This window comes from Suncus etruscus, chromosome 6 (assembly GCF_024139225.1).
Source record: "Suncus etruscus isolate mSunEtr1 chromosome 6, mSunEtr1.pri.cur, whole genome shotgun sequence".
Lineage (NCBI taxonomy): Eukaryota > Metazoa > Chordata > Mammalia > Eulipotyphla > Soricidae > Suncus > Suncus etruscus.
Window position 1 is genome coordinate 51,801,688 of NC_064853.1, and position 109,770 is coordinate 51,911,457.

Sequence of the window (109,770 nt, forward strand, 5' to 3'; positions counted from 1 at the left end):
GAAAGTCATCGGTTCGAATCCCAGCATCCCATATGGTCCCCTGAGCCTGCCAAGAGCTATTTCTGAGCGTGAAGCCAGGAGTAACCCTGAGCACTGCTGGGTGTGACCCCCAAAAATAAAAAAATAGGGGCCGGGCAGTGGCGCTAGAGGTAAGGTGCCTGCCTTGCCTGCGCTAGCCTTGGATGGACCGCGGTTCGATCCCCCGGTGTCCCATATGGTCCCCCAAGCTAGGAGCGACTTCTGAGCGCATAGCCAGGAGTAACCCCTGAGCATCACTGGGTATGGCCCAAAAACAAAAACAAACAAAAAAAATAAAAATAAAATAAAATAAAAAATAAAATCTCCTCCATTACAGTCTATCTGAGCTGTATTTCCTCACCTGTGAAGGCAGCTCTACCACCTGTCATGATTGTTGTGGGGTAAATGATGAGCCAAGATGGATCCCTGGTCTGGCTGGAGGGAAATAAGACTATAATGGGTGGATAGTATGGTAATAATATCTAGAGACATCAGAGACGAAGGCCAGGAGGACCAGTCCAGGGTAGAAAGCTTGTTGCAAATAGCAGGGGAGTGCAGTTAGGGCAGAGAAGGGACCACTAGGACAATGATAGCTGGAAATTATCACTCTGGACAAGAACTGGGTGCTGGAAGGAGATAAAGTGATATGCATAATACCAGTAACATTATTGCAAACCACAGTGACTGAAAGGAAAAAAAAAAGGAAGAGAGAGAGACACACAGAGAGACAGAGACAGACAGAGAGGAAAAATGTCTGAGAGAGCAGGGAGATGGGAGGGAAACTGGGGACATAGGTGGTGGGAATGTGTATTGGTAAAGGGTGTTATACAGTAACACCCTGAAGCACTCAGGGGTTACGCCTGGCTCTGGGCTCAGAAATCACTCCTAGCAGACTTGGGGGACCATATGGGTTGCCAGGGATCGAATCCAGGTTGTATCCATACAAGGTGAATGCCCTATCTGTGGTGCCCAGAGCAGCCCTTATGTTTTTCTTTTTTCTTTTTTTAATGTTTTTGGGCCACACCCGATGATGCTCAGGTGTTACTCTTGCCTTTCCGCTCAGAAATTGCTCCTGGCTTCGGGAACCAGATGGGACACTGGGGGATTTAATTTTGGTCTATCCTAGGTCAGCGTGTGCAAGAAAACCACCCTACTGCTGCATCACCGCTCCAGCCCCTACATTTTTAGTTTTTAAGTGAAGTAAAATAAAGAAATTTGCTTAAGAAAACGTAAGGGTTGGGCCCAGAGAGATAGCACAGCGGTGTTTGCCTTGCAAGCAGCCGATCCAGGATCAAAGGTAGTTGGTTCGAATCCCAGTGTCCCATATAGTCCCTCGTGCCTGCCAGGAGCTATTTCTGAGCAGATAGCCAGGAGTAACCCCTGAGCAACGCTGGGTGTGGCCCAAAAACAAAACAAAACAAAACAAAACAAAATGTAAGGGAGAAGGAAAGAGAGACCACCAGATGGGCACACAGAAAATATACAGCAACACACACACACACACACACACACAAAAAGAAAAATAGGGGCCGGAGAGATAGCATGAAGGTAAGGCGTTTGCCTTTCATGCAGGAGGTCATCAGTTCGAATTCTGGCGTCCCATATGGTCCCTTGTGCCTGTCAGGAGCAATTTCTGAGCCTGGAGCCAGGAATAACCCCTGAGCACTGCCAGGTGTGATCCAAAACACACACACACACACACACACACACACACACACACAAATACACACCTCTGGTTGAGACAGAGCCAACACTGGCAATACTTGAACTCTCAACAGTCTCTGATACCTGTTCTCTCAATTTGTAAACATTTACTGAGCACCTATGTGCCAGGCACAACCCTCTATCCCCACTTCCGCCCAGCGACACAACATTGAACAAGACAGACAAAACTCCCTGCCCTTCTGGGGCTTATTACTTCTGTCAGGGAAGACAAAAGAGCAAAAATGAAAAAATATGGCAGATGGGAGTAATTGTAGAGACACTAAAACAAAGAAGGCAGATAGAGACTATTTGGTTAGTAGATACCCGAGGTTACATTTGAATAAAGATCAGGAGGAGGTGAGGAAGTGAGTCAAGACATTGTAAAACAAGAAAACAATTATCACAGCCAAAGGAGTCTAACAAGACAGAAGGGCCAAATTAGATGTAGGAGCCTTGAAGGATCTGAGAACAAAAAAAGACATCAGGTAAGAGGTGGACTGACTTAGCTCAGAGCCACATTGCCTGTATGTAACAAACGAACCCCACTAATGCCACTAAAGTTGGTAATAATTGGGGAAAGTGAGTCTGGGCATTATAGGAGTTTCCGTACCATCCACTTTTCCTAGAAATTGAAACTGGCTCTTGTTAATTTTCTTTGGTGGTGAGGATGTGTTTGGGACCAGACCCTACAGTGCTCAGGAGCTATTCCCAGCTCTGTTCTCAGAGGTGACCCCTGGCAGTGCTCAGAGACAATATGTAGTTCCAGGTACTTGAACGAGGGTCGTAGTTACATGCAAGACAATTCCTTTATCTCGGGATTGATTTTTGTTTGGGGTCATATTCAGCAGTGCTTGGGGCCACTCTAAATTTGTGCTAAAGGGTACTTGTACTTGGTGGTACTCTGGGAAATGTATGCAGTACTGGGGATTTAACTGACACAGTCCCATACAACACAATCACCTTAACTCCAGTACTCTCTGGAGTAAATATTTGGATAACCTTCTGTATAAATATTGGGAAAATATTATTTTGGATAAATATTTATCCAAGCTAAGAAGGTGATAAGTGTGTGCCATGGTAAGATTAGCAAGGAAGTGATGCTTGCAGGAGTGGGAGAGGAGGTGAAAGACAAGTGCTATGGACACCGAGGCATATATATATATATATGGTTTTTGGTTTTTGGGTTTTTGGGTCACACCTGGCAGTGCTCAGGGGTTCCTCCTGGCTCTACACTCAGAAATTACTCCTGGCAGGCTCAGGGGACCATATGGGATGCCGGGATTCGAACCACTGTCCTTCTGCATACAAGGCAAACGCCTTATCTCCATGCTATATCTCCGGTCCTGTATCCATATTTTTTTATCCTTACAATAATCCCATCAGCTCGCTTCCTGTTCCTCCAACAATGGCTCAGACTAGTGAAGAGATGGGTGAGGGAAAGGGAGAGCTGAGGATCTATGGGCTCCAATTCATCCACACTCAATACAATCCCTTAGACCTGGGGACTGTTCTCATCTTTTCCGTTTGAGAAAGTCAGGTCCCAAAGGCTTAAGATTCCTTGGCTAAGAAAGCATTGGAGTCATTAGAGACTTCACAGCATCTCACAGGACATTCCCTTCTACTCTCTCAAGAAATTTTGTTGATTAAAGTCAGGACTGCAACTTTCAGAGCACATTTGTCCATTGCCGTCTTGCCCAGAAGGCCTGGAACACTCTCCTTGGCTCCTTTACCTTTGATTTTTTTTGACAGACACTAGCTTCTGGTGCGCACTTGTGGAATGTGCTTCCCTTTCAGGAACTGAAGCCGACTGAGCTGCAGTTCCCCATGAGTCCCAGATAAACAGAGGCCTGAAAAGCAGGAACACACACACATCTCCAAGCTAGTTTTTCAGTATTTCAAAAAGGCTGAACAGATGACTCAGATGACTGAAGTCTCCTGCTTTTCAGTTCTCCTGGCCACAATGGTTCACCCAAAGTTCAACGAGAAATTTCACTGTGGACAATTTTGAAATTGTTAGTAATGATTTCACATTTGCAATTACTTTTATTTGCTGGCAAAAATTCTTAGACATGGCACTCAGATTAAGAGCAAGACAATCGCTTCTCGGCCTTTTGGCTAAGATCAAGTGTAGTATCTGTTCTTATCAGTTTAATATCTGATACGTCCTCTATCCGAGGACAATATATTAAATGAATTTTTGGAGCTGGGAGTCGGAAGAGGAGCTTGCTCCGTCCACTCCGCGCATCGACCCGGTATTGCAGTACTTCCGGGAACGGTGCACCAAAAAAAAAAAAAAAAAAAAAAGAGCAAGACAATGGGGGCCGGGAAGGTGGCGCTAGAGGTAAGGTGTCTGCCTTACAAGCGCTAGCGTAGGACGGACCGCGGTTCGATCCCCCGGCGTCCCATATGGTCTCCCCAAGCCAGGGGTGACTTCTGAGCGCATAGCCAGGAGTAACCCCTGAGCGTCAAATGGGTGTGGCCCAAAAACCAAAAAAAAAAAAAAAAAAAAAAAGAGCAAGACAATGGGGGCCGGAGAGATAGCATGGAGGTAAGGCGTTTGCCTTTCATGCAGGTCATCAGTTCGAATCCGGCTTCCCATATGGTCCCCTGTGCCTGCCAGGAGCAATTTCTAGCATGGAGCCAGGAGTTTCCCCTGAGCACTTCTGGGTGTGACCCAAAAACCACAAAAAAAAAAAAAAAAAAAGAAAAGAAAAAGAAAAGAAAAGGCAATGAACAGGGCCTTGGGTAAAAGGCAAGGCTTCATCATTGCTTTGCCTTTGGCTACTAGAACTGTTGGCCACTGGGCTTCTTGGCCAACTTGGCTTCTTGATCCCCCCACCTCAGCAATTTGTTTTTTGTAACAACCTGTTTGAAACCTGGGAGCAGGGGTTGGGGTAGGGCATAGCTCTGTCTGCTACCATGGGGGAACCCAGCATCAATTTCCTTAGCTCCTTGTTCTCCACCAAAAGGTTTAGTCAATAGGAGGGCCTATGAATTTGGATTCAACTTTTTCATCTTCTGCTGTGGTAACTAACTATCTTCATATCAAAGTGGCTTACACCTGAAACATGAACTGTTTGCTCATGGTTCTGAGTGCTGGTTTTGATTGCAAGCTGTCAGCCAGGAAAAGACAGGTCCCCTGCAGAGAGCAAGAGGCTAAGGGACCAGGAGATATTCAAGCTATTGGAGTTGGCACATGATGTCCACTTACATTCCATTAGTCAATTCTGAACTCAGGAGGAGGTGGAATGCATATCTCTCTAAGGGGACAAAGTGAGTCATTGAGAACAATAACACAAATCTCTCAAGAGAAACATGGGCTCATGCACCCAAGGGGCAGGCCGAGGCACCTCTGAACAGCTCATGCTTCGTTGCGCTTCTGAGAGCCCAAGTCAGCTGACTCATCTTTCCCACTGACTTCTTCAACTCCAGTTGTCTAACCTTGGTTGTACACCATTCCTCTTCACTTAATTCCCTTTTGGGTGATATGGGCTACACGTCTTTCCTCTGCCTTGCAAAATAAAAAAAAGAACAATACAGGGCCAGAGCAATAGTACAATAGGTAGGGCACTTACCCTGCATGTGATTTACCTGGGTTTAATCCCCAGAACCCCATATATTTGCCTCAGAACCATTCATAGTGATCCTGGAGCAGTAAGGAATAAACCCTAAACACCAAGGGTTTGGGGTTTCGTCCCAAAACAAAAAAGAAAGTTTCCAGTTTCTTTCTCAGCCCTACTGAGTATCTCTGTAGTGGATCCTGCAGAGATCCCAGGTAAATTCATTTTTAATTATTTGTTTGAGGCTCAGGTGAAGGCTGCTGGGCATGTGACAGCAGCACTGATAAAACTCATGCTGTGCTGGGTTGGGGGCACTGGGCTTCAAGCTCCAAGGACCAGAGACTTCTTGGACATTTTGGTCTCAGGAAGCTTGATTTTCTTGAGCATATGGCAAACAAATCCGCCCTTGATTTGAGACAAATACCTGGGCAAACCTGACAAGCAGCAACTCTTTAGGTTGCTCTTCCTAAATTCCCCCTTGAATGATGATTGTGGGTTTCTTATTTGTTTTAATTACATTCAAAAAAAATTTAGGGGCATTTGGGCCATACCTGGCAATGCTCAGAGCTTATTCCTCCCGGCTTTATGCTCAGGGATCATTCCTGGTGTGTTCAGGGGCCATACACAGTGCCAGAGAGGATGGAACCAGGGTCAGCCACCTGGACCTGCAAGACTTTATCCCCTATGCTCTCTCTCTCTGGCCACACTCAGTTTTGCTTAGGGGTCACTCCCAGAAGTGCTTGGGAGACCAAGTGATGCCTCTGATCTCCCACATGCAAAGTATGTGCTTAGGACATTGATTCCCTAAACTGTGGTTTTTGTTTTTGTTTTTTTTTGGTTTTCGGGCCACACCCAAAAAGTGTTACTCAGAGGTTACTCCTGGCTCTGCACTCAGGAATTTCTCCTGGATGTCTCAGAGGACCATATGAAATTCTGGGGAGTAAATCTAGGTTGGCCATGTGCAAGCAAGCATCCTACTTGATACCATCCCTCCAGCCTCTAAATTGTTGTTTTTGAGAAAAAAACTATTTATTATAAAACAAATATTCCATTTATTTAAAAAATCTTGGAATTATGGGACCAGAGCAATAGCACAGTGGTAGGGTGTTTGCCTTGCACATGGCTGACCGGGACAGACCCAGGTTCGATCCCAGTATCCTATGTGGTTCCCCAAGATTGGCAGGAGTCATTTCTTTTTTTTTTTTTTAATGTTTTTTTTTTTTTTTCCAGCCACACCTGTTTGATGCTCAGGGGTTTTTCCTGGCTAAGCGCTCAGAAATTGCCCCTGGCTTGGGGGGACCATATGGGACGCCGGGGGATCAAACCGTGGTCCTTCCTTGGCTAGCGCTTGCAAGGCAGACACTTTACCTCTAGCGCCACCTCGTCGGCCCCGGCAGGAGTAATTTCTGAGTGCAGAGCCAGGAGTAAACCCTGTGTGCTGCTGGGTGTGGCTCACCTCCCTTCAAATCTTGGAATCTAAGGTATAAAAAGTTGAAATTATTCAATATCTTAGCTGCTTCATGGGTTCTAAATACTGAGTCATAGTATTCTCAAGATCCCACCATGAAAGGGAGGAGGGCTCCCAAAGCCTTCTCTGAAGCCAACAATTCCATCTTGAGGATTAGAACATATTCAATACCTTCAAAAGGTTCATCTACCATACTTTAATTTTTATCACCCAACCTTGAGAACCCACCTTTTAAATTCCAATTTATATATCTTATTCTTCATACATGAAACAATTACAGCAAGGGAAAAAGGCCATCTTTTGCTTCAGGCAAATGCAGGTGAAGTAAAGCTTCTGGCTCAGGGGGCATGTGCCCTCTGGTGGCAGCTGTAAGGGATGGCGTCAAGGAGGGCAAGGCCTTAGTACCCCTCTCCTCCAGCTGCCCCTTTCTTGCATCAGCAACTGAAGATGCTGAAGGGGCAAACACTTCACCAAGGTCCCTGGACACACTCGGTCTCACTTCTCTCTCAATACAAAGGTAGCTAGGAAGCAGGGTAGACAAAACATGTTCCAATTCAAGCATATTGTATAAAGCCTGGGACACTTAGGACAGCTCAGAGGTATGAGAACAGGGTGATTTCAGACAAGAATCCAAATAAGCCCATCCTGAGATGTGTAAGACTTGAACCTTGGGGCCAGAGCTGTGGTGCAAATGGTAGGGCGTTTGCCTTGCATGCACTGACCTAGGACGGACCGCAGTTCCATCTCCCGGTGTCCCATATGGTCCCCCAAGCCAGGGGCGATTTCTGAGTGCATAACCAGAAGTAACCCCTGAGCATCACTGGGTGTGACCCAAAAAGCAAAAATAAATTAAAAAAGAGTTAAATTAAAAAGAGTCAAGTACAGGCAAAGAAGGAAAAGCATATATAGAGGTTGGATTCAGGCACAAACACTCAAACGTAAGTGGCAGGAAGGAGAAAATGTGGCCCAATCATAAAGAAGATCCTCTTTGCATTTGTGGAACCTCATCCCTTCCTAGAAGAAATGCTTTCTAAGCCCATTACTTTCCAATTTGCAAAGGAGAAACCCCCACTCTGATGGGGGAGCCCACTTGAGGAAATTGGGTCTAGGTTCAGAGATAGAGAGACCACTAATAGGTTCCCTGCAGGGACACTTCCCTGACAAGTGATGTCCTGCTGTTCGGGAATCTCTGCACCTGGCTAAGTCAAGCAGGAGTTTGTAAAGAAAATCTGTCAAGGTAAACAAGATTTCAGCAGAAACCAGACATAGCAGATGAACATGCCACTTCTGAGCGGCCCCCTTGCTTAGAAAAGTCTTGTTCATGCTGAATAGTACAGCATTAAGTCAGCACAAGCTATTTCAGGGTACACAGGCAATCTATCAGTTAACCCATTCAATCAATACTGAACACCTAACTATTTGGAGGTCTTTGTTAGAGATTCTGGGTCATAGCAGTGAAGACAAAGAAAACAGACAACATTACTCATGTAAAGAGATATAATATAATGCAATAAAAAGCAAAATATAGAAAGCTCATAGTCCTGAATTTTCAGTCTGAGTGTTGGCTTTTTCTGTCCATGAAGATTAAGTGGAGGTAAGGCAATTGCCTTGTATGCAGGATGGTGGTTTGAATCCAGGCATTCCATATGGTCCCCCGAGCCTGCCAGGAGTGATTTCTGAGCATAGAGCCAGGAGTAACCCCTAAGCACTGCCGGGTGTGACCCAAAAACCAAAAAACTAAACTAAAATAAAAATAAAATAAAATCAGTCAGGTTCTTCAACAAATACACAACCAAACCACCTGGAGGGCTGCAAATTCAGACTCAAGCCTGGAAGAGTCTGTCCCAGGGGCAGTTGCTGCTTCTGCAGATATCTACTCCATTTGGGTTGTTGAGGGAAAGGATGATCCTCAAACAGTGCCCAGGACTTCTCCCAGTGATACTTAGTGGATGAGCCCTAATGCTTTAATGTTCAGTTCTGGCCCTGTGACCCACTAGGGCCACACCTACTGTTGTCAAGATAGGGTGATCCAGAAATAGAACCTGAGCCTTGTTTACATCAGACATAAGGCCCAGCCTTTGAGATATCTCCGTGTTCCCTGAACCACTCTTTTGAGGAGCAGAATTTAGGATTCAGGCTCTTTGGAAGATAGAACTAGCCATAGGAACAGAAATTCTTAGCCAGGTCTCCAACCTGTAGGAACTCTGTTCTGACTCTTTGTAGCCATTAAGAAGTTGAGTATTCTGAAGAGCATTGTCATTGCAACTCCTTTAAGTTGGTGGAGCAACGAGAAACAGACCTGAGAGATGAGGAACTGGCATGCATTCAGAGCACCAGTTGTGGCCAAATGAGAAGTTGACATTCATCAAAATGCTCTCCTGGGCTGGAGTGATAGCACAGTGGGTAGGGCGTGTGTTGTATCCAGCTGACCTGGGTTCGATCCCTGACATCCCATATGGTTCCTTGAACCTGTCAGGAGTAATTCCTAAATGTAGAGCCAGGAATAACCCCTGAGTATCGCCAGGTGTGGACCCCCCAAAAAAAACTCAAAAAGAGTGCTTATGTCTGCTACAGGGCTTTGCATGATTTAGTGTACATCAGATGAAGAGGCCAGAGCAACAATAGTAGGGCGTTTGCCTTACACATGACCAACCCAGGACTGACCCTGGTGCGATCCCTGGCATCCCATATGCTCCCTTGAGCCTGCCAGGAGGATTTTTGAGTGCAGTGCCAGGAGTAATCCCTGAGTGCCTCCAGATGTGGCCCCAAAACACACACACACACACACACACACACACACACACACACAATCAGAAGCAAAAAACCCAACCAGTAGATGAAGACACTATTGGCTAAGCATGGGAAGCAACCAACTCAGCTGTATCCACCCATCACTAAGTGAGAAACCAGGAATGTATAGGTCTCAAAAATCCTTTAACTGGAGATGGAGAGATAGCACAATGGTAGGGTGTTTACCTTGCATGCAGCCAATTCAGGACAAACGGTATTTCGAATCCTGGCATCCCTATGGTCTCCCATGCCTGCCAGGAACGATTTCTGAGTGCAGAGTCAAGAGTAACCCCTGGGCCCGGAGAGATAGCACAGCGGTGTTTGCCTTGCAAGCAGCCGATCCAGGACCAAAGGTGGTTGGTTCGAATCCCGGTGTCCCATATGGTTCCCCGTGCCTGCCAGGAGCTATTTCTGAGCAGACAGCCAGGAGTAACCCCTGAGCAATGCCGGGTGTGGCCCAAAAACAAAAAACAAACAAACAAACAAAAAAAAACAAAACAAAAAAAAAAAAGAGTAACCCTGAGCGCCACTGGGTGAGACCAAGAACCAAAAAACCAAAAATGGGCCAGAGCGGTGGTGCAAGTGGTAGGGCGTTTGCCTTGCACATGCTAACCTAAGATGGATCGAAGTTTGATTCCCAGGTGTCCCATATGGTCCCCCAAATCAGGAGCAATTTCTGAGTGCATAACCAGGAGTAACCCCTGAGAATCATTGGGTGTGGCCCCAAAATAAAACAAAAATCCTTTAGCCTAACAAAGTATAAAGCTTCTTTTTTTTTTTGGTTTGTTTTTTTGTTTGATGCTCAGGGGTTACTCCTGGCTAAGCACTCAGAAATTGCCCCTGGCTTGGTGGGACCATATGGGATGCCGCCAGGGATTGAACTGCGGTCGCGATCTTTCCTTGGCTAACGCTTGCAAGGCAGACACCTTACCTCTAGCACTACCTCGCCGGCCCTGGTATAAAGCTTCTTTGACACACCTGACAATAGTTCAAAACCACTGGCTGTGACCTACGTTTCTGAGATTCTTGCTGTGTGTAGTAGACTTCTACAACAAGCAATATGACTGCTGCTCTCAGAAATGAAAAATGTTTGCCCTTCACAAAGTGGTGTGGCAGTCTACTTTTCAGTATTTTGGGCCACACCCAGCTGTGGAGTGACCCCTGGTGGTGCTCAGGGGCTATATGTGGTTCTGGAGATTCAAAGGAGGGTTGTACCAACAAAGTTGCATGCAAGGGGAAATGTCTTACTTCCTGTACTGTCTCCCATCCCCAGCATGTCATAGTCTGATGTTATCTGGGGAAGAAGGGGAAGCAAGCAACATGGGAGAAAGAACAAGACCCTTTCTTCAGGTGGGAGTCATGAGGAATTCTTATGCTCGTTTTATAGTTATCTCATTGGGAAGATTATGAGAGAGAATGGATACCCCACAGCTATTTTTTTTTTATGCCAAGTTGGGCAGTATCAATAAAGAAAGGTTATTTGGCCAGTCAAAACATACCGAGCCCTCTTTTTCTGTAAATATTTAACCAGCCAGCACAGCAAACACTGCTTTAACAGCATATAATAAATTATTGAGTACTAAGTGTGGAACCACGGTAAGATAGTTCTAAAATAACAAATACAACAGGATATTTCCTTGGTGGAAAGAACATGCTAAGAAGAATGTTATAAGCAGATACATTCCTGTAGAAAAGGCAAGGCAAAAGCCAAGACATATTTTCCCCTGGGGAGCTCTACGCATGGTATTAAATGTGGTGTCTTCTTAGAGCCAAAATAGCCAAGACTCAGGAAAGTTATCCAGGAACAGGGACAGAGGCTGAGGTGCCAAGAGCAGAATTTTCCAAAACAGGAGCCAAAGTCAATAGCAACAATGGCCAAGGGAAGAAAACAGGGGCCAAGAGAGGCAGCTGGTTCTCAGAATATGAAAAGACTGAATTCTTGAAACAAGGATGCAGATGTGATTACCCTGAAGTCAGTCCAGATCAGTAGCAGATAGGAACCCCACACAATACTGGTCACACATGGTGGCCCAGTAAAATTATAGAAAATGATTAGAAAGAAATTGTTCTCAAGATTTTTCTCATCAAATATCCTCCAACCTTACCCCTAACTTGCCTTTTTAAAAAAGGAGTACCAGAGAACAAGTCAGCCTTGGTTCTAATTAAATGCCAGAAAGAACAGGGAGGGACAGCATAGGAAAGGGGTAGGGAGGGAAAATGAAAGTCATAATGTAAGACAAGAAGTCAGACCAATGATAACTTGGAAGATTCCTCCCAAATTCTGAGTCTGCTCCCCATCATCTGAGATACTTAGATTAGAGAACAAGAACAATAATCCAAGGCCCAGAGAGAACAATCTACCTTGGCTATGCCCTCCTAAGTGTGGAAAAGTTAAAAAGGCAGAAAACTAGTTTCATCTGTAAGAAAATGTTTATTCTTTTGAACCCCATGGGGGGTAGAAAGAATGTAAACCAAAACAAATTTTTAACAAAAATGGCATTCCAAAAGGTAAAAGAATGGAGAAAACCTCAATGAGAACTCAGTAACATTTTCCTTGGTTTTTGCAAAAAGATGAAAAAAAAATCTATGGTAATCTGGATAACACTTTCATGGTGACAATTATACAAGATGATTTTAAAATTGCAAAATGACAGCAACATCAGGGGCCGGGAAGGTGGCACTAGAGGTAAGGTGTCTGCCTTACAAGCGCTAGCCAAGGAACGGACCGTGGTTCGATCCCCCGGCGTCCCATATGGTCCCCCCAAGCCAGGGGCAATTTCTGAGCACATAGCCAGGAGTAACCCCTGAGCGTCAAACGGGTGTGGCCCAAAAACAAAAAAAAACAAAAACAAAAAAAATGACAGCAACATCAAACCTGGCTAAAGGTAGAAGTTTTTTTAAAATCCCCAAAATAAGAACTCTGATTAAAAGGATGAATCTTGTTTTTTGTTTTTTTGTTTTTTTTTTTTTTGGGGGGGGGGGGCACACCTGGCGGTGCTCAGGGGTTACGCCTGGCTATGTGCTCCTAAATAGCTCCTGGCAGGCACAGGGGACCATATGGGACACCAGGATTCGAACCAACCACCTTCGGTACTGGATCGGCAGCTTGCAAGGCAAACACTGCTGTTCTATCTCTCCGTCCCAAAAGGATGAATCTTCTTAATACTTCTATTTTACTGACTTCCTTGTCCTACACTTAATTTGCTTTAAACATGATGTAGCTCAAAATAACAGGAAATTTTAGAAGAACTACATCCTTCCAGAATCCATGGCAAGAAATAAAAACCAATCTATTTTGTTTCTTAATTTTTTCTAATTTCTCAAACAAAATTTTGCTTTGACTCTCCCTTTTCTAGACCCTCTCCCTACTCCACAGATTCTTAAACACTTCTAAAAGTTGTCAGTGCACTTTTTTTTTTAATGGTTTTTGGGTCACACCCGGCAGTGCTCAGGGGTTACTCCTGGCAGGCTTGGGGGACCATATGGGATGCCGGATTTGAACCTCCGTCCTTCTGTGTCTAAGGCAAACGCCTTACCGCTGTGCTATCTCTCCGGCCCCAGTGCAAACACTTTTAAATTGTCAATGTATAATATATATCTGGAACTGAACTTCTTGTGCAGTTCTTAGTTTAAAACTCTTTAAAACAAAAACAAAACACCACCTTGGCACAAGAGCTAAAAAATAGTCGTTTCTTTTAAACAGTCAAACACAAGATGGAGAGTGAAAAATACAGCTAAATGAAATGATTAAAAAAAAAAAAACATGAACTGCAGCTTTTATTAGCCTTCATTACAGTCTCTCATACACAAACACCACCCAGCTCCCTTTCCCAATGCGCATTCCTCAAAACAAATTCAGAGCACTGTGATGTTTCTATGGAAGAAACAAGATAGAGAGACCTATGGTGTCACAAACAGGCCAGCTACCCACCAGTTTTACAGCAGGATTCGCAGTGAGCTTGACAGATAGAAGACAGATTGTGTGTGTGTGTGTGTGTGTTAATTAAAAATCATGAATTTTCCTCTTGAAATGTCTTATCCCAAGGCACTATGAACAAGACTGCTGCTAGCAATTTCCCAGGGTTAAATACACTGATGGGAATACGAACACTGCAAACACAATCCCTGTGACAACCTCACAGCTAATCTCATCATCACCTGAGTCTCCCCTCAGCTTAAGAGTAACACCCCTTGAATTTGTCTGGTCCTTGGATGGGAAATCCATTTTCTCTAGTAGCAACAATCATCTTCTTTAGTGCAGCTATAAAATCAAAGCTGTATTAGCTATATTAGCTATAAAATAAAACTTAACCCACTTTTCTCTAAAAACTAAGTTTCACTATCAGCCCCTATGAATCCAATTTTCAGATTTTCCTAATTTAAGAAACAAAGAGAGGGTGGGAGAGCAAAAAACCTGCTTTTTTTTTTTTTTTTCTTCAAGAGGAAACTGTAATAATACATAAAAGGCAAAACTGGCTACTTGAAATCCAAGAATGGTTTTAATGTATTGGCCGAGAAAAATAAACTGCAAAGTTCTGTGAGGTCTTCTAAAAATTTACAAGAAAAACTGATGGGCAGTTCTAATCGGACCTGGATGTTATCTCCCCCCCTTTAAAAATGACAACATATACAGTCCCACAAATACAATATAAACTTTTTTTATCTTGACTGCCAGAGACATTCCTTTGTGAAGCCTTTTGGTAACCAAATGGTTAAGCAAAACACAAAGCTGGCTTCATTTCTTTAGGGGTTGGTAAACAGAGGCATTGGGATCAAGTCCAGAGGGGCTGGTTTCCACAAATTTAGAAGAGTAGTGGGGAGAAACGGGGCTCAGGGGGCTGGTGGCAGCACTGTATGTTATGCTGGGCATGACGGCCATGACTTCAGCTATCTTCTGTTTTAGGTCCTTGATTTCCTGGTCTTTCTGAAGAATTTGTCCTGGAAGATCAAAGACCCACCATTAGTAAGAAGAGAAAAGTCCCCAAACACACCCTCTTCGGGGTCACTCCTAAGTGGATTCTGTTCAAAATAAATAATTCAGAATATATAAATATAAATATTATATAAATATAATAAATATAAAAATAATATACATATAAATAATTCAGAATAAATAAAGTTTCAGTAGTTTATAAGGCAGACAAACTTTTCCTGAAAAGGGCCAAATAGTAAACAGTTTTGGAATCACGAGTCACATACTGTCTTTTAAATCATATAAATAAAAAGGCAAGAACCATTGTTAGCCCCTGGGTGCTACATGAATAAACAGCAGGCTAGATCTAGAGCAGTGGTCAGCAACCTTTTTTTTCACCTGAACCAAATCTCGCCAAAACCAGGACTGAAATTTATTTTGAGAGCCACACAGGGTACGCACTGACAGAGGCTAGGAGCAGAGTCCTGACTCCTGGAGCAGCCGCCTGGCACACAGAAGAGGCAAATTAAAAGTGGAAAGAGCCACATGTGGCTCGTGACCCGTAGGTTACCAACCACTGATCTAGAATGTGGGCCACAGTTCGTTAAAAAAGTTTATGTGGGTGTGACGATGAGAGGAAATTCAAAGAGGTCAATTTCTAGGAGTCATGATTTAAGCTTAGCAGCCATCTATAACAATCTTAGAGGGTATTCATTTGGTTTTTTTTTGTTTGTTTTTGTTTTTGTTTTTTTACACACAATACTAGAGATCAAACCAACCAGGATCAGTTGCATGTAAAGGAAGTGTCTTAATACCTATACTATCTCTTACCTGGCCCACTGATTTTGAACTTTGACTTCACTTTAATTTTGGGAGGGTGAGGGGTTGGGCCATAACAGACAATGCTCAGGGGTTTCTGCACTCTTGGAATTACTCTTAGCAGTGCTGGGGGACCATATGGGATGCTGAGGATCAAAGTGCTCAAGGGTTACCCTGGCTCTGCATTCAGGAATTACTCCTGCTGTGGTGGGGACAAGATGGGATGCAGAGTTGGCTTTACTATTGGCAAATGCCCTACCTGCTGTACTATCGCACTGACCCCTGGCTTCACTTTTTTTTTTGGTTTTGGTTTGGGTCACATCCGGCAGTGCTCAGGGGTTACTCCTGACTCTATGCTCAGAAATCGCTCCTGGCAGGCTCAGTGGACCATATGGGATGCTGGAATTCGAACCACCTTCCTGCATGCAAGGCAAACACCCTACCTCCATGCTATCTCTTCGGCCCTTTGGCTTCACTTCTTGACCTCTAATACTTTTTGTTGATTTTGAGTCGCATCTGGCAGCATTTGGGGTCACTCCTGCTATGCTGGGATTGAATCGGGGACTTTGGCATAGAATGCATGTGATCAGCCTTTGAGTTATCTCTCTGACTACAGTTGAAATATTTTTTCTGGGAGCAAGAGCTATCTCAAGTATCAGACCAAGAAAACAGAACTGAGGCTTCAGAATCAGTCATGGTAGTTCACTCTGCTGTGGTTCTTCAACAGCAAATTGGACTCTGTGGCTTTGGCATTGAGGTTCTTACTAACTTTACACTGTTCTCCCTACCTCTTGGCAAGGTGTCTCTCAACTGGCACTTGGCTGGGATTTTAATAACATTTCCCTCCTTAGCTTCAGACACACTCCCTGAACTTAGCTCCTACATGGCACTTCCCTATTTATGCTTCTTTTGATATCTTCTCTGCATTAACAGCTAAGGGTCCCCAAATTTCAGAAAGTCACCCCTGATTTCTACTGTGCTCTCTCAAATCCTCTGCCTTGACAGTAGGCCTTTCTACTTGTTTTACCCTGGGTGTAGCAATTTTCAAAACACAGTTAACAAGGCACACAGAGGACCCGGAGAGAGCATGGAGGTAGGGCATTTGCCTTGCATGCAGAAGGACGGTGGTTTGAATCCTGGCATCCCATATGGTCCCCTGAGCCTGCCAGGAGTGATTTCTGAGCACAGAGCCAGGAGTAACCCCTGAGTGTTGCCGGGTGTGACCCCAAAACAAACAAACAAAAAAACCCCAAAAAACAAAAAACAAAAACAAAACAAGGCACACAGGGTCAAGCTGCCTTTATAACAAAAGGTTATATGTCTTCTTCACACTCGTCTCATGAGTTTTGAAGTCTTCCAGAAACTACAATGACATATAAAATTGTAAAGATTGAGTCCAAAATTAAAATATTTGCTGTATAATAAAGAAATTACCATTTTCTCTATTTTTTTTTTGCGTTTTATAAAAATATGTATTATGTGGGGCTGGAGAGATAGCATGGAGGTAAGGCTTTTGCCTTTCATGCAGAAGGTCAGCGGTTCGAATCCTGGCATCCCATATGGTCCCCCAAGCCCATCAGGAGTGATTTCTGAGTGTGGAGCCAGGAGTAACCCCTGAGTGCTGCCAGGTGTGATCCAAAAACCAAAAAAAAAAAAAAAAAAAAAAAAGTATTATGTGTTAACAGTATGTTGATGACTTTTAAATAAACATATTTATATTTTCATTTAAGGGAGCCACACCAAGTTGTGCTCAATGATGCTCAAGGCTTACTTGGGTTGGGGTTGGGTGGGGCTGGGGTGTATAAGTGCTGCTGGGGACTGATCCCAGCTTGCAAGCAATGCAAGCATTTTACCAACTGGTGTTTCAACTTCTAATAGATAAATAAATACTGGTAGATGTAATCCATCTGAAAATGAGTGCTCCATAATTCTTAATGTCAAGTGGTCCCTATGACCAAAAGTGAGCATCACTGCCATAATCAATTTCCTACCCCCATGAACTTGTATATCTTATAAGATTTAAAAGACTGCAATCTCTTGGAATTACTCTTGGCAGTGCTGGGGGACCATAGGGGATCCTGGGGATCAAACTGCTCAAGGGTTACCACTTGCTTTGCATTCGGGAATTACTCCTGCTGGTACTGGTTGGAAAGAGAGTATAAGCAGGTAGGATGCTTGCCTCATATGCGGCTAACCTGGTCTCAACCCCTGGCCCCCTGTATGGTTCCCTGAGTTCAGAGTCAAGAGTAAGCCAAGTACTATAGGGTCTACTGAGTAACACTTTGGTGACCCCCAAGCCAGGGGTAAATGGAATTATAATTTTAAACTTGGTTTTCTTTTCTAGTACAAAGTCTTGTACAGAGTACAAATTCTCTGGGAATATCTACTGAAATATTCCTTTCCTTTTACTATGTGAACCATTAAAATGGTTTTTTGAGTTGGAGAGATAATACAGTCCAGCAGGTAGAGTGCTTGCCTTGCACATGTCTGATCCATGTTCAATCTCTACAACCTCATAGATTCTCCCAAGGCCCCCAGGAGTGATCCTAATTGCAGAGCTAGGAGTTAGTTCTGACCACAGCCATGTGTGGCCTCCCCTCCCATTCCCCTAAAAAGAACCAAATTTTTTTTAGTGATTTATTTGTACCTAATCATTTTATTGGCTAAAATCCAAATTTCTTTTGATTAGATCCTAACATCTGTGTCCAGAAGCATCTCATGCTACGTACATGTCACTGAACAGTAAAGTCTAAGTTTCTTCCCAGCGTACAAGGTTCAGCAAAAGTAGCTATGGATTCTGACTCTAAGTCGCTCCAATACTCAGACCTGGTTTGACGTGCTTAACTCCTAGATGAAATAGCTCACTCACTCTCTTTTCTTCTGTTTCAACTCAAATACTGTTTTTTCTTAGTATCATCCCTGTCAATCTACCAGCTCTACCCTCCCTCACACATGCATACAACCTTTCTTGCCACTGTTTTATTTTACTACATTTCTCACCATCTGACATTTCATGTATTTGTCTGTCAGAGATTCTCATAGTGGCTGCACAGAGGGTCCCAGAAAATAAATATCTATCTATCTATCTATCTATCTATCTATCTATCTATCTATCTATCTATCTATCTATCTATCTATCTATCTCACTTCCTTCCCAGGGTCCCAGTAAATATCTATCTATCTATCTATCTATCTATCTATCTATCTATCTATCTATCTATCTATCTATCTATCTATCAATACTACATTTCTCACCATCTGACATTTCATGTATTTGTCTGTCAGAGATTCTCATAGTGGCTGCAGAGGGTCCCAGAAAATAAATTATCTATCTATCTATCTATCTATCTATCTATCTATCTATCTATCTATCTATCTATCTATCACACTTCCTTCCCAGGGTCCCAGTAAATATCTATCTATCTATCTATCTATCTATCTATCTATCTATCTATCTATCTATCTATCTATCTATCTATCTATCAATCAAACATACTTCCTTCCCATCAGTCTTCATTTACAACCTTCACTACAGCCAAGTAAAGCCATTTGTTGCTCTGAATATACTTGAAGTCCTCTTGGCTTCTCTGATCTTGACCAAGTTTTCTCTTTTTAGCTTATCTTTAAATCTTACCGGGGCCGGTGAGGTGGTGCTAGAGGTAAGGTGTCTTCCTTGCAAGCACTAGCCAAGGAAGGACCGTGGTTCGATTCCACGGTGTCCCATATGGTCCCCCCAAGCCAAGGGCAATTTCTGAGTGCTTAGCCAGGAGTAACCCCTGATCATCAAATGGGTGTGGCCCGAAAAACCAAAAAAAAAAAAATCTTACCACACCCAACATTTCTTCTTCAATGAGTTAATCTCTTCTCATCATTTAAGACTCAGGTCAGACATAAACTACCTGAAGAGAGGGCCATATTTAACTCCCCAGACTGGCTTAATTGCTGCTTCTCTATGCTTTCAAATCTCTGTACACACAGTTACATCAGCACATTTTGGTGATTTGACAGTTCTCTGTGCCCTTAATTCTGCAAACTTCTCATGCATAGAAAGTCAGAACTCCTTTATATATACAGTGCACTTGATATCTCATCTCAAAATATATCTTCAGAATAAACCAATGTGATGAATCATATGATGTCATTCCTTGATAAGTGAGCACTAGGTAACTTGCAAAAACCACTGAAAACTGAAATGTCTTTGATTCAGAGTTCTAAAGAGCTCTGTTCTCTGTATCCCTGTTCATTTTCAGACAGACCCCTTAACTGGGACACTTTATTTTCCTACCTTGGGCAATTTCAAGCTGTCGCTTTGCATCCCCAAGTGCAGAGAATAGGTCCAGCTTGATTCTTGTCTCTGCACTCAAGCTGTTCTCCAGATGCTGTGTTTTATCTTGCATGGCTGAGAGGGCTGACATTAACACTTCAGTATCCTTCTCATTTTCCTTATACTTTCGAAGTTCCTATCAATATGACCAAACAAGATAGTTTGATATGAATGTTTACAAATTAGTCTAAAATCACAAATCAAATCTTACTATAATTGACTGGTATAGAAGAAAGAATCCTGCTGGTTCATAGATTAGAATTTGTTACTTATAGCAAGTGCAATATATCTATTTACATGTTGATGTGCAATACAAAAACATTTAACAAATAAGTTGACTTTGTTAGGATCTATAGAGATGACAATGATCTCTAAATAAAACATATTTTTGGAGCTGAAGAGATAAAACATGGGTAAGCTACTTTTGTTGCATGCAGTCAACCCAGAAAAAAATCCCCAGCACCCATATGGTCCCCTGAACCCTGCCAGGGATGAATCCTGAACACAGAACCAGGAATAATCCCTGAGTAGACCTGGGCATGACCCCAAACAAAATAAAACAAACAGAAAACCCCAAAATACTTTCTCTACTACAAGCCTAAACCAGAACCACAAAACAACGAATATCCTTCTTGCTGATACAAAGGGCCAGGGTGATTGCTCAAAGTACCAGAGTATATGTTTTCATATACTCTAAAAATCTGGCATCCCAAACTTGGTTCCTGAAGCATCACCAGGAGCAACACCTGGGCACTGCTGGGTATGGCACCCAAACAAAACAAAGTAAAAAAATCAAGTTATGATTAAGAAGACTAAAAAAATGTTTTGTGGTTGGATTATGAGAGATTCTTTTTTGAATTTTAATATGGTTCTCTTCAATAAAATATTCATAGAGACAGCTGAAGGACAGGAGTTTATTTTTTGGATGCTGGAACCCTAGTTTTAACTCCTAGTACCACATGGTCCTCCCTTAGCACTGAAGTTATGAGTAACCCTTAAACATTTCTGGGTATGGCTGAAAACAGTAACAAAAAGATAAATTTACATACTAGAGAGATAGTGTAGCAAGTAAAAGTGTTTGCCTTGCACACAACTGACCTAGGTTCTATTCCTGGTACCCTATCTGGTCCCTGAGCCCACGAGGAGTGATCCCTGAGCACAGAACCATGAAGTAAGTCCTAAGCACTGACAGGTGAGGCCTGAAAATTGAAAATAAATTCACAATTACTTGTTGTTTTACCAGGTTCTTTTTTCCTTTGCTGGCAGTGTTAGGCTACATCTTGCTCTGTGCTCAGGGTTTACTCTTATTGTGTTTAAGTGTCACATGTTGTGCAAGGGATAGAACCAAGGTTGGCCACATGCAAGGTAACATTTGTACTGTCTCTCTGAACCATTTACCAAATGTTTTAAGAGGTCTTAAAACATCTGCAGAATACCTATAGAAATATTCAATGTGTTTACATTTTTTTGTTTGTTTTTTTGGGTCACACCCAGCAGCGCTCTGGGGTTACTCCTGGCTCTACACTCAGAAATCGCTTCTGGCAGGCTCAGGGAACTATATGGGATGCCAGGATTCGAACCACTGACCTTCTACATCCAAGGCAAACCCTTACCATGCTATCTCTCCGGCCCCATATGTTTACATTTTTGGTGTAAGTAGAGATGAAGAGTTTTAGAGATTTGTTCCCATCCATATCTGCTGCCAGCTTTACTATATGCTTTAGGACTTGTCTCTAGGTGATCTATTCTACTGACCTACTAGTAATAGTTTTATTTAATAGTTTTAAATTGAATCACCATATACAGAGTTTCATGATTTTCAGTCATACAATGTTTCAACATCTATCCCTACATCAGTGCATATTTCCCACCACCAATGTCCCTCGTGTCCCTCTCTGCTCTCCCCACATTCCCTGCGGCCTCTCTGGCAGACATTTTTCCTTTTTTTGGTTTGATTTTGGGCCACATCTGTGATGCTCAGGGGTTACTACTGACTCTGCACTCAGGAATCACTCCTGGCATGCTCTGGGGACCATACTGGATGCCAGGGATCGAAAATGGGTTGGATGCATTGGCAGACACACACCTCTTTGTCACTGTGTTTTGCAATATTGTTACTGAAGGAGCATCATGCATACCACTTTATCTCCTTTCAGGAACCATTCTTGTCCAGAGTGATCATTTCTAATTATCACTACTTGGACTAGTTCCCTGGTCCCCGTCTCTATTGTCTTTGAGCATTTTACTCTACTATCTTTTTCTTTTTTTAATATCCCACAATGAGTTCCTTGAAGAGTCAAAGTCAAGTTCTTGGCTTAAGTAGTCAAAGAACGGGCCCGGAGAGATAGCACAGCGGCATTTGCCTTGCAAGCAGCCGATCCAGGACCAAAGGTGGTTGGTTCAAATCCCGGTGTCCCATATGGTCCCCAGTGCCTGCCAGGAGCTATTTCTAAGCAGACAGCCAGGAGTAACCCCTGAGCACCGCCGGGTGTGGCCCAAAAAACAAAAAAAAAAAAAAAAAAAAAAAAAAAAAAAAAAAGTAGTCAAAGAACATCAAAGCCCCTGCAAACTAGTTATTTCTCAGAAACATCAGCCTTCCTTATCATGTGCTGCTGAAGTGCAAATCTTAGAGGCATACCAAAAGGTGCCATCTTCAGAGCAATAACACAGTGGGGAGGGCATTTGTCTTGAACATGGCAGACCCAGGTTCAATCTCTGGCATCCTATATGGTCCTCCAAGTCTGCCAGGAGTAATTTCTGAGCACATAACTAGGAGTAACGTCTGAGCACTGCTAGGTATGCACAAAAAACAAAACTATACAGGTACCATCTCCAGGTTGCAAAATAGAGTACAACCCTAATATAGACAAATTAAAATTTAAGAGCCTTTTGTTCCGTGCTTACCTGAACTTTTAGTTCTAGTTCTCTGATCTGGTCTTCTTTTACCTTCATGTCCATTGTGAGCTTCTTGCCCTCTGCTTCTAATTCTCTGATCCGATTCCGTAAGGTTTCAGTACACTCTCCCCTTTAGAAAGAGATAAGAAGGAAACAGATCTTTAAAATTAAAGATTTATATTACAGGACAAATATTTCTCTTCAATTCCAGTGTCAACTGGGTTTCACGTTTTTACTCAATATGCTTATTCTTTCTGTTCTCTGACATTTTCAACAATGGTTTAAAATAATTACACTAATTGGAGTCGGAGTAGTAGCACAGTGGTAGGGTGTTTGCCTTGCATGACCTAGGATAGATACAGATTCGATCTCCGGCATCCTATATGGTCCTCCAAGCCTTCCAGGAGTGACTTCTGAGCAGAGAGCCAGGAGTAACCCTGAATGCCACCAGGTGTGGCTCAAAACATTCCCCCCAAATAAATAATTACACTAATTAGGTGTCTAATATGAGCCAGGTATCAGGAATCTGATCCCTAGTCTCAAGGCCAGGAGTAAGCCCTGACTACAGCAGAGCTCCTATCCCCAAAATACACAGGGCATATGTTCTGTTTTCCAGATAGAAATCGATTATACAGATATATTAATCCAAGGCAATTTGATTTGTAGGTCAAAGAACTGGAATAAAAATAAGATGTGGAGTGTTCAAGATTTTACCTTACACTTTAAACGGAAAAACTTGACAATAAGGCAAGAGAGTACGCAACAGGCTGAGTGCTGCTGTGCCCATTTCAATCTTAAAAGCACTGAAGGTGGGCCCAGAGAGATAGCACAGCAGCGTTTGCCTTGCAAGCAGCCGATCCAGGACCTAAGGTGGTTGGTTCGAATCCCGGTGTCCCATATGGTCCCTCGTGCCTGCCAGGAGCTATTTCTGAGCAGACAGCCAGGAATAACCGCTGAGCAATGCCGGTGTGGCCCAAAAACCAAAAAAAAAAAAAAAAAAAAGCACCGAAGGTTCCACAATTATACAATAAGATGCATATCCACAAGCATCAACACGTGACGCTAAATAGCCCCTCAAAACAAAGTGGAAAAAAACAAAAACAAAACACCCCTCACAAATAGACCACACCTTGGACTAGAAAGTAATAATAGTTCTGTAAAGGAAAAAAATTTCAAGGACTCTCTCTCAAAGAGAGTTCCAATCATTAATCTTATACAAAGTGACTAGTAGCACTTTGCCCACAGATGGCAATTCCCTAATCTTATTTTATAAATAAGATGACTAGATGGGGCTTAAATTAGTTAAAAGTAATTCATCTGTGCACAATTGCTGTATTTCAAATCCTGCCCAAGGCACCAAATCTCCCATGTGTGTCTGGGTATAAGAATAGTCGATCTTGGAGCAAGCACTCAGGTGACCGTACCTAGACGCAGCGGCAAATGCAACAGCCCGGGCGGCAGTAGCTTCTTCTAACTTCTTCCTTTTTTTCTCTTCCATTAACTGCTTTTCTACGAAACTTCGAGCTTCCTGTTCGGCTTTTAGTTTTTTCTCCAACTGGCTGATACTCTGCTTGTCTTTTTGCTTCATCTGTACAGCATTGTGTAATCTATATGAAAATGATTGTCATACAAAGTCTTACATTAGTCTGTCATGATTCCTACTAACAAGCTAAAACAACAAATGACAAATATAACCTCTAAGGGTACCTAAGAGGAAAATGATTTACAGAAGGTAATCTACAGAGAGAGTTAAAGCTACAGCTAATCAGAAGGCCAAATAACTGTGCAGAATTAATTCTAGTGTCAAGGCACCCTGAAAGAAATTGAAACCAGGGGCCAGAGCAATAGCACAGCAGGTAGGGCATTTGTCTTGCAGTGGCCGGCCCAATTTGATCCCCAGCAGCCCAAAGTGTCTCCTGAGCCTGCCAATTTTAATATATATGCTGCTGAAGCGAGCACGTAAACAAATTTCTATATTGTAAATATTACTATTAATACAAAAGTTCTATTTTTGCGGAGTAGCTGTTAAATGAGAAAAATGGTACATAATAGTACTTCGAAGTAGATAAGTATGTATAGTTTTATAATATGATGATGAATATCTGGCATTAAAACAAATACTTTATTTAAAACAACTTCTGCTAAGGCTCTTTGTCACCATGAATCGTGGTTTCCAATCCCTGGAAATAAGAGAATCAATGAGGTCACCTGGCTCATGACAAAGGCCTAAAAGGTACACACTTGTTCTGTAGCAGCTCATTCTCTTGCCGGAGTTGGCCCATTTCTGAGCGAATCCCTCGCTCAGTGCTTGAGAGGGAGCTGATCTGACTGCGGAGCTCTTGTTCCACTTGTCGGCTAGCCTGCAGGTCAGCCTTTAACTTTTTAATGTCTTGTTCCAGCCTAAGAGAAGGAGAAATACAGCATATTTATTACGTAAAGGACACTGGGAAAAAGTCTGGCTGAAGTCCTGGATCCCCCTGGCAGTTCTAGCTATTACCAGAACTCCAGCAAGCAATTTTTTTTTTTGCCATACCCAGCGGTGCTCAGGGGCTACTTCCAGCAATGTGTTCAGGGATACTAGGAAACTAGGAGCTAAAGATAGATTCAGGCCTCCCCATAGTACTGCTATGAGCTATCTCCCTGGTCCTGCAATTTGCATTTTGTTGAATGCTTCTGCCTGAATCCCATCTCTTCCCACCAGAGAATATCTTCTGACTTTGCTTCAAATTTTATGAATACTGATAGGTCAATGGAGTACTTGTGAATATCTAAGCTTTTAATAAAGGAGAAAAGGAAGGCAAAGAGAAGGTGACTTTAGGATAGGTAAGGAAACCTTTTCCTAGTGAGGAATTCCCCATACCCACAATCAAGGGAGTTAACTTTCTAATATCTGGCTCCAGGCCTACCAGGTTTCAAGACAGAGCAGTATATCCTAAAGTGGGCAATACTTTAAATACTTAAAAAGCAAAAGTACCATAACCAGGGAAGAACTGTAATAGTTTTGCTTTTTGTTAGAAGAAGTAAATTTCCAGGGGAAAACTAAGTAATTCTTTTCTTTTTCTCCCCCTAAAAAGGGGTGAGTAGGTCAAATAAGTCTGACAACCTCTGTGAAAGATCAGTGTCTACTGCTGGAGATTCCCTTCTACCATGGGCCTAGAAAAAAAGAGTGTCTGAAAAAACCTCCTGAAATAGCTAATATCCTCACTAAATGGTATTCACACTTCTGGTGATTTTGAAAGGAGAGATTTCATTAGACTTGGCAACAATTTAAAAAAGGAACAAATTGCATGCTCTCACAATCAGAAGAAAATTCCATCTGTGAACCAAAGATTATCATTTTGATTACTTCTATTCTTTTTTTTTTTTTTTTTTTTTTGGTGCTGGAGAATCACACCCAGTCTTCACATATACAAGGCAAGCACTCTTATCACTGAGCTATTTTCCCAAGCCTATTTATTTTCTTTAAAACACTAATAGTTTTACTTTAAGTGATATATAGAAAGATCTATCATATGTCCATTAAGACCAAAAAGTATCAACAAAAAATATAAAAATCAAATCTCATAAAAGGGATTTTTAGTTTTATTAGGATAAACAAATTAAGGTACTTTAAATAAAAAGTTATAAATATAGGGCCCGGAGAGATAGCACAGCGGCGTTTGCCTTGCAAGCAGCCGATCCAGGACCAAAGGTGGTTGGTTCGAATCCCAGTGTCCCATACGGTCCCCTGTGCCTGCCAGGAGCTATTTCTGAGCAGACAGCCAGGAGTAACCCCTGAGCACTGCCGGGTGTGACCCAAAAACCAAAAAAAAAAAAAAAAAAAAAAAAAGTTATAAATATGGCTCACATCTCTAGGGACAGTTTGGAGCCAGTTTAGGCTGCCTTTCCCTGGGCCTTTGTACTTCCAGAAGTCCTGGCAGTTATGGCCATGATCCAGAGCCTTTGCCATGTCTGCAAAAGTGGCCAACACCATAGACTCATCTAACTCTTGAAAGGAAGTCCTATTAGCAAGAAAAACTCATGGATATATCAGCCTCACAGCTAACTGCACTGGGGTTCATCCTTTGGAGGGGCCCCATGAACCACTGCTGTATTCACATGAGATCATCAGTCCAGGTCCACAAACCCTTAAAGTCATGGACTATATAGCTAGATATAGTGTGTGTGTATATATATATATATATACCACCACCATAATTTTATTACTGATTTCCCAACAGGAATACATCAAATTAGATGTGAAATTATAGAAGCCACTTAAGGGGCCGGGTAGGTGGCGCTGGAGGTAAGGTGTCTGCCTTGCAAGCGCTAGCCAAGGAAGGACCGCGGTTCGATCCCCCGGCATCCCATATGGTCCACCCAAGCCAGGGGCGATTTCTGAGCACATAGCCAGGAGTAACCCCTGAGCGTCAAACGGGTGTGGCCCAAAAACCAAAAAAAAAAAAAGAAGCCACTTAAGCTCAAGAAACAGAACCAACAGCAGAATGCTAAGCTAGCAACATACAGCTTAATAGACCATAAAATAATAACATAACAACCCCATTTTGAGATGACAATTTCACAAATTTTCTTTTTTCCCAATAATTCCATTATCATTTAGTTGTACCAAGCAATATTAAGTAAATTATTTGAATGTGCCAAGGGACAGGCTTCAGGGAGGTTGGGAAACTAATGACAAAGGTGAAGGGAATGTTACACTGGGTAGAGTTGGTGTTGGAATACTGAATGTCAAAAATAATTATATTATGAACCATTCTGTAAAGCACAATGTCTAAAATAGGGAATTTAATTTATAAAAAGAACATAAGTGGCTTTTCCAAAAGTTTTTGTTTGTTTTAAGTTTGTGGGCCATACTTAGCGGTGCAATTGCTTTGGCCCCCGAAGTGAATTTTTTTTTGGGGGGGAAGGGGGGGAATACCCGGTGGTGAACTAATATTACTCCTGGTTCTGCATTTAGAAATAATTCAGGGGCTGGAGAGATAGCACAGCAGCGTTTGCCTTGCAAGCAGCCAATCCAGGACCTAAGGTGGTTGGTTCGAATCCTGGCATCCCATATGGTCCCCCGTGCATGCCAGGAGCTATTTCTAAGCAGATAGCCAGGAGTAACACCTGAGCGCCGCCAGGTATGGCCCAAAAACCAAAAAAAAAAAGAAAAAAAAGAAAAAAGAAAAAAGAAAAAAAAATCATTCAGGTCAGGCTCGGGAGACCATGTGGGATTCTAGGGATCAAACCCAGGTTGGCTGTGTGCAAGGCAAATGTCCTACCCATTGTGCTATCACTCCAGCCCCACAAAAGATTTTTTTTTTGTTTTTGTTTTTCAGGCCACACCCGTTTGATGCTCAGGGGTTACTCCTGGCTTAGCGCTCAGAAATTGCCCCTGGCTTGGGGGGACCATATGGGACGCGGGGGTGGGGGGGATCGAACCGAGGTTGCAATCTTTCCTTGGCTAGCGCTTACAAGGCAGATACTTTACCTCTAGCGCCACTTCGCCAGCCCCCCACAAAAGATTTTTTAAATAAAACAACAAAATCCATTTTCAGTAACATGGGAGAGAGGGTCTATGAATAAGTACAAGGTAGAAAAAAAATAACAAATGTTCAGTAAGAACTATGTATCACACATTATTCTATAGGTTTTTATCATTCCTATTCTTTTGTTTTGTTTTGTTTTTTTGGGCCACACCCGTTTGACACTCAGGGATTACTCCTGGCTATGCGCTCAGAAATCGCTCCTGGATTGGGGGGACCATGTGGGACGCTGGGGGATAGAACCGCGGTCCGTCCTATGCTAGCGCTTGCAAGGCAGACACCTTACTTCTAGCGCCACCTTCCCGGCCCCATCCCATTCTTATAGATGAAGAAATATAAACTAGAAAGGTTCTAGACTGAGGTTATATAGTCTAACTCCCCAGTCCATGCTTCACTAGTAGTGTAACTATAGCTATACTACATCAGTCTTGGCATGGTTTGTATAATAGTGTCAATCACTTGAATTCTCAAGAGCAAGTATGGAAATTAAATTGGTCTCAAAGGTTGTTCAGATTTTGGAGAAGCAGAGAGTAAGAAGGGGGCATTCTAAGTAAGGAGGGACATGATCAAAGGCAGGCATAGCCACAGTAATCAGTCCAATCTGAAGACTTGTATGGGAGAGTGAGAAAGGCAAATGCCCTTTGGCACCAAAGTCAGTTTTTTCTTATGAGACTTTATCCATTAATACAAAATATTAAGAAAGACTATTTCCAGAGGACAATGGTAATCTCTCTTTGAAGTTAGCCCACTGGACTAAATTTCCAAGACCCATCACTTTGATTAATAACTATTTAATAATGTTTCCTGGCTTCCTTGAGAAAACCAAAGAGTTGTTTTCTTTACCAAACTAACATTTGCCAACTAGAAAAATCTCTAAAACTGAAAGTCTTAACATATCTCCCAGGCATAGAAACTAGTTCTACTGCGTCTAGCTAGGAGCACAGCCTGATACACCTTGTGCTCCAGAGTGATGTCCAGTGTTCAGTCTCTTGACACACAGCTCACTCCCCAGAAAAGAGTCACATGTCAACATCACCCCTCACTTTTCCCCACTGCCAGGGTTATTCCAGTTGAATACACTTCCAGAAAAGCTATAAACAATTACAGACTGGCATTATACCATCCCCAAATCATCCCTCAGTCATCTGAGGAAATCCAAGGGATATTTTCCAAAACAGGTAGATGACGTCAGGTTATCTCCATAAAGTTTGGCTGAAAACATGTTAAGCAATTAATTTATCTTGGGAAGTCAATTTCACAATCTGAAGATTTTGTTCTTTAGTCAAAGGGGTGAATCTAACAATGATTTCCATGACTTAGTTAATGGTATTTGGAATCAAGAATCTAGATTCAGCTTTGGTCAACTATGCAATGTTGGCAAGGCATGTGACCTGCCAGGACTCAGTTTCTCCACCAGAAGCTAATGATTCTAAAGTTCCTCCCAGTTCAGTCAGTCTAGTATTTCTAGGCCTGACACACTTAGCAATGACTCTTGATCTGCTTCTTCCGATTAGCAACCTAAGATGTATCATATGCAGAGACATAGGAATCAAGTTTCACATAGCTATCCAACTAGGTCAAACATGTGCCATAGTGGGATGAAAAAGTTAAATCTGCAGTGGCTAAATTTTAATAATTTAGTGGTTATTTACTTTTCTACATTTTTCATCTAAAAATAGCCCGTTTCTGGGTCAGAGAGATAGTAGAATGGGTAAACGTACACAGCCAACTGGAGTATGATCCCTGACACTACATATGATTCTTTAAGCACCACCAGGAGTGACCACTGAGTGCAGAGTCAGGAGTAAACCTGAGTACTGCCTGCGTGGCCAAAAAGAAAAATAAGCTTATTGAAAAAAAAATAAAAAAAAATGCAGAGTTAACACAGTTATAGAGTAAAAGATTCAAATGGTCTAAATTAGAGTTTCTGGATATCATAATACACTCACACACAACATAGAACTAAAAAAAATTTTGTTTATGATAAATATCACAATACAATACACACAAAATGCTGTGGTTACAAGGATATATGCACTTAAAAATTCACAAGTTATAGATAATACATATATATTTTGTGGCTATCTACTTCAATTTAAAGTTTTCTTTAAAAATTAAAATTTTAACCAAATTTTTGTAGGACAAAGGCAGGAAATAAAGGCACTTTCTACTTTCATGAGTCCTGTGGAACTAGTTGCATGTTTAACAAGGCAGCCCAATCATGCCATTTATCAACTTAAAATATTACCTACTCTGTCTAGGGACTTTACCTAGATACTGCACCTAATTTAATTGTGATGAGGTGATATTGTATAGGGACCACACTTAAATGTGCTCAGAGCTTACTCCTGGCAAGTCTGAGGGCCATATGTAGTGCTGATGATTAATCTTGGGTAAGCGACAAACAAGGGGGGAAGCACCCTACTTGCTGTACTATTGTTCTAGCCATTACTGATAATTTTGAAAAACAATGGGGCCGGAGAGATAGATGGAGGTAAGGCATTTGCCTTGCATGCAGAAGGATGGTGGTTCAAATCCCAGCATCCCATATGGTCACCTGAGCCTGCCAGAAGTGCCAGGTGTGACCCAAAAACCAAAAACAAAACAAAAAACATTCAATTTCCAAACTTACAAAACTACCTCTGAAGTCCAGCATCCAGTAAAACTCACAAATGGTAATGGAACATCACTTCATCAAATCTCTACTTAAATGGCTAAGTTAGCTTCAAAGAAAAATCACCAAACTGATAATTGCTGTTAACCACTATGAGCTAAAGCTATAGATCTTCTTTTTCTTACCAACAAAGGGATACAGTAATTTAATTTTACAGTGCTCAAGGTACTACATGCAGTGCCAGGGTCTGAACCCAGATAAGCTGCATGAAAGACAAGCACCCTATCCACTTTATTATCTCACACTCATGTAAAATTTAAGGGGGGGGGAGAGAGAGGAGAGAGAGAGAGAGAGAGAGAGAGAGAGAGAGAGAGAGAGAGAGAGAGAGAGAGAGAGAGAGAGAGAGAGAGAGAGAGAGAGAGAGAGAGAGAAAGAGAAAGAGAGAGAGAGGGAACAGGATATAAGGTACTTTCCTTCATGCAGCCAACCCCAGTTCCCTTATACCAGGGTAAGGGGGGGAGAGAGAGAGAGGAGAGAGAGGAGAGAGAGAGAGAGAGAGAGAGAGAGAGAGAGAGAGAGAGAGAGAGAGAGAGAGAGAGAGAGAGAGAGAGAGAGAGAGAGAGAGAGAGAGAGAGAGAGAGAACAGGATATAAGGTACTTTCCTTCATGCAGCCAACCCCAGTTCCCTTATACCAGGGTCGGAGCCAGAACAGACCTGGGTTCGATCCCCAGTGTCCCATTTGGTCCCCCAAGCCAGGAGTGATTTCTGAGCGCATAGCCAAGAGTAAATCCTGAGCGTCACCGGGTGTAGCCCAAAAACCAGAAAAAAAAAAACAAAAACAAAAACAAAAAACACCTTCCTCATACCAGATATGGTCACCCACACACCACCACAGGTGACTCCTGAGTACATGACCAGAAATAGCTAGCTCCTAAACACAAACACCACCATTCATGCTCCAATAAAATTTTTTTAAAGTTGATACTTAATTTTTGTTTGTTTTGAGGCCACACCAGGCAGTGCTAAGGATTTCTTTGTGGTTCTGTGTTCAAGGATCACTCCTAGTGGTGCTCAAGGGACCACTCCAGGTACCAAGGATCAAACCTGGATTAGATATGTACAAAGAGCCCTGCCTACTGTACTAGCTCTCCAGCTCTAATTATTTATTTTCAAGAGGGAAATTTGGTGGGGGGGGTTTGGGTTATACACAGCATTGATCGAGTTACTTCTGGCTCTGCTCAGAAATCACTCCTGGCAGGCTTGGGAGACCATATGGGATGCTGGTATTCAAACCGGGGTTCCATTCTGTGTTGGCTGCATGCAAGGCAAACTCCCTACTGCTGTGCTATATCGCTCCGGCCCCTCAAGAGGGAAATCTTAAGAGACTATCTACCAGCGCCCAAAAGCAAAAACAAAACAATAACTGTGCTTAAAATTTGATATTTTTCAATGGATAAACTCTTGGACTCTTGAAGATGGATCCCAAAAAAGGAGTCTGTCACTTTAAGAACAAAGGTCTTCTCAGTAACTCCTATGTAAAATGGAAGAGAAGTTGCCCCAGACCATCAGAACCCTTGCTGGAATATGAGGGGGCAGGGAGTTATTGGTTGGAGTGATATTGGCGGTTGGTGGTTGTATTGAGGGCTGGCTGGACTTTCTGAATTACATTGCTGTAAGACCCTGGCACCCCTTCCTACCTGTTTTGTCCTATTAAACCCTTTACAGAAAACCCCTGTTTGGCTGGAGTCATTCCTGAGTGACAGGCGTGATTGCGACTACCAATACTGTCACAGATTTACAAGTCCGAAGCTTTATGAGGCTTTAGAGCAGAGAAAATTTAAGGTGCTGGAACAGTGAGCAAGTCCTGCAAGTTTGAGTCAGGACTTCACCTAGGGATGATTAGGCACTCCACATAATATATGAATCAGACTCCATACCACTCCAGAAAATCACATATGTATTTGAATGGGTGTTGTCTTAAACACATGAACCCGTCAAGAAGATAAGGAGTCCCAGCTGATTATTTCACTCTAAACTAGTCAGCAGTGTCAGAAATGCTGTAAACCCTGCATGACAATACAGAGATTATAATATTACTTGCTTTATAAGAGAGTTCAGAAGATCATTTGATAATTCCCAAAGTATATAGCCAAGTAATTTTAAAAAAGGGTATTAAAACCTGTCAAACTAGACAAAATGGTACACTACTTATTTAACAGGCATTTTTCTGCCTTTAATTATACCGCTCCTCCAGAAAAAACGGCCTCCAATTTTCAATTCTCCCCTATTCCTCAGTTAAAAAGAAGAGGGACCAGAGCAATAAAATGGTACTAGAGTGCTTGTCTTGCATGTGGCAAAATGGGTTTCATTCCCCAGCATAACATATGGTCTCCTCGGAAAGATCTCTGAGCACAAAGCCAGGAGTAAGCACTAAGCACAGCCAGGTGAGGACCCAAAACAAAACAAAACAAAACAAACAAACACAAACCCAAATTCTCCAGCATGAAGCACTGACTATGTGGCCTAAAGTAAAAATTTCAGAAGGCCTTTTCTTCTGAAATTCAAGTCCTGGTGCTATTTATTTTGCTCTAAATCACCATATTCTGTTGCTTTTTAATTTGTTTTGATTTTTCATCTTTTCCTGTGCATATATCTTATTTATAAAAAGACTAAGGTTTAGAGGCCGGAGAGATAGCATGGAGGTAAGGCATTTGCCTTTCATGCAGGAGGTCATCGGTTCAAATCCCGGCATCCCATATGGTCCCCCGTGCCTGCCAGGAGCAATTTCTGAGCCTGGAGCCAGGAATCACCCCTGAGCACTGCTGGGTGTGACCCAAAAACCACAAAAAAAAAAAAAAAAAAAAAAAAAAAAAAAAAGACTAAGGTTTAGGACTTAAGCACTGTTTAGGACAGTGCTTCTCAAATAGTGGGGTGCGGCCCCCGGGGGGGGGGGGGGAAGCGCGAGACTCCATAAAGTGAGGGGACGCATTTGACCTCGGCAAACACCAAACACTCATAACAAGCTAAGCCCCGTTGTTTATGTCTCTGTATGTCTCTGAAGCTGAAGGTTGCTGTGTCCTGCTTCAAACCCCGCTTCGAAAAGCTATGCATTGCAAAACGTGCTCATTGTAGCCATTAATCCAGACATCACCTCTGATTTAAAAAATCAGCTCAAATTATTTTATATTTTTGTTTTTCAGGTTAAAGTTTTTTTTAAATAAAGATACTATTTACAGTCACGCCAAGGGTGTGAAAAATGTTTTCTTCTTCCTAGGGAGGCATGACAGAAAATAATTGAGAAGTACTAGTTTAGAGACTGGAGAGATAGCACAGTGGTAGGGCATTTGCCTTGCATGCAGCAGACCCAGGACGAACCAGGTTCAATTCCCAGCATACCATATGGTCCCCCCAAGCCTGCCAAGAGTGATTTCTGTGCGTAGAGTCAGGAGTAACCCAAGTGCCACTGGGTGTGGCCCCAAAACAAACAAACAAACAAACAAAGACTAAGGTTTTTGAACCAGAAACTAACTGTGAAAATTAAGAATTGGGATTATTTCTAAAGCTTCTTCTAACAGTTAGAGACCAATGTCTATGGTCTCTGAGTCTGTGTCTATCTCTTTAGAATATTTTCTTAGAATAGAACAGGATCAATGTTATGGCTTATAAGGCTCTGGAATAAACTGTAGATAGCAGGTGTCAGATATTTAAATAATGACTGAAGGAGACAGGACTAAATGAGTTTTTGCTTATCAAGAGGGCAGGTGCACACAAGAAGAATGAATGAAAAGCAACTATTTCATCTTGGTAAGTACCTAATTCCATTAGGAGATCCCTTAGTACACATTAATCATACAAGACAAGACTTGTTTAGAGACCATACAGCTGTCTATGAAAAAAGCTGAACTTATTACTCAAAGCTCTGTCCCCTGAAAAAAATCTCTTACCTTTTCCACTAATTCTTTTCCTCCCCTTTCTAGGTCATTCACACTGACAAGATAGCTGCAAAGATCTTTCACAAGAAAACGTAAATGTAGGACTGGAGAGATAGTATAAGAGGTTAGGTATATACAGTCAATCGTGTGATCCATCAAACAATGCTAGGTACAGTGCTAGAAGTCCCTAGCACGCTGGGGTATCCAGGTAATTCCTGGCACATTGGGACCAAGGATACAGAACTACTGGGGTCCTCACATTAAACTGCTAGCCCAGCTGGTTGAGAATCACTGAGAGTGGCCTCTAGACCTTCTCCTTCCTGCAAAATGTGAATGCAGTTCATTTTTTTTTTTTTTGGGTGGGAGGCACACCTGGCGATATTTAGGGTTTATTTCTGGTTTTGCACTCATGAATTAGCCCAGACTCTGCCTTGAAGGATCATCTGATATGCCAGAATTGACTGTGTGCAATGCAAGCACCTTCCCTGCTTTACTTAAATTCCTTCAGTCCTGAATGTATTTCATCGTAAGTGTGGGTTAACTGAACTCAGACTGCTTTAGCATGTTTTATAAACCACAGCTTTGGAAAATTTTTTTAAAAAGCTGACTAGAGTTTCAGTGTGGCTACTATAATTGTCTACCAGGCATAAGAATGATGGCCTGATGACTAAGTGAAACCATATTACAGTGTACCTTATGTTTCCGCTTACTAATCTGTAAAACCCAAAAAGCAAACACATTCATTCCATTAGAGTACAAAGAGACAGAAAAGGAATATTAGAGACTTTCACCAAACTCCTCAGAAAACATGAAGTGATTTATTAAAGTCCAAGAATAAAGCTATGAATACCAACAACATTCTTAAATAAGGCTCAATGGTCAGGTTTGAAATCTTGTAGCAAAAGTACTTCAAAATGTTTAACAAATCTTGAAGATATGCCAAGCTGCTGAACTGTCCCAAGTAAACCAGTTTCTGGATTGAGAACTCTGGGGCCTTCTCAGAATGGGGTTGGCCAAATTCCCAACTTGCCAAAGGTCCTGTAGCCCTACCTACACCCAACATCATCCTGCGTATAAATGGCACTGTTCTAGAACTAATCTTGAGGAGATGCCAAGTTACTGAATCATCACAGTTCAACAGCTCCTGGAGCTTGCAGTGCAGAACATCTCCAAATTTCACAGTACTAACAGCCTAGTAAGAGCATAGCAAATTTGGTGGGAAAGTTGTACATAAGCCCACTAAGCTCAATGAATGAAGAAAACACAGAAGGCTCAGCTACCACCAAACAGCTAAGTAAATCTCAGACAAAAGTATTTAATAGTACCATTGTGAAATAAAATACTTTTCACAAATTCTCTTTAACTGAGTTATTGTTTTATAATTCCATTAGCCATTTGTGATAACAAGCAGTGTAAAGTAAATTATTTTGTGCCTTGCTAAGGGGATAGGCTTGGGGTATGGGCGGGAAACTTGGAACACTGGTAGAGGGAAGGTCACATTGTTGGGATTAGTATTAGAACACTGACTGAAACAATGAATAAACTTTTTTTTTTTTTTTTTTTTTTTGGTTTTTTGGTTTTTGGGCCACACCCGGCGGTGCTCAGGGGTTACTCCTGGCTGTCTGCTCAGAAATAGCTCCTGGCAGGCACAGGGGACCATATGGGACACCGGGATTCGAACCAACCACCTTTGGTCGTGGATCGGCTGCTTGCAAGGCAAACGCCGCTGTGCTATATCTCCGGGCCCCGAATAAACTTTCAAAACCAGTGGTTAGACAAAGTTTCAAACATCAAAAAAAATAAGTGCTGGAGCAATAGCACGGTGGTAGGGCATTCATATCTATTTATAAAGCATCCCAATTTTGGACCTTATTGGAGAAACAAAATAAAGGCTTTAAAGCATATTGCAGTATTATTATTATTATTATTAATAATAAATTCAATGTTTCACAAATGCAGTTGCACTGACTGCATTCAGCCAACTCCATAGACTCACTCTATTCTTGAAAGAGATGTATATCTAACTGTAAAAACTCACGGGTACGCTGGCCACACAGCTGAAAATGGCAATCTTGGGAAGAGAGGACAGGCTCAGATCCACCTGCCGAAGCCAAGCCAATTGCACCCACCACCTACAACTGCTGCTTTGCCAATAGACCATCTTCATCATTTTTTTTTTCATCTTCAACATTTACTACTAATGTCTGCAGAGACATCAAACTGACCAAAACTCTAGGTATGCCAGTATTTGGGTTGACATCATTAATACTTTTTTGGCATAAATGCCTCCACTGCCTTCTTGTACTTCTGGAAGGCCTGCCAGTAGAAACCACAACCACCAAAGCTGAAATATTCAGCCACAGAGCTTCGAATTCTTGGGCCATGTGGCTACATACACAGCAGCATGATAACTCCAAATCTTTTTTCAATCCAATTATCCCAGTAGGAACACACCTATTTAGAAATCAATGTGGACTCAAAGCAATCTAATGTTCAGAAACAAAACAAGTAACAATTAACAGAAAATCAACAAGCAACAAATAACTTAGCAAACCTGACAATGGCTTAGTGACCTCATTGCAGGATATGCTAATTTTCACAAATTTTTTATTGCTATACATTTTTTATTTACCTGTAAACAAGAAATATAAAATAGATTATATCATGCTTGCCAAAGGGGTAGACTTGGAAAGAGGTAGAGATCTGAAGGCCAACGGTGGAGAGAATTTTAAACTGGTATTAGTTTTGGAACAAATATATTATGAACAACTATATACTATATACTACATTGTCTTTTTTTTTTTTTTTTTTTTTTTGGTTTTTGGGCCACACCCAGTAACGCTCAGGGGTTACTACTGGCTATGCGCTCAGAAGTTGCTCCTGGCTTGGGGGACCATATGGGACACCGGGGGATCGAACCGCGGTCCATCCAAGGCTAGCGCAGGCAAGGCAGGCACCTTACCTTTAGCGCCACCGCCCGGCCCCCACTACATTGTCTTTAAAAATAATTTAAATATAAAAACTATTCAACAGATTGAATAAATTATTTTTTTTGTATCTGACTGACATGCAACCATTTTAAAAACTGAGGAAAAATATTCAGTGTCACAGGATAACTTTTATGATTATAAAAGAGACAAGTTCCAAAATATTTTGCAGAGTATAAGCTCAACTTCATTAAAAAAAAAAAAAAAAAGGTTGTACATAAGAGAAAAAGAGACCAGGAGGAGGCCAAAGCAAAGAACAGTAGGTACGGCATTTGCCTTGCAAATGGCTGACTTGGGTTCTCCATCCCTGGTACCCCATATGATCCCCCAAGAGTGATTTCTGAGACAGCCAAGAGTAAGCCTTAGGGCCCGGAGAGATAGCACAGCGGTGTTTGCCTTGCAAGCAGCCGACCCAGGACCTAAGGTGGTTGGTTCGAATCCCGGTGTCCCATATGGTCCCCCATGCCTGCCAGGAGCTATTTCTGAGCAGACAGCCAGGAGTAACCCCTGAGCACTGCCGGGTGTGGCCCAAAAACCAAAAAAAAAATAAAAAAGAGTAATAAGCCTTTGTGGCTCCCAAAAATGAAACAAAAAAAAAGATCAGGAGTATATATTAGGATAGTGATTATCTTGAATATAAGCAACATGCATAACGATATTTTAATTACTATTTTATAATTGGAAGAAAGGCTATTACGTATTTTTTGGTAGTGAAAAGGATCAAACCCGAGACCTCATTACATGCAAAGCAAACTATATTCCTGACCAAGAAAGATCATTTTAAACATAGGTCATTAATCTGTTTCTGGGACATTTCACTGTTATTGTTCACTGTTATTTTTAGATTGCTCAAGTCACATGTCAGTTTTAGAAAAAAAATAAAAGTCTTGGGAAAAATCCACTTACTGTATAGGTGTGGGGAGACAATACAGTAGGTAGGGCATTTTCCTTGCACGTGGCCAACTTGGGTTTGATCCCCAGCATCTCTCTCATATGGTCCCCCAAGTACTGCCAGGAGTAATTTCTGAATGCTGTGCCAGGAGTAACCTCTGAGTATCACTAGGAGTGGCCCAAAAGCCAAGAACATTTTTTAAAAAATAAATATAAACACAGGGCCGGGCGGTGGCACTAAAGGTAAGGTGCCTGCCTTGCCTGCGCTAGCCTTGGACGGACCGCGGTTTGATCCCCCGGTGTCCCATATGGTCCCCCAAGCCAGGAGCGACTTCTGAGCTCATAGCCAGGAGTAACCCCTGAGTATCAAACGGGTGTGGCCCAAAAACCAAAAAAAAAAAAAATATATATATATATATATATATAAACACAAGGATTTATTTATTTATTTTGGGGTCACACCTGACTGTGCTCAGAGGATATTACTCCTGGCTCTACACTTAGAAATTGTTCCTGGCAGGCTTGGGGGACCATATGGGATGCCGTGATTCGAACCACCGTCCTTCTGCATGCATGGCAAACACCCTATCTCCATGCTATCTCTCTGGCCCCCCAAAACATTTTTAATTAAAAAAAAACACTTTATAAACATTTTTCTCACTCTTTAAAGAGTGGATTTTTAACTTTCAGAAGTAGGTAACACAGTTCCACATCTACTTCCAGGTTCTCAGTTCTTAACTAAACAAAATCCTTCTAAAACTAGGTTCAACAGCTACAGTTTCTTACCCTGAGTCCCTTTAAAAAGATCTCTTTGTTATATCACAGGCCAAAGGAAAGCAGGCATTCATTATTCCTACACCAAGACTCAAGAGCCTACATGTTACAAGGCATGGTGCTGGGAAGTTCAGATTTAAAACCACTTGCCTTGCAAAATCTGGTTAGTGTGTCCATGTCTTGAGTTTAGGTGTGATCTGTGATCCAATAACACAAGAGAAAAACATTTCTTTTTTTGGTTTTTGGGCCATACCCAATGATGCTCAGGGTTACTCTTGGCTATGTGCTCAGAAATCACTTCTGGCTTTGGGGGATCATATGAGACGGCGGAGATGGAACCAAGGTCTGTCCTGGGCAGCCGTATGCAAGGCAAACGCCCTACCACTGACCTATCCCTCCAGCCCCGAAAAAAACATTTTGACATGGAAGAAGTCACCAGTCTTAAGCATGGAAGGCTTTAGCAGCTCTTTAGCACTTGAAAGTTTGAGATAGACCATAGGTCCCAAAGAATTCTTATCAATAATGCTATTCCTTGAATACTCTAAGTTTAAATGTTCATGGCCAGTTATAGGGTTTGAATGAAACAGAAAGAGGTTCAACAGATGAATGTTTTCTAGTTATACAAGGAATTAAAGAAAAATACATGAAAGAGTAGTTCATGAGATTTATCAAACAGTGCTAATAGAAAAGGTTTCTATTCTTTTCTTTCTTTTTTTAAGAAAAGGTTTCTTATAGACTTGATTATTAGGAATGTGAGAAGGAACAAAATATAAAGTACAAGAAAAATTCCTTGAAGAAGCTGTATCTGCCCATAAACACCTCCTAATTCTTCTCATAGGCAATGTAAAATTATTTGGCAGAGAGGGGAGTGACTTCCAGGCAGTACACCAGGGGGTCCAGGATATACTAGGAGTATATCACTAGTGATATACTGCTGTGCAGACATGCCAGTTCAGGACTCGAGCCCAGATACACAGTGCTTCAGGTTTAGTATTTGAAGGCCACCAGTCAGTCTATACCTAGTGGTAGTCAGAGAGCTCCAAGACTATGGTAGTACTAGGGGCAAGAGTGATGCAATGACAGGGATTAAACTCAGTGCCTAGAGCATACAAGTCTTGTTCCAGCTTTCTCCTGAGCCTCCAAAAGGAAGATTTTCCAGTGGAAGGTTTCACATAAAGATATCTATTTTTGGCATTTTTTCAAAATACTGGATTTAGCAATACTGGCCTATAATCACCATGGCAACAACTGGATGTCCCTTTCTAAAGGGTATATGCTCCCAAATTTCCTGTTGCAGTATAGAACAGGAATGACACCAACCCAACCTGTCTCTCTCAGGCTGTGCCTGTCCCTCTCCTCTAGATAATGAGTAAGCAATGCCTGATTTAGTACCAGGAGAGGGAGCAGAACAATAAGTGGTCCTTTACAGTTTATTATTCAGAGTTTCTGTTTAAAATCCATTATAACACTCTACTAATAAAAGTGAAATACATCTTAGGAGAGAAAGTAGAGTTGTCATTCTTCCCTTAAAAGTGAAACTAGATTTGTTTTAATCCTAAACCCCAGATGGCTTGAAAAAAAGGTGTAAGATTCCCCTAGAGATTTACAGACTGGCATATACCCACATTGGCTGTCAAAGTATTCAAATAGTTTCTTAATGATAGTATGAGTAACATTTAAAAATTATAGTTCCTTTTCCTTAGAGTACATTCCTTTAAGGGAATTCACCCCCAACTGATTCTCTTAGCTGAAATCTCAAATAATTAAATGCAGCTGGTTAACTGACTTAGAGTTTAACAGGAAGTTTGCAGTAAGTAGTTGCTTCTAACTTGTAGTGATGAAACTTTCAAATTGTCTAAGGGGAAATCTCTTGTTAGAATAAAATTCTCAATCTATTTTTTTTTTTTTTTTGGTTTTTGGGTCACTCCTGACATCGCTCAGGGGTTACTCCTGGCTCTGTGCTCAGAAATCGGTCCTGGCAGGCTCGGGGGACCATATGGGATGCCATATGGGATGCCGTGATTCGAACCGATGACCTTCTGCATGAGAGGCAAATACCTTACCTCCATGCTATCTCTCCGGCCCCAAATTCTCAATCTATATTCTATATTTTTTAATCAACTAATACTATAGTTGGTATTATTATCAACCAATATTTATTTATATAAAAACAAAAACGTTATATCCTTTGATCACCTGTATACAAAATTCATACTAGGGCTAGAGAGAGACAGCATAAAAGTTAATGTACTTGGTGTGGCCACAATAATGGTTTGAATCCTGCACTGACTATGGGCCCCTGAGCACAGTGCCAGGTGTGACTCATGAGCAATGCTGGGTGTGACCCCAAAATAAAGTGTTACACAGTGTTCAAACACATAATAGCCAAGAATGAAATTATCATGCTCCTATTATTTCAGAACATTACTGTTCAATTCATTATGCTGGTTAAAATGTACTCCAACTATATTGTAAATTAATTAGCTCCACTAATAAATACAGCTAACCAAGTAAAACTAATAAGTGCCTAACATATTACAAGCATAGGAGTCAAGAACCATTGGGAAAGATGACTAGATGAGGACAGCTGATATTTCTTTCATGTCTTGGTCAATAAGTGACTTGTACCTAGATTTCTTGGTTCTAAAGTATAACCAACCCCACTGCTAAAGCAAATTGCTTTCTGAAAGAAGTCCCTTAAAGGATTCTGTCCCTTGTAACTTCCATAAATTCATAGCTTTTGATAAAAAATAATGATGAATCTGAAATTTAGAAGCTTCCTGGAAATATAAAGGAAAGAAACTTCACATTGAAAACCTGCTTTTTAAAAGAAACATTAATAGGCTATTCAAAAATCAACCTATGTTTGACAATAGAAGTCTGGTATTTGGCCCAGTCAAATGTAACCTTTATGTTTTCTACTTCAAAAGCTTATGACCCAACTAAAGTGGTTTTAGTTGGGTCAGACACTTGCCTTGAGCACATTAGACCGAAGTTCAATCCCTGATACCATATATGGACCCCAACCCCTGCCAGGAGTGATCCCAGAACACAGAAGCAGGATATGTTCTGAGTACCACAAGGTGAAGCATACACCCCCCACAATATCCTCACCCACCCCATCCAATTAGTTGTGTTGAAGCTTACAATTTCCAATCCTTGTCTGAAGTCTGTAGTCACTTGTGCACTGAGGACATATTTTTCATTAAATTGTAAAAGTTTTTCATTGGCCCATTTACAAACCGAACAGATCTTATCAGTTCTTCAAGTATAGATCTATACCTGCAGTATAGGTCTTGGAACCTATACTCCAGTAGAGTCACTTGTATTAGTCATTTAATCTTTTAGGGTTCATTTATCTCATGATAAAATGACAGGGTGGGAGGTCAGCTGGTCTATATGTCTCTTACCATGCCAAAAAATATTCTCAATTCAATTTATTACATGCTTCTTTACTAAGCAAACTATTATACTTTTTCTTTTTTCTTGGAGTTGGGGGAATGGAAGGATGCCAAGTGGTGCTCAGGAAGTCTGTAGATTTTTACCAACCGAGGATCCATGTGGTTACAGGAATTGAATCTGGGAATCTATTTGCTGTATTATCTCCCAACCCCTAGATAGTTTTTCTTTACGATTCTTCATATCAGACATAATTCAAGTTCTAACAAATTAGGACTAAGCCCTAAAATATATTTTAAAATGAATCTTCTTAGAAGCAAAAAAGTAGAGTGGAAATAAACCAAGAAGAGACTTTCACTTCAACTTTCTACGGAGTATGGATCACTTTACATTTTGTACTCAAAGTTTTAAATTCTCTCTTTTAACTAGGAAACTGAAAACAAGTTAACAATCATCAACAAGAAACCTCGCAGTCTCAGACTATATTTGAGAAGGAGCTTTGTGCCAAGTGCAAACAAAACTGTTGGCTCTTTGCTTGCAGGCCTTGAAACTGCAGGAAAAGTAGCTTAGGTATCACATCATGATCTGCCTGATCTTCAGACTATTAAATGATTACACAGACCAACCACGGAATATTCCACACCAACTGTAAAGTTGAGAAAATGATTTTGTTAAGAAAATGATTTGTGTTAAGAAAAGAAAAAAAAAATACAGAAATTGGGGCCGGGCGGTGGCGCTAAAGGTAAGGTGTGCCTGCCTTGCCTGTGCTAGCCTTGGACGGACCGAGGTTCGATCCCCCGGTGTCCCATATGGTCCCCCAAGCCAGGAGCAACTTCTGAGCACATAGCCAGGAGTAATCCCTGAGCGTTACCGGGTGTGCCCCCCCCCAAAAAAAACAAACAAACAAAAAAAAAAAATACAGAAATTGGGGCTGGAGAGCTAATATAGCAGGTAAAGCACTAGCCTTGTGCATGGCAGAACTAGTTTTGGTGCCCAGCATCATTTGAGGTCCCTGGAGTCCCACCAGAAGTGATCGAACACCTCTAAGTGTCATACAAAAGGAAAGAATAAAACCAAGACACTAACACTATACAAATGTTCTGACCACAGCTATATAGTTAATGACTATGAAGGGTAAGATGAGAAAGGCTTGGTAATAAATTTCAGGAAGTCATAAAACCAAGATATGATCTAAAAGGGAGTTCCTGTCCCCAACCCTAGGCTGAATACTAGAGATCCAGTTCAAATCCTTAGGGGACCCATCAAGAGACTTTCAAAAGGAACAAAGGCCCTAGGAAGACTGAAAAAGGATCACCAGAATTCAAAGTCCTTTCTCTTTTACAATGTCCTAGCAACAGACTTTTATGTACACAGAAATCCCTAAGTCAAGGCAGCTTGGAAGAGTTTGCCTATACATTCAGATCTGCAAAAGAAAATCCTGTATACTTTTCTGGGGCCCACCTCCTACTGTGTATATACTGGGTATATAACAAATTTCTTGACCTAAAGGCACTTCTTTCTTCTCTCTTCTCTCCTTCTCCTCTCTCTCCCCGCTCTGCCATCCCATTCCCATTCTCTCTCTCTCTCCCTCTCCCTATTTCGCAAATAAAAAAGTTCACTATTTCATCTTCTCCTAAAAATCTTTTATGCAAAGCTGGACTATGAATTTGAGAAACTCAGGTGATTAGGACTGACCTTCCTTTTCCCATGAAGAATATAACCTTGGTTTAGTCTACAAATCATGGATAGTAGGGACAAATGCCAAGCTGTGCAGATCAAATAGATCTCAGGTGCAGCTTAATGGTTGCTTGAGTGAGAATGGCACTACTATCATCCCCTTTCTATACAGGAGGTCTTTGACCAGTCCTGATCATCTGGGACATTTTACCAGCAAAAAATAACAGCAAAAAAATAACTGGTGAGACAAGCAGGAATACACTGTATGGCTTTCCACATACTCTACATACAACTTTGGAAATACAACACAATTTTAACAGGCAGTCAGATAGGCCTATTTTCCCCTTTATTAACCTCAATTATAAATTCTTACCTTTTGGGGGAGTGCTCAGATAGTACAATGGATAGGGCTTTTGCCTTAAGCGTGGTTGACCCAGGATCTATCCCTGGCATCCCTGTGGTACCCTGAGCACACCAGGAGTAATTCCTGAGTGTAGAGCCAAGAAGTAACCCCTGAATACAGCTGGGTGTGGTCAAAATTTTTTTTTTGTTTTGTTTTTGAGCCACACCCGTTTGATGCTCAGGGGTTACTCCTGGCTATGCGCTCAGAAATCGCCCCTGGCTTGGGGGGACCATATGGGACACCAGGGGATCGAACCGTGGTCCATCCTATGCTAGTGCTTGCAAGGCAGACACCTTACCTCTAGCACCACCTTCCCGGCCCTGGTCAAAATATTTTAATTGACCACTAAGGAAAATATTAAGTACACATCATTTTATTTTACAATATTATTTTCTAGCCTAGCATTCAGTTAAAATAACTGATCTGAACCACAGACATGTCCCACTGCCACTGCCACGTCAGCTTATCTGCCAGCTCTATAGATTCATTTTATTATCAAAAGAGAAGCAAGCCAAGCTGTGAACATTCATGACTATACTGTTCTCATAGCTCAAGATTCCAGGGCACTGTGGGTGGAGGGCAGGCCAAGTCCCCATCCTGCTTCAGCAGCAGCATCTATACCCCACAATCACTGCTATGCCAATGGCCAAATTTCATGACTTTCCTCTGATCTCTGCAAAGATATCTAACAAAAACTCCAGGTATGCCAGTTTTGGGGCTGAAAACTCTGGGGTCTTCTTGGTCTTCTTGGAGTGAGCTTTCCCCCACCCGATATTTTAAGCAAGCCAAAGATATATCCCATTAGTTACTGTTCTGTCAGCTCTTTGGCCTAGCTTCACAGATCCAATTCATGGAACAAGCAGCCACGTTTTCAATACTGACACCCAAGAAGGAATGAACCAAATTAAATGTCAAAGTAGCACAGAAGCCACCTAAGGTCAATAACAAAACCAATTAACACCAAATGCTCAACTAGCAACAAACAGTTTAGTAAGCCTTCAGACAATGACCCCATGTGAGATATAAAATCTTTCACAAATTTCCTTTTACTGAGTTTTATTTTCAATTATTCTATTACTATTTAGTTGTAAAAAGCAATGTAAAGTAAATTATTTTGTGCTTACTAAGGGGGCATGTTGGGGATAGATAGGACACTGGGGACAATTATGGAGGGAATGTTATATTGGTGGTGGGATTGGTGGTAGAACATGGAATCCAAAATATAACTGTGTATGAGTAATTTTGTAAGCCATTGTGTTCAAAAAAAGTAATAACATTTAAATAAAAGTAAATTTTAAAGTAAAAAAAATTTTAATACGTCTTTTGCTTGTTTGTTTTTGGACCAAACCCAGAGGTACTCAGAGGTTATTCCTGGCTCTGAACTCAGGAATCACTCCTGGTAGGCTCAGGGAACCATATGAGATAACAAGGATTGAGCTCAGGTCAGCCATGAGCAAGACAAATCCCCTACCCACTGTACTATTGCTCCAGCCTCTAAAAATATTTTTTTTTTTTTTTTTGTGGTTTTTGGGTCACACCCGGCAGTGCTCAGAGATTATTCCTGGCTCCAGGCTCAGAAATTGTTCCTGGCAGGCACGGGGGACCATATGAGACGCCGGGATTCGAACCGATGACCTCCTGCATGAAAGGCAAACGCCTTACCTCCATGCTATCTCTCCGGCCCCTAAAAATATTTTAATTACATAAAATAACTGATCTCCCCTGTACATATTTTTGTTCTTGTTAGAATTTTAACTGGCCTGAGAAATGAAACCCTTTCCACATAGTTCCTTGCCTGCAAGTCATTTTTCTTCAACAAATATTCACTATACACTTTAATTTTATATGCAGATACAAAAAGAGTGAGAGTACAGTGAGCAGGGCATTTGCCTTGTATAGAGCCAATGAGGTTCAATCCTTGGCATCCCAAATGGTCCCTCAAGCACCATCACAGATAATTCCTGAGTGCAGAATCAGGAATAACCCCAGAGCATGGCAAAGTGTGGCCCAATCAGCTTCTGCCTGCTGATTTAAGAGTCTAGTTAGAGGGAAAAAAAAAAAAAAAAAACTCATCAAAATAAGCAAAAACTACATAATAAGTTCAGCATATATTTTCTGTAAGGGGCTAAATAGTAAATACTTTTGATGCTGTAGGTCATTCAGTATGTTACAACTCTGACACAATAAAACAAAAGCATAATAGACACAGCATAAATAAATGTATGGCTGTATTTCAAAAAAAACTTTATGAAAACAAAAAAAGCCAGTGATCAGATATAGCCTGTGTGCAGATGGTTGACAACCTGTGATATACAGAATATCCATGCAACTTGGAGAAATGGAAAAAAGAACTCAAGGAATGTTTTCCACCATAGGGAAAGGCCATTAAGCATTAATTTAACCACTACCCTGACATATAGGATTTCTTTCTGAAAATAAAAGACCGATGAATGTTTCTTCAAAAACAGCAGCTCCCAGCACTGAGAAATAATGGGGTACCTGCCTATTTTAATAAAGGTACCTGCGGGCCGGAGAGATAGCATGGAGGTAGGGTGTTTGCCTTGCCTGTAGAAGGTCGGTGGTTCAAATCCCAGCACCCCATACGGTCCCCCGAGCTTGTGAGGAGCGATTCCTGAGCATAGAGACAGGAGTAACTCCTGAGCACTGCTAGGTGTGACCCAAAAAAAAAAACAACCAAACAAACATACAAATAAATAAATAAAGGTACCTGCCTTGCACAATAATCCTGTTTCAATCTCTGGTAATGTGAATGGTCCCCTGTGTACCACCAACTATGATTTCTGAGCAAAGAGTCAGGAATAAGTCCTGAGCACTGCCAGGTGGGGTTCCAACATCGCTTTCCCATCTACCCCTAACAAAAGCAATTCTTTACTTTGTGTATATGGTAAAGCTACAGTGGCAGAATGCATTGTAATTAACTTACTTCTAATAATACAATGCATATTATCTATTTTTTAATCTTTAAATAACTGATCTAACCTCTCCCTAAAGCATTCCTGTAGAAGTTATGGGCAGCCTGCACCTAATTACAGCCCTAGGTTTACTATAGAAGTGAATGGTGCGGGCCCGGAGAGATAGCACAGCAGCGTTTGCCTTGTAAGCAGCCGCCAGGACCAAAGGTGATTGGTTCGAATCTCGGTGTCCCATATGGTTCCCCGTGCCTGCCAGGAGCTATTTCTGAGCAGACAGCCAGGAGTAACCCCTGAGTACCGCCGGGTGTAACCCAAAAACCAAAAACCAAAAAAAAAAAAAAAAAAAGAAGTGAATGGTGCAAAGTGTACATTATCAGCCCATGTTTGCCTTGGTGAAGCAGTCTTATGAGCATTAAATTCAGCACTCTCAATCTGTAATGACAAATCCAACTTCTTGAAGCTTAGAATGAAAGTACAATGGGCAGGGCATTTGCCTTGCACATGGCTAATGGGGTTCACATGGCATCCTAGATGGTCCCTCAAGCACTACCATAGATAATTCCTGAGTACAGAGCCAGGAGTAACCCCAGAGCATCACCAGGTATGGTCCCAAAATAAAACTTAAAAACAAAACAAGGGCCCGAAGAGATAGCACAGCGGTGTTTGCCTTGCAAGCAGCCTATCCAGGACCAAAGGTGGTTGGTTCGAATCCCGGTGTCCCATATGGTCCCCCGTTCCTGCCAGGAGCTATTTCTGAGCAGACAGCCAGGAGTAACCCCTGAGCAATGCCAGGTGTGGCCCAAAAACCAAAAAACAAAACAAAACAATTCCATCAGCTGACTATCAAAATATTTAGGTTTATATCAATTACTCTTAAAACATAACATACATGAAGTTAATCAAGAGGAAGTAGGAGAAAACTAAGAGGTTCAAGAGGAAGCGAGATACAATCTCCAACCAAACTGGAAAAATGATCAGATAGATATTTCTCTTACTTACACTGTTGTTCATGGTTGAAAAATCTGAAAATGTATAAAAGTAAAATATAAATATGCAATACATCTTGATTTGGGGTTTTTTTCTTTATGGTTTTTGGATTAAACTTGGTGGTGTTCAAGGGTTACTCATAGCTCTGCACTTAATAATCACTCCTGGTGGGCTTAGGAACCATATGGGAGGCAAGACTGAACCCGAGTTAAATCAAGGAAAGTGCCTATCCATTTGCAATCTCTCCAACACCTTGGTTTCTTTTCTATTCAAATTATTTTTCTGTATATATTAAGGAAAAGTAATAAAACTGTTTTCTATTTTGTATATAATGAGCACTTTACTACATTGTTTATGATATGGTTCAAAATATTATTTTAAGCGTTTGTCTAGAAGTTCAAACAAGGGAGTATAGCTACCAGTATACCCTCAATCTAAAGAATGGTCTGTCTATTCAGGAAAGACCCTCCTTTTTGGCTGAGCTCATGGCTTTTAGAGGGAAGCACAGAGAGGAAAGAGGAAGAACAGGGATAGCCATCTAGTTAGCAGACGAGCCAAATCAACCCTGGTTATCAGTGGAACAATATATTGCAGCCAGTTTACCCTCACATCCAAAAACAAAAGAAAAAGATTGTGTAAAGTTGGAGAGCTAGGATGACAGAGCTAGAATGACAGGTAAGGTTTCTGCTTTGCATACATCTGACCTGGATTTGCTTCTTAGCACCACATATGGTTCTCTGAGCCCCTTTATGAATGATTCCTGAGTGCAAAGCCAGGAGTAAGCCCTGAGCACTACCATATGTGGGGCCAGAGTGATAATACAGCAGGGAAGACACTTGTTTTACATGCAGCCAACCCAGGTTCACTTCCCTGCAACCCAAATGGTCCCCAGAGCACTACCAAAAAGGATTTTTGACTGCAGAGTCAGGAATAAGCCCTGAGTATTGCAATGTATGGCCCCAAAACCAAAACCAAACAAAATAAAAAATTGTTTAACATTTATATATGTTTACTAATTGGATCTACTAATGTACTATTAATGGAACATTATTTAAGACTTTGCCCCTGCATAAACATTACTACTACTATAAGCATGTTACCTAAACACCAATAATAATGAAAAATACACGTATAAAATTAAATGAAACTTGTCCTCTATTTGTTTTGGGGGACAGTCCCAAACCCAGGAGTGCTCAGGACTTAATCCTGACTCTATGCTTAGAATCATTCCTAACGGGGCTTAGGGAACTAAACAGGGTGCTAGGGATCAAACATGGATCAGCTGCATATAAAACAAGTACCTTGCCAACTGTACTATCTCCCCAGTCCCCTTATTTTTCATTATGTTATATTTAAATGGAAAATCATCCTATGGAAGCTTATGAAGCTTTTTAAATATTTTATTAGTTTAATGTATTTCATATTAAGTATTTTCCAAAAGATCAAGGCACATCAGAGAAGAGGTATATTGTCAGGAAGAGGCACAAGGGTAATGGATAGGCTTACATCATCACTACAACATACCAGAAAGTTGTTCGTTTCAGTATCTAAAATTTTCTAAAAGTAGATCCAGGAATAGAGTCAATTAATAACACATCTAGGGGCCGGAGAGATAGCACAGCGGCGTTTGCCTTGCAAGCAGACGGTCCAGGACCTAAGGTGGTTGGTTCAAATCCTGGAGTCCCATATGGTCCCTCATGCCTGCCAGGGGCTATTTCTGAGCAGACAGACAGGAGTAACCCCTGAGCACTGCCAGGTGTGGCCCAAAAACCAAAAAACAAAACAAACAAAAAAAACAACACATCTCAGGATATAGTGAGATTGTGTCATAAGACTGAGACTTGGGCTGAAGAGATAATATGGGTTTGCATTTCATGCAGCCCCTGTTTCCACATATAGCACTGCTTATGCTCCCCCCAACGACTGCCAGGATTTATCCCTGAGCAATACAAGTGTCTCCCCTGGGTCCCTCCAAAAAGACTGAGTTTTGACTGCTCTCTTCAACACCAACAAAGGAACACTGTTTTAACTTCACTGTAATTATTAAAACTGTCAGGGAAAATGTTAAAACATGGCAGATGTTTCATTATAGCATATAAAAGATTTGAGGCATACTCCCTTTGAAATAGAAGGTCAACTAATTGTTCTTTTCCCCATGGACATCTGGAGGAAGTTCTCTACTGAGTGCTTTCACTGAAAGACAGGATGGGCAAAATGTCATAATAAACGGATATGATGCCATCCTGGCATCTGTAATAATGTGGTTGCTCTCTGAAACCTTTACAGTGTCTAGAAAGATAAGGTAAATGTATGTATATCCCTTAATTAAATTGGCAACTAAAAAAAAACTAATAATCTAGTTCATTCATTTATTTATAAAACTGGAAACCCTCTCTTCTAGAATAAATTGCCTATTCTTTTTTTGATTTCTGGGCCATACCCAGTGACGCTCAGTGGTTACTCCTGGCTATGTGCTCAGAAATTGCTCCTGGCTTGGGGGAATCATATGGGACGTCGGGAATCAAACCAGGTCCGTCCTGTGTCAGCCTCGTACAAGGCAAACACCCTACTGCTATGTTAACTCTCCAGCCTCTAAATTGCCTTTTTTTTGGGTTTTGGATCACATCTGGCAGCGCTCAGGGGTTACTCCTGGCTCTACGCTCAGAAATCGCTCCTGGCAGGCTCAGAGGACCATATTGGATGCCAGGATTCAAACCGCCATCCTTCTACATGCAAGGCAAACACCTTTACCTCCATGCTATCTCTCCGGCTCCTAACTTGCCTATTATTAAGCAAATCAAGAAGAATATAAATCATTGGAGGGAGGGAATTACAAATGCCTCATACGTTAAATATTGGGGAAAAAGTATTACAGTTCTGATCTGTTTTCAAATTAAAAACCTTAGCTAAAAGGAAAATATGTGTAGCTGGAGAAAGACTACAGAGGGTAAGGTGGTTGCCAGGCACATGCTCAATCCCAGTTTCCACTCCAATACTTTCCATGGTCCCCCAGAAACACCAGAAGAATGATACCTGCAGAGACAATGAGCACCATTAGGTGTGGCTCAAGCCCACCAACTATACTCAAAATTAAAAAAAAAAATTTGTGGGGGTTTTTTTTTTGGTTTTTGATTTTTGGGTCATAGCCGGCAGCACTCAGGGGTCACTACTGGCTCTACATTCAGAAGTCACTCCTGGCAGACTCAGGGGACCATATGGGATGTCGAGATATGAAATGGGGTTCATCTGGGGTTGGCTGCATGCAAGGCACATGCCCTACTACTGTGCTATTGCTCCAGCCCCCCACAATTGATTTTTTTTTTTTTTTTTTTTTTTGGTTTTTGGGCCGCACCCGGTGACGCTCAGGGGTTACTCCTGGCTATGCGCTCAGAAGTCGCTCCTGGCTTGGGGGACCATATGGGACGCCGGGGGATCGAACCGCGGTCCATCCGAGGCTAGCGCAGTCAAGGCAGGCACCTTACCTTTAGCGCCACCGCCCGGCCCCCACAATTGATTTTTTTTTTTTTTTTTTTTTTTGGTTTTTGGGCCACACCCGTTTGACGCTCAGGGGTTACTCCTGGCTATGTGCTCAGAAATCGCCCCTGGCTTGGGGGGACCATATGGGACGCCGGGGGATCGAACCGCGGTCCGTTCCTTGGTAGCGCTTGCAAGGCAGACACCTTATCTCCAGCGCCACCTTCCCGGCCCTCACAATTGATTTTTAATGGTACTTTTTGTTGTTAGTTTTGGGGCCATATTTGGTGGTGTTCAGGGCTTACTCTTGGCTTTTCACTCAGGAATCACTCATGGCAGCACTCAGGGGACCAAATGAGATGCCAGAGATTGAACCTGGATTGGCTACATAAAAGGCAAATAATGCCTTACCTGCTGCTATACTATCTCACAACCCCCAAAACAAACACTTTTTAATAAAAACATATTTTACAAAATCTATGAAATAAAATTAACTCTAAACCAGTTAGGTAATATACAATGATATTCTTTCAGGTTAAAAATGAGAAAAGGGGGCTGGAGAGATAGCACAGCAGTAAGGTGTTTACCTTGCACACCACTGACCCAGGATAGACCCGGTTCAATATCCAGCCTCCCATATGGTCCTCCGAGCCCATCTGGAATGATTTCTGGGCGCAGAACCAGGAGTAATCCCTGAGCGCTGCTGAGTGTGGCCCAAAAACCAATCAATCAATAAAGTTTAAAAATATAAATAAAAAATGAGAAAAGGAGCATACATGATGAAAATCGTGTCTTATATTGCACAGATAACATTATGCATAATTCTGATCTAATAAGAAATAAACTACTTATTTCTTTTCGCTTTACTTTCTTTGAGGGCCACACCAGTTCTGCTCAGCTTAGGTTGGCTAGGAGTATCATATAGGGTGCAAGGAATCAAATCTAGGATGCTGCTTGCAAGGCAAGAATCTCACCCACGGACTTGCTATATAAACTCATGAGATTACTTTTCAAATCTAACTTTTCCTGAGTTATTTGGGCTAATTAAATGATTATAAAAGAAAGCAGACACACAAGGACAACTTTTACTAACACCCATTTCCTCTTGCATCTGCCTGATAAGAGATTTACATTAACAAAACATAGATCTTTTTGAGGTTCTTTTATGTCAAAAGAATTTGAATATACAAACAGGAAACAATACAGACTAAAAGAAATACCTCTCTTAATACCACTAGAAAAATCAAGTTGCACATAAATCTGTGAATGCTGAAAGTAATCACTGACACCTCTTAACTTAGAACACTGGCAAGAACTGGAGTTAACACTTCAAGATAATGGCACAAGATAACAACCCATATGAAATAATACTAAACTGTTAAGCACTGAAGAATTAATAGCCATAGTATCTGATTACAAAGAATTTTATAAGCGTCTATGGAAGTGTTTGCTTTTTAAGACCTAAGTCACTTGGACGGTGTTGGTTAGAACAAAGCATACACACTTACCTTACTAATGCATCTGGTTTGCTTAGCTGGTTATTAGGAATACAGTTTTCCATTAAGTCCTTATGTGCACTTGGGCTCTTGCTAGTGCATTTCTGCTTCTTCTCGTTTTTACTAGATGAGGAAGGAATGCTCCCATTTGTGGCGCTGTGACTTCGAGGTGAGGAGTTCACAACTCCACTGGCATTTTTGTAATTTTTTGAGGAAGCAGTGCATGAGTCCTCTTTCAAGAGATTTTCTGTACTTCCCACAAGATCATTGTTTAATCTTTTACTATTTATATGGTTTTCCATATACTCAATTTCTTGTATTTTAGAGTCTACTGGTTGTAGAATATTGTTGTTATTTATTCCAAGGTTATGTTTTTTGGCATCTTTGTCCTTTTCTTTTCCTTTTTCTCGATATTCTATCTCTGGTAAAGTTGTAGAAAGTTTTTTATTGGCTGGGATACCTCCATTGTGATGTATAAGGATCGAGGAATCCATATCAGGTAATCCTTTGGCAGCTACAATACCAAAAACAAGCCAACAAACAAAAAAATCCACACCAAAATATTTAATTGCACAAAAACAGAGCAAATGAATTTAACAAACTGTCACACTAAAAGATCATTTAAAAAGCTAATTTAAAAGCAGTAACTACATTTAACAAGCAAATCAAATTTGAGAAACTACACATTTAGAAAACCACCATAATTTAAAAATACCAAGTTCTTAAATTATCATTATTATTGGTTTTTGGGTCACACCTCATGGCGTTCAGGGATTACTCCTGACTCTGCACTCAGAAATCGCTCCTGGCAGGCACAGGGGACCATATGGAATGCCGGGACTTGAACCACTTTCCATCATGGATTGGCTGCATGCAAGGCAAATACCCTTTTTTTTTTTTTTTTTTTTTTTTGGTTTTTTGGGCCACACCCAGTAACGCTCAGGGATTACTCCTGGCTATGCGCTCAGAAGTTGCTCCTGGATTGGGGGACCATATGGGACACCGGGGGATCGAACCGCGGTCCATCCAAGGTTAGCGCAGGCAAGGCAGGCACCTTACCTGTAGCGCCACCGCCCGGCCCCGGCAAATACCCTTTTGACCTTAAAAATAAAGTAAGAGATGGGGCTGGATAGATAGCACAGTGGTAAGATGTTTACCTTACACATGGCCAACACAGGATGGACCCTGGTTCCATATGGTCCCCCGAACCTGCCAGGAGCGATTTCTGAATGCAGAGTCAGAAGTAACCCCTGCACCACCAGGTGTGATCCAAAACAAATAAAAAGGTTTATATCTCTTATTTTCTTGTGCCCCCTTTTATTTCTTAAAGCAGTGTTCTATAAATTTCTTTATATAGATTCTTCACCTCTTTAGTTGATTTCAAGGTATTTAAATTTCTGTGGTAAATAAACCCTGTTCATGGATTGGGAAGATTAGCATCATTAAAATAGCTATACTCTCCAAAGCATTGTACAGATTTAATGCAACCCTCTAAGATATCCATGACATTCTTCAAAAAAGTGGATCCAAAACTCCTGAAATTCATCTGAAACAATAAATTCCCACAAATAGCTAAAGCAACCCTTAGAATCACTTATCCCAACTTTAAATTGTACTACAAAGCAATTTTCATTGAAACAGCACGGCTGGGAGCAGAGCAGTGATGCAGGGCGTAAGGCATCTGCCTTGCATGCGCTAGCCTAGGATGGACCACGTTTCGATCTCCCGGCGGCATCCCATATGGTCCCCTAAGCCAGGAGCAATTTCTGAGCACATAGCCAGGAGTAACCCCTGAACATCACCGGATGTGACCCAAAAAACAAAAACAAAAACAAACAAAACAAACAAAAAAGCATGGAATAAAGACAGACCCATTGATCAATGAAATAAACTTGAGTATTCAGTGAATGACCCCCAGACAATCAATTAATCTTTGATAAAGGGGCAAAAAACACAAAATGGAGCAAGAAAAGCCTCTTCAATAAGTGGTGTTGATTCTTATTTGTGTTTCATTCAGTTTGATCCATACTATGCAGCCATCAGGAAAATTGAAGTCATGAAATTTTCCTATACACAGATGAACATGGAAACTATTATGCTGAGTGAAATAAGTCAGAGGGAGAGAGATAAGACACAGAATAGTCTCACTCATCTGTGGAATTTAAGAAAAATAAGATATTATTGTAATAATACCCAAAGATAGATAGATAGAGATAAACAGCTGGAAAGACCAGACCTTGATATGAAGCTTACCACAGAGTGGTGACTGCAGTCAGAGAAATAATTACACTAATAACTATCATGACATTGGTAGTGAGTGAAATAGAATGCCTGTCTTGAATACAGGCAGGAGTGAGATGGGGGGCATTGGTGGTGGGAAGGCTGCACTGGTGGCGGGGTGTTCATTTTTATAAATGAAACCCAACTACAAACATGTCTGTAATCATGGTGCAGAGCCAGGAGTAAACCCTGAGCATCACCAGGTGTGACCAAAAAGCCAAATTCCAAAACATTAAATTAAATTAAAAATTAAAAAAAATTTATCTGTGGGATTTAAGAAAAATAAAAGACATGGGGCCAGAGAGATAGCATGGAGGTAAGGCAGGGGTCTCAAACTCAATTTACCTGGGGGCTGCAGGAGGCAAAGTCGGGGTGATCCTTGAGTGCAAAATCAGTAGTAAGCCTTGAACATTGGGGGTGTGTGACCCAAACAACTAAAACAAAACAAAACAGAAAAAGATTCCTCTAGGGCAGGGTCACAAAATGTTGTACAGAGGGCCACAAACGGCCTGTGGCCGCAAGTTTGAGACCCCTGAGGTAAGGTGTTTGCCTTGCATGCAGGACAGTGGTTCAAATCCTGGCATCTCATATAGTCCCTGGAGCCTGCCAGGTGCGATTTTTGAGTGTAGAGCCAGGAATAACCCCTGAGCACTGCCGGATATGACCCAAAAACAAACGAAAAAAGAAAAAAATTGTAATAATACTACTCAAAGACAATAGAGATTTGGGCCAGAAGGACCAGCCATGATATGAAGATTTCCACAAAGAGTGGTAAATGCAGTTAGAGAAATAACTACTCTAACAACTACCAGGACAATGATAGTGAGAGAGAGAAATAAAATGCCTGTCCCAAAGACTAGGCAGAAGGGAAATGGGAACACTGGTAGTGGGAAAGTTACACTGGTGAAGAGTGGTGTACATTTGATGACTGAAACCTAACTGTGAACATTTTATTACCTCAGTGCTTAAATAAAGAAACTATAAAAAAAAAGTCTATTCAAGTAGAAAGATATTTCCGTGTCACATTAGGATTATATAAAATATTGGGGCAAGAGCAACAGTACATACAGAGTATAAGGTGCCATTGTCTTGCACATGGCGGACCTAGGTTTATTCCACAGCATCCCATAATGGTCCCTTGTGCACCATCAGGAGCAATTCCTGAGTATAGAGCCAGGAGTATCCTTGACCACTGCTGGGTATGCCCACCCCACAAAGAAAAAGATTATACAAAATTATCAACTAAGGTGCTGAAGCAATCGCACAGTGGTAGGGTGTTTGCCTTGCATGTGGCCAACTCTGATAAACTTTGATTCGATTCCTGGCAACCCATATGGTCCCCTGAGCCTGCCAGGGACTATTTCTGAGCGCAGAGCTAAGAGTAACCTCTGAGCACTGTGGGTGTGACCCAAAAACCAAAAACCAAAGAAAAAGAATAGTTATCAACTAAAAACACAAGTCAAACTTCTAACTCTCAAACCTAGCAAACTTTTCTATTACCATTGATTATAAAGACTAGTGAGTTCATGTTATAAAGATTCACAGTATATTATAAGAACCATTTAAAATGGAACCCAGACATATTTGCCCTGTGCAAAATAATTCTGAGTACAAAACAATTCTCAGGGCCGGAGTGATAGCACAGTGGATAGGGCATCTGCCTTGCACATAGCCAATCCAGGTTCAATCCCTGGCATCCCATATGGTCCCTCAAGCCTGCCAAGATTAACTTCATTTTTTTCTTTCTCTTCAGTCTTTTGGGCCATACCCAGCTGCGCTCAGGGGATACTCCTGGCTCTGTGCTCAAAAATTGCTCCTGGCTCAGAAGACCATATGGGATGATGGGGATCGAAAGTGTGTCCTTCTTGGGTCAGCCACATGAAAGGCAAACGCCCTACCACTGTGCTACCACTCTGGCCCCAAGAGTAACTTCTGAGTTTAGAGTAACCCTGAATTGCAGAGATAGCACAGTGAGTAGGACTTGTTTGCCTTGCACGCGGTTAACCCAGGTTCAATCCCTGGCATCCCATATTGTCCCTCCAGTCTGCCGGGAATGAGTCCTGAGCACAGAGCCAGGAATAACCCAAGCACCGCTGGGTGTGGGCCTAAAAACTAAACAAACACATAAACAAATTTTATATATATATTTTGGGGGGGGGGATCACAACTGGCAGTGCTCAGGGGACGATATGGGATGCCGGAATTCGAACCACCATCCTTCTGCATGATAGGCAAATGCCTTACCTCCATGCTATCTCTCCGGCCCCAAATTCTCTGTATTTTTAAACACAAATTTGCTCATGTTTTGGTACTTGGCTTGCTTGCCAAGAGATAGCACAGCAGCGTTTGCCTTGCAAGCAGCCGATCCAGGACCAAAGGTGATTGGTTCAAATCCTGGTGTCCCACATGGTCCCCCGTGCCTGCCAGGAGCTATTTCTGAGCAGACAGCCAGGAGTAACCCCTGAGCACCGCCGGGTGTGGTCCAAAAACCAAAAAAAAAAAAAAAAAAAAATTAAAACACTTGGTCTTAGGACAATAGGTAGAAAGGATCACCCCCACTTTGTATAATCATGATCAAACAGGGGCTGGAGAGAGAGTACAGCAGGCTGAGCATTTCCCTTGCACACAGCCAACCCAGTTCAATCACTTACATCCCATATGGTCCCCAAGAAATACCAGAAGTAATTCCTGAATGCAGAGCCAGGAGGAACCCCTTAGAATTGCCAAGTATGTCCCAAAAACAAAACCCTCAAAATCATGACTAACCAAAGCAATGGTCAGAAGGGAAAAGCAGGGGCAGGGAAGGTGGCGCTAGAGATAAGGTGTCTGCCTTGTAAGCGCTACCAAGGAACGGACCGCGGTTCGATCCCCCGGCGTCCCATATGGTCCCCCCAAGCCAGGGGCGATTTCTGAGCACATAGCCAGGAGTAACCCCTGAGCGTCAAACGGGTGTGGCCCAAAAACCAAAAAAAAAAAAAATATATATATATATATACTTGCATCCTGTGTCAATGGGAATTGCCAGTTTAAGCCTACTTCGAAACTATTAGAATTATGATTACACATAACAGAAGGGAAAAGCAAACAAACAAACAAAAACAAGAAAATGGCAACATTTTAAAGATCTAGCAATTTTTGGACAGAGAGAAGCATGGAGGTAGGGCATTTGCCTTGCATGCTAAAGAATGGTGGTTCGAATCCCGGCATCCCATATGGTCCCCGAGCCTGCCAGGAGTGATTTCTGAGTGTAGAGCCAGGAGTGACCCCTGAGTGCTGCTGGGTGTGATCCAAAAACCACAAAGAAAAAAAGATCTATCAATTTTTCTGGGGAAAAAATTCTACTGTGAGACAAAATGACTAATCTATTAAGGCATCAACTTTAGAGTAAAGACCTACCTTCCTCAGCCTCTTTTTCTTGTTTCTGCAGCATCTGTTGCTCTGGTGGTAAGGCTTGTTGAAGAAGCTGCATGTAAAATTCGTTCTCTTTCTGCACTTCCTTTTGTTTCCTTAACCGCATTTTGTAGCTTACATAACTTTTGAAGCCAAAGCCCAAAGTCACCACAGGGTAACCAATACTAGAAGAAAGATAATCTAATCAGTAACTACCAATTTAAAAACATACAATAAAAGCATGAGGATACCTATGGCTGAAATAAAAATTAAAGTCTAGATAATTATTGTAGTTGAGCATTCAGTAGATCCATCAACGTGTTGTATCCATGTGGAAATTAAAAGGTATATGCAGGGACAGAGTGATATGATAGTACAGAGAGTAGGGCATTGGCCTTAAACACACCAACCGGGTTTTTTTGTTTGTTTTTGGGCCACACCTGGTGACGCTCAGGGGTTACTCCTGGATATGCGCTCAGAAATCACTCCTGGCATGGAGGACCATATAGGACACCAGGGGTGGAGGGGGATTGAACAGCAATCCGTCCTAGAATATAGTGTGCAAGGCAAACACCCTACCGCTTGCGCCACAGCTCCAGCCCCCCAACCCAGGTTTGATCCCTGACATCCCATCTGGTTCCCCAAGCTTGCCAGGGGTGATTTCTGAGAGCAGAGCCATGAGTAACCCCTTAGAGCCGCTGAGTGTGGCCCCAAACTCCCTCCAAAGGCACATGCAAATATAACAAACTCCCAATAATAGTGGAACTACTAAACTGTAAGAGGACACCACAGTTACTATCAGATACAGTGGCTAATGTGCTTCATTAACATTAAGCAAACCTATACATTAGGATTTAGGCATCTGTTTATGATTTGGTTTGGAGTATCAGGCATTGAACCTAGAGCCTCACACATGCAAACAGTATGTTCTACTACTGAATCATGTCCCTGACTCTAATTACTTCTGATAAGACTAGGGTGAAGATATCTACAGAATGTTAAAGTAGCAAAAGAATCTCATCTGGTTATTAATACTAGAATACAGGAGGCGACTAACTTAATCTTTCTGTCTGAGGCTTACTTTACCAGCTATTCCTGTAAACTTTGATTTTAAACATTCTTTCACATATAAATACAAGAATAACTTAAAATCTGATTATTACCAGTGCAAATATTTGGCTTGTACCACCCAATTAAAATAGCTATCCTTACAACTCTAATCTCTGGGATAAAAAGTTGATATATTTTCATTCAATTCATCAATCTATTAATATAGTTTTGTTTTTTTTTAGTTTTTTGGGCCACCCCCGTTTGATGCTCAGGGGTTACTCCTGGCTAAGGGCTCAAAAACTGCCCCTGGCTTGGGGGACCATATGGGACACTGGGGGATCAAACCACGGTCCTTCCTTGGCTAGCGCTTGCAAGGCAGATACCTTACCTCTAGTGCCACCTCGCCGGCCCCTATTAATATAATTTTTTTGTGTGTGTGTGGTTTTTGGGTCACACCTGGCAGTGCTCAGGGGTTATTCCTGGCTCCAGGCTCAGAAATTGCTCCTGGCAAGCACAGGGGACCATATGGGATGCCGGGATTCAAACTGATGACCTCCTGCATGAAAGGCAAACACCTTACCTCCATGCTATCTCTCTGGCCCCACCTATTAATATAATTTTAAAGTCTGCAAATACCATCAATATTCTCATGAAACTTAATTAACATTAAACTTATCAGTTATAATTAATCTAAATGTGGCCTGGCTAAATTTTTATTGATCAGTTTACTTAATTCAACTATGAAAATTAAAATATTATTGTAGGGGATCAAGGATGTGGTTCCAGTTGTAAAGATTGTGTTAGGCTTTGGATTCTATCATTAGCACCACAAATATTAATAACAAAAATTATTTACTTAATTCCCATATATCTTGTTGCTACCATAAATATTAGGGATAAAATTGTTTAAAAATCGAGTCAGAGGGGGCCAGCAAGGAAGGACCTCGGTTCGATCCCCCGGTGTCCCATATAGTCCCCCCAAGCCAGGGGCAATTTCTGAGTGCTTAGCCAGGAGTAACCCCTGAGCATCAAACAGGTGTGGCCCGAAAAAACAACAACAACAAAAATCGAAAAAATCGAGTCAGAGGGCCGGAGAGATAGCATATAGGTAGGGCGTTTGCCTTGCATGCAGAAGGACAGTGGTTTGAATCTCGGCAAGCCATATTCCTCACCCCCTCTCCCGGGCCTGCCAGGAGCAATTTCTGAGCGTAGAGACAGTAGAGTAAGCCCTGAGCACTGCCGGGTATGACCCCAAAACCAAAAAAAATCAGGTCAGAGAAATGGTACAGAAATTAAGGCACTTGACTTGCACAATCCCAGTTTGAATCCTAGGCACCACATATGCTCTTTAAGCATTGTCAAGGGTCACTCAGGAGCAGAGCCAGAAATGGGCCATGAGTACTACCATGTGGTCCCCAAACCATAATAATAAAATTTTACATTCTGGGCCCTTGTAAATCCTGAGTACTTTGGGGAGTAGTCCCAAACAAAAATATTATATCAAGTGGCAATTTCCATACATATAAATAAGAATCAACTCTTTTGGGGGTGGTGGTGTTTTGGCCACACCTAGTGATGCTCAGGGGTTACTCCTGGCTATGCATTGAGAAACAGCTCCTGGCTTGGGGGACTATATGAGACGCTAGGGGATCGAACCGTGGTCCATCCTATGCTAGCACGTGCAAGGCAGATGCCTTACGGCTTGTGCCACTGCTCCGGCCCAAGAATCAATTCATTTTTTAAAAATATTTCAGGGGAAGGCCAGAGTAATAATACAGTAAGCCTGACACTCCATATGGTCCCCTGAATTCACCAGGAGTGATCTTTGAACACAGAGCCAGGAGAAACCCCGGAGCACCTCCAGGTGTGGCTCAAAAACAAAACAAAACTGTTTCAGGGGGACAGAGAGGAAACACAGAACTTAAGGCACTTACCTTCTATAGAGCACAGAGGCAGGAGTAAGCCTAACTGATCAGGTGTGGTGCAAAAACCGAAATAGCAAACAACAAATGCAAAAACCTATTTCAGAGCCAAGAAAAATAGCTCAATGAATTGAGCACATGCTTTTGCATGTAGGTGACCCAGCTCAATCCCTAGCATACCACATGGCCCAGAGCAATTCCCAGGCAAAGAGCCGAAAATATAGCCAAGTCTGGACCAAATCTTTAAAATAAATAAGACTAACGGGCATGGTGGGAGGTCAACAATTGTGGTGGGAAAAAAACAACAACAATGGTGGTGGGAATGGCCCTAATTCACTGTCACCATATGCCTGAAATACAACTATGAAGGATTTGTAATACACAATGGTCTCAATAAAAAATTAAAAATGGGGCCCGGAGAGATAGCACAGCGGTGTTTGCCTTGCAAGCAGCCGATCCAGGACCAAAGGTGGTTGGTTCGAATCCCGGTGTCCCATATGGTTCCCCGTGCCTGCCAGGAACTATTTCTGAGCAGACAGCCAGGAGTAACCCCTGAGCACCGCTGGGTGTGACCCAAAAACCAAAAAAAAAAAAAAAAAAAAAAATTTAAAAATGACAAAAAACTAATGGGCCAGAGTGGCCTGAGGCCTACCTAGGTTCAATCACTAGCACCCATATGGTTCCCTGAGCACTGTTAGGAGTTATCCCTGAGAACAGAATCAGGAATAAGCCTTGAGCATGGTATGGCCCAAAACCAAATAAATAAAGCTAAAGTTTAAAAAATATGTAATAATTAAGGTTAAATATATATAATCAGTTATACTTCACAGAAGAAATAACATTTCTTTATTTCTTTGTTTTTGTTTTGGGAGAGTTGGGTCACACCCACCAGCGCTAAGGGGTTACTCCTGGCTCTGCACTCAGAAATCGAGCCTGGCAGGCACGGGGGACCATATGGGATGCCGGATTTGAACCACAGTCAGTCCTGGATCGGCAGCATGTAAGCAAACGCCCTGCCACTGTGCTATCACTCTGTCCCTCTTTTATTTTTGTTTTTGTTTTTGTTTTAAGTCACATGTTCAGGGATATTTTCACAATGTTCAGGGATAAATGCTGGCTCTACACTCAGTAATTACTCCTAGCAGTGCTTAAGAGCTATATGGAATGGAGACTGAACCAGGTTGGCTTTGTACAAGGCAAGTATCCTACCTGCTATACTATAGCTATGATTCTAATAACATTTCTTTTAAAATCATTAATATTTACTTTTATAATTAGGCTAAGAAATTAAAATTTTCACTTAAGCTTATAAAATTGCCATACATTTCATAAAGACTTTTTGGAATCACTATCTGGTTACAATAAAATGCATACATAGTTTATCAGATACCTATGTGCTCAGCATTAAGTTAAATACTTCTCATTTCATGTTTCCCACAACTTCATCAGACAGGTCTCCAAAATTACACGTACAGAACTACAATTTAGAAGACGTACAATTAAGGCAACAAAGATAGATAAAGAATTCAAATTCTCATGTTCCTACAAAGAAAACTCACAATCTTTACTACCATATTATGTTCTTTCCTGGATTTATGTCAAATTTCTATAAAAAAAAAAGTCACGGGGCCGGAGAGATAGCATGGAGGTAAGGCGTTTGCCTTTCATGCAGGAGGTCATCGGTTCGAATCCCGGCATCCCATATGGTCCCCCGTGCCTGCCAGGAGCAATTTCTGAGCCTGGAACCAGGAATAACCCCTGAGCACTGCCGGGTGTGACCCAAAAACCACAAAAAAAAAAAAAAGTCACAATTCAACTTACCTGTAATTTGAAAACAATGAACTGAATTACAGATTAAGAATGCATAATACTTACCAATGAGCAGCAAATGGACGACAAAGGTCTACATGAAAATTTTTGAGATCTTTAAATCTAATTGCTGCTTCAATATAAACAAAGAGTATCCAGAGGGACACTGTAGGCAAACACACTCCCCTTTCTGTGGGAAAGTAGCAGAAAGACAAGCATCAATGACACATTAACATAACAGATGGGTTATTTGGAAGACTGGTTTGACTACAGTAACATTCATTAAGACTTTTAAACTACTTAAAAAGTAATTTGATCCAAACTGAAAACTTTTATGTGTCAATAAAGTGCCATGGCATCATAGACAAAAATTTTTTTGGTTTTTGGCTCACACCCGGTGGCACTCAGGGGTTACTCTTGGCTCTGCACTCAGAAACAGCACCTGTCAGGCACAGGGGACCATATGGAATGCCAGGATTTGAACCACCATCTGTCCTGGATTGGCTGCATGCAAGGCAAATGCCCTGCAACTATGCTATCACTCTGGTCCCCCCAAAATAATTTTTTTTAGAATATCTGGCATAAATTTTTAGAATATCTGTAAAAGAATCATAGCACTAGCATAAAAAGAGCTCCTACAAATGAATAAAAAAAAAGCAACTGAATAAAATAATTTGAAATCATAAAATAAAAATTATAGATCCTACAAAATATTTAGAAGTCCAACTTAATAGTGACTAGAGAGAGAAACTTTATTTTTCTCTTTGTATTAAATAGTGCTGAAGATTGAACTCAGGGCCTCATCATACAAGGTAAGAACACTACTACAGAGCCACATTTCCTGCCCTAAGATTCCATTTTCAACATACCAGATAGGTGAAAGGTAAAAGAAAGGAATCAGAGAGATGGAACAGGAGGGAAGGTGCTTCCCTTGCCCTCAGTAGACTGTTTCAATTTTTGGCATTCCATATGTTCCCCCAGGTACTGCAGGGAGTAGGCCCTGAGCAAGAAGTAAACCCTGAGTACCACTATCAGATGTGATCCCAAAACCTGATTCCCCCAAAAATGAAAAACAAATTAGTCAAATTTATTTCCATGCTTAGCAATAAAATTGGGACAACTTTTTGAGCCTGTATATATAAGCAATTTTAAAAGACAGAAAAAGAGGAAAAATCAAGGATGAGAGTTTTTTGTCTGTCTGTGTTTGTTTGGTTTTGGCCACACCTGGCAGGCGCTCCTGGCTCAGCCTAGAAATCACTCCAAGCAGGCTTGGTGGACCATAGGGGATATCAAGGTTCAAACCTGGGTCAGCCATGTGAAAGGCAAATGCCCTACCAAAACTGTGCTATCACTCTGGCCCCAAGGACTTGAGTTCTAAGTGACTTTTTTTTTTTTTTTTTAGTTTTGGTTTTTGGGCCACACCTGAAGAAGCTCAGGGGTTACTCCTGGCTGTCTGCTCAGAAATAGCTCCTGGCAGGCACGAGGGACCATATGGGACACTGGGATTCGAACCAACCACCTTTGGGTCCTGGATCAGCTGCTTGCAAGGCAAACATCGCTGCGTTATCTCTCCGGGCCCTCTAAATGACTTTTTGATAAAGATCTTTGGGGTAAAATATAATCATAAAATATTAATGAAGTCAGGAAGTCCAACTATAAATTTACTTTATTAAACAGTAAAGTCAAGCCCAGAGATATACAAGCTGGGCCGTATTAACAAAGTCTGCTTCTAAGGTCAGAAAGTACAGGAGTCAAGCCACTTGCCTTGCGCTATAGTGTCAGGTTCCAAGAAACCAAATATGGCCCTCTAAATACTGCCAGGAGAGATCTTTCAGCACAAAACCAGGAGTACAGCTTGATCTGTCCCATCCCATGCCTGCCCCAAATAGACCATCTGAGCCTGCTTGTAAGGACCTATTACAGAAAAACTGGGGAAAATACTTTAAATTAGAGCTAGAGAGATAGTACAGCAGGTAAAGTTAACCTGGATTCAATCCTCCATGCCCCATATATTTCCCTAAACATGACCAGGAGTGATTCCTGAATGCAAAGCCAGGAGTAAGCCCTGAGCAAGGCAAGTGTGGACTCCCAAAATTGTTGAAGACAAAATAAATATTGTTCACTGGCATTTATAATTTCATTTACTATTTCTAATATTTTAAAGGAAGAATTTAAAATTTAAACAACTAGAATTCAGTCTCACATTATGTAAATTACATTCATTCATATTTTTTACATTCATTCATATTTATTGAGCTCAGTAAGATTATAATTATTTTTGAATAGTAGTCATACCAAATTAAAACATATTTGACAACTGAACTATTCAAATATGCATTTCTGAGCTTAGGTCTAAAGAGAAACCAGAACCATCTATAATATTAGCCTCATTACTGTTCTATGGGTTACCCACTGAACTCATTTCCAAAAGATACTATTAATTGTTATAAGTAGTTTCTCTCAACTACTAAGATATTATTAAAGTAATTTATGGGCTCATCAGAGTCATAGATTATCTGGGATGAAAGCTCCCTTATATACTATTTAGATTATTTCATTTTAAGATTGACAGAGAAGAAACAGAACTAAAGAGAATGAGAAGTGTAAATGGCAACTCAGTAGAAACTATGGTCCAGAAAAAGAAGTTTCAAGTAAAAACTGAGATATATTAAACTAGAGAGATAGTACTGTGAATATGGTGTTTGACTTGCATGCAGCAGACCTGGGGCTCAAACCCTAAAAAATTGCTTGTGGTGTCCCCAGATTCTCTATGAGTGATTCTTAAGGACAAGGCCTAGAGTAAATGCAAGTGAGCACCATCAGATGTGGTTCAAAAACAAAAAACTGAGATAAAATAATTACTAATTAGAGGAAAGTAGACTAAGAAAATATTATACTAGCTTATAAAACCAATCAGAGGATGCCAAAGAGATGGTACAGTGGACAAGGTGCTTGTCTTGTACAAGTCCAACTAGGGTTTGGTCCCTGACACCACAATAGTCCTCCATGCCTACAGAGGATGCCAAAGAGATGGTACAGTGGACAAGGTGCTTGTCTTGTACAAGTCCAACTAGGGTTTGGTCCCTGACACCACAATAGTCCTCCATGCCTATAAGGAGTGATCCCTGGGCACAGAATGAGAAAAAAGCACAGGCAAGTCTGCCCCCCTTCAAAGTAACAAATCAAGGCAGATATGAAAGGAAAAAAAATGAAGAAAATCAAGTTTACAAAAGATATTTTAACTGATTTTATTTGTGCGTCTTACATAGGCTATCATCACCCTCTTTTTTTTCTTTTTTTGGTTTGTGGGTCTCACTCGGCAGTGCTCAGGGGTTACTTCTGGCTCTACACTCAGAAATCGCTCCTGGCAGGCTCAGGAAACCATATGGGATGCCGGGATTCGAACCACCGGCCTTCTGCATGCAAGGCAAACACCATACCTCCATGCCATCTCTCCAGCCCATCATCAGCCTCTTACTGCCACTAAACCTGTGACTCAATTTCCATACAACTGTGACATTCTGAGAGTCAATAGTACATCTCTATGCATCCCACATTCTAGCATTCACAACAGAATGAAACTATAAAAATATCTCTCATCTCAGGGCAGAGGGGGAGCACAAAGGTTAAGGTACTTGCCTAGGAAGTAGCTGTAGATACAACCCTGTCTAAATTCTGGCACCGCAAATAAGTCCCAAAGCACAACTAGACATGGTTCCTCTGTATAAAGGTAGGAGTGGCACTTAACACAGAACAAATATACCCCCCACTTCCCAAAAGAATCCCCTCTGTTTGAAATAGCATAACTCTACAAATAAGGGAGGTGACTACAGAGCTCCACTCTAGTTAGAACACACCCTAACTAGCACATTTTGGTTAAAAGTACTATTTAGCCATTCAGGTTAACTTTAGATATTAATTAGGGAGATGTGAGGCTAGAGCAACATCATTCAATTGCTAAGTGCAAGCTCTGCTTGCAGGAGGACCAGGTTCTGGACCTGATGTTCTTTTGTGACCACCTGCAAACATGGAGCCAGGAGTACACTCTAAGCACTGCTGGGTGTGGACCAAAACCAGAAAATAAAAATACAAAAAAAGGCCAAAAAAAAACCTAGGATAATTTGGATGGTGCAAGTGTTCAAAACAGGAAAAGCTAAGAAAACCTAAAATAGAGTTAATAAACTATGACAGTATCTTTGAATCTATAAAGAAATTATATATGGTTGTGAGATCATACTCATTCAGTGTGTTTTAATATAGCGTCCCCATATTTGCTTCAGAGAATGGTATACAGATTCCTTAAACTTTTTTTTTTTTATTGTGGGGAAAGTGAATTACAAATCTTTCACAGTAATATTTAAGGCACATAGTAGTAATGAATGAGGGGCATTCCCACCATCAGTGTTGTCCTCCCTCCACTCCTGTTCCCAGCATGCATCCCTCTTCCCCTCCTCTACTCGCCGTATGCTAGAGCAGCTGTTTCCCCCAGTACAGCTTGATGCAACTGAGCAGAACATCTGGAACCATGCTGAAAGACTATAGGCTCTGACCTAGGATCTGGGCAAAAACCCAAGTCCACGAACCAAAGAAGGCTGACTACAACAACAGTGATGAAACAGAAATCCTAGAACTGTAAAAACAAAACAAAACAAAACAAAACAAAAAAAAAACAACAAAAAAAAAAAAACAAGGAAACAAACAAAAAAACCTCTCTCCTAGCCTTCGTCCTAAGACCTACACAAATAACAAGATCTTCAGCTACTGAGGCAGGATGTCATCGCCCATACCTGAGCGGAAAGTCTTCTGGCAACATAAAAAGACCTTGGGGTGTGTAAATTAAAAGTTTTGTAAAGCACAGCAGATAGGGCGTTTGCTTTGCATGTGGCCAACCCAGGTTCGGCTTCCCACATGGTCCTCTGAACCTGCCAGGAGCAATTTCTTAGGGCATAGCCAGGAGTAACCCCTGAGTGGCCCCAATGTGAGCCCAAAAATCAAAAGACAAAAACAAAAACATTTTTGTATATACCCTTTTTCCCCCCAGGAAAAATCCTATTAAATCCTCTGAAAGATCAGTAAGACCCCCAAAACACACATGTAGGGTCAAAAGTGTTAAGGAGAAAAAATGTTGGCTCAGTATGAAGAATTTTCTATTTCAGCTGCCCTAAAACAACAGTAATAAGTACGCTGTCACTGTAGGTTTTCCATAAGGGAGAAAAATCATCATTCCCTGGGGATGCTATGGAAATTCTTGTACCAAATAAGGACTCAACAAAAACTTCTGACATTCCTTTCAATGATGAAACTCCATGAATATTTTTTCTATTTGGTACATGGCTAGTTCCAAGGCTACCTAAATAGAAATCACCTCAACAACCAAAATAAGAGGAATCTTCATAAAGACAGTTGCTAGTGAAAATGTCTAGAATTAAAATATCAAAATATAAATGCTCCAATTTTAAAATTAATATAAAACACTTCATTTTAAGGAGTCACATAAATCTCATGGCTTTAGGTTGCTTTGTGTACTGCTAAGAAATGTTATAATGTCCTACAATCTGGGGACTTGTGGACAAAGTAATTGTACATGGGTTCTGCCTTATTTTTCTTAATGATTTTTTGACTGTAAGTTCAATATTTAGGCATCAGCAAGGGGATTTCTTCTGAGAACTGTTTATAGGTGATTGTTCTTTCACTGTAACTTTACCTTGTCCTCTTTGCATCATTGTTCTCATAATTAAAAATTAAAAAAAACTTCATTTTAAAGGTAATGTTACAATCTAGTATGAAAATTAACCATAATAGAAAGTTTTAATACAAGATTTCTTCCCATTTAAGAAGCCATTAAAACTTACCTGTGTGCCATACATACTGAACCCATACATATGTGCTAGCAGCAAAAAAAAGCCATTGTATGGGGATGAACAGCAGACAAATTATATTCGACGTGAATGCTACACAAACAAAAAATACTGAGAAGGCCTAAAGGGGGGAAAAAACATATCTTAGAACTTTTATTTTCAGACATATTATTAAAAGCAAGCTGAACAAACATTATAAAACACGAAATGTGTATAATAAGCACATTGCAACAGCTAAAGTATTTAAAATCATGTAAAAAGTAGCTGTTAATTTCACGTTGAATAATAGTATTATTTATAGACTCAACATAAAAAAAATGTAGACCAGAACTGAGGTTGGTTCAAAATGAGATCATTTGCACTCCATAGTTTACCTAAGAACTAAATATTAAGGGATTTTCTCTCTCAAAAAATATTTCAAAAGAGTCTCCTTAATGAATATGGATGAATCACAATACCAATTTCATTGGTGTTAACAAATATTTTTGGAGGGACCCACACTCAGAAATGCTCAGGGGTTACTCCTGGGTCTGTACTCAGGAAATCACTCCTGCTGGCACACAGGAGACCATACGGGGTGCCAGGGATCTAACCCATGTAATATCAGTCTACCACATTCAAGGTTAATGTCCTACCTGCTGTACTCATGGTATTATTTTTAAAATGCAGACTTCCTCTGGGCATACTACTACTATCACGATTTGGCATACTATCAATTATCAATAAAACATAAGCTTGAAATCATAGTTCCAAAGCACAAGTTTTCTGTGACAAAACAGGTCAAATTTGCTGTAAACAAGGCATTGGTACAGATTTAAATTGTGACTACAGGACAAATCCCCACTGAAACTCACTAAGGGAACAGGCTCAGATCTATTTGCTCTTTGCTCTAATCCAATACTTCTCCAAAGTTGTTGATCACTGGGCTCTCTTTTAGGAGTCCTTCATGTCAAAAATCCCTTTCATAATAATGCTAAGATATTATCTGCCCCTTTTCTTGCTCATTTACTCAGGAGTACAGTGGAAGCTACATGATGTATATTTGCAATTAACTGAGTTCAGAAGTAGTAATAATACAGCTGTCTTCCATTAAGTTACAACTTTAAAAGATTTGTAAAAATGTAGACATTTTCTAATCATTTTAAAAAATAATTTTTCTCAGAGCCGGAGCGATAGTGAAGTGGTAGGATGTTTGCCTTGCACACGGCTGACCCAGGACGCACCTCGGTTCGATCCCCAGCGTCCCATATGGTCCCCTCAAGTCAGGAGTGATTTCTGAGTGCTTAGCCAGGAGTAGCCCCTGAGCATCACCGGGTATGCCCCCCCACCCCGAAAAAAAAAGTAACAATATTTTTTCTCTGAAAAAAATAAAGTCCTTAAGGTGAGGGCCTTGGAGATAGCTCAAAAGGCTAGGGCACATACTTTGGATGTAGAGATTCCAAGCTCAATCCTCAGCACTGCATGAACCTCCAATCCTTCTGTGTACAGCTCTGATGGCCACAAGCACCTTCAGGGTAACTCTAGTGGCACCTAGCACTGACTGGTTTGAGGACTGAACCTTCATTTTCACACTACTAGCCAAGCATCACGTGGCTCTCTAAATACAATCAATTTAGGAAAATCAACCCCTGAAAAATTTGCAGGGCTGGTAGAGAATATACCTTGCATGTATGTAGTGCTAGGCTTTATCTCAGACAGACAGACAGACAGACAGACAGACAGACACACACACACACACACACACACACACACACACACACACACACACACACACACAAAGTAATTCACAGAGCCAGAGCATAGCACAGCAAGTAGGACATTTGCCTGTATAAAGTCAACCCGGGTTTATCAATGTAGGTTCAATTCCCGGCAACCCAAATGGTCCCTCGATCCTGCCAGAAGTAATTTCTGAGCACAGAACCAGGGGTAACATCTGAGTATTACCAGGTGTTGCCCCAAAACAAACAAACAAAAAAATCAAAAAAAGAAATTCACATTAATGAGCAATAAACTTGATATTACTATTTGGAGTAAGGGAGATTTCTCTAAAGGAGTATTCAACAAGCCTGGGTCTATTCCCAGGGAAATTAGATAAGATAATTCAATATCAGGGCCTGGCAATGTTCATGCCCAGTAGTTCTGGAGGCTGCCAGCACCACAAATGGCAGAACTTGAGGGGCCTCCAGTTGTGCTCAGAAGTGGGGAACATGTAACACTGGGGTTCCAAAGTCAGGAATGTAGAGCAACAGCATTTGTCTTGTATGTGGGAAGCCAAGAGTTCAACCACTGGCACTACATACTCCTACCCCCAGCACTGGTGTGGCCAGTGTGGCCTTAGAGGACCTAAACCACTAGGAATGGCTTTGGTGGCCCCTAAGGAATTAGCCTGGTGGTCCTGGCACCACAGGACCTGAGCAGTGCATTAAACTACAGACTCAGGAGACCAGGTATTGCTGAGAGTAAATCCTGAAGCCTCTGAACATTTTTGGGAGGCCAAATAAATAAAAATAAACATGTTTCCAATTGGGGGCTTTGCACATATAAAGAGATCACTCAGACCTCTAAGCTATCTCCTTGTTTCTGTATGTTTTAGCAAATTACTAACTAATTTAATTTCTAATAAAGTATTTATGTACAGAAATAATTCATATTTTAAAAATGCCTCTCTGATAACCTCATTTTTTTGGTTTTGTTTTGGCCATGTCTGGTGGCGCTCAGGGGTTACTCCTGGCTCTGCACTCAGAAATCACTCCTGGTAGGCTTGGGGATCATATGGGATGCCGGGGATCAAACCTGGTTGGATGTATGCAAGGAAATGCCCTACCGCTGTGCTATCACTCCGGTCCCTTATAACCTCAGTTTTTTTTTTTGTTTTTTTTTTTTGGTTTTTTCAGCCACACCCATTTGACGCTCAGAGGTTACTCCTGGCTAAACACTCAGAAATTGGCCCTGGCTGGGGAACCATATGGGACGGCAGAGGATCAAATTGTGGTCCTTCCTTGGCTAGTGCTTGCAAGGCAGACACCTTACCTCTAGCGCCACCTCACCGGCCCCAATAACCTCAATTTTTTAAGAGTGTATAATGATCCTAAAACCAAGAAGTTATAGAAGTAATGCTCTAATTTTAACCCAATCATTAATACAAATACTACAGTGTAGGACTAAGCAGTTATTACTGCTTCTATTTCCTGTCTCCCTCCCAAACTCCCCCTTCTCTCTCCTCTTCTGACAAAAGGAGGAAGCACCATGATGTGATTAATGGGTTTAGGTAAAATAGCCTTAGAAATTAGTTTTGGACCACAGACTCAATTAGTTCTTCCCAATTCTAAGAATAGTTAATATAATTTTAATTAGTTCACTGTTGTTACTATGCTTTTCTCAGAATGGTAACTAAAACCTCTATACTTGAAAAAATATTATTAGTAAACATACCAGTCCCTGGTATCTGAAGGAATCATAGACGCTTCTGATGAAAAGCCAGAATGGCCACAGGTATTCAAATCTGAACTCCAGAACAAAATCTGCCAGGAGGACAAGTGCCCATACCACCAGAAATTTCAGGTATAAAAATGTACTGGAAAATATAAAAATAAAGAGTTCAAAGTCAGTTATGAAGAACTAGAAAAATGAATCATTTCTATTTAAAAGACAAAATCTTAATTTTATCTGCATAAAATAAATGGAGTTAAAGGACACAAAGATGCTACGTCATCACCAAATAAATAATAAAAGTTCTGATGTTCATTCTGAGACCCATGACTATCAAGACCATAACCAAAAGTTCTTAATTTCCTTTAGAATTGGAAGTGGGAGAGTTTAAATATCATCACTGCTTAATATGTACCAAGTGCCTGACTGCAAAATTCTGCAATACACAAAATTGCAGTTTTCAAGCTGTTCATTAGAAGAAAATGTCAGGGTTGAAAGGCTTCAAATTTGACGTTTCCCTACCCCTCTACATCTGTTTGAAGAGTCTCTGAAATTCTTAATGTACAACCCTATATGCTTGAAAGTTGTCTTTTTCCTCCTTTCTCCTCTTGCCTATATAGTATTCATTTATATGAACCAAATAAAAACCAATGGCTTCCCCAAATAGGGACTAACTTAGGAAGCAGATGTCTAGCACTGAGAACTTCAAGGATACAAAAATAGACGTTAGAGATAAATATCCAGTCTGATAGTACAGAAAGTTTGTTGGATTGAGTTTTGGGGTCACATTCAGCAGTGCTCAACATTTATTTGCTTCTAGCTCAATGTTCAGGAATTACTCCTGGCAGTGCTTAGGAGAGCATATGGGATGCTGAGAAGCAAACCCAGGTCATCTGTGAACAAAACAAACACCCTACTCATTGCATCATCGCTAGGGTCCCAAGATAGTACAGATAATAAGGGACTTGCCTTGCATGTGGTCAACTCCAGTTCAAAGGCCCACAGCATATGGTCCCAACACCTACTAGGAGTGACCCTGTGTTAGAAGTAAGCCAAGAGAACTGTCAAATTTGCCCCTATCCCCTACTTTTACCCAACAAGAAAAAAATCCTAAAGTTTCCCAGCCTAGAACTAGCTGAGATGTAAATGTATGTACTAGTTTTCTCTGGATTTTATTTTAAACAGAAACACACTTTGAACAAGTCAAAGTGTCAGAACACAAAGTGCACGTTGTAGGAGCTCAAATGAGACATGAATGTTTCATATTTTATATTTTATTAATTTTTTTGTTTGTTTTTGGGTCACACCTGGTTGCGCTCAGGGCTTAGTCCTGGCTCTGCACTCAGAAATTGCTCCTGGCAGGCTTGGGGGACCATATGAGATGCCGGGAATCAAACCAAGGTACATCCAGGGTTGGCCACATGCAAGGCATGCTGTGCTATCTCTCTGGTCCCTATTTTATTAAATATTAAGGGACCATAATTTACATAGTCATTCATAGCTGAGTTTTTTTGTTTTGTTTTGTTTTGGTTTGGTTTTTGGGCCACACCTGGTGAGGCTCAGGGGTTACTCCAGGCTATGCGCTCAGAAGTCCCTCCTGGCTTGGGGGACCATATGGGACGCCGGGGGATCGAACCGCGGTCCATCCAAGGCTAGCGCAGGCAAGTCAGGCACCTTACCTCTAGCGCCACTGCCCGGCCCCATAGCTGAGTTTTAGGATATAATGTTTCAAAATCAATTCCATGACCAGTGTCAACTACCCTCCACCAATACCCTCAAGTTCCCATCCCCAGCCTATCTCCTAGACACAGATTTTAAATGTATCATTTTTTCACATATCCACATTCTTCCACTTCAGTACATCAGGTTTTGTTTGTTTGTTTGTTTTTTGGTTCATTAGTAGTATAAAAGATAGTATTCTGACAATTCAACTATTAAGATATTTTTGGAGGCTGGAGCAATATAGCATGGCAGTAGGGCATTTGCCTTGCATATGGCCAACCCAGAACAGAACCCAGTTCGATTCTCGGCATCCCAAGTCTGCTAGGAGCAATTTCTAAGTGCAGAGCCAGGAGTAACCCCTGAGCGCCGCTGGATGTTACCCAACCCCCCCAAAAAAAATAAATTCTTAATTCTCATATATGGGATATAAAGAAATAAACAATTTTTAAGATACACAAATTGAAAAAAAATAGAGGTATAACACATACTCAAAAGCAACAGAAATCAAGAAACTAATCTTTTGTTAATAAATTCTTTAATTGAATCACCATGAGATAGTTACAAAGTTGTTCATGACTCAGTTTCAATCATACAAAGTACAACATCCTTCACCAATAAGCATTTCCCACCAGCAATGTCCCCAGTTTCCCTTCTGCCCTACCCTCATCCCCCTGCCTCTATGGCAGTCAGACTTCTCTCTTTATCTTTCTTTTTTTTTTTTTTTTTTTTTTTTTTTGGGCCACACCCTGTGACGCTCAGGGGTTACTCCTGGCTATGCGCTCAGAAGTTGCTCCTGGCTTCTTGGGGGACCATATGGGACGCCGGGGGATCGAACCGCGGTCCGTCCTAGGCTAGCAGGCAAGGCAGGCACCTTACCTCCAGCGCCACCGCCCGGCCCCAGACTTCTCTCTTTATCTTTCATTCTTTTTTTCTCTCTCTCTCTTAGTCCATTCCCCCAAGAAAACTGGTCTTTATTAAGAAGAACTGGGACAATGGAGGAAGGATGTGGACCGAAGTGGATATTGTGATGCTAAATAGAATGTGTTATGCATGAAAGCCTATATAGTATTATAAACCATGACACCTAAAATAAAAAAAATAAATAAAAAAAAAAAAAAAGTTCCAATGGGCCAGAGCCATAGTACAGAGGATAGGGCATTTGCATTGCCTGCGGCTGACCCAGGTTCAACCCCAACATCGCATGCAGAAGCAGAAGCAAACACTGAGTAGTACCAGTGAAGCTCAAAACAAAACAAAACAAATATTCCTAACCCATGTTCTTAGCCTCATCAATTCAGGTATTTTAAAAAGTATCTGGGTGGGAGTATAGTGCCAATGATAGAGAACATGCCTGTGTTTAGGAGTGTAATTTAATGCCCCACTCACCACATATAGGTCCCTAAAGTAACAAGGAGAAAACTATTTTCAAGATACACAGACTGAAAATAAAATTTACTTTGACATGTAAGAGTTTTGCATGGTGCTTTGCAATACAAAGATTCAAACACTGGTGTGATTATTTAAATATAGCCACCAACAATTTTTAAATATATTAAAATTAAGTTAAAAAAGATGAGACTATGTACAAGAGAGCTGAGTGACAGAAAGAAGATTCGTTCATCCTTGAGAATTCTCTTTTCCCTCAGAAGTCATACACCGTAAAAGAGGTCAACAACAGGCACACATGACTTCAGTGAGAGCAGTATTCATAATAATATAAAAGTTGCAACTATGGGGCCGGAGAGATAGCACAGCAGTAGGGCATTTGCCTTGCAAGCAGCCGATCCAGGACAGACGATGGTTCGAATCCCGGCATCCCATATGGTACCTGGTGCTTGCCAGGAGCAATTTCTGAGCACAGAGCCAGGAGTAACCCCCGAGCACCACCGGGTGTGACCAAAAACAACAACAACAACAAAAAGTTGCAACTAGGGCCTATTTGTAATACTAATTCTTAATAGAATTTGTCTGAGCTTGATTTTTTCTTTCTTTTTTTTTTTTAATAAAATTACTTTATTTAAATACTGTAGTTACAAGTTTGTTCATATACAGTTGGGTTTGTTCTTTGCCAAAATTGCAAAGTTGTTCATGGTTGACTTTCAGTCATACAATGTACAGCACCCTTCACTGTGCAATTTCCTTCCCTCCCTCCCTCCTCCCTGCCTGCCTCTAGGGCACAAATTTTTCTTCTCTCTCCCTCTCTCTTCCCCCCCCCCTCCCTCCCTCCCTCCCTCCGTCTCCTCTCTCTTTGTCTCTTCCTTTTTTTTTTCTTTTAGACACTGGTTTGCAATATTGTTGAAGGATATCATGACTATCACTTTATCTCCTTTTAGGACCCAGTTCCGGTTTAGGATGATCATTTCCAACTATCATTGTTATAGTGGTTTCTTCTCTGTCCTAAATGCACTTCCCCACTATTTGTGACAAGCTTCCTACCATGGACTGGTCCTCTTGGCCCTCTTCTCTATTGTCTCTATACTGTTATACTATCTTATTTTTATTTTATTTTATATCCCACATATTTTTCTTAAAGCTTGATATTTTCTTAAAATTTTTTTTGGTTTTTCTTTTTTTTGGGGGCGGGCACACAAGTGGCAGTTCTCAGAGGTTGCTCAGAATTCCTACTTTTGCACTCAAAATCCCTCTTGGCAAGTTCGGGGGACCAAATGGGATACCAGGGATCAAACTTAAACCATCAATGTGCAAGGCACACTATCTGGTATACACTTGCTCTGGCCCCTGGGCTTGATAATATTTTGAGTAAGGTATTTCCCAGAGAACTAAGACACCAAGGCAGGAGCTGGAGCAATAGCGCAGTGGGTAGGACATTTGCCTTGCATCAGCCGACCGAGGTTTGATCCCCAGAATCCCACATGGTCTCCAAGCCTGCCAGGAGTAATGTCTGAGTGCAGAGCCAGGAGTAATCCCTGAGCGCCACTGGGTATAACCCAAAGACCAAAAGAAAAAAGAAGAAATAAAAAGAAACCAAAGCAAATAAGAAGTAACAAAATCTTAAATCCTAAACACCACCTTTTATTTTCCTTTCACAAGTTATGTTAGCCAGATGATGAAAAGAGGATTGGTAGCAGATGGGAAGAAGAGTTCTTTTCACTACTTAAATATAACACTGATCCAGTAGAGAGCAAAGCATCTATATACAGATATTCCTTGCTTAAACAACCTACCTGTTTAGCTACTGCTGGCACTTATGACCATCTCTTCACCATTATTTTATTTTATTTTATTTTAAATATCCCTTTTCCATCTTGTACACTCTAAGTACAGTACTGTGGTTTTTGGTGCTTTAATGTACCTACTTTACTAGCTTTATGTTCTGTAATACATTGCACTACGGTGTGTAAATTCACAACCTATGCAAATTAAAACATGTGGAAGTTTTCAGTTTGATCTTTCTCGTTATTTTATCTATTCAGAATACTGTATTGTCAAGTACTATGCATATACTGTACTACTGTATACAGTCATTGCAAGTTCCTCACTTAATGACCAATTCTTTGTAATGGAACTTGGTTGTTAGACGAGGAGTATCTGTACAGGTTTTTAGGCCACAACTCAGAAATTGCTCCTATCAGGCTCAGAGACCACATGGGATGCAGGGGATCGAACCCAGGTCCATCCCTGGTCAGCCACGTACAAGTCAAACACCCTATCACAGTGCCGCCCTATCACTGTGCTACAGCTCTGACCTCAAGGCATATTTTTTTGTGTGTGTGGTTTTTTTTTGGGTCACACCCGGCAGTGCTCAGGGGTTACTCCTGGCTCTATACTCAGAAATTGCTCCTGGCAGGCACGGGGGACCATATGGGACACTGGGATTTGAACCGATGACCTTCTGCATGAAAGGCAAATGCCTTACCTCCATGCTATCTCTCCGGCCCCTAAGGCATATTTTTTTAAATAAAACTTTTTAATTGAGTCACATGAGATACACAGTTACAAAATTGTTCATGATTGCGTTTTAGTCATACAATATCCCACACCCATCCCTTCATCACATTTCCAGGCACCAATATCCCTAGTTCCTTCACATCCTCCCACCCTCCTGCCTGCCTGTCTGCCTGCCTGCCTGCCTGCCTCTCTGCCTCTCTCTCGCTCTCTCTCTCTGCCTGCCTGCCTGCCTGTCTCTCTCTCTCTCTCTCTCTCTCTCTCTCTCTCTCTCTCTCTCTCTCTCTCTCTCTCTCTCTCCAACCCCTCTTTTATGATACTATAGTTTGTACTGTTGAAGGGATATATCATGCCTATCACTTTATCTCCTTTTAGCACCCAGTTCTTGTCCAGAGCGATCATTTCCAACTATTAGTGTTATAGTGGTCCTTTCTCTGCCCTAACTGCACTCCCCCCACCCGCCCACTTTGTAGCAAGGCATATTTTATTAGAAGGAATAGCAGTTATGTAGGCATCTAAATGCACATATATAATTGATTCTGGAGTTCCAAGCTGCTTGACTTTAAAACTCAAAGATTTTTTTCCCCTTTGATTTCGTCTATTTTAAAGAAGAATAATAGGGGCCGGAGAGATAGCATGGAGGTAAAGCATTTGCCTTGCATGTATAAGGTCAATGGTTCGAATCCCAGCATCCCATTACATCCCCCGAGCTTGCCAGGAGCGATTTCTGAGTGTAGAGCCAGATTTCTGAGTGCTGCCGGGTGTGACCCACCCCCCCAAAAAAAAAGAAGAAATAATAGTGTCTCTCTAATCCAGGGGTCTCAAACTCGAGGGTGGGCCGCAAACGGCCCTCCATACAACATTTTGTGGCCCTGCCCTAGAGGAATCTTTTTTGTTTTGTGTTGTTTTAGTTGTTTGCATCACACCCCCCCAATGTTCAAGGCTTACTACTGACTTTACACTCAAGGATCACCCCGACTTTGCCTCCTGCGGCCCCCAGGTAAATTGAGTTTGAAACCCCTGCTCTAATCCATGTTTCTAAGGCATATAAGAAATAACATGCAAATATACTGACTGACTTCTCTGATAAATCCCATACACATAGCTGAATGAGGCAGAGTGGATAGCTCATCATGTTGAGTCACTGTTATCCCCAGGTGGAAAGGAAGATTACTACCAACTCCTCTCTGCCCAAATGCTCTAAGGCATGGCAGTATCCCAGCCTAGCTAGTAACATTTTGTTTCACTTTTTAACACTATTCAAAGAACAGAGGCTTGTTGAATACTTTTAAACCAAAAACAGCACAAAAATGATCATGTTACACCAATTCTATTTTCAATTCTGTAACTTAAGGGAGTCTTTTTTAAATACTTGATTTCTTTTCAAACAACTACCTTAATAACTTTAATGTTTTTTTAACACCCAGTTTTCACTGTGTCACAGCTTAGAAACACATATATCCTTGATCTTTCACAAATGCATGCCATACCTTCAGTTTTCCTCAGTTCCCTTTTAGATGAAGGGTTTGCCTCTAAAATCAAAAAAGGTCGGGGCTGGAGAGATAGCACAGTGGTAGGGCGTTTGCCTTGCACGCAGAAAGACAGTGGTTTGAATTCCAGCATCCCACATGGTCCCCCGAGCCTGCCAGGAGCAATTTCTGAGCATAGAGCCAGGAGTAACCCCTGAGCTCTGCCGTGTATGACTCAAAAACAAAAACAAATAAAAGAGGTCATCTAATAAACAAAGTTGATTTTGCTTCTAGATATATTCTGGACTTCTATGAGTTTCAGTCGTAGGGGTTTTAGAAAGTACAGTTGCTTAATTAAGTACTTAGTAAAGAAGCCAGAGTGATAGCATAGTGGTAGGGCATTTGTTTTGCACATGTCCACCAGGGACAGGACCGGTTCGATCCCTGGCATCCCATAATGTCCCACGAGCCTGCTCAGAGCGATTTCTGAGCGAAGAGGCAAAAGTAACCCCTAAGCACCGCCAGGTGTGGCCCCCCAAAAAAAAGTATTTACTAAGCTCTCTATATTAGTTTGTTAAACATACAAGCTATTATATTTTCGTGAGTATATGGACAAGTTAAAAAACAAGTCCCTTTGGAGACAGAGCGGTGGCACTGCAGTAGGACATTTGCCTTGCACGCAGCTGACATAGGACGAACCACATTTTGATCCCCCGACATCCCATATGGTCCCCCAACCGGGAGCAATTTCAGAGCACATAGCCAGGAGTAACCCCTGAGTGTTACCTGGTGTGGCCCCACAACAAACAAACAAACAAAAACCAAGTCACTTTAGACTAGAGTGATAGTACAGTAGGTAGGGCAATTGCATTCCACTTAGCCTACCCAGTTTTGATCCCACCACACCATATGGTCTCCAAAGCCTGCCAGGAGTGATTCCCGTGTTCAGAACCAAGATTAACCCCAGAGCACAACTGGGTGTGGCTTCAAAACCAGTAAATAAATAACAAGTCATCTTATTACTTAATGACTATCAGGACTAAACAGACAGAATGCATGCCTTGCATGTATGCAGCTAACCCTTGTTCAATCCCCAACAGCACATGGTTCCCCAAGTAACACTGGGAGCAACCCCTGAGCATAGAGCTGAGAGTAGCTCCCAAGAACTTCTGGTTATGGCCCACCCACCTCCCAACAGAAACCTATAAGATGACTGTTCAACAGTATAAAAACCCTGACTGTTTTTTTCTATGAAAGGTTTTGGGTTTAAGCTGTTGATTTTTTTTTTTTTACAGTGATAGAGATCAATCCCAGGGTCTTATACATACAAGGCATGCACTATCACTGAGACACATCCTCAATCTCCCCTCCTTGCTCTAAAAAGTCATAACATTTTGCCAACTCTCAGTAGATACATTCCAAGAGTAGAAAATTAGGGTTCTTATTTATATAGCATTACAAAATATTTCTTTTAAATCATAAAAATGTATTTAATTATAGTTTCATATATCTAATTATATTAAATATTTATATTATTTGTACATGAAAGTTCATTATATGACTTAAGACTAACTTAAATTACTTTTATTATGATCCCAAAAAACTACTTAACTACAAAATATCCCAAACAAAACTTAAAGAAAATGCATTTTCTATAACATACTGAAACAAGAGCTAAATAATAATCTCTTCTGATAGGCTTTTTATCTTTGGGGGGAGTCATACCTGGCAGTATTCAGGGGACCATATGGGATGCTGAGGATTGAATGAGAGTCGGCCGTATGCAAGGCCCAAGAGCCACCCATTGTACTACTGCTCTACCTTTTGGCCCTCTTTTGACAGTCTTAAAGGCTTTTATTTTGGGTGCTAATAGATAAAGACATATATCATTATTATACTTAATGATAGTGATTTCATTCTAAGTGAATAATACAAGATATTTCCCTCTATTTTCTTCCTATCCTTGCCATTAAAAAGGTGAAAAAAAATTTCACCTGGATCTATTTAGCAACACATCCCACATATGCTTCAATCATCTATGATTAAGGAAAATACTGACCATTCTTTTTTCCAAATAAAGTGTACTTTCTTTCCAGTATCTCTAATCTGCTTGTCACATAGATCATTTACTGGAGGTCACATAGTTTGACCATCAATCCTTAGAACTTGACTTTTTCCCTAGTGACCATTTAGTTCTATATAGGGTCTGTTTTTTGGGGGGACATAGTTTAAGGAATTCTGCCCGAGACTTAGAGGAGGAGTCAAGAGACCGAGAGAAGGAGGAGCAAGAGTGTGGTGCACATCCCACAAGTGCAGTGCCTGCCCTGGGCAAGTAGGCTGCTAAGCAGGGCAGGCTGTGATAGCAAAAAACACCCATTGAGTCAGATAAATGTCCTCAGTGGGTCGAATGTAACCCATAGGTCATGGTTTGGGGAGCCCTGCCCTATCTTATGTGTCTACAATCTCTTGTCCAGCTGAACTCTTATTTAGATAATTATAGTCTTACTAATCAAAGTGTGGTCTACGGATCAGCAGCATCAACAAGCCAAAAAGAGACCCCGGGTTTATTTAATCTAAGGTTATCATTTAACCAGATTTTAGATTATTTATGTATACATTAAAATTTAAGAAGTAAAAGTCTAGGGGACGGTGGCACAAGCAGTAAGGCATGTCAGCCTTGCCTAGGATGAATTGCAGTTCAATCCCCTGGTGTCCCATATGGTCCCCAAGCCAGGAGCGATTTCTGAGTGCATAACCAGGAGTAACCCCTGAGCATCACTAGGTGTGGCCCAAAAAGCCAAAAAGCCAAAAAAAAAAAAAAGTACAATATAGCAGTATTTCTGAACCATGTTCTCACTTTGGCCCTTTTCCATCTTGTTTCCTTCCTGTGACCCCACCCCCACCCCCATGCATGCTATTTTTACCTGTGAATCCTTGGAATATATTAACGCTCCCAAAAGGGCCATATGTTGAGAAAAGGGCCTAGTTGAGAAATGCTGGTCTACAGTATAATCTTATCCCATGAAACTTCCACTGAATTCTATAATGTCTCATAAACAATGATCCTCTTAGATTGTAAATACTACTTCCAAACTGTTAACTTTTCCCCTCAACTTAGAACATTCGAATTATTCAGGGCTAAATCTTTCTCTTCTATTTTTCCTCTTTAGAGTTTATTTGTTTTGGGGGGGGGGGGGTTTCATACCCAGTGATGATCAGTGCTTATTCCTGTCTCAGTACTTGAGATCACTCCTGGTGTGGCTCAGGAACTCTTCGACAAAATTGGGGGGAGGCCATGCTCAGCAGCACTTGAGAGTTACTCCTGGCTCTGAAATCAGAAATCATTCCTGGCAGGCTTGGGGAAAAATGTGATGCTGGGGATCAAACCAGGGTCAGTCTTGTACAAGGCAAATGCTCTACCAGCTGTGTTATTGCTCAGGCCCTATCTTCAACAATTTTGTTGTTGAATAAATGACCTGAGATGAATAAGAATGTCTAGTAAGACTGACAGTACAGCCTTATCAAAGTTGCACTGGTGAAGGGGGTTATTCTTTTTTTTGGGGGGGGGGGGCTTGGGGGGTCACACCCGGCAGCGCTCAGGGATTACTCCTGGCTTTGTGCTCAGATATAGCCTCTACCATATGGGATGCTAGGATTCAAACCACAGTCCTTCTGGATGTAAGGCAAACGCCCTACCTCCAGGCTATCTCTCTGGCCCCGGGGGGTTATTCTTTTTATGACTGAAACCCATCTACAAACATGCTTGTAATCATGGTGCTTAAATAAAGATATATAGGGCTGGAGAGATAGCATGCATGCCTTGCATGCAGAAGGATGGTGGTTCGAGTCCTGGCATCCCATATGGTCCCCGGAGTCTGCCAGGAGTGATTTCTGAGCGTAGAGCCAGGAGTAAACCCTGAGCACTGCCGGGTGTGACCCAAAAACCAAAAACCAAAAAAATAAAGATATATATATTTTAAAAAATACCTATTTTTTCTTAGCTATTATTTTACTAGTAATAATAATAAATAAAATAAATAACCAACAAAAAATATATCAGGGGTGGCGAACACGCAGCTCTCGAGCCGCATGCGGCTCCTGATCAAAATGAATGAGGTTCTTTGCGTCTTCTCATTATTTTGTATACTGTGGCTCTTTGCCACGTTTGGATTTTGTTCTGCTGCTTCTGAGGAGGGACCTCTGAGGAGAGATTTCCGAGCCCGGAGTCCCGCCCTCAGGCTGTGTCCTCCGGTCTCCCGTCCCTCAGAAACAACTGCATGGGCCAGCGAGCGGGGGACCCGTGTGTCACATGTTGGGTCACATCTGGCCGTTAGTTCTGAGTGTGGAGAACGCAGCACACCCTCACCATCACTGCAGGATTTTGACCCTCACTCAAAATGGCAAAATGCGAGTCTAGCAGGAGGAGGTTTGGTAGGCCCAGGCCATGCCGGAGGCCTGCTTGGCCAGGCCTGGGGGGGGTGCGGGGTTTGGGTAACCCCAGCACCCCTCGGCCACCTTGCTCCAGATCTCCAGGGCTTCCCCGGGCCACACGCCTGGGCAAGCCGGTGAGTTGGGTCCCTTGGTGGAGCTTGAAGGTACCCTAGGCCTTCCCCCACTATCCATGCGGCTCCTTAGGGAGGGTCTGGGTGGGGCTCTGAACTTCTGTTCTCCCAGCTTCTTGAAGGATCTCTCCTTCCTGGGAGCCGGGAGTCTAGCAGGAGGAGGTTTGGCTGGCACTGGTAATCTCTGTCCAGTCTACATTTTCAAAATCGCGCGGGGGTTATCGCCCCCGCGCACACAAGAAACATTAATAGTACTCTCACAAGAAACATTAATAGTACTCACTATCATTGAATTATGTTTTTATGTATGCAGAATGTCCATTTTGTACTCTGCCCTTTTGCATACCCCTTCACAAGTTCATACTTCTCTTTAACTTCTTTAACTCCTATCATCATTACTCGTTTTTTACCCTTTCTAACTTAAGTACTGTTGAGTCCTAATTCACAGACCAAAGTGGTGCCCTAGAGTTAACACCCACCCAACTATTTTAAAAGGCATAAAAAGGACACATATCTTTTCAACATTTTATGGGTGTTTTCTTTGACGGCTATAACTTTTGCTAAATACTTTCTTATACAGTGATGATCCCCCCCATGTTTTTTATCTTCTCTTTGTGAACTGCTCAATATGGAATTTGGTGTGAAAGAATCCCTCAGTTTAATACTTATGTTTGAACCAAGTCATGGGTCTTGTTGGAAATGTTCTTATGCCCCCATATATCTGATAGCACCACGTGGCTTTATATCTTGTTTGCGTAGGCACACTAACATGGGAAAATACTATACATACCAATAAGTTCTTATCTAATAGATATGGGAACACACAACTCTTGTAGTGCAATGAGACCTTACACCCTGAACATTGACATAAAGACCTGGCACAGGCCTCAGAAGAATGGGCATTCTCCATTTACCCCTTGATCTACAGAAGACATTTACAAAACATCCAAGGTTGTATATAACATCACCCGGAGGCATTCCTGTACCAGGGATGATCCTACAGCTGCTCTGACATCGATCTACTCAAAAGAGACATCCCTTAACACTGAGAAGACAACAAGAACAATGACCTGCTTACTGGACAGGGCTTGCTGTATTGCCCCTTTATGGTGAGGTTTGTCTATAACATCACCTGGAAGCAATCCTCTACCACGGAAGACCCTACCACTGCTCAGACATCGTCCTGCTCAAAAGAGACTTCCCTTAACACTGAGAAGACTTAACAACAACAACCTGCTTACAGGACAGGGCTTCCTGCATTCCCCTTTCATGGTGAGGTGAAATGAGAAGGCACTCCACATCATGACTTCAATGTAGGACATGCAGATTCCAGAATCTTTAATACAGAAACATGAGACCAACAACAGAGACTGTGTGATAAGTGTGTTGGCGCTACGGACAATGTCTTGGAGCGAACGATAACTTTCCTGAGGCCTAGAGCTGGTCTTATGCCAGGAAACTTCAGGGGTAGGATCTCTTTGTATTTAGGCCAAGGCTATTCCTTTCCATGCCTCTCATATTTTGGTGGGCCTATGCAAACAACAATTGCCACTCTAACACCGTTTTTACTGTGCTCCTTGGACTCTAATCCTTAAAACACACCCACTTAAAATTTGAGGTTAACTTAAGCTAATATGCATGTACATGGAAATGTAAAAAATACTATGCCTCTAATGTTTAAGGAGTTACGTAAGTTTGATGGCTTTAGATTGCCTTGTGTGCTGTTAAGAAATATTATAATGTGCTACAATCTGGGGACTTGAGGGAAAAAGTAATTGCACATGGATTCTGTTTTATTTATCTTAACTTTCTTTGGTGAAAGTTCAAAGTTAGGGGGCCGGGCGGTGGCGCTGGAGGTAAGGTGCCTGCCTTACCTGCGCTAGCCTAGGAGACGGACCGCGGTTCGATCCCCCGGCGTCCCATATGGTCCCCCAAGCCAGGAGCGACTTCTGAGCGCATAGCCAGGAGTAACCCCTGAGCGTTACCGGGTGTGGCCCAAAAACCAAAAAAAAAAAAAAAAGAAAGTTCAAAGTTAAGATATCAGCAAGGGGACTTCTTCAGATAATTATGTTATGGGTGATTGTCCTTCCACTGTAACTTTACCTTATCCTCTTTCTTTGCATCTTTTGTTCTCATAATTCATAATAAAAAAAAAGAGTGAAAAAAAATGGCAAAATGCAATATGTGTTTAATAGATTATTGTTAAAATTACATGTTTTTGTGTGTCTGTTTTGGCAGATCACTGCGTGATGTGGCTCTCTGACTGTCACAGTTTAAAATTTTGGCTCTTTGTGTTGAACTTGTTCGCCACCCCTGATATATATAAACTTAAAATGAAGGTTAAAGGATAACTGAGAAACCTGGGAATATACTCCAAAAACACAGAAAAGGCATCTGCATTCCTATTTTCACTGCAGCACTATTCACTATAGCCAGAACATGGAAACAACTCAAGAACAGATGGGTGAATAAAGAAACTATGGTACAACTATTCAATGGAATTCTATGCAGCTGTTAGGAAAAATGAAGTCATTAAATTTGCTTATCCATGAATACATGGAGAATATCATGCTGAGAGGGAAAAACAAAATGATTGCACTAATCTTCAGGATATAAAAACACAGTATGAGAATAATACCCAAAGACAACAGAAATGATGGGGAGGAAGTACAGTTAAGACAATGAAGGAGCCATTATGGCAATGCCAGTTGGAAAAGATAACTTTGTACAAGAACTGGGAATTGAAAGGAAGTGATAATGTGTGATACCTCTTCAGTAACAGTACTGCAAACCACAGTGCCTAAAAGGGAAAAATGGAGGAGGAATAGGGGCAGTGTAGTGGGAGGGAGAGTAACTGGGGAAACTGACTAGAACATGAACACAGGTGAAGGGATGATTATGATTGAAACTCAACAAGACTTTTTAACTCTATCTCATGGTGATTTAATTTCTTTAATTATTTTTAAACACACACACACACACACATACACAAACAAGTAACTAAGGAAGATACCTAAACAAAGTAACATTAGCAAAGAAAACAAGTTCTGACTGTATGAAAGATTACCAAGCACTGACCTACTCTGTCCCTGCTCTCTATCCACTCTAAGAAAGAAATCTAATCAGCCTTGCTCTGAGTGCCAAACTCCATTGGCCTTCCAGCTCCTGGCTCTGACTACAATTCTTAAAGTGACTTGTAATAAACATTAAAAAAAAAAAATCTGCAATGGGACTATAGTGATAGCACAGCAGGTAGGGTGTTTTCCAGGAGTGCTCCTGAACACAGAGTCAGAGAAGTAACCCAAGTACTACCAGTGTAAACTATAAACCAAAACAAAACACAAATCTAGAATAGATAATATAAGCTAATTTACTGGAGAGTTTAAATTTTAGAATAATCTTACAACAATATGGAATTTGTGGGGTTCTGGATGGGAAAGGAAAAGTTCCCCTAAGAGAAAGAAAATGTATAGGTCATTTAAAAAGTGTGTTAACTGGGGCCAGACTAACTATAGAGGTTGGGTGCTTGCCTTTCAAAATGCTGACTCAAGTTTGATTCCGCTGCATCTCATATAGCTTCCCAAGCACCACCAAGAATAATTCCTGAGTGCAGAGTCAGAAGTAACTCCTGAGTATCACTGGATGTGGCCACAAAAAAAAAAAAAAGAAAGGAAGGAACGAAGGAAGGACGGCAGGAAGGAAGGAAGGAAGGAAGGAAGGAAGGAAGGAAGGAAGGAAGGAAGGAAGGAAGGAAGGAAGGAAGGAAGGAAGGAAGGAAGGAAGGAAGGAAGGAAGGAAGGAAGGAAGGAAGGAAGGAAGGAAGGAAGGAAGGAAGGAAGGAAGGAAGAAGGAAGGAAGGAAGGAAGGAAGGAAGGAAGGAAGGAAAGAAAGAAAGAAAGAAAGAAAGAAAGAAAGAAAGAAAGAAAGAAAGAAAGAAAGAAAGAAAGAAAGAAAGAAAGAAAGAAAGAAAGAAAGAAAGAAAGAAAGAAAGAAAACTTTGTGTTACTACTGTGCAGAGTCAGAAGTAACTCCTGAGCATCAGTAGATGTGGCCACAAAAAAAAAAAAAAAAAAAAAAAGAAAACTTTGTGTTACTACTGTACAATGTTAAAAATTCACCTCCTGAGCAAATAAAGTATCCTTCTTCAACAGCAACAGTCATCTATCTACCTAATCACACCTTACATTTACATCACATTTTTTATTTTTTTGGTTTTTGGGTCAAACCAGGTGATGCTCAGGGGTTACTCCTGGCTATGCACTCAGAAATTGCCCCTGGCTTGGGAGACCATATGGGATGCCGGGGTTCGAACTGTGGTCCATCCTAGGTTAGTGCGTGCCAGGCAAACGCCCTAACAACTGCACCACCGTTCACATTTGTTAATTCTTCCAAATAGTTTTATATTTATCTCATTTGACCCTTACAACTGTGAAATAGACAGTGCGTGTATTCCATTTTATAGAAAAAAAAACCTGAGGAACATGAAGCTCACAGATAGGCCCACAGGAACTGTTGAAACAGTACAGAAATAGGAGACTGCAAAGAACAGTATGCATTTTATATGGAATGCTGTGTTGGTGCAGAAGATTTTTTTAGATAAAGAAAAGGGCGGGGGGGGGGGGGGACAAGAAACTATATGGAAAAAGGGCCAGGAAAACCTTGCATTAAACAGAATCCTATTTTGTTTAAGAAATATATCACTGCGAAAATATGCACTGTGAAGTGATGGGTATTGGAACATTATATAACTAAAATTTAATCATGAACAACTTTGTAACTGTTTATCTCACAGAATTTGATTAAAGAATTTAATTTTAGGGGCCGGAGAGCTAGCACAGGGGTAGGGCATTTGCCTTGCATACAGCCAACACAGAATCCTGTTTGATTCCCGGCATCCTATGTAGTCCCCTGTGCTTGCCAGGAGCAATTTCTGAGCACAAAGCCAGGCGTAACAACCCCTGAGCACCACCAGGTATAACCCAAAAACCAAAATAATAATAATAGTAATAATAATAATAATAATAATAATTTAATTTTGAAAAAAGAAATTCATCATCTATTTATACAGAAAAATAAAAAGAAGCTATGTCAATTTTAGCTTTTTGGGGGGAAGGTCACAGCCAGAAACATTTAAAGGCTACTCCCAGCTTGATGTTTGGGGTTCCTCCTGTGAGTGCTCACTAAACTATGTGGTGCTGGGGTTTGGATCCAAGTCTCCTGCATGCAAAATATGCACTCCAACCTGTTAAGCAGCTCTGTGGCATGGAACTATATGAACTAAGTAACAGATATGATCCCACTTACACAATTATACTATAATTACTTAATAAGCAACTTTATAGTACTTTATAACATTTTTATTTTTATAAGATTATATTATATTATGTATAGTAATATATAATATATTAATTATATATTAATTTGGGGGAAGCTTTGGGCCACAACTAGTGTGCAAATGCCCTACCACTGTGCTACCATCTGGCTCCCATATTATAATAGTTATAATTACTTTATAAACAACTTTATAATACTTTATAACAACTTTTTTTTTCGGGCCACACCCGTTTGATGCTCAGGGGTTACTCCTGGCTACGTGCTCAGAAATTGCCCCTGGCTTGGGGGAACCATATGGGACGCCGGGGGATCGAACCACGGTCCTTTCCTTGGCTAGCGCTTGCAAGGCAGACACCTTACCTCTAGTGCTACCTCGCCGGCCCCAACAACTATTTTTTTTTAACTTCATTTTAAAATTATTTTAGAGGTTGGAGAGATAATATAGCAGATAGAGTGCTGCCTTATATGTGGCTAACCAGGGTTCAATCCCCAGCATCCCATATGGTCCCCTAAGAATCACGAGAAGTAACCTGTGAGCATCCCCAGATGTGATCCAAAAACAACAAAAGATTTATTTTAGACTGAGAGAAAAGTGGGAGTAATTCCTTTTTATCTTTTACTGAGATTTCACAAATGATAAAACATATCAAGTTTCTATTATTCTCCCTATGTGTATACATGAGCTATTTTCTCCAACCATTTGAAAAGAATTTGCAAATATAATGCCCCTTTATTTTTAAATTTCTTGAAAACATGAGCATTCTCTCATGATAATCTCATAATTATCAAAATAGGGATATTAACATTAATACCTTGCTACCTTATCAAACTTCTATAGATTATTGTCTATAGGTTTTTTTCAAATTCACATAATTATCTCACTAATGACAGCTAGTTACGGTCAGACTGAAAGATCAATTGACATCATTCAGAAAGGATGAGTGGCACAATCAAGTATGGGAGGATAATATGACAGACTCTGTAGTCAAATTGATATGGGTCTCAATCATTCTCTGGCATTCTTGATTCTTGGGAATTGAGAATCCTTCACCTTGAGACTGATGCTAATACCCTAACTGGCACAAAATACAGAAGTCAAGACTGCTTCCCAATAAGAATCATATTTCTAGAATGATCATTATAATAAAGAAACATATAACTCAAAAATAAAAAATATGATTGTTTTAAAATAAACTAAAAACAATGGATCACGAAGCATAGCCTGTCAAAAACAGAAAATAATACTCATTACAAGATGTGCAAAGTTCCATTTTAAAGATGTCTTAAAAATAAATAAATATTACAATTTAAAAAATAAATAGTAGCCATCACTTCCCAATGCCAGCACCGCCTCTCGCTTACAGAGCTCCAGCTGAAGGAGAAGAGGGGTAAGGTCTCTCTGCCATGGCTCGTACAAAGCAGACTACCAGCAAGTTGACCGGTAGTAAAGCACTGGCCGTTCGAAAGAGTGTACCCTTTACCGGAGGGGTAAGAAGACTCATCGTTACAGGCCTGGTACTGTGGCACTCTGTGAAATTAGGTGTTATCAGAAATCCACTGAACTTCTGACTCCCTTACAGCGTCTGGTGTGAGAAATTGCTCAGGACTTCAAAACAGATCTGCACTTCCAGAGCACAGCTATAAGAGCTTTGCAGGAGGCAAGTGAGGCCTATCTGATTGGCCTTTTTGATGCTACCAACCTGTGTGCTATCCATGCCAAAAGTGTAACAATTATGCCAAAAGACATCAGCTAGGGGGGCCGGGCGGTGGCGCTGGAGGTAAGGTGCCTGCCTTACCTGCGCTAGCCTAGGAGACGGACCGCGGTTCGATCCCCCGGCGTCCCATATGGTCCCCCAAGCCAGGAGCGACTTCTGAGCGCATAGCCAGGAGTAACCCCTGAGCGTTACCGGGTGTGGCCCAAAAACCAAAAAAAAAAAAAAAAGGCATCAGCTAGGGGGAAAAAAAGACATCCAGCTCACATGCTGCATACGTGGAGAACATGCGTAAGAATCTACTATGATGGGAAATATTTCATTCTTCAAAAAAAAATTTTCCCCTCTTCTTATTATTGGTAGTTCTGAACATTAGATTTTTCTCACCCATAGGGATCAAAGGTACCTAAATATATGATTACAAATGAAAAAATAGGGGGAGAAATCAGGTATTGGCAGTTTTTCCATTTTCATTTGTGTGTGAATTTTTTTTTGTTTTTGTTTTTGGGTCACACCTGGCAGCGCTCAGGGGTTACTCCTGACTCTAGGCTCAGAAATGGCTCCTGGCAGGCTCAAGGGGCCATATGGGATGCTGGGATTTGAACCACCAACCTTCTGCATAAAAGGCAAAAATGCCTTACCTCCATGCTATCTCTCCAGCCCCTGTGTGTGAATTTTTAATATAAATGCAGGGCATAAAGCATTAATGGGAAGTCAAAATGAACAAGTTCCAGCAGTTCAACTTTATAACAATGATAAATAAACCTGTTAAATTTTTCTGGACAAGGGCCCGGAGAGATAGCACAGCGGCGTTTGCCTTGCAAGCAGCCGATCCAGGACCAAAGGTGGTTGGTTCGAATCCCGGTGTCCCATATGGTCCCCCGTGCCTGCCAGGAGCTATTTCTGAGCAGACAGCCAGGAGTCACTCCTGAGCACCGCCAGGTGTGGCCCAAAAACCAAAAAAAAAAAAAAAAAAAAAAAAAAAATTTTCTGGACAATGCCAGAATTTGAATTTTTTTAAACAAGTATTTTTTTTATTGATGGCAACTAAATGGTATTTGTAGCATTTTTATCATACAGTAAATTACATCCATTCACTATACTTTTCTGAGTTGTCCAACATGCAAGTACATGTTTTTAATGTTGTCTGTCTTCTGTGCTGTTCCTGTAAGTTTGCTATTAAAATACATTAAACTATTAAAAAAAATAATGAATAGTAAAATAGGGGCCAGAGCCCAGCATGCCTTATTCAATCTCCAGCATCCAATATAGTCCTTGGGCACTGCAAGAAGTAATTCCTAAATGTATAGCCAGGAGTAAGCCCTGTGCATTGCTGGGTGTAGCCTAAAACTAAAGGGGAAAAAAGGCAACAGAGAAGGAGTGAGAAATAAATTACTTCTGATGCCATAATCCAATGATGCAATATGAGTATAACATCCTTAAGGACAACAGAGAAAAAATACAAAGCAATAATGGTTAGCACAATAAAAGGGTTCTACAGGTAAGGATCCTAGCTAGACATCTTAGAAAGGTTGATGAAATAAGGCCAGTTTGCTATCAGTTAAGTTTAATGTTAAAGTTGGGGCCAGATATAGGACATTTGCCTTGCATACAACCGATCCAGGACGAATAGTGGCTCGAATCCCAGCATTCCATATGGTCTCTGAGTAATTTTTAAGTGCAGAACCAGGAGTAACCCCTGAAAGCTGCTGGATGTGGACCCAAATAAAAGAAAAAAAAAAAAAGGCCTCTAACAAAGGCTAAGTGTTGTTCCATTTTAATTACTTAGCTTATTAAAAGCCAATTTAATTTTCTTCTGAACATATTTCTTAAAAACAAGTAAAATAGGGGCTGGAGAGATTGCATGGAGGTAGGACATTTGCCTTTCATGCAGAAGGACGGTGCTTCGAATCCCAGCATCCCATATGGTTCCCCAAGCCTGCCAGGAGCGATTTCAAAGCATAGAGCCAGGAGTAACCCTTGAGCGCTGCAGGGTGTGACCCAAAAACAAAAACAAAATAAAAACAAGTAAAATAATTACACCCAAATCTAGTAAACTTTATTCTAATGAATAATCATTGTATTTGAAAATTCACTAAATTTTATTAAATACCCCAATTACAGTATTTCACTTTGAAGTAATAACTGTTTAGAAAATGTCATAGATAGTACAGAGAATAAAGTGTGATCCCTGCACTGTATAAGTTTCCACAAGTATCATCAGCAGTGATCCCTGAATACAGATCCAGGAGTAAATTTCACTGTGTGTGGTCCCAAGACAAAATTTCTTTTTCTTTTTTTCAATCAGAACCTGATAATCAGGTTTCTATATGACCATCCAAAGACTTATATTACCAGGGTTTTGTCTAGTTTTTTTTGGTTTTGGGGCCACAACTGTCAGTGCTCAGGGGTGACTCCTGGCTCTGTATTCAGAAGTTAATCCTGGCAGGCTCGGAAGATCAGATGGGATGCCAGGGATCAAACTGGAATAGGTCGCATGCAAGGCAAATGCTCTATCCATTGTGCTAACAGTTTGATACCTCCTATTACCTTTAAAAATCTTGGTGTTGGGGCCGGGCGGTGGCGCTAAAGGTAAGGTGCCTGCCTTGCCTGCGCTAGCCTTGGACGGACCGCGGTTCGATCCCCCGGTGTCCCATATGGTCCCCCAAGCCAGGAGCAACTTCTGAGCACATTGCCAGGAGTAACCCCTGAGCGTTACCGGGTGTGGCCCAAAAACCAAAAAAAAAAAAAAAAAAAAATCTTGGTGTTAGACTAGATCATGAAACAAATAAAACACAGTCAAGTCCAAAGGGCTAAATCAGGAGCTAGAGTGACAGCACAGAGGTAGGGTGCTTGCCTTGCATGCAGCTGACCTAGGACAGACCTGGGTTCTATCCTCAGCATCCCATATGGTCCCCAAAGCCTGCCAGGAGCAATTTCTGGGCACAGAGCCAGGAGTAACTCCTGAGTGTTGCCAGATGTGGCCTCCCCCCTAAAAGAAAAACCCAAAAACATGGGGCCGGAGAAATAGCGTGGAAGTAGGGCGTTTGCCTTGCATGCGAAAGGATGGTGGTTCGAATCCCGACATCCCATATGGTCCCCCGAGTTTGTCAGAAGCTATTTCTGAGCATAGAGCCAGGAGTAACCTGAGTGCTACCAGGTGTGACCCCATCCCACCCCCCAAAAAAACAGAAAAGATAACATGGACTGAGCTGAACAAACCACAAATAAGAATCGAGAGGGACAGGAGGAGTAGTGCAATGGTAGGGTGTTTGCCCTGAACAGAGCTGACCCAGGACAGACATCGGTTCTATCCCTAGCGTCCCATATGGTCCCCCAAGCCAGAAGTGATTTCTGAATGCATAGCCAGGAGTAACCTCTGAGCATCACCAGGTGTGGCCCAAAATCCAAAAAAAGAATCAAGAGGATATGAAAATAAAAATGAGAAAACTCCAAACTAAAATAACAAGACTGGAAAAATTGGTAGGCAAAATGAAAACTTCACTGGAAAGCCTCTCCAACAGAGTAACAGCAGCTGAGCACCAAATTAGTGAGCTGGAAGATGAGATATATAACAACTCCATACAACAGAAGAGATTTCAAAAGAGCCTTACTTAAAGCAAAAGATCAGGAGTCAGAGTGATAGCATACCAGTAGGGCGTTTGCCATTCACGGATTCCTGGCATCCCATATGGTCACCCAAGCCTGCATGGAGCAACTTCTGAGTGCAGAAACAGGAGTAACCCCTGAACACCACTGGGTGTGACAAGAGAAAAAAAAATTTTGTTTTAAATGTGAACAATCAAACATGGAAAAAAAATCTTCAAAGAATGTGAACAGAAAAAAATAGAAGTCTTTGATAAACCCAACAGAAACAACATAAAAATCATTGGAGTCCCAGAGAGCCAGGAAGAAAATCCCCAAGAATCAACAGTCAAGGATATCACAGCAGAGAAACTCTCAGAACTAAAGAGTGCTTGTAACCAAATCCTGCACGCCCAAAGAGTACCAGCTAAAAGATATTTGAATAAAAGCATCCAAAGATACATCTTAGTCACAATGATGAATCCCACAGATAGGAACAGAATACTGAAAGCTGCAAGATCAATAGGGAAATTACATTCAGCAGTGCATCCTTAAGATTTATAGTAGATCTGTCACAAGAGACCCTCAAGGCCTGAAGGCAGTGGTGAGTTATCATGACAAAACTCAATTAAATAAATGCTTCGTCCAAGATACTTCACCCATCCAGACTCACTTTTATATTTGAAGGAAGCATGCATAGCTTCAAGGACAAACAACAGCTGAGAAACTTTACAGACTCAAAACAAGCCTTAAAAGAAAAATAAAAGATCTACTTTAAAACAAGACAGATCAACAGACACATCAAACTCCTACAGAAAGATGACACTAAATACCACAACAATTATCTCTCTCAATATCAATGGTCTAAATGCCAGTTAAGAGACACAGTGTGTCAAAATGGATCAAAGAGCTGAACCCAACACTCTGCTGCCTACAAGAAACAGATCTGAATAGTCAGAACAAACAGACTCAAAATCAAAGGTTGGAGGGCAATCATCCAAGCAAACACTCCCTTAAAAAAGCTGGAGTGGTCATATTAATATCAGATGACACAAACTTTAGACTTAAAAATGTATAAGGGACAAATATGGACATTTCTTAATAATCAAGGGATATGGGACCGGAGAGATAGCATTGAGGTAGGGCATTCGCCTTGCATGCAGAAGGACAGTGGTTCGAATCCCAGCATCCCATATGATCCCCTGAGCCTGCCAGGAGCAATTTCTGAGCATAGAGCCAGGAGTAACCCCTGAGTGTTGCGGGTGTGACCACCCCCCCCCCCAAATCAAGGGATCTGTTCAACAGGAAGAAGTCACACTCCTAAATAATACATACAAGCCCTAGAGGGATGAGCAAAATATTTAAAACAACTGTCAACAAATCTGAAGACATCAATAGCAACACAATAATAGTGGGAAACCTTAACATTGCCCTATCACCACTTGATAGGTCAACAAGACTAAAACCTAACAATATACTAGCTCTAAAAAAGAAATGGAAGAAAGTGGTCTAGTATACATATACATATATATAGGTCTCTCCTCCTTCAGAAAACTGGATACATATTCTTCTCCAGTGCACATGGGTCATTCTCCAGGATAGACCAAATGCTGGCCCATAAAACATACCTCCATAAATAAAATCAAGAGAATGGAAATTGTACAAACCACCTTCTCTGATCATAATGCACTGAAATTAGAAGTGAACTACAGATATAGAGAAAAAACTTCTAACACCTGAAAATTGAACAGCTCACTACTGAATAACCAGTGGGTCAGAGAGGAAATCAAAAGATTCCTGGAAAAAAATGAGAATGAAGACACAAATTATCAGAATGTTGGGGAATGGCAAAAATGTTATTAAGAGGAAAATGTATAACTTTACAAGAACACATCAGGAAGGAAGAAGGGACCTACATAAATAACTTAAAGATCCAACTTAAAAAATTAGAAAGTGATCAACAAAATGAAGCAAAAATAGGTAGGCAGAAGGAAATAACAAAGCTTAAAGCAGAAATTAATGAAGTGGAAATTCAAAGAACAATTAAAAAATTCAATGAGAAAAAAAAAGCAAAAAAAATTCAATGAAAGTGAAAGTTGGTTCTTTGAAAGCAATCAACAAGATCAATAAACCATTAGCAAAACTCACAAAGGAGAGAAACTAAATTGAACTAGATATGAAAAAGGGGAGATTACTACAGACACTACAGAAATTCAAAGGGTAATCAGAGACTACTTTGAGAAACAATATGCCACGAAACATGAGAAGCTGAAGAAATGGATAAATTATTGGATTATTATAATCTTCCATGGTTGAACCAGGATGATCTAGCATATCTAAATATACCCATCACTATTTAAGAAATTAAAATGGTAATCAAAAGTCTTTCCCAAAACAAAAACTCTGGCCCACAGGGATTCTCTAACAAATTCTTTCAAACCTTTCAAAAGGAACTACTACCAATACTCTTCAGGCTATTCCGGGAAATTAAGAAACAGAAACACTACCAAATAGTTGTTATGAAGCTAACGTCACCCTGATACCAAAATCAGATAGAGATGATGTGAAAAAAAGAAAACTACAGATGATGAATATATATCTCTGATATATTCCTGATGAATAGAGGTACATGCCAAGATTCTCAACAAAATCCTAGCAAATAGGATCCAACGCCTCATCAAGAAATCATACATACCAAAAAAAAAAAGAGTATCATACACCATGATCAAGTAGGCTTCATTCCGGAGATCCAAGGATAGTTTAACATATGCAAATCATCAACATAATACATCGTATCAACAAAAGAAAACAAAAAACCATATGATCACATCAATAGATGCAGAGAAAGCATATGATAAGGTCCAACACCCATTCACGATGAAAATTCTCAAGAAGATTGGAAAGGAGAAACTTTTCTCAATATAGTCAAGGCCATTTACGACAAGCCAATGGCAAACATTAAACTCAGTGGAGATAAACTAAAATCTGGTACAAGACAAGGCTGCCCCCTCTTACCACTCCTATTCAATATAATACTGCAAGTACGTGCCATAGCAATTAGGAAAGAAAAAGATATCAAGGGCATCCAGATAGGAAAGGAAAAAGTCAAGCTCTCACTGTTTGCAGATGACATGATACTATATTTAGAAAACAACAAAAAATCTTCTAGAAACAATAGATTCATATAGTAAAGTGGCAGATTACAAAATTAACATGCAAAATCAATATTCTTCTTATACACTAATAATGATAGAGAAGAAATGGACATTAAAAAAAAAACAATCCAGGCTGGAGCAACAGCACAGCAGTAGGGCATTTGCCTTGCACATGCCAATGCTGGACAGACCCTGGTTAAATTCCTGGCATCCCATATAGTCCCCTGAGCCTGCCAGAAGCGATTTCTGAGCACAGAGCCAGGACTAACCCCTGAGCGCTGCTGGATGTGACCCAAAAACCAAAAACCAAAACAAACAAAATATCCCATTCACTTTATTGCCACACAAACTCAAATACCCTGGTATCAATGTAACTAAAGAGGTGAAGGACCTATACAAGGAAAACTACAAAACACTGCTACACGAAATAAAAGAGGACACAAGGAAATGAAGACACATACCCTGTTCATAGATTGGTAGGATTATCTTCAATAAATTATAATACTCCCCAAAGTACTGTAGAAATGTAATGCAATTCCTCTTAGGATAACCATGACATTCTTCAAAGAAGTGGATCAAACACCCTTGAAATTCATTTGGAACAATAAACACCCACAAATAGCTAGAGCAACCTTTAGGGAAAAGATGGGAGTTATCTCTTACCCCAACTTTAAATTGTACTACAAAGGAATAGTCATTAAAACAGCATGGTATTGGAATAAAGATAGACCCATCAGATCAATGGAATAGACTTGAATATTCAGAGAATGCTCCCCAGGCATACAATCAATTAATCTTTGATAGAGGGGCAAGAAATGCAAAATAAAGCAAGGAAAGCCTCTTCAACAAGTAGTGTTGGGACAACTGGTCAGCCACATGCAAAGAAGCAAACTTGGACCTACATCTAACCTACCCCCGTGCACAAAGGTCAAATCCAAATAGATTAAAGATCGTGATATCGGACCTGGAACTATAAGGTATATAGAAGAACACATAAGTAAAACACTCCATGACATTGAGACTAAAGGCATCTTCAAGGAGAAAGCATCCTTGTCCAAATAAATGGAAGCAGAGATAAACAAATGAGACTATATTAAACTGAGAAGCTTTGTATCACAAAGTAAATAGTGGCTAGGATACAAAAACCTCCCACAGAATGGGAGAAACGATTCACTCAATATCCATAGATAAGGGGTCTATCGAAGATACACAAGGTACTGACAGAACTTAAGAAAAAAACATCTGGGCCCGGAGAGATAGCACAGCGGCTTCAAAAGCCGATCCAGGAACAAAGGTGATTGGTTTGAATCCCAGTGTCCCATATGGTCCCCCGTGCCTGCCGGGAGCTATTTCTGAGCAGACAGCCAGGAGTAACCCCTGAGCACTGCCAGGTGTGGCCCAAAAACCAAAAAAAAAAAAAAAAATCTAATCCCATAAAAAAAAATGGGGAGAAGAAATGAACAAACACTTCCTCAAAGAAGAAATACAAATAGCTAAAAGGCACATGAAAAATGCTCCACATGACTAATCATCAGGGAGATGCAAATCAAAACAATGAGGTATCATCTCATACCACAGAGACTGGCACATATCACAAAGAACAAGAACAATTAGTGCTGGCGGAGATGTGGGGAGAAAGGAACTCTCATTCACTGCTGGCAGGAATGTCATCTAGTCCAGTCTTTATGGAAAACAAAATGGAGATTCCTCAAAAAACTGGAAATTGAGTTCTCATATGATCCAGCTGTACCATTCCTAGGGATATACCTCAGGAACACACACACACACAAAAAAAAAAAATACAAAAATGCTTTATGTGCACCTATAGTCATTGCAGTGCTTGCAGTGTTATTTACAATGGCCAGAATCTGGAAATAATCCAGATGCCCAACAACAGATGAGTGGCTAAAGAAATTTTGGTACATATACACAATGGAATACTATGCAGCCGTCAGAAAAAATGAAGTCATAAAATTTTCCTATACATTGATGGACATGGAAACTATTATGCTGAGTAAATAAGTCAGAGAGAGATAGACACAGAATAGTCTCACTCATCTTTGGGATTTAAGAAGAACAAAAGTCAGTATAGTAATAATAGCCAGAGACAATAGAGATGAGAGCTAGAAGGACTGGCCCACGATATGAAGCTTACCAAAAAGAATGCTGAGTGTAGTTAGAGAAATAACTACACTTACCACTATCATGACAGGGGCCAGAATGACAGCACAGTGGTAGGTCATTTGCCTTGCATGCAGCAGACCCAGCATGGACCTGGGTTCAATTCCTGCATCCCATATGGTCCCCTGAGCCTGCCAGGAACAATTTCTAAGCGCAGGAGTAATCCCTGAGCGCTGCCAGGTGTGGCCAAAACACACACACACACACACACACACACACACACACACACACACACAGAACTATCATGACAAGGGTAGTGAGTGAGTAAAATAGAATGCCTGTCTCAAATACAGGCAAGGGTGCAGGAGGAGGGATATGAGGGCATTGGTGGTGGGAAGGTTGTACTGGTGAAGGGGAGTATTCTTTTTTATAACTGAAACCCAACTACAAACATGTTTGTAATCATAAATAATAAATAATAAAGAATAAAGATAAATAATAATAATAAAGATATTAAAAGAAAAAGAAAGAAGAAAGAAAGAGAGAGAGAAAGAAAGAAAGAAAGAAAGAAAGAAAGAAAGAAAGAAAGAAAGAAAGAAAGAAAGAAAGAAAGAAAGAAAGAAAGAAAGAAAGAAAGAAAGAAAGAAAGAAAGAAAGAAAGAAAGAAAGAAAGAAAGAAAGAAAGAGAAAAATGGAGGGCCGGGAAGGTGGCGCTAGAGGTAAGGTGTCTGCCTTACAAGCGCTAGCGTAGGACGGACCGCGGTTCGATCCCCCGGCGTCCCATATGGTCTCCCCAAGCCAGGGGCGATTTCTGAGCTCATAGCCAGGAGTAACCCCTGAGCGTCAAACGGGTGTGGCCCAAAAACCAAAAAAAAAAAAAAAAAAGAAAGAGAAAGATGGGGCCAGAGTGATAGCATAGCGGTAGGGTGTCTGCCTTGCACACAACTGACCCAGTATGGGCCTGGGTTTGATCCCCAGCATCCCATATGGTCCTTGAGCATCGCTGGGTGTGACCCAAAAACAACAAAGAGAGAGAGAGAGAGAGAGAGAGAGAGAGAGAGAGAGAGAGAGAGAGAGAGAGAAAGTGGTCTGTGGACTCTCTCCTTGACGAGGGCACGCAAGAAAAAAATTAATTCATTCATTACAAATCTTGTAAGGTTTAAAGAGGCCATGAAGAATCTAAAAAAAAAATAATAATACTGATAAAAACAGGAAAAATTACCTTTTATGGGGGAAAGGGGGCTTACGCCACATCTGGCAGTGCTCAGGGGTTGGTTACTCCTAGCTCTGGGCTCAGGAATCACTCCTGGCAAGCTCATGCGATGCCAGGGCTGAAACTCGGGTCAACTACATGCAAGGCAAACGTGCTACCTGCTGTGCTATCACTCCAGCCCTAGCCCTGAAACAGGAAATTCTTTTTTCTTTTTTGGTTTTGGGGCCACACCTGGCAGCACTCAGGGGTTACTCCTAGCTCTGCATTGAGAAATCGGTCTTGGCAAGCTCGAGGGACCATGTGGGATGCTGAGGATCGAACCGGTTCCATCCTGGGTCGGCAACATGCAAGGCAAACACCCTACCGCTGTGCTATCACTCTGACCCTGGAACAGGAAACTTTTAAACAAACATCTGAAATAGCTCAGAGTCCCTTCTTTCCCTGGTTTACTAGGAGCAGCATTTATAGCGATTTTTCACATCTAATGACACTTAACTGCCAAGAGTGCTCAGACAAGAAGGATCATAAGTTTGAAAAAGTACTTACTTTTCCAACGGTATTCTACTAACAAAAAGTAAGTAAGTACAAGCATTCCTCTATGGCAGATATTTGAAATTTTATTTTGTATAAATAACAAATAGGTTTAACAAAATACTTAACAGTAAAAAAAAAAAAACCTTTGATTTCTTGGGGCCAGAGACATTATGTAGGGATTAAGATGTTTAGTCGCAATGCTTGTGGGGCTGGTTCTATCCCAAGCCACACATATACATAGTTTCCTAGCACCTATAGAAGGGGCCACAGAGCACAGAACCAAAAATAGCCCCTGAGCACCACCAACTATGGCACAAACCACTCCCAATTTTTTTCTTTTTTTTTTTTTTTTTTTTGGGGGGGGGGTTTTGGGCCACACCCAGTGACGCTCAGGGGTTACTCCTGGCTATGAGCTCAGAAGTCACTCCTGGCTTGGGGGACCATATGGGACACCAGGGGATCGAACCGCGGTCCGTCCTAGGCTAGCACAGGCAAGGCAGGCACCTAACCTCTAGCGCCACCGCCTGGCCCCCCAATTTTTTTCTTAATTTATTTAAAGAAAATGCATCACATAGATGACACAGTTGACCACAATACATTTCAGATAACTGAAGGTAAAGTTATTAAAAATATAAAAAGAGAGTTTAAAATAAAGAAAATGTACAACTGGGGCCGGAGAGATAGCATGGAGGTAAGGCGTTTGCCTTTCATGTAGAAAGTCATTGGTTCGAATCCAGAAATCCCATATGGTTCCCCGTGCCTGCCAGGAGCAATTTCTGAGCATGGAGCCAGGAGTAACCCCTGAGCGCTGCTGGGTGTGACCCAAAAAAAACAAAAGTATGTACAGTAGCAAACACATCTGTGAAAATTATTGTATACCCAATGAAGTTATTAATACAATGGAGAAGGTTTATTAAACTCTTGTTAGCTGTTCATTAAGTTAAGTTGGTATGTTCCTATAGAGATAACAGTATTAAACTTTAAGTAGTCCAGAGATTCAAAACACTAATATTGATACTACAACTTTAGGGACGTATACTCAGCTGCCACCTCCCAAATTTTTCTTTCTCCATTATAGTTACCCCTTCTATAATACCTCTCTAAAACAATGATGTCTTATTACTTTTATTTCAGACCTGGCATTGTTGAAATTAAAGCTTGCCAAGATTGCCAAATGTTTTTAGGCTATGAGGTTGCAACAATGGTATCTGGGGTTTCAGTTGCAGAACACGTGTACAATCAAGGCAGCCAAGGGTCCTGTCAGCCTCCAGAGGCTTTAATAAGCATAGCCCAAAGGAGTCTAATACTAGGCATAGGAAACATTAGGAAGGTAGGAAAAGCAGTAAGGTGTAATCTCCAGAGACCAGATAACTTAAGCAGGAGTATGAAAAAGGAAATAATGAAGCTAAGAACAATGTAAAGTTTGATCATTTAAAAAAGTTAGAACAAAACAAAACAAAAACTAAATTAAGGGACTGAAGCTATAGCAAAGTGGGTAGGATGTTCGTCTATCTAGTTCAACCACCAGCACCTCAGATGAGGTGAACACCACCAGGAATAATCCCTGAGAGCAAAGCCACAAGAAAGCCCTGAGCATACCAGGTGTGGCCAAAAGGGACGAAAAAAAAAACCTCTAAAGTAAATATAAAGTATATGTGTGTTTATAGTATGTATATAAATGAAAAGCTTGAGTCCTCAATTCAAGTTTAATGGCATTAAGCTGTAAAAATGAGTAAAACTACACTAAAAAACTTCAGATACCAAGCTTCAACACAAGCAGATACCAGCAAGACAGGAAACATTCATAAATTCTCAAGTGAAAAGGTACTTCTTGGGGTCGGAGAGATAGCACAGCAGCGTTTGCCTTGCAAGCAGCCGATCCAGGACTTAAGGTGGTTGGTTCGAATCCCGGTGTTCCATATGGTCACCCGAGCCTGCCAGGAGCTATTTCTGAGCAGATAGCCAGGAGTAACCCCTGAGCACCACCGGGTGTGGCCTCCCCCCCCCCCCAAAAAAAAGGTACTTCTTTCAACTACAAGTATCTAAATTACAATAGTTTCCCAAAACTTAAACACAAGCCTTTATTTTAAATTCTTACTAAAGGTTTTGCCTGTTATCCAAAAGAAAAATATACCTATTTTGTTAAGTTATTTTGGAAGAGTGCTAAAAAATTTTACACATAAATTTTTAACAGCATTCCCAGATCCAAAACAATCTACCAAATAATATCCAAATGGAACTACCATTTTCTTTTTTTTTTTTTTTTTTTTTTTTTTTTTGTGGTTTTTGGGTCACACCCGGCAGTGCTCAGAGGTTATTCCTGGCTCCAGGCTCAGAAATTGCTCCTGGCAGGCACGGGGGACCATATGGGGCGCCGGGATTCAAACCGATGACCTCCTGCATGAAAGGCAAACGCCTTACCTCCATGCTATCTCTCCGGCCCCTGAACTACCATTTTCTAATAGAGGAGGAAATGTGTTTACTTGCACAAAAAATAATTATAACTACAAAAACTTTATGCATGTCTCTGCTTCCATTTTCTTTTTTTTTTAATAGAGCAATTATTTTGTTTTTGTTTTTGTTTTTTGGCCACATCCGGTGACACTCAGGGGTTACTCCTGGATATGCGCTCATAAATCGCTCCTGACTTGGGGAACATATGGGACACCTGGGGATCGAACTGAGGTCCCTCCTAGGCTAGCTCTTGCAAAGCAGATGCCTTACGCATCAGTAATTCTCAGGGGGTGGGAGTGGAGAATATGATAAGGTAAAAGGTGGATGAACCACCTTTAGGTGGTTAAGGCTTTTAAAAAATAAACACTCCAACCCTACCTCACCTGACAAGTCACTGCTTGTAATTAGATATTACTGCTGGTAATGTCTGGAACATATGTGAAGACAGAATATGGAATCACTGCCATAACACCCTAGAACCTCTGAAAATTAAGTTACATTGAGTTACTCAATTTTTGTTTATATGTTTATCAAATCTTAGTTCTTCCCACCTTCCAAAATTAAAAACTCATGTTAATTGTAACAACATGTTCAATAATACTTGTATAACACATTAAAATTTACAAAGAATTTCATAATCTGTAGCCTAAAGCTAGTCCTTGCCAGTCCAAAGTGGCAGAGCTGGGATTTTGAATCTAAACCTAGATCCTTTTTTCTAATTTTGGTAATCCAGTGTTCCCTTCATCAAAACTGTCTTTTTAACAAGTCAGAATTTTGAAAGCTGTACAAGTTGAGAGCATGAAAATGACAGGCTCATGAAGGGTTAGGCTATGAAACAACACAGTAATAATTCAAGTTGTCAACAAGAGTTTCAGGAAGAAAAAAACACAACTCTCTTGAATGAGTCCAAAATTCACCCACCAGATTTTAAGAAACAAGACAGTAAATGGTATAAAAATTACTATTTATATTGAGCATAAATTTAATTAAACAGAAATAGAAATCTAAATATTCCTAACTCTTCAAACACCTGTTGCTATTCCATTCAATATGTTGCATTAGAAACTGAACATTTCCTAAATCCCTTTTTTATTGGGGGGGGGGTCAAACCCAGTGACACTCAGGGGTTACTCCTGGCTCTGTGCTCAGAAATCACTCCTGGCAAGCACGGGGGACCATATGGGATGTCGGTAAACCACCATCCATCCTGGATCTGCTACATGCAAGGCAAACACCCTACTGCTGTGCTATCTCTCTGGCCCCTAAATCCCTTTTTAAAAAAAATTTTTTTAAATAAAATTGGGAAGGAAAAAACACCTATGACCTTATTTTTCAGTTCAGCACTCCACAGCGTAAGAACAAGTTAAGTAAATTAGGGGCCGGAGAGATAGTGTGGAGGTAGGAAGTTTGCCTTGCATGCAGAAAGTCAAATCCCAGCATCCCATATGGTCCCCCAAGCCTGCCAGGAGTGATTTCTGAGTAGAGCCAGGAGTAACCCCTGAGTGCTCCTGGATGTGACCCAAAAAAAAAAAAAAAAAGAGATAAGTAAATTAAAACATTCATCTGATAGACCATGGATATATATTGTCCCATAAAGGTATATATTTGGGCCTTTATTAACTCAAAAAAGAGCCCAATGGAGGACAGCAAATGGAATGAAGAGCTGAAGCAGTATTTTTTTTTCCACAGATAACATTCTGAGTAACTAGCATAGGATGTTTACTATCAGTCTTTAGGGTAATAAAACTCAAATTCCAAAAGATCATCTGTAAAGTGATAGACAATGAATACATTCTTCACAATCATTCACATCAAAAAGATGTTACTGTGGATGAAGGTACTGCACTGGGCAAATCTGTTCAAAAAGGAAGAAAAATCGAATAACAACGTAAGATCTATAAACCAGGGATTCCCATTTTCTTGCTATAAATGAAAGTGCATCATCATGTAGCTATCATTCAAATGCCACTGTTGTCTGTGGTCTACCAACTCCGCATCATATCCTTTTTGTTCTTGTGCCACTATTAAGTATTAGGTTGTTCAAATCTTTTTCAGAAGGGGAGTGGGGGAACTTATTTTACTCAAGAAAAAATAGTTCATGCAACTTGAAGAGCTTTTCCCTCCATTAATTTTGTCGGAAAAATGTGTTTACATTTATAGTTAAAATAGTCAAGTCTTATAGAGTCCATGTGGATTTTAATCTGTTTTACTCACTACTGCAAAGTTCCACTGACAGAACAGATTAGGACTCTGGGTACAATCTCCTGAATTAGTCCTACAATCTATAGCTCCTTTGTCAGGATATATCCAAGAACCTTTTCAGTTTAACATTTTAAATGTAAAATCAAGAAGCAGCCAACGTGTTCATCAATCATCTGCTGGTGAAGCTGCAACCACTCCATCTGCGTAGACAACATGTGCAAGGTGTCCAGTTACACTCAGACACCTCCAGTGACATCAGCTCCTTCAGAGTTCTCTTGGTCCCACAGACTAGAACTAAACACCCGGAGCTTTCAATCCAGCCAGACAGCCACAGGTAGAGAGAGAATATCTCACTTTGCGAACGAATCACACCTCCACGAAAAATCATGCCTTGATCTGGGAAAAGTACCGTGTAAGGATGATTTCTGAGAAGACTCAAACAGAAACATGGAACAGAAAGAAATTCTGCCTGGGGAAACTGCGATTGTCCCTAAACCTAAAGTTGTCTCGTTGAACCTGTTTCACGTCCTTTTCCCAATCCTTGGAGTTGCAGACTCCAAAGACTATATTTAAAGGACATGGCTTTTTTCCCCCCCCTTTGGGAGGAAAAAGAGTCCCTTTTCAATGGTTCTTAGAAAACCACTCTAAATTATCAAGATATTTGCTGAAAAAAAGAAAAATTAAAAAAAAAAAAAAAACATTGATTCCCAAGTCTGGAGTAAGAGACCACTGGGGGCATGGGGGGGACGGGGTGAGTGGGTGAGCTTCAGCCTCGGTGCCAAGTTGGAGATCCCCAAGAGACAGAAAGCCCAGGCAGCGTGGCCACCTGCCCAGTGGGTCGAGGGACCTGGGGGACACCCGGTTGCTCCCAACTTTGCCAACCAGCCTTTCCCCTCTCGGCGCAAGTGGTCCACGCGCCTCCCTCCAGGCTCGGGCCCCGTCTCCCAGGCCCGAATCTGCGCCTGAGGAGGTGGGGAGAGGGGGAGATCCCCGTGAGCCTGCAGAGCCTGCGAGGGGTGCGCGTGCAGGCATGCAGGACTAAGGGGGTTCGATGGATGCCCTTCCCCCCCCGCGCGGCGGGGCCCGCGCGCCGCGAGCCGAGCCAACGGCGACACCTTCCAGCCCGCGCCCGCCGCGCCCTCGCCGCGCCGCGCCGCGCCACGCCACGCCCCGCGCCCGGGCAGCGGACCCCCACCCCAGCGCCCCAGGCCGGGCCGCGGGGCGAGGCCCCCGGAGGCCGCGCTTCCCCGCCGAAGCCCCCCGACCTCCGCGGGCGTGCGGCCTAGGCCGGGTTACATAACGAGGCTCCGGCGGGGCGGCGGGCGGGGGCGGCGCCGCTCACCTGCCGTAGATGCCCTCGGTGATCCGGTTCCGCTTGAGGGGGCGGCGGAGCTTGCTGCAGTCGGCGTTCCGCCGCTTCATCCTCCCGCTGAGGGGCCGGGAGCCCGCGCCGCCGCCGCAGCCGCCACCGCCGCCGTCTTTCACCTCCGCTGTCGCCGCCGCCGCAGCCCGTCCGCCCGCCCGCCCCGCTTCGGCCTGGACTCTCCCTCTGTCCCTCTCCTCCGGAGCAGGTCACACCGACATGGAGCCAGCACCGGGGAACAGCGGGGGGAGTGGGCCCGGGAGGGGGGCCCGGAGCCTCCTCCGCCTTCGGAAACAAAGAAATGACAATTCCGGGGCCCGCCCGCCCCAGCACCAGCCAGCCCGGCCAACTGCCCCGCCTCCTGCGCCTTGACGGACGGGCCGCGCAGCCAATTGAAACGCCCCGGCTGCTCTTGCCGACCAATCCCAGAGCCCGCTCGGGCCGCACGGCGTCAAGAGCCCGCCCACTTGAAGGACAGCCGAGCGCACCAATCAGCGTGGGCGCTGCGCCGCCGCCTGGGCCAATCAGAAGAGAGCTCCATAGAGGCTTATAAATAGCCCTATAAATATCACATCCTTATATTAGCCTCGCTGGGCGAAGAAGGGGCCTTCTGCTGTGGCGGGGTGGTGTTCCGTCGTGTTGTCATTTGTACCACCAGCCTGCCGCGCTCTGGTTCTCGCAGACGACGATATTGAGCACCCCCAAAAAATGAAATCATGAGCCGCCCTCCTGTCCTCCCCCCCCCCCCAAGTTGGTGGCATGTGCTGTTTGCAGAGCTGACATGTGCTTCTTCCTTCAGGCAGTCGCGTCATTATGTAAGGAGCGCTCTCGCAAGCATCCTTCTCCAGCCGGGAGCCTCGAGAGGGGCAGCGTCGAGGCTCTTTTTCCCCTCAAGCTCCTGAAGCTCTCGGCCGGGAGGGCCCGCATCCGCGCGCGACGGGGGTGTATGAATGACAAAGCAAACCCTACACAAACACAGAAGCGCGCGCGCACACACACACGCACGCACACACATACACACACGCCCAGACAAGCCTGCCCGGCTCCCAGCGACGTGGTGACAGCGCGGCGGCCAATCAAAAGAGGCGCAGGGCTTAGGACCCGCCCCTTTAGT

General features: G+C 41.5%; 1 protein-coding gene and 1 non-coding gene across 2 annotated transcripts; one reads left to right on the forward strand and one right to left on the reverse strand.

The window, feature by feature from the left end:
* Window positions 1-3,817: 3,817 nt before the first annotated feature.
* On the forward strand, window positions 3,818-4,008 carry LOC126012752 (U2 spliceosomal RNA). Its single transcript, XR_007497152.1, has one exon. It is a non-coding gene; the product is annotated as a U2 spliceosomal RNA (small nuclear RNA).
* A 10,012-nt stretch (window positions 4,009-14,020) lies between these two features.
* Window positions 14,021-108,786, reverse strand: MACO1 (macoilin 1). The gene is made up of 11 exons (XM_049774729.1): window positions 108,636-108,786; window positions 73,328-73,469; window positions 69,890-70,016; window positions 64,104-64,227; window positions 59,263-59,441; window positions 53,599-54,100; window positions 24,732-24,890; window positions 23,915-24,097; window positions 22,500-22,620; window positions 19,557-19,731; window positions 14,021-14,478 (listed from the first exon to the last, which is right to left on the reverse strand). Exons 1-11 carry the CDS (start codon window positions 108,713-108,715, stop codon window positions 14,276-14,278), a joined length of 1,995 nt encoding a protein of 664 aa, XP_049630686.1. The 5' UTR covers window positions 108,716-108,786; the 3' UTR covers window positions 14,021-14,275.
* Window positions 108,787-109,770: the final 984 nt, after the last annotated feature.

What these genes read in the sequence shown, in the direction of transcription:
- MACO1 (XM_049774729.1), bottom strand. Translation starts at nt 108,715, where the DNA reads ATGAAGCGGCGGAACGCCGACTGCAGCAAGCTCCGCCGCCCCCTCAAG. An exon ending in CGTCCATTTGCTGCTCATTG is followed by an intron (nt 59,442 to 64,103) that starts GTAAGTATTATG and finishes TCTTTCTTCTAG; the next exon opens with TATTGGTTACCCTGTGGTGA. An exon ending in AATGAGCTGCTACAGAACAA is followed by an intron (nt 24,098 to 24,731) that starts GTGTGTACCTTT and finishes ATTTTCATATAG; the next exon opens with ATTACACAATGCTGTACAGA.